The sequence below is a fragment of the Varanus komodoensis genome, unplaced genomic scaffold (genome assembly GCF_004798865.1).
Source record: "Varanus komodoensis strain SLA01 unplaced genomic scaffold, ASM479886v1 scaffold155, whole genome shotgun sequence".
Lineage (NCBI taxonomy): Eukaryota > Metazoa > Chordata > Lepidosauria > Squamata > Varanidae > Varanus > Varanus komodoensis.
Window position 1 is genome coordinate 139,763 of NW_025335455.1, and position 123,225 is coordinate 262,987.

The 123,225-nt window shown below is 47.8% G+C and overlaps 6 protein-coding genes and 2 long non-coding RNA genes across 13 annotated transcripts; 5 read left to right on the forward strand and 3 right to left on the reverse strand.

Annotated features, from left to right (window-relative positions):
• Positions 1–3,763: 3,763 nt before the first annotated feature.
• On the reverse strand, positions 3,764–16,982 carry LOC123021063 (zinc finger protein RFP-like). Of its 3 annotated transcripts, none has more exons than XM_044425460.1 (8): positions 16,720–16,982; positions 15,606–16,058; positions 14,322–14,411; positions 10,369–10,599; positions 9,985–10,007; positions 8,829–8,941; positions 6,985–7,011; positions 3,764–4,844 (listed from the first exon to the last, which is right to left on the reverse strand). In XM_044425460.1, the coding sequence occupies exons 1-8, from the start codon at positions 16,951–16,953 to the stop codon at positions 4,273–4,275; spliced, it is 1,743 nt and encodes a 580-aa protein (XP_044281395.1). In that variant the 5' UTR covers positions 16,954–16,982; the 3' UTR covers positions 3,764–4,272. The 3 variants fall into 3 exon arrangements, with proteins under 3 accessions (XP_044281395.1, XP_044281397.1, XP_044281396.1); XM_044425462.1 differs by having other exon boundaries at positions 15,606–16,053; positions 16,720–16,864; XM_044425461.1 differs by lacking the exon at positions 14,322–14,411.
• Positions 16,983–26,354: 9,372 nt separating this feature from the next.
• On the forward strand, positions 26,355–34,985 carry LOC123021067 (zinc finger protein RFP-like). 2 transcript variants are annotated; one of them, XM_044425472.1, is made up of 7 exons: positions 26,355–26,804; positions 28,621–28,716; positions 29,539–29,769; positions 30,191–30,213; positions 31,088–31,203; positions 33,233–33,441; positions 33,526–34,985. In XM_044425472.1, the coding sequence occupies exons 1-7, from the start codon at positions 26,385–26,387 to the stop codon at positions 33,928–33,930; spliced, it is 1,500 nt and encodes a 499-aa protein (XP_044281407.1). In that variant the 5' UTR covers positions 26,355–26,384; the 3' UTR covers positions 33,931–34,985. The 2 variants fall into 2 exon arrangements, with proteins under 2 accessions (XP_044281407.1, XP_044281406.1); XM_044425471.1 differs by having other exon boundaries at positions 33,233–34,985.
• Positions 34,986–35,897: 912 nt separating this feature from the next.
• Positions 35,898–37,886, reverse strand: LOC123021070. The gene is made up of 2 exons (XR_006414251.1): positions 37,719–37,886; positions 35,898–36,414 (listed from the first exon to the last, which is right to left on the reverse strand). It is a non-coding gene; the product is annotated as an uncharacterized LOC123021070 (long non-coding RNA).
• A 48-nt stretch (positions 37,887–37,934) lies between these two features.
• Positions 37,935–42,444, forward strand: LOC123021069. Its single transcript, XM_044425474.1, has 2 exons — positions 37,935–38,237; positions 40,095–42,444. The coding sequence occupies exons 1-2, from the start codon at positions 38,204–38,206 to the stop codon at positions 40,730–40,732; spliced, it is 672 nt and encodes a 223-aa protein (XP_044281409.1). The 5' UTR covers positions 37,935–38,203; the 3' UTR covers positions 40,733–42,444.
• A 1,939-nt stretch (positions 42,445–44,383) lies between these two features.
• LOC123021073 lies at positions 44,384–56,497 on the forward strand. Its single transcript, XR_006414252.1, has 3 exons — positions 44,384–44,396; positions 52,642–52,646; positions 56,226–56,497. It is a non-coding gene; the product is annotated as an uncharacterized LOC123021073 (long non-coding RNA).
• LOC123021072 lies at positions 44,999–51,435 on the forward strand. Of its 3 annotated transcripts, none has more exons than XM_044425477.1 (2): positions 44,999–45,233; positions 48,771–51,435. In XM_044425477.1, exon 2 carries the CDS (start codon positions 48,801–48,803, stop codon positions 49,707–49,709), a length of 909 nt encoding a protein of 302 aa, XP_044281412.1. In that variant the 5' UTR covers positions 44,999–45,233; positions 48,771–48,800; the 3' UTR covers positions 49,710–51,435. The 3 variants fall into 3 exon arrangements, with proteins under 3 accessions (XP_044281412.1, XP_044281414.1, XP_044281413.1); XM_044425479.1 differs by having other exon boundaries at positions 44,999–45,179; XM_044425478.1 differs by lacking the exon at positions 44,999–45,233 and adding an exon at positions 48,540–48,559.
• A 27,759-nt stretch (positions 56,498–84,256) lies between the features above and the next one.
• LOC123021060 (prostate and testis expressed protein 4-like) lies at positions 84,257–92,652 on the reverse strand. Its single transcript, XM_044425456.1, has 3 exons — positions 92,601–92,652; positions 85,237–85,353; positions 84,257–84,390 (listed from the first exon to the last, which is right to left on the reverse strand). Exons 1-3 carry the CDS (start codon positions 92,650–92,652, stop codon positions 84,257–84,259), a joined length of 303 nt encoding a protein of 100 aa, XP_044281391.1.
• Positions 92,653–101,568: 8,916 nt separating this feature from the next.
• Positions 101,569–112,122, forward strand: LYNX1 (Ly6/neurotoxin 1). Its single transcript, XM_044425457.1, has 3 exons — positions 101,569–101,620; positions 109,683–109,799; positions 111,917–112,122. Exons 1-3 carry the CDS (start codon positions 101,569–101,571, stop codon positions 112,120–112,122), a joined length of 375 nt encoding a protein of 124 aa, XP_044281392.1.
• The last annotated feature ends 11,103 nt before the right edge of the window (positions 112,123–123,225 follow it).

Sequence of the window (123,225 nt, forward strand, 5' to 3'; positions counted from 1 at the left end):
TTTATCTATTTAAAACGTTTCTATACGGTCCCATACTTAGACGTCTCGGGACGGTTTACAACAAAATAATCCTAAAAACAGAAATAATAACAATTGCGGCAATATAGGAGATAGAGGAAATATATAAGGGGTGACCGTTCTGATGTTTACGCCTCAAAATATAAATGGGATCCAAGGGTACAAGCCCATGCACGTCCAGCCCGAACAAGTCCTGCAGCCTCTCGCATGCTCCTGTCAGGAATGCTCGGCCTTGCAGGGCCTTTTCTCCGTCTAAAAATTTCAACCTAAAAAAAAAATTCAACCTTTTCTCCGTCTAAGCACGCAGAGTTTGCGCGCCAAAACTCGCCCTCGGGCGTTGGCCGCAGCAGGAGCGCGCGATCGTGCGGCTACGGGTGCAGCGGCCCCGCGCGCGCCCTCTTCCGGCGAGTCGCAAGAGCGGCTGCTGCGCCGCTCCGGCAAAGCCGTTCTGCGCTTTCAGTTACCGGTTTCAACGAAAGGCCGAGGACGGGGCAGAAGGCCCTAAATAAAATGGGGTGGAGGAGGAGGGAAGAGGGATGTCCTCCCTTTTAACCTGCGTCTGACTCGTCAGGAAAAAAGGTAACTGGAGACAGCAACCTTCCAAGTAAGGAAGGCACCGGCTTCTACGTACTTGAAGTGCCCTAGTTATACATGTCCACTTGCTCTTAAAAAGAAAACATTACAAGCGGCCTACCCGAAAAGTTATGACAGGGACCCGTGAGATTACAGATGTTGATAGCAGTTGAGCTTACAGAGAGAAAAAAAGCGGGGGAGGGGGAGGGGGAGGTCGAAAACAGCACGACTTCTATGGAAAATTCCACAATATATTAAAAACGTACCGCACAATTCTAAGCACATTCAGTCAGAGGAAAATTCTGAAACTCCCAGTATCCCCAGCCAGCATGCTGGGTGTTTAGGACTCTTTCTGTGTGGGTATGTTGGGTAACTTGCACCCAGTAATTCATCTCATTAGGATCACTCAGAAATGGCCTTTATCTAAGCATGAAGAAATTTCTTCTCGCAGACCTTTGGGATTGACAAAGTAGCATAACTTTTCTACTGCTAAGCTACATTTATTCATTTATTCATGTACAAAGATCTACATTTATTCAAATACAGCCATGCCATCTTCTTATGGAACATCGTCATAACTCTCCAAACCCCGAATTGTGTTGCAACGAATGTACTAAATGTGTCCATCTGGCTGTCGGTCTTAACTGGGGCTTTTTTTAGGGGTAGGGCTTATATTACAAGCATCCTAAAAAATCATGTTAGGGCTTATTTTCCGGTTAGGTCTTATTTTCAGTGAAACAGGGTACTTCACTCTAGGAATCCTGTATATAAGCATCACATTATCAATTTTTTTTCAATTTTGTTTGTTTCAGTTTCAGATTTTCCAATCACGTTCATTTCATTAAGAACTTTGAAATGTTTTCCAAAGAGCATGAAAATGTATATACATTTGTACTTTTGTACACAGTTCTAATAAATGCATTTTAGATATTGTCAGTGGCTGGGCATCAGGCTGGGGACCCAGATGACCGGTACAATATACAGGCCCATTCAAAATTGTGGTCAGGCAGCCCAGAGATCAAGGTGGGTAGCAGAAGGGCAAGATAGGCCAGTCTGAACAGAGCAGAGCAATCAATGCCAGCCAGGAGCCGAAAGCCAGAGAGACAAGCCGAGAAGCACAAGCCAGAGCAGGTGAAGCCAGGCATGGTGCAGAGGATGCTCCAACATCAAGACCACCCCCCCCCTTTTTTTTTTGGCCGAGGCCCTTCTGTATAGCTCTTCCCTCAGGGCTCCCAGGTGGTGCTCATAACCTCCCAGGTGGCTGTGATTGACTGTGGGCCTAGTCCTGCAACCAGCAGGGCTGCTATTCTGGTCTCTGGCCAGGAGAGGCAGCCCTGGTGCTGCCTCTGAACCTCACTGATATATTGCCTGAACATTTAGATCATGGGTCCTCAAACTGCGGCCTGTGGGCCAGATCCGGCCCGCCATGCCCATTTATCCGGCCCACCACAGAGGTTTTGGACCCGTTGCGCACACCTGCACCCACGTGCGTGCCCTCCGCCTACCTTGCTCTGTGCGCGGGGAGGCGGTGGCTTGTTCGCTTGGAGAAAATGACCTCCAAGTGAGCGAGCCGCTGCCTCGTGTGCCCGCCTCGCGGTGCATGCCTGCCTTTGCCTCGCCTTGCCTGCGCGCCCTGCTCCAGCCTCCGTGTGCACCCCTGTGCAAGCCACCCCCAGCCCTGCCCCCTCGCTGGCCCATGTGCACCACCGGCACCACCTTTCCGGCCCACGCCCAGCACCAGCACCTTTCAGCTGGCCCCCTGGTGGGAAAGTCTGAGGACCCCTGATTTAGATGCATTGCCTACACATTTTTCAGAACAATTCTGCTGCTATAATACATGGCATTTTTACCAATGCACAGTATACCCCCGTGAAGTCGCGGTTCAGCATTCAAGGCTTCAGTCTTTCACGGGATTTTTCTACGAGTGAGTCCAAACTGACCTCCTTGCGGGTAAGCCGGTGCCTCACTGCACCGGCTTACTCGCCAGGAGATTGTTTCCTCCAAGTTTGGACTCGCTCAGAGAAAACGATCTCTGCATGCGCCCGCTCCTGCCTCGCCATGCACGCCCCCCGGCCCGGCCTGCCCACGCCTCCCACCTGCACCGCCTTGGCAGCTGGCGCCCATCGCCAGCACCAAATTAGCGGCTTTTCACAATTTGCAGGTGTTTTAGGAACGTAACCCCCAAAATTTCGGGGGACTACTGTACACATCTTTGTGTACACTGTCACCTAATATACAGATTTTTGCTTGAATTTGACAAGCTAGATCCACTGCAAAATTTAAGGAAGTGCATTTGAGATGTGAAAAGAGTTTAGTGTGCATATAGGTTGAAAGTGCAAAATTAGATGAAAGGTGAACTGAACAAATTTCTTCCTCACTCCTGTTCACAGGGAACAGCAAGAGCTCTAAGCTAAAATATGCTGATATTTTTCACTCCACTCCTTTTGCTTTTGGCCCCACCTACCACTTGAATAAAGGGACTGCAGGTGGTGCAGTGGTTTAAACCGCTGTGCTGCTGGGCTGGTTGATCGAAAGCTCGCTGGGTTGAATCTGCACAATGGAGTGAGTTCCCGTTGCTCTGTCCCTGCTCCTGCCAACCTTGCAGTTCAAAAGTATGCAAATGCAAGTAGATAAAAAGGTACCATTTTGGTGGGCAGGTAACAGCATTCCGTGCACTTCCGTGTTTAGTCATGCCGGCCACATGACCACGGAGACTGCGGACAAACGCTGGCTCCCTCGGCTAGGAAATGGAGATGAGCGCCGCCCCCTAGAGTCAGGCATGACTGGACGTAATGTCAAGGGGAAACCGTTGCCTTCACCTTACCACTGGAATGTGATTTTCCTGAGAACTTTTCCAAAATGGAATTTGGCACTCAGGCTGAAAAAGTTTCTAACCCCGTTAAGGAGACAGTGTTAGTGCTGCTGGGGAATCTCCTCAAAATTTGGTGCAGAGAAGGGAATGGCAGGTCCTCCCAACAGTTCTGCAAGGAAAACCAGGCAAACCATACCAGTAGGCTGCCCCAATACCACACCTTAATCATCCGCTGCAGTACCTTATGGATCTCTCGGCACAAGGTGCAAGCCGTGGCACCGCTTTAATTTTTCCCCACCTGAAACCTGATTAGGTCTGAGGTACTGAAATTAGCATGGATTCAGATCAGGAGAAACATGCTCAATTGGGGTACATAAGACATTTATTAAAAAGAGTGAAAATATTAAAAGAGGGAAGGGGGAAAGGGAGTTAGGCAAGGAATACAAACTGGCTTATACAGGCTCCTTTAGCACAAAAAATGATGAAAACTAGCCCTGGCTGCTCAGCATGGCGCCCAGGCCCTCCTTGGGGAAACATCCTGCCAGTTCTTTCTTGCATGGCTGAGACAACAGGCAAATCCCTTGGGGAGGCTTGTAGCATCCCTGCATGGTAGCTGGGCAGGTTTCCTTTAGTGAGCCCACCCTCTTGCTATCCTTGGCAGAGGATATGTTCCCACAGTCCTCCGAGCTGAGACTTACTTGCGGCCACTCAGCTGGTCTTGAGGGCAGAACTGCCCAGCACCAATCCGATCAGATGGCGGCCAGTCTCCTCAGCTTGCTCAAACAAACCGCCCCAAGATGGAGTCCAAGAAGCAAAACGGCCTTTTCACAGTTAACCCCACCCCACCTGAAGGGTGGATTTCTCCAAAGTTAGCACTTCAGGCAAACACCGTAACCCACATAGAAATAAGGCCTAATCCCCTCTCCGGAAAAAGAAGCTGAAGAGAAACAGAAGATTGGGTTGTCACCGTCAGTATCAAAAAACTCCACGTAGCCCTTTTCATAGTCCAGGGACACTTGGATCTTCCTGGGCAGAAGATTCCTGGCCAAACAGGTCCACTCTGGGGAAGTAAAAGCCCAAAGGAAACATGGTGGAAATGATTCATCCAAGGAGCCATAGGCAGACTTCCTCTCCTTTCCCACAGCCCAGACCCCTGCAGTGGGAGGAGTAAGACTGTTCCAACTGGTTTGCTTGAAAGACTCTCGTACAACCCCTACGGCCCACTCCGTCTCTTCTTCCTCTTGTACCTCCACCCTCACCTCCACCTCCCACCAGTGTCTGCCTGCCATGAATCTCTCGCGGCCGAGTACACAAGGATCCAGGTAGAATCTCTCACGGCTCCTGAGCAGGTCCAGTTTCCTCTCTCCATATCTCACACTCTTCAGGTCCTCAGAGACAACTAGGTATTGGTATGCCGTCTCAGGATCCAAAGTCACACTCACTGCATGGCAGAGAGAGAGAGAGAAAAGGGGAGGCTGGATGAACACGAGAAGAACTGTGTTAGAGCATCTAGTCCTGCATCCTCTTTTCTCAAGGCAGCCAGCTAGTCTGCTTTAAGGCAGAAGTGCATCAATTTTTTCAACCCAAGGGCCAAAATCAGTCTCTTGCTGGCTACATTCCAGGAGAGGATAGGACCAAAAAACCAAAATACTGCCATGTTGTAGCTTAAAGCTCTTACTATCTAACAAAGCTTTAGAAGCCGTTAGTAGCAGGGTGTGGGGTGAGGCTTCACCGGAGTAGGAACTGTAGGTGAATGGGGGAAATGGTGGTAGGACTAAAGGAAGGATTGTGTCTGTCTGGTGATCCCCAGAGACCCGACTGGGACCACAGGAGGGCCAGATTTGGGCCCTGACCATGTGGTCTCCCACCTCTACTACAGGAGCACCAGAAGTTGGACATGAGGGTAACGGGCCTCTCCCAGTCCAGCTCAGTGCAGATGATGCAGAAGTGCTCCCAGAAAGATGCCTGCTAGCACTATCAGTGAGAGGATATTGTGCAGCAGCTTTTTCTTTATCTGCAGTCAGAGGAAAGACAAAGCAGCTCTGGGAAAACACAGGAAGGATATGAGTGGAAGACTCATCTTTTTCAGCCCCACCCACTGCAAAATTCCTAGAACGAGGCAGGCTGAGGTTGCCTTAACAGATGTGCCGGGAAGCATACAAGAGGAGCATCATTCTCAGCTGTGAGTGAACGAGTAGCAAAACTCAAAGAGGGAAAAAAGAGGGAAGCCCTCTCCAAAGAAGGGAAAAATTACTTCCTAAAGCAGTAGTAGACAGGCAACGCAGGCTGGATAAAGGCACGGGAGGGCCCACTAGTTATGGGGATCTTTTAAAGCCCTGTAAAGCATAAGCGACAGTTAATTCTAGAATCATAGGACCAGATGACAAAAACTCCATGTAGTAGTCAGGAACCAAACCAAGGACAAGTCCACATACTGCAGCTTCTCTTGGAAACAACACACATTCATGTATCACTTTACAATGTCCAAATTGTTTCTCATTGCGCATTTATTTCATTTCTGTACTGCTCATTAGGCAAAGTTCACAAGACAGAAATAGTGGTTTACAAGAACTTAAAAATATCAGTAGAACAAAAAACAACACAGAAACAAATATACAAAATTTGAAAAACAATTTAACATCTAAAACAATTTTAGTATACCTAGACCTGTTAATGCAGCTGATACATCCCCCATCATGCTGTTAAATAGCCCTAAGTACCGTTAAGGCTTAATTACATGCCATTAAGTTTCATTAAGAACCTGGGAGAGGAGAACATCATAAACCTGGTACCAAAAAGATTACAGAGTTGGTGCCCGGCAGATCTCAGCGGGGACATAATTCCATGAATGGGGGGCAGGGACTGCCCCTGAGAAGGCTCTCTTCCTTATGCCCACCCGCCTGGCCTCCTCTGGAGATGGCACCTGGAGAAAGGCCTCAGATGTTGACCGTCATGCCTGAGTAGATGCAGGTGGAGAGGAGAGCATCATCAGTATTGTAGTCCCAAGCCATGTAAGGCTCTATAGGTTGAACCTAGTGCCATGAATGTGTTGGTAGTTCCTGTGTCAAATCTGTAGAGTAGTGTAGTATTTGAACTTATTGTTGAAGTGTGTGTGTGGGAGAGAAAGAGAACAAACTCAGCTCAGTTCAATCCTTGTAATTATTGTTAAGTGCCAGACAGTTCCAATGTTCAGCTCATACTCTTAGCAACCTGGTGCCCCTTGGAAGTTTTGGGCTATAGTTTGCATCAGCCATTGTGGCCAAGGGTTGAGACCTATAGGACTTTTGGCCAAAACATCCATAAAGCTCCAGGTTGCCTTATATTGCCCTATTTATAGCAACTTTCATCCACCTGGCAGTTCCTCACTCACCCTAATCCCTACTGTCCGCTCTACTCTGGTTAGCCTCAGAACTGTTCAAACTTTATATAAGAGGGGAGGGAAGAGAAGTTATTCATGTTTCAGAATGTAGATAAGGTTACTTGTAGCTTCTGCGATTAAGTATGTGAATGGTGGACTCCTGCTGTGTTTTCATTCTCCATTAAAGACTTCTCATTTATTTTGTTTTCCTGGAAATAGTTACCTTTGCTCAGTTCTCGTTCCAGAGATTCTGCAAATGGAAGAAAGGGTGACAGGTTTAAATCTGAGCATTATATACACACCAGTGTGTGATTTCCTGTCAAAAACATTACTTATACATATGCATTCAGGGGGTGGCTTGTGGGTGTGAGGTGAGTGAAGAGAAAAGAAAGCTAATTTCAGCCACAAAAGATGCTTCATGGTGAAGGAAAAGGCTATTGCAGCAAATGCAAGCAGCATCTGGAATGCACAGAGCAGAGGAGAAGAATTACAGGACCAGAGGTGAAAGGGGCCTTTTAAGCCATCAAGTCCAATCCTCTGCCTAATGCAGGAATCCCATTTAATGCCCCACTCTCTCTTTCTGGGTAGGTCAGACAGCCTGATGACCCACATCATGGAGCCAGTTTTGCAGTGTGGCTTATAAGTCACCCTATGCAAAATACTGTACATCCAACCAGTGATCAGGTGCATTTTCCTTCCCTTCCTTGCACTTGGTCTTCCTATGGCTATTTCTCGGGGATCTGCTAAAATGGGAGATTCCCACTGTTAGGACTTGGAGGCATGTCAAACTGAGCCCTCCCTCTTGTCAGTGGGAATCTGGTCCAATTTTGAAGCTTTTCCCAAGGCAGCAGGGGGACAATTGCAAAACTGAGGGGCAGTACATATGCCTGCTCTCTTCCGAAGAAACCAGGGATCACACAGGGAAAGGGGAGGAATGATGCATTTTCTGCAACCTGAGATCTCCCAAGGCTTTGCAAGGAGCTGGCAGGTCTGGAATAGGACCGGGCACTGCACAGGATGGGCAGCTCTTGGATTTGGGAGAGTATCTACCTGAGGGAGTGCCTTCAGCTAACCTGCCCAGCTCAATTTGAGCAGATTGGGCAGGTTAGATGATAAAAAGTGAGCACAACTACTTGCATACATAATCAACACAACCTCCTTCCTTTTAAAAGCAGGGGGGGCTCACCCTCCAAATACTTTGTGTCGGTGGGTGGGTGGAGGGTTCTCTTGTGGAACCCTACAGGCTTGGCCTCTGAATTTCATCATCTCCCCTCTCCCTAAAGGTTTCACAAATGCAGTAAGCTGTGACCAGCTCAGTGTAGCTTGCAGCAGCAGGGAACAGGGTAGGGGGAAGCCTCTGCCAGCTCTCCATAAGTGCTTCTGGGGCAGTTTTGGGACAGCTGGCCATGGTGGCCACCTGCTAGCTGCCTGCAGGAACCGAAAGCTGTTTTGCCCCTCCAGCCAAGCAGATCAATTGTAGTTGGGCTTGACCCCCACTGAGTCATGTCCAGGTTCAGAGGGCACCACAGGACACCCAAGCTCTACAACAAGCTGTGGGTGGCTAGAGTGGCTGATAAAATAAGATAACCTTTCTCAACACACGCTGGCCATTGAGAACCCGGCCTTGCTGCTCTGGCCAAAATGAGATAGCCCCTATCTTGGAAACTGGCTCGGCTTTTTAAAGCTGGTCCCGACAAAGCAGCTGCTCATTCTGAAATACATTGGGTTTAATGCTAATTTTAAAATACTCATTGCCCTCTTTGTAAGACATACTTGTTTTGCATTCAGCAGACACAAGCTGCTGAAGAGACTGGCCCACGGAGGGGAGAGAGGCAGGGAGGGAGGAGTCATGTCCATCCCATTTATACAGAAGGAAGGCGTTCCCCTTTGGCACGGCTTTCTTTTTCCTTTAAAGATTAACCAGCAAGCAGAGACTGTGGAGCTCAATGTTTCAGGGGCTGGGAAGCAACCTGGCATGTAGAGTCCATTATTCTAGAACAAAGGGCAGATTCTCTCAAAATAAGCCCCAAAATGAACCTCGTCCCATAATTTTGTCTCTCCTCATACCTTTACATTCTTCCATAATCTCTTTCACAGCAGATGTTTTCTGAGAGTAAATACAGAGTCTCTCCTCCAGCTTGGGAAAAACATCCTCTACATGCTCCGGTTTCCTTCCACTCCTGGAAGGGAAGGTGATTAACTTTAAATAACGTGAAAAGAACATTTCCCCCAATCCCATAAATTGTACTTTCATCTGTCAGGCTAAATATTTATTCCCAAGTAGGTACATTCACAGATAGATGCCCTAGCAAGGTATTTTAAGACTGGAAAGCCTTTCTCCTAAGAACTTTTTATTCTAGTCAAGTAAAATAGGTTTTGCTTGTGAGAAAGAGTTCTAATGTTCTTTAAGAAGAATCAGACTCTCCTTCTTAAAAAGGGCTTCAGTGATACTTGACCCTCTTTATGGAATTAGGTGTAAGTAGAAAAGCTGTGAAGAGGATTTGTGCATTCCATGTCAAAAGTATACTTTACACGAGTATGGTTGTATATGGCTTGATCTTGTATTTCAGAGAGAGTGCAACCTGCTTTGTGAGGGTTTTTACCCTGAAAGGAGAAATCAGAATCTAGATAAGTCGAAGCAATGGCTTCTTTGGCTAATATGACCTTTGGCAAACCGGGAAAGGCCTCTGCCTGAGACCCTGAAGGGCTCCTTTTAGTTGGGGTATGTAATGCTGAGGGAAAGGCAACAGTGCTGCAGTGTAGTATGAAGCGGCTTTCTGCTGCTTTACAAACTTTGCAAATAAATAATATAATCCCCCATAACTCAGATGCACTTACAGGCTTCCCTCATCTGATACCCTCCAGATGGTTTGGACTTGGAATCCCACCAGCCCAGACCATCACAGACAGTGGTCAGGAATGCTGGGAGTTATAATCTAAAACATACAGAGGGTGCCAGGTTGGGGAGATCTGGCCTAACCAGTAGAGTTGCATTCCCTCCCTAGAATTTGCAAGATGTCAGATCCTAAGAAGGGCCTTGTTCCCACATGGCATGGGAAATCTAATTTCAAGGTTTGTCATACACTTTCAAGATAGAGGAACTTTAACAAAAGTTGTGATTCTACCTGGTAGAAACATGTTGTTTTAAATTGAATGGCTTTTTTCTGTAGTGGGACTGATGGAAAGGAGAAGAGAAAAAGAGGAGTGAGATAGAGCCACGTACCTACTCAAGGTGCTTTTAATGTCCTGAAAGAGAGAACAAGACAAGTCAGTCTCAGCTACAGGGACAGAACATACACTGGGCATTCATTTGTCCCTTCTTGTCAGGGAGAAATGGAGAAGCTAATGAATATTTTCTCTGTCACAAAGAAGAGCTTTGGGTCTCCCTAGATTCCTTGAATCTGGGCTTGAATTAAAATCCTGACAGATTGGCTTGTAAAGAGTTCTGGCCACTTTCCGTTTATACTTCCTTTTGTTAATGGTTCAGCTTATTCCTAAATAAGCAGTGAGGGAAGGAGCCTCAGCTATCTGTTGGGAAAACCAATAGTCATTTCATGTCCGTTTTCATGTTCTTGGTTCTAGGACGTGCCTTTGTCTTACATCTCACCTGGAGGAATTCATCTGGGGGCTGCCCCAACTTTGCTTCCATCTCTGAGATCAGGTCATTGAGTTTGGCGATCTCCCTGGATAGCTGGGTGACACTTTCTTCTTGTTCCATCTCCATTTCTTTCTCTAGATCACACAGCTCGGTCAGGCAATGGCCCTCCTTTTCATTAAGAAAATCGTGCATTTGCTCAAAAATAGACTTGACCTTTTGTTTCTCTACTCCTAACTGTATCTGTGAGAAAATAATAGGAGAAGGGTCAGAGTTCAAACATGGTGGTCATTTAAGGGAAAGCAATGGTTGGCTTGTATCTGCATCGATGTATGTCTTGCGGATTATGAGAAGAGGCCTTTTTCAGTTGGGATCTTTCCCTTACTCTTTGAGTACAGAAAGTATTCTGGACTTCAGTCAGCACAGTTATCTCTGCAACAGACAGTAACCTATTTTAATTATATTAATCAGATGTTTTGCACTACAGCTCCTACAATTGCTGGCCATGTCCAGCACATCAGGAGGTTCTTCTGTTACTGGCATAGACATTTGGGTGTATTCTTAGACTTGGCACTGAACCTGGATGGCCAAGGTTTCTCAGTCCCATAACTCAGATTCAATTGCAGGCTTCCCTCATCTGATACCCTCCAGATGTTTTGGATTTTGAATCCCACCAGCTCAGACCATCACAGACAATGTTCAGAAATGCTGGGAGTTGTAGTCTAAAACATACGGAGGGTGCCAGGTTGGGGAAATGGTCGGGAATGTGTTTGCACAGTTGAGATTAGTATACAAATGGTGCCCATTCCTAGAGTAAACTGTCCTCGGTGCTTGAGTTATTTTATAGAGTGTTATTGCAAAACCCATTATTGTATTGGTTTTTGTTATAATCTTTTAAAATTGTTTTTATCTATTTTAAATTGTCTGTTGCCATTGTAAACTGCCCAGAGGGCCCTATGGGCTAATGTGGCGGCACAGAAAGGTATTTGAAAAATAAACAAACTCATCTGGGTATGGTTATATATGCCTTAGATACATCCTATTTGCACAGCTGTAATGCCCTCTACATGGAGCTGCCTTTGAAGACTATTCAGAAACTCCATCTGGTCCATAATGCTGCAGGTAGCAACTCCCTTGCTACCACAGCATCAGCAGCTACCGGTCTGTTTCTGGACAGAATTCAAAGTGCTGCTTATGGATTGGGACCAGGCTACTGAAAAGACCACCTTCTCCCATATTAGCCTGTTTGGGCTCTAAAGTCTTCTGGAAATGTCCTCTCCAAGAGTGCTGACTTCAGAGTGGCAACCCAGATGCCTGGGACTTGGGAGTCCAAGAACATGAACATCTTCTGCTGTGCTCCTTTATTGACAGCACAACAATTTGTATTTTCCAGCTAATGAATATCCACCAGACCTGCAGGTTCTTGTTTCAGGTGAGGGCAGATATTCTGGTCGGAGATATGGTTGTTTCATGCTATTGTAACAGTCTCCTAAGAATCTTTCTCCTCCTTTTGTCCTTTGATTCTGGTGGTATTGGGACTATTCTCAACCTTCCTCATTTTGCCCAAATGACCTGCCCTTGCAGGGCCTTTTGTTGGCTTTCATTGTCAGCCAGAACCCATTAAAAGAGTTTGCACTTGGCCTTACAGCATTATCCATCTTACATTTCCTCCCTTTTTTCCTAGTATATTTTGGGTCAGCCCACCAGGTCAAGCTCTCCTGACCCCTTCTACCTCACTGTTTGCAGCGTCCTGTTACCGTGCATTCTAGGACCTTGCCCCTCAGCTGTTGAATTCCCCCCCACTACCACTGTGGTTTGGAAGATTTTAAGAAGGGTCTGGAAACTGCTGTGGGATTAGTTGTCTAATTAGTTCTCTATTTGATGTAAAGTACTCTGATGGTTTATATGGGTTTTATGTAAGCGTTAGTGTTATATCTTAGTTAAAACTGTAATTAGATGTATTTATGTAGTTTTGTTATACATTAATTATAACTATTGTGGTTATGTTGTATTTTAAATGGTGGCTTTATTGTATTTTATGCACAGCACTTTCAAATAAAGTGCTATCTAAATAAATATATTTTTAAATATTGTTACTGCCAAGAGGCAGCAGTTCCTTTTAGGATTCAGAATACAATGAACACATTAATTGATAAATGCTAGAGATTGTATTAGACAGGAGGAAATTAACAAAGCAGAAGAAAGAAGAACATGACCATTGATTTCCTGCGATCTACTTCAAAGCAAGATCATAAGCCTATGTCCCTACAGCTTTTTCTATCTAAACTTGCATAGAATTGCTTCCTTAGGTTACTATCTTATATACATACTGATCTGGGAGTAAAACCCATTGACCTCAGTTGGCCCTACTTCTATTTATTTTATTCTTTTGTTATTTCTTTAACACTTTTGTGTACTGTTGCAAGAGCATCATGGTTCTCTGGACAGTTTGCCTAATAAAATCAGAACAAAACATAAAAACTACATAAATAAACAAAAGATCAATAACAATAAACAATACAACATCCCCAACACAGCAGGGGCAACGAGTTATAGCATACTTTAACATAACGGATTGGATAAACCTTAAAAGATCACAATTAAAATAGCAATTTTACTAAATAAAATGCCAGTCAGATTTTTTAAAAAAAATCAAACCTAAAACAGTCAATAATTAATATGCTCTGCAAATAGAAACACCTTAACTTGGCACCAGAATGTATATAAGGAATGCACTCAGTGGACATCTCTGGGAAGCTGGTTCCATGGATGTGGTGCCACAGCTGAGAAGGCCCTACCCAGGTAGCCATCCTCCTAGCGTCCCTTAAGGGTGGCTCCTGGAGGACGACTTCTGAGTAAAAATGTCCAAGATTCCACTGTGATATATCTTGTCATCTTATATTTGTCATGTATTAAACTTGACATGTGCATTTCTTTCTCTCTCATCTTGTTTGTATTTACCGGAAAGGACTCTGCAGTCACTTTGGACCAGGCACAAATCCAAGTGAGAATGCCTGTCTCAGACATTTTGACCACCTCAGACCTAAGGCACCTCAAAGCTGAGACTTCAGATTTGCCTTAGAGCCTTCGAAAGCCTTCTAGATTCGCTTTAAATTTTTTGTACATTTTTGTAACCTCCCCTAAGCTGTCTGTAAATAAAAATGTCTAGGGAATGAGGAAGAGGCAGAGGAACAGATGGTAGTTCTGTGACTGCCAACAGTTCTAGTTCTCAGTTTTACTCTCAAGGCTATTGTTTTGGTTTCTGTCACAGAGGTTTGGGGAAGGGGTAGGAGAAAAATGTTCCTAGGAGGAGCCATTTAGGGTTTCTTAAGAGTTTGAAGGTCACTTGATTACTTCTCATGTGTCTGACATCTTGCATCTGTGAACTGACTCCACAGGAAATCTGAGGTGAGATGAACATTTGGGAGGCCCCACGATCTATAATGGTTCAGGCATGCGAGTTACCACTTGATGCAGACTTTTCAGTTACATTCTCCCTCTTTACCTGTTGAACGGTCAGAATTGGGCAGTGCTTCACATGATTACTCTTAGGCAATTTCTTATTTACCTTCCAGTCATTTTATTTGATTAATTTCTATTCCACCTGTTTGTTCTTGTAAGGGCCCAAGCTAGCTTTACATACTCTTCTCCCTGTGAATTAGGTTAGGCTAAGACTCAGTGGCTGGCCAAGTCAACCAGTGATCTTCATGGCCAGCTCTGGAACCAAGATCTTCCACATCACAGTCCAGCACTTTATACCACACAGTCTCTTGGACATTTGATGCTTCAGACATCAAGTAATCAGATCAAATGTTCAATTAGCTCTGAAAAAGCCATAAACTCCACAAAAGGGCCTACATTGGTCACCAACATCAAACACAGGCATGCTGCTTATGACAGAGGGTTTGAGGAGACCACCAGTTCACTCACCCCAGAAATGCGAGCTATAAAATAATCTCACCTACCAGGCACTTCACTGTTTTCTGCTCTTCCAGTTTTTGAATCATAACCTTCGCGCTCTCTTTCTGCAGTAGCAGCTGGTCCTGAATTGTTTTCTGTTGAAAGCAAGTGTGATCTGATAGTGAAGGACCAGCAACTTGCTAATGGATCTTTCCATTTCAGCACAGGGAAGCTAGGCAACCACTGCGATGGTCGCCTACCCATTGCTTTCTTGTCAAAATACGGTATTTTGGGAACAGATGGCATTTTTATTCTGCAAGTATTACTTTCAACTGTTCAGAATGCTTTACCAGCATTCTCTACATGAAATCCCTACAAAAACCCTTCAAGGCAGGCATGGGAAAGCTCTGGAGAACCTCTGAAGCATCAGATGCCTGCAGGAGGTCCCCATTTGGCCTATCAGCCGCTCCCCCAGGCCCTGCTCCTCTCCCCAGAAGAGCTTTTTTTTTTCCTTTTGAGATTTCGGCCAACATTGTCTCTTGTAAAATTAAAGTACTTTTTACAAAGACCCCTCCTGAGAGCAGGCAACAGCTTTGTGGGTGGGGGAGGAGGAAGAGGGTCACATCTAGTTTGGCCCTGAGAGACAGCTTGTTTGCTTCAGTGAACATCGGGGCTATCCTGTCTGTGTAGACTCCACCCATTGCTCTTTTCTTCCATTGCCCATGTGCACGACATCTTTCAGTCTGAGGGCTAAATGCCATTTCAAGAAGCTCTCAGGAGCTACATTCCAGTGGTGGACAGGCCCAAAGGCAAAGAGACAAACATCTTTTATTTTAGTGCATGTCCTGCCAGCGACTGAGCTTTAGAAGGGGCGTTTCAATTTTTTAGGAGGAGGTATGGGAGGCAGCCAGAAGCTAGGAAACCATCAAATGACTGGCACCTGCAGGAAGGAGCACAACCATCTGGGGAGCACCCAAGAGGCCATTTGGGACCTGGGGGAGAAGGTGGACTTGGCCCATAGATCTGCGTTCTTCACCATTTCAGACACACGCATGGAATGAATGAGGGGTCATTCTGCAGAGAGCGCTCTGCAACATACTCTGAAGAGTTATCTGATCCAGAGCTCCATGTTCGTGCCAGTGCTGACCGGGGAACAGCCCCTGCGTCTCTTCGGTAAAGGGGAATAAAATGCCCTCCAGCATTTATAGACACATGATCAGGGTGTAAGTAGAAGACTTTTTTGTTTTTGTTGTGTAACCACAAAGGCCTCCCCTATTCCTTTATTTATCCATTTATAGAAATTAAGCAACATACTAGAAACAGGCTTTCCTCTTTAGATCATTTCCTACCTTGTATTCCTGGGCAGCCTCTTCCTGGAGATGCACAGAGTGTCCTTTGTGTTCAGGGGAATGTTCACAAAACACACACAACAATTCTGCATCATCTTTGCAGAAGAGATGGAGGTTTTCGTTGTGCTTCTTGCATAGCGCCCTTGTCACAAGGATTGACTTGTTGCGTTTTATTTTTTGTACTATGTTTGCCAGCATCCAGTTGGGCCGGTGATCTCCTTTCTGGATCTTGGCTTTGCAGACAGGACATTTTAATTTGCCCATTTCTTCACACAGTTTTTCATGCGTTTCATAAAGACCATTGATGCAGCACCGACAAAAAGTGTGGTCACAGGCCAAAGTCACAAGATCTGTTGGCAGCTCTTGACAAATAGGACAGATAATATCTTGTATTAGATCCATAATTACAGTGGCTACAGCCATGGTGGATGACACCTCTTGCAGCTTGCTTTCCTTGTAAATTTAAAACATTAGATGTAGCATCAAACTGACAACTTCAGGAATAACTCCATCAGCAGTTTTATTTCGTTTCTCTCTTTGATTTCTCCCTTTTTACTATGGCTCCTTTTAGACAACTGAACTTATTAGCTGGAAAGACACAACACCTCTAACTTGTTTGCTTGTTGCTTAGAAGATGTAACAGCTTGTGGAGACCTGTAAGAGGCCTGCAAATGGGAATTGCCTGAAGTAGCCACCTTCCACTCGGGGCCTTCCGGAAGCATTGGACTACAATTCCCATCAGCCTCAGCCAGCATGGCAAATTCTGGTGATGGGACTTGTAGCTGAACTTGTCTAGAGGTCTCTGTGTTGGGAAAGACTGAACTGCAGGTAAAATGTCACTCACAGTGCCATTCATACCAATAGCTATGCTTAGTCTCTGGATTTTGGCCATACATTATTAGAGAAACATAGGGTTAAAACACAGTTGCTCGGAAAGTCTGTGGTTTCTCTTCAAGCTCATCTTGCATTAACTTCACTGCCAATTTTCCTTGTAACATAATAACCCACCCAGCAGCGCGAGCGCCAGTGAATGGCTTTCCAGTCATAGGATTTCTGTCCGTCCAGGTATGCCTGAATTAATTTCCATCCCCCTCCTGCTGTGCTGATATCCTACCTTGGACTCTTCAGCAACATGTTGCTCTTGGCCGATGTTCTGTGCGAGTTCCTGGTCTGATTGGAGGTTACATTCCTGACTTGTTTCCCCACATTGCAGGCAGGAACCTTTGGCGAGACAGGCTTGGCAGAATCGGTGCCCGCAGTCTAGGATCACGGGGTCTGCGCGGTACCCATTACAAACAGAGCAAAGTTTTTCCTCACACGGGCCCTGGCTGAGACCTCCCGCTGCCATATCTGCCTCTCCCTGCTTTGTACACAGAAAGTAACATTCTTCCTTAACTCTTGAACTCGTGCCAGGAAAGGGCGGTGCTTCACTTGCACAGCAACCATAGAGTGGGACGTGGCACATGCTAATATTAGGGAACTCCCCTTTAAAATCCAACCCCCCCAAAATTTCTTAATTCCCTGATATTGATTGAGTGCATTTGTAAGAACACTTTCCATATGAACACTGGATGTTCACAGCAATTCGTTCCAGCCTCAACCTTTTTGGAAAGCCATTGCATGACTTAGAGTAACTTGCCATAATTAATCAAGTTGTCAGGATACCCAGAAGATAGTGGGGGTCATCCGTGTGCTTTATGGAGTCCCTTTGGTTTATGAGGCAACAGAGCCACTGTGTTTGTACACGGCACACTCTTCACAGCTGGGGCGTGTGCAGACAAACAGTGGGCATGAAAAGGCCTATTCACATCACATACAAATGTGATGGCCGTGAAGGTGCAAAGCAGAAAAGAGACTTCAAAAAGGAAAACGAATGCAATGAGCAGGTCCTTCTGAACCTGGCCAAAACTCCTGGAGCAGAGGAAAGGGTGCTGCTACTTGCTCCTGTCCTCCAGCCCCTCAAGCTGGTGGGACCAGCACCCCCTTTCCCTCCCCACAAAAGCAAGCAAGGACAGCTCCCTCCCGTGCAGATGTTCCCAGGAGTTGGTTCCATTGCAGTCAATGGGATTTACTTGCAAGGCCAGTGGCAATCATCGGATTTACTTTTCTGCTGTCATGGATTTCAGCTAGTTGTTTCTTGAGTGGAAAGGCAAAGGAGGCATCAGGCAGGGTTGAAAAGACAGCAAACTATTTTTCAAAGGAAAGGGAGGGGCACTTGGAAGTCAGAGAGACTAAGAGAACCTGGATGAGTGCGACAGGAAAGCCGTGGATGGATTTCTGCGTTGCTGCTGTTCTCCAGAGCTGCACAGGACACTGACTGTTCCTCCGCCCCCATCTGCACCTTTTTCTCTTGGCCCTAGAATAAATGGGAATTCATATCAGGAGAAAACAGCAACATATTAAAAAGCTGCGAGACAACAGTTCTGAAGAAATCTGGTATATATTGGCAGAAATAGCGTGAGCCTGGGCTAGGAAAGCATAATGTGGCATGCCAAGGAGTCGGGCGTGACAGTGCCAAGAAAATGCCTAGAGCAGTAACCTTAGCAACCTCATATAAAGAAAATCTTTATAAAATGTTTTATAGATGCTATCTATCGCCAAATAGATTAGCAAAAATGTTCCAAAATATGTCAAATGGATTTTGGAAATGTAAACATAAACCTGGTACTTTTAATCATATGTGGTGGACTTGTGATAAGGCAAAAAAATACTGGGTTAAAATACATAAATGGCTTGAGGAAATGTTACAAAAACCTTTAATATTTAAACCTGAAGTTTTTTTATTAGGCATTATTTCTGATGATTTTGATAAACAAGCAACGTATTTGATTCTACGTGTAATTACTGGGGCAAGGACTGTATTTGCCCAACACTGGAGGAGTGAGAGCCACCTACTGATGAACTGATCTTGAAAAAGATCTTGGACTGCGCAGAAATGGACAGGCTGACTTTGTCTCTGAAGGAGAAAGAGGGTACATATTTCTATCAAACCTGGAATTCTTTTTATTATTGGCTAGAGAAACGGGACTATGCGTAGATTTGAATATGGTTATGGACTGTTAAAAAAAAAAAGTGAGGGGCTGACCCAGTATGTCCAATGTCTTTGATGATTAATGTTGTAGCCTTAGTTTGTAGAAAATAACAACAATAAAACTTACTTTTAAAAAATGCCTAGAGCAGCTTGCCCCAATGTCCATGCGTTGTTATCCCATCATTTCTACTTACTAAGCAGCTGGAACATTTCAAGAGGCCACATATGTATATCGTCAGAGTCCTGGAATTCCAGTCTGGAGGAATGAACACTTGGATTCGCAGGGAAGACCTAACTGTTGTGAATTTCAGCGGTTTTATTGGTGAGACAACCCAGTTCCTGCAGTAACTAACGGCAGCATGCTTTTGGGTAGAGGTTCACACAGCCTACTACAAGCTTTTAGGACATACACAGAGTCTGTGTCACATACACAGCAGCAGGGCAGAGGATGACAAAATAATGGGAACACGGTCAAAAGAATGTGAGAGAGCTGCAGAGGGGACTTAATACGATAGTGTTGATTACAGGAGATTAGTATAACTGTCACTGAGGCCCAGGGTCTTGACATGCAAATGAGGATGATTGCAATACTGTTAGAAAACTACTCTGCCAGCCTTATCAGCTTTTGCTGCTGTTAGCAGAATAGTCAGGGGTTAACTTTCCTTAGGAGCCTCACGCCCTTTGGCAAATGCTCAGACAAGCTGAGAGCTCCAGTCTCTTAAAGGAACAGCTCACAGAAGCCTGGCTTGGCATTCTGCAACTTTGATTTTATAATGCAAAGGCACATAAAAGCAACCTTTTTCTATACGGATTTATCTAAATTTTCTCAACAACATCTGTAGAGGTAATTTCTCCAAACTGGAATATCCTTAGAGTGGTCTTTTAAGGAACAGCGTGTCTTTCCTCCATTGTTTTCGGGTATTATCCTAGAATCATAAAATTGTATCATTGGAAGGGGCCCAGCAGGCCATCAGGTCCAAGTGATTGCTCAGTGCAGGTGCCTGCTTAGCTTCCAGGATTAGGCAGGATCAGGCACTTCAGGCTATATGGAAGTTTATGTGTAAGATGTCTGATGAAATAGAGAGTAGCTCCCTGTCATAAGCTCAAGATGGAGACAATAGAAGAAAAGACTGGATCAGTTCTGTCAAGAGCTCAGCTGTGATTAGATGCCAAGGGAATCTAAACCAACATCTTGTAACACCTGTAAACTGGGAGAAAAGAGGTGTGAAAATTGGTAAAAGCAAAATGACTTGTGACATAGGTGTAAAAAAGGCCTCATCATTCCAGGGCCTCTTTTCTAAGACAATTACAATTAACAAATCTCTGACGCTTACAACAGTGGAAGGCTACACTGGTTGGATAGATTGTTTTACATGATTGGATAATTATATATGTAGCTCTAAAATAAAGTTGTCTTGCCATGTTTTCCTTCCATGCACTTACTTCAGTGGATAAGGTTGTCCTTAAATTAAGACACAAGATGATGGGAACAATCTGCTCAAGTCAGCCTTTTTGTTTACACATACCCATGAACAAGGAAGAAAAATGATAGAAAAAATTGTCTCCAGACCAGGCTTTATATTCTGTTTGGGGATTTGTGTCAGGATCTGGGCTGTTCTGGTGGCCAGATCCAGAACCACCACTGCATTTACAAGATTGCTCATTCTACTGATTTGTGCCAGCTGGGAGTCCTGGAGGAAGAGCAGACTCTTCCCTGCAGAACTGCCTTCAGCAATACAGGTCCTCCGGCGGTGCAGTGCCCACACCTTGCCTGGCTTGTCCTGTTCCCGTGTCTTCCCTTTCTTGCCATGTTGCCTCTGCTGCACAAGCCTCCCGTTTGCTGCGGTGCCCGCATCCCGCCCGGCTGTTCCTGCATCTCGCCATGTTGCCTCAGCAACACAGGCCTGCCTCTCTGCTGCTGTGCCTGCCTCTTGCCGGACCGATGCCCTGCTTCGCCCATGTGTCCTGCCTCGCCGTGTTGCCTCAGCAGTGCAGGGCTTCCTGCTCAGTGCCTGCATCTTGCCTGACCCAAGCTGCATCTGGTTCCTGCCATCCTGTGTATCCTGCCCTCTTGTCCTGTTCAAGGAACCTGCACTTCCGTTTGTCCGTCTGTTTCCTGACCCTTGGCTTGTTCCTGACCATGTCCTTGTTCTGCCCTCATTCATTCTTCTTCTTCCTGACCTCAGGTCTGTACCATGACTGTGACTTGGCCTTTGCATTAAGGCCTGTGTCTTGCCTGAAGTTCGGTCGCTTTTGTCTTGTCTCTGGCCTCCCACATTCCGGCTGTGGACCCTGACAATTTGGCATAGTTAAGACCAAGCAAGTATTGTGTGAGATGTGATGTACAAACATCAATAGAAAAAGAGCAGTCTTATCTACCTATTTCCTAATAAATCAAAAACTGGATTTTGTGAAGGAGTTTTCTCCCATTGCCCACCTGCCTGGTGTAAGGAATCTTGCTAAACCTAAGCTTGTTTCCTCCATCTCCCACTCCTGTCCATTTGACCGGGTAATTTCCTCCTCCACATGGCTTATTTCAGGGGTGGGCAGCTGCTTTTGACCTGAGGATGAGATTGCTACCGGGAAACCCCGAGGGGCTGATCCCAGATGCCAGGAAGTGGGGGTGATTAGAACACAAGCTGGGAGTTGTTACTGCACTTGCTCACAGAGACTTGCAAAATCCATCCACACCACTCTTCCAGCAGGCCACAGACTTCCTTCCCAGCCGCCACCCCCTCCCCCACTTCAGCAGATCCATGTTTGGGACTGGAGGAGGATGTGTGTGTATTTTTCTACATCATTTCCTAGCCATGCACTCTGAAAAAGAGCCATTCCAGGGATTTAGGGCTTGCAGGGAGGGGTTGCCAAAGAGGTTTGGTTAAAGACTCCTCCCTAGGATCAGGATCAGCCGATGGGGCGGCAACAGGGGCTTCAACCTGCCGTCCCAGCACAGGCAAGATCATGGACAGCTGTGCAGAAAGGGCTCCAGAACAGGGATGTGCAGTGGGAGGGGGGGTAAAGAGTCCAGCATGTCAAGGCCAAGAAAAGGAGGCCCATGGGGCAGACTTAATGGGATATTTAAATTTGCACACCCCCAAATTCATAAACCACATCCTTGTATCACAGAGTAGGCTGAGCTTCCCACTCAAACCACAGGAGCATATTAATACCATCAAGCCTGTATATATTGCTGCAGCAGTACAGGGATACAATCTTCAAAATGACAGAATGATCTCAGTTCGAATCCAAGGCAAACCATTCAACATCACAGTAGTCCAAGTCTATGCCCCAACCACTGGTGCTGAAGAGGCTGAAGTTGACCGGTTCCATGAAGGCCTACAACACCTCCTAGCATTAACACCAAAAAATGATGTCCTTGTCATCATGGGAGATTGAAATGCTAAAGTAGGAAGCCAAAAGATAACGGGAATAGCAGGCAAGTTTGGCCTTGGAGTACAAAATGAAGCAGGGCACAGGCTGGTACAATTTTGTCAAGAGAATATGATGGTCATAGCAAACACTCTTTTCCAACAACCCAAGAGACAACTCTACACATGGACATCACCAGACGGTCAACACAGAAATCAGATTGACTATGTGCTCTGCAGCCAAAGATGGAGAAGCCCTATACAGTCAGTAAAAACTAGACCAGGAGCTGACTGTGGCTCAGATTATGAGCTTCTTGCTGCAAAACTTAGACTTAAATTGAAGAAAGTAGGGAAAAGCACTAGGCCACTCAGGTATGACCTAAATCATATCCCTGAGGAATATACAGTAGAGGTGATTTAAGGAATTAGATCTGATAAACAGAGTGCCTGAAGAACTATAGACAGAGGTTCGAAACATTGTACAAGAAATAGCAGCTAAAGCCATCCCTAAGAAAAAGAAATGCAAGAAAGCAAAACTGCTGTCTGAGGATGCTTTACAAACAGCTGAGGAAAGAAGGGAAGCGAAAGGCAAGGGAGAAAGAGAAAGATACACCCATGTGAATGCAGAATTCCAGAGAACAGCTAGAAGAGATAAGAATGCCTTCTTAAATGAACAGTGCAAAGAAATAGAAGAAAACAATAGAATAGGGAGGACCAGAGATCTCTTCAAGAAAATTGGAGATATGAAGGGAACATTTCATGCAAAGATGGGCACGATAAAGGACCAAAATGGCAGGGACCTAACAGAGGCAGAAGAGATTAAGAAGAGGTGGCAAGATTACACAGAAGAACTAGACAAGAATGAGCTTAACAACCCTGATAACCACGATGGGGTGGTCACTGACTTCGAGCCAGACATCCTGGAATGTGAAGTCAAATGGGCCTTAGGAAGTCTGAGCAACAACAAAGCTAGTGGAGGTGACAGTATTCCAGCTGAGCTATCCAAAATCTTAAAAGACGATGCAGTAAAAGTGCTGCACTCAATATGCCAGCAAACTTGGAAAACTCAACAGTGGCCACAGGATTGGAAAAGGTCAGTTTATATTCCCGTCCCAAAGAAGGGCAATGCCAAAGAATGTTCAAACTACCATACCATTGCACTCATTTCACATGCAAGCACAGTTATGCTCAAAATCCTACAAGCCATGCTCCAGCAGTATGTGGACCGAGAACTACCAGAAGTACAGGCAAGATTTTGAAGAGGCAGAGGAAAGAGATCAAATTACCAACATACGCTGGATCATGGAGAAAGCTAGGGAGTTCCAGAAAAACATCTACTTCTGCTTCATTGACTATGCTAAAGCCTTTGATTGTGTGGATCACAACAAATTGTGGCAAGTTCTTAAAGAGATGGGAGTAGAAGACCATCATATTTGTCCCTTGAGAAACCTATATGCGGGTCAAGAAGCAACAATGAGAACTGGAAACGGAACCACTGATTGGTTCAAAATTGAGAAAGGAGTTCGGCAAGGCTGTATACTGCCGCCCTGCCTATTTAGCTTATATGCAGAGCACATCATGAGAAATGCGGGCCTAGATGAATCACCAGTTGGAATTAAGATTGCCAGGAGAAATATCAACAACATCAGATATGCAGATGATACATCTCTGATGGCAGAAAGTGAAGAGGAACTAAGGAGCCTCTTGATGTGGGTGAAAGAGGAGAGTGCAAAAGTTGGCTTGAAACTCAACATGAAGAAAACTAAGATCATGGCATCCGGTCCTATCACTTCCTGGCAAATAGATGGGGAAGAAATAGAGGTAGTGACAGATTGTGTTTTCCTGGGCTCCAAGATCACCGCAGACGGGGACTGCAGCCAAGAAATTAAAAGACACTTGCTCCTGGGGAGGAAAGCTATGGGGCCTTTGAATTGTGGTGCTGGAGAAGACTCCTGTGAGTCCCTTGGACTGCAAGGTGATCAAACCAGTCAGTCCTTGAGGAGATCAACCCTGACTGCTTTTCAGAAGGCCAGATCCTGAAGATGAAACTCAAATACTTTGGCCACCTAATGAGAAGGAAGGACTCCCTGGAGAAGAGCCTAATGCTGGGAGCAACAGATGGCAAGAGAAGAAGGGGATGGCAGAGGATGAGGTGGCTGGATGGAGTCACTGAAGCAGTTGGTGTGAGCTTAGGTGGACTCCAGGGGATGGTGGAGGACAGGAAGGCCTGGAGGAATGTTGTCCATGGGGTTGCAACAGTTGGACATGACTTCGCGACTAACAACAACAACAACAAATGAAAAAAAGAGTAGAACATCAAACTGTATTAACTTCACTGACAAAAGAGTCTGAGAAATTTGTCTGGATCTTAAAGAGGAACAGCCATGTCTCTCTTGGGAAGTAGTTCTATAACCTGGGCGCCACAACAGAAAAGGCCCTGTCACACATCCTAACCTGATATATAGTAAGGCCCTTGCAACATAGAACTCAGTGTGCAGACAAGAGTTGTTTGTGAGGAGACAGTGCTTTGAATATCCGGGTCCCAGTATATTCCAGGACTATTTGGAGTTTATAGGTAAAAGAACGAGCACTATGAATGTAGCTGGAAATGAATTGGAAGCCAGAATGATCACCAAAGTTACTCCAAGAATCAAGTGAAAAGGCAGACTTATAGAAAGCCCATACAAGTTAAAACAATTGATTTTAAATTGCATATACAGTGTTAAATGATTGGAAAAGACAAGTGTATTGAAACATGTGGGTATATATTGGAATGCAGAGACTTTTGCTTGTGTGTAATTGAAATGTAAAGCAGTTTGATTGTGTTATCTCCCCAGGCAATGTTGCCTTCATATGCTGCAGTATCAGACATGTTTCTCCTTCCATTCCATCAATTCTGTGCCAGCACCTACACAATCTGATACAAGATGTTGACTTCCATTTTAAAAACAGCCTGCGATTTGTATTTTTTTTTTTTTTAACAAAGCTAAGGCAATTTTTGCCTTCTGGTACGGTCCATGGGTTTTCATGGCAAAGATACTGGAGTGGGTTGCCATTTCCTTCCTTCCAATTTGTGCAAATACAGACCATCTGCTCTGCAGTTCATGCAAATTAAAAAGAAGCCAGAATTTTGCAAATATTTAAAATTGATTCTCAGAAAATACAAGGTGCAGCATGTACATATAGACTGAGAGGATGCTTGCATATGTCTCATGTTAAATGCTACAACACAAACAGCAACTTGAATCAAATTATTTGCACAAATCACACTAGACACAAACAGTTTGTAGCTCCAGCTTTGCATGAATATATTGAGTAATTTTACGAGAGATTGACTTGGCCTGCTGTTGGCTGTTGGGCTGGAAATGTGTCAATGGTGCATTGGATTCAAACAGAAGAAATTTTCCAGCATTGAACGTCCCTAGGGCGTTTTTCTGAGCTGAGTCCTTTTACCAGGACTGAGTGGCAAAGCGAGTGTAACAGCAAACCTGGACTGCTGCTGTCTTGTCTAGCCTACTACGCAATCTTTGAAAATTTAACCCCCTCTTCCTGTGGGAATCTACAAGCAACCGAATTTCCCGGGTTTCTTGATTGCACCAAGTTGGTCATTTGCATATTTGAAGACCATCATTGTCATGCCTATACCCCATTTGCTCCGCTCTGCTCCTGTTCTTTTAGCTTGCTGGGATGCAACCGGCTCTCTGACAGCTCTGTCTCCCTTCTCCGGGAGGGGGAAGAGGGGGCTCAAGCTCACGACCTGCCCAACCTCGCCCTGCCAGGGAACTTTCGTCCCCTGAAAACTCTTGTAGTTCACTTTCCTGGGAGTTCCTCTCCCCGCCGGACTGGATCCAAGCTTGGCAATGAATCTCGGACGGGAAGGCAGTCTCAAAGAAAAACGCTCAAGAGGTCCTGAAAATGGGGGTCCCCGGCCCCTTGTTTCTTGCGGCCGTGTTTCCCCAAGTGCGCAGATTTCTTCAGCTGGCGGAGGGAAAGAAGGCGACGTACCCAAGTCCTGTCCTCTTTTCCATAGGAGAGCCAATGCCGGCATCCGGCATCTGCTCGTGCGGAGTCCCTGCGCGCGCGAGAGAGAGAGCGCGCGACTGAGTGACTGATTCACGGCCCCTCAGCGTTACGGGAAGCACGCGCTTCCTCAGTGATGAAACATGCGCTTGCTCCGGTCTTCCAAATGGGCGCGTTTCCTCCCTTGGCCCGCGCTGGGGCAAGCCCGGTCCCCCCTGCGCGTGTGCGCACGCGCGCTGCACTCTGCGCGCCACGGGGGCTGCTCCGCCTCCTCCGCTGCGCCAGCCTGAGCGGGACTTCCGCGCACGCCCTCAAAGCGGGGAAACGAAACTGGCTTTCAGGAGGCTGCAGCCAGGCGCCATGGCGGACGCCGCGTCGATCCAGACCCTGTGCGATGAAGCCACATGCTCCGTCTGCCTGGAATATTTCAAAGAGCCGGTGATCGTATCCTGCGGGCACACCTTCTGCCAGGACTGCATCACCCAGTGCTGGGCAGAGGCTGACAAGGACGCGTTGTGTCCTCAGTGCAGGGAGCCGTGTCAGCGAGGGAGCTTCAGGCCCAGCCGGCAGCTGGCGAGCATGGTGGCCGTGGTCAAGAAGTTCAGTCTGCAGCAGCCCAGAGGGGCGGAAGCCTTGGGAGGCGTCTGCGAGAAGCACCAGGAGCTGCTGAAACTTTTCTGCGAGGATGATCGGGTGCTCATCTGCGTGGTTTGCGACAAAGCCAAAGAGCACCGGCAGCACAAGGTGATTCCGAAGGAGGAGGCTTTCGAGGAGTACAAGGTAGGACTCTGGAGGGGGTGGCAATGGGGCCGCGGCGGGGCAGAACCCCACTCCTGGGCGCAGCTAGGGCTGGACCTTGCGCGGAAGCCGAGGGCTCCCCCCACTCCGCCCCCCAGCAGCTATGAAAAGCCTGGGCTCATGGCATTGAGAGGAGAGAGAGAGAGAGGCTTGCTGTGTGCACTGCAACCGGCCCTCTAAAGCCCCTCCGCCATGAGACCACTAATCTGCCTCTGAAATGGCCTAGCGGCCGCCGACTGACTCGCCGCTTGGCCCAAGAGCACTGCAAGGAAGCGCGCCTTCGCCTCCCCTTCCCCGGTCCCAAGGGCTCGGAAACCTGCCTGGTGGGCTGGCGCAGTTGCTCCTCAGGCACCAGCAGAGCCTCTCTTCCTTTTGGGACCAGTGCGCAGAGCATGTGGCTCTGCTGGTGTTCTGGCCTACAGCTCCCTTCAGCTCTAGCCAGCTTAGCAAAAGGTGAAGCATGATGGGAGTTGTAGGCCAAGGTACCTGCAGATCAAAAGTTGCCCTGGACTCCTTCTTGAGACTGCAAGTTCCAGAATCTTGGTATGCATTTTTTCGGCCTTCTGAGACTACCGGGGGCTTGGCCGCCTGCCAAAATGGAGATATTGTCTGGAGCATCAGCTTCTCACATGGCCTCCCGCAGAAGAAAAAAGCGTTGTGCGGTTTTCTCCTGAGTTCCAAGGTATTTTCTGGCCTCATGGAGCAGGGGAAGGTGGGGAAATGGAGGACTGATGGGTTGGTTAGCACTAATTCAGAATCGCCCTTTCCAACTTAGTGTAGAGAGGAGACCCGTCTCTTGCAGATGACACTCTGCTCAGATAAATCCCTCCAGTTCTGAGGAGGCGGAGGGACAGAGGTGGGCAGAAGGCTGGGTGCCTAGTGGAGATGCTCAGGCAGAGTGTGGGACCGGCATGCCTGGGAAAGGGGGGGATCCCTTCACAGCTGGGGAGAGCAGGCTGGGAGGGAGTCCGTGAACCAGGCGGGGGTTGACAGCAAAGCGCGTGAGACAATTATTAAATGTCCAGAGTGCCATCCAACCCTCAAGTAGCAAGAGCGGCCCTGGTGGGAGCGTCAGAATGTTTTCAGAAAAGGCAGCCAAGCTTCTGTTGGAACTGGGCTCTTCCCGTGGGCAGATGCTACTTCCACTTCTCAGAAAGAATGCCTCTATGATAGGCAGTATACTATTGTGTAACCCATGAAGCTTTAATCAAAGGCCTGAGCCTCTGAAGTCTTGTTGGTGTCTGCGGGAGAGGGAAAGCGTGAGGGAGAGACCGGCTCACACTACTTTCACCAGAACAGCTTTCAGTGCCATTTCCTTGATAGGAAAGTGGGATTCAAAGCAAATCAATCAATTAGAATACAACCACAGTAAAATACAGCAAAAGTAAAAATGGTTTGGACCTCCATGTACATTAAATGCTGTATGTGTGTTTGTGAGTATTCTGGCAATCTTCAGAGCAAAACATGGGTAAAGATTCCATCGCCCATATTGATATGAAGAATTCCTGGGCATCAAACGTTGCTAAGGTGTGGACATGACTCAGTAATACACTGTACAGCCACACTGACATCTCTCAAACCCAGGAGTTAAGAGGGTTTTATTGGCAAAAGTGCAAGAAGGAAAGGAGAAACTGACGCTGTGAAGAGAATGGCACCTCCTGGGAACACTTTCGAGGCTATTTTCTTTCTGTAAAGAACTCGGAGCTCAGCCTTGAGCAGACAGCAGTGGCCGTAACACTTACCAATGTATCTTCTTTGCCAACACAAGTAATCCAATATTTCTCGTTTTGTGTGGCAGTGTAAAATTCAGAGTGATTTGAAACTTCTGAATGAGGAGAAAGAAAAGTATGTTTCTGCTATATTGAAGGAGCAAGCTGAAGGCAAGACACTGCTGGTAAGTACCCTTGCAGAACTGGCCGCTTCTGGGGAATAGATTTACTTGCCAGCTGCAGCCGCTGCTCAGTGGTGGAGCATGTCCTCCGCACAGATAATGTGTTACTTTTATTTATCTAATTTTATTAGAAGCTTTTCTATCCCAGCTCCTGCAGAACATCTCGGAATGTCCCAGATGTAAACCTTGACAGCTTGGTTCACCTCATGCAGGGCTGGCCAGTCTGTAGCCTTCCAGATCATTTGGCCTACAACTCCCAGTGGCCCTAGCCAGGAAAGCCAGTGGTGAAAGAAGTGGGGAGTTGTAGGCTAAGTCTGGAGGCCACGATCTCCCTGCTCGCTCCCCTTCGCTTTACGAAGTGGTAAAGCCAGGCAAGGTCTCTGCTCCAGATCTTGGCCATCCATTGGCAGCCTGTTGGGACAGTCCCAGGCTAGATGGATTAGCACGCTGCCTCCATCAAAGGTAGCTTTGAATATTCATATTCCTTTCTGTGGCTGGATCCTTACACATGAGAGAGAGGGAGGGAGGGAGGGAGGGAGGGACGAAAGTGTTGTGCAAATTAGCAAGGTGGTCCTGGGAGAATCCACTGAAGCCAGGTATCTTGTTGCTTGAGGAGTGCTTGCGAATGTCATGTTCTGTGCAGCACTTGCTTGCCCGCCATTTTGTGCCTCAAGGCATTTTGATTCATTCTCATGCAGTGACAGCATGTGCCGCCCCCCCCCCCCACACTCCTGCATGGCTGTGCTTATCAGTCCTCCAAAAAGAAAGAAGGATGCAAGTTCATTCAAGCCATCCCTTCTCCCGCTTTTCCCTTTCTCTTTGCAGGAGCAAACAGAAAGAGAGAGAGAAAAAATTGTGGCCGAATTTGAGCAACTGCGGAAGTTTCTGAAAGAGCGAGAGGAGTTCCTGCTGGCGCAACTGAAAGATCTGGATGACCAGATTACAGATGCCAACAATAAATACAGTAGCGAATATTCTGATAAAATTTCCTCCATAGACAGCCTCATCAAGGAGGTGGAGGAGAAACTGAAGCAGTCAGCAGATGAATTCTTGCAGGTGAGAATAAATACGAAATAAAGAAGAAATGGTTCAGGGAAGGATGGTTTCCCCTTTTATAAAGCTCTAAAATTAAATGCAATCATTTCAAACCAGGCAAAAAGTCAAAAATCAGCAATCAGCAGCACTTAATGAGACCTAACAGGTCACACAATGCAAAACAGCCATTGAATTGAAGCATTGGATCCTTGCTGGCTGGCTTGTTTTTCAAGTGGCCTTCTTTTGTCCTGGCAGCATTCAGATGCAGAGTTCCTCCAGAGAAGTGTTGCTACAGCTGTGCTGGTTTGCACTGCTAGGGAGTGTAGCCAGAGTATGTCCCCTGTGGCTTTAACAGGCATCTGGTGCATGGGAGGGACTGGCACATGCATCTAAATTTCTCCCTCTCTCCCTCTCTCCCTCTCTCTCTCTCTCATCCCTGTAGGACATCAGAGACATCTTACCAAGGTGAGTGACGTTGCCATGAGACCTCAGTAGTGGACCGTATATAAACGTTTTAAATAAATAAATATTAAAACATGGGGGAAGCAGGGGCTGCGTGCGAGCAGTCTGCCTCTCTGTGGTCGTGCGGGGAAGCTATCGGACTCCCTGGCGGGGGGCAGCGTTGTTCATCTACTGTCATCTTGATTGCTGAGCGACGCGTATTCTGTGCAGGCGTTGAGCAGAGCATCTGGGAAATTCCGCCTGCCGTTGAGGGCAGCGCAAGACCATCGCTGTCTCTTGCAGCTGAAGGTGGGCTTGAGTGGTCAGCCTCACTGCCCTGTCCTGCATTAGTGTAATGTCCGGACTGTTTGCAAAGGTAGCCTCACATAGAGCTCATTACAGTAATCACAGTCCTTGATGAATTGCCTTCAGGCCACTAGATTCCGGACAACAGATTCTGAGTGTTTACAGTGGGTGAGTTATAGTGGGACGAAAAGGGTGGAAAACCTTTCCCATTGCTTGCCCCAATTATCCATGCCAGCTTTATTTGCATACCACAATGGCTGTTAAAGTAAATTAGTGAGGTACATTTACATTTAAGTATATTTTAGGTACTTCTGTTCCGGTGCTGCTATAAGTTTAAACATTGTGTATCATGCAAAATCCCCATCTAAACTTCAGGCAGATGATTTGAAAAGGAATGTCAAACTCTGTCCCATGGAAAAATCCACAGAGTTTCTGCAGCTTAAATGCAGAACTTTCAAAGGCAGGATTCAGCCCATGGGTCACAAGTTCTGTACTCCATCACAAACCTTTCTTTGGTGTCCCAATTTTTCTACTGAATTAAGAGCTTTGAGAATAGATGGATTTATAGAAAATATTGGTTGTGTCTTCCCAGGTGTGAAGAAAAACCCTGGGAGTATCAAAAAGCATTTCCTCCTAAATTAAGCGAAGATATTAAGAAGTTCTCCGAGTCACGTACATCTTTTGAGACGGTCGTGAAGGATTTCAGAGGTAACAAAGAGTCTGCACATGAATTTGTAAGGGTGGCATTAAAATACAGCTATGAGGTTCTGGCTGACTTGTTGTGTTCCAGCCTTTTGTAATGCTTTGTTAGGGTTGCCAGGCTGCCTCCTGGCACCTGCCTTTAAAGGAACCAGTAAAACCGCTGATGTAGCCATCCTGGCGGCTCATGTCCATTCTTCCCTCCTAATCACAAGGACATACGCTGTGCCAGATCAGGCTCAAGCTCCTCCTCAGTTCGGTGTCTGAGTTCCGGCAGTGACCAGCCACAGGCTTCCAGGAAGCCCATGCGGTTTGCTTCCCCGTCCTGAGCATCTAGTGCTCAGGGAGGGGGAGGGCATGTGGGTGGGGGGCAGCTGTCCACGGGCAGAGTCCTAAACTCCAGATGCCAAGCATGCAGTGAAGAAGGAGGGCTCCGGCCCTTGCGGCACTCCTGCCCCGAGGCAAAACGTGCAGCGGTCCTTCTTCCCATTCCTTTTGTGAGGAACTGGCTCGTTTTGGTCCTGCCCATGTAACCAAAGCACAGCCACTATCCGGAGTGGGACCACCCTGGTTCATTTCTGCACATTTTTTCTCTCTTAGTCTTCCTTCTTTGGTGGGGAGGGGTTACTGCTCGATTCAAATGGATCAGAAATCCGAGATTTCACTGCTGCTGTGGTTGAACAATCTGAAAAGCAGCCAAGTCAGGAATTCACAATCTTCTGAAGCTCAGACTTTAAAAAATGATTTTGCCTTGGGTATGTAAGCCTTTGTTAGTGCACTCAGAGAAAGTCCATTATTATTGGTGCACATATCTTAGGAGGTGGGACTAAGGGTAAGAAACAGGCAGTCACGTTAAGGCTACCAAGGAAGCCGAGGTTGTTACATCCATTGATCTGTGGCAGGAAGTGCAGTCCAGTGTTGTTGTTGTCGTTAGTCGTGTCCGACCCATCGCGACCCCACGGACAACATTGCTCCAGGGCCTCCTGTCCTCCACCAACTCCAGAGTCCACTTAAGCTCATGCCGACTGCTTCAGTGACTCCATCCAGCCACCTCATCCTCTGCCGTCCCCTCCTTCTTTCGCCATCTATTGTTTCCAGCATCAGGCTCTTCTCCAGTGAGTCCTTCCTTCTTATTAGGTGGCCAAAGTGTTTGAGTTTCATCTTCAGGATCTGGCCTCCTAAAGAGCAGTCAGGGTTGATCTCCTCTAGGACTGACTGGTTTGATCACCTTGCAGTCCAAGGGACTCGCAGGAGTCTTCTCCAGCACCACAATTCAAAGGCCCCATAGCTTTTCTCCCCAGGATCTTCCTCATGGATCTTTCATTCCTGGTTCCTATGGAGTACGGATCTTTACAGCATCAGACTCTCCTTTTACCTCTAGATACATCTGCAACTGAGTGTCCTTTCGGCTTTGACCCAGTCGCTTCATTCTTTCTGGCGCAACTAGTACTAGCCCTCCGCTCTTCCCCAGTAGCATATTGGACACCTTCTGACCTGAGGTGCTCATATTCCGGCGTCATATCTTTTTGCCTTTTGGTACTGTCCATGGGGTTTTCCTGGCAAAGATACTGGAGTGAGTTGCCATTTCCTTCTCCCGTAGTTCATGTTTTGCCAGAGTTCCCTGATATGACCAGTCTGTCTTGGGTGGCCCTGCTCAGCATAGCTCATAGCTTCATTGAGCTACACAAGCCCGTTCGGCACGACGAGGCAGTGATCCATGAAGGGGAGACCAGTGTTACCTAGTGTTAGTTGCTTTGACTGAAATGGGCCCTGAGTTTGTGGATGTTGCATCATTCTTACTGCTTTGTATTTATATCCTGCCTTTTTTTCTTGTGTAGAGCCCAAGGCAGCTTACATAACCCCATTTTATCCTTATAACAACAGCCCTGTGAGGTAGGTCAGTGTGAGAGTGAGAGTGAGGAACTGGCCCAAAGCCACCCAGTGAGCTTAATGGCTGAGCGGAGGCCAGAGCCCAGATCTCCCAATCACGTCTATATCTCCCTGGGCTTCCTCCCTGATCTTTCCTTTTCTCTCGTAGAAAGACTACTGACTGGAAGAGAAAGCATGACAATTCCTACAGTGACAAATCCAACAAATCGTACAGTGGCAATTCCAACAGTATGGCTGGCAGTGGATGACACAGTAATGAAATTGGTGGAGCAACAACGATCACAGAATTCAGCATTTTCAAATAGGAATTCAGCATTTCCACAGCAGAATTCAGCATTTTCATATAGGAAATCAGCATTTCCACAGCAGAATTCAGCATTTTCAAATAGGAATTCAGCATTTTCACAGCAGAATATCGTGTCATCGCCCCAGAGCGACCCACTGCATTGCTGGACCTACCTTATGGGAACTGAGAGAATAGCCTCTGGGAGCCACTCCTGGGAAGTGGATGTGCCCCAGGAACGGTTCTGGGCTGTGGGGGTGGCCAGAGAGCATCTAAGGGATGGCTGTAAATATCCGCTCGAAGGAATCTGGGCGCTGGGCAAGTTTCCTGATGGGAGTCTAAGTGCGTTCGCTTCTTGTCAGTTGTCTCAGGGGCCAAATCCCACAAGCAATGTTGACACACTTTTTCGTGTGAAGGATATGCCAAGGAAGGTCCGGGTATCCCTGAACTATGAAAACGGAACAGTGACCTTTCTTAATGCTCACAACCACACCACCATTTATAAATGTTGTGGTGACTTTTCAGGCGATGAGATCTCCTCCTGGCTTAGTATGGGAAAATGAAGTGACGTTTCTTGCTGAGAAAACTCAGTTATACAGTGACAAACCCCAGATCTGTTTCAGTTTCTCCCACATTCTTTTTTTTAAATCTCAGTTTCCTTTAATCTCTAAAGGATTATGCCTTAATTTAATTGTGATGCTTCTGACACAAATAAACAAAGCAATGCAGTGTAACTAAAAGGCACTGTAAAATTCAAACAGTGATCCTAATAAGACGGAAAGGACAAGATAAACCCCTTAAATGATGAGCACTGGAGGACAAAGGGACGGTTCCATTTGCAACAGATTAATCAGTTCAAGCTTACTAATTTAGATCCAGAGCCGTGCTGCTGGAAGTGGGGGGGTGGGGGTGGGGGTGGCTTTCCATCTCACTCCTCCAGCTTCCCCAGAAGCATCTTCCAAGAGCGGGGAGACCTTCCAGAGTAGGGTGGGCTGCGACGTGGGGGTGCTGAGGGATCCTGCGAGCGGGCAGAGGCACCTTCCCGCAGCGCTGTGTTGAGCATCACTGCCTTGAACCCAGGGCCCCTTGTGTGTCCCCTGAGTGGCAGCTTCTAGTGCTGCAAAAGGGCTTTCAGTTAGTTGCTCGATGAAGGAAACGCCTTGTGTTCTGGGCTCCCACTTTGCACGTACAGGGGCTCACTCTGCTGATAATACAAACTGATCAAGGAACCCAATTTCCATTGATATTGTACTGTGGGTTTCGCCAAAATAAAGCAAAAGGGTGCACAACAAATGAATGAACGGACAGACAGACAATACATAAAGATTGCAGGATCAAGGCTGACTCCAAGCTGGGGACGAGGAAGCCAGGAATGGCCGAGCTCAGCAAAATTCTGCAAACTTCACTTTGCATCTTGGATCAGCTTGTTTTCTTTGTATCTGCTTTTTCAATTCACTTGAATGGGAATGTGTGCACTCTGAACAGGAAACGCATGCATTTCTCTGAACATTTTTCAAAGTTGCATACTTCCTTCCCAAACGTTTCTCCTGACCAAACTGTGAAAATGAGCATTGTTGAGAAAGTGCTAATTTCAAGAAATAAATAAATACAATCTGCATTTTTGGGAATAGTGGGAATGTGCAAACATTTAAAAACTGTTCCACATTTATGGTCACATAGTATACAAGTCTGGATGATTCTGCAAACTGAAATGAAATATTCCTACATCCAACTCTGGTTGTGACCCAAACTGGTTGTGACCCAAGTCAAATTTCCCCATGAGATTCAATGTAATTAAGGTTAATCCATTCTGGCCCCTTTGATTCCTAAGATGTCGATGTTCAGTCTTGTCATCTCTTGTTTGACCACGTCCAGCTTGCCTTGATTCATGGATCTTACATTCCGGGTTCCTATGGAGTATAGATCTTTGCAGCATCGGACTTTCCTTTCACCACCAGATACATCTGCAGCTGAGTGTCCTTTCGGCTTTGGTCCCGTCACTCCATTCTTTCTGGTGCAACTAGTACTAGCCCTCCGCTCTTCCCCAGTAGCATATTGGACACCTTCTGACCTGAGGGGCTCATCTTCCGGCGTCATATCTTTTTGCCTTTTGGTACTGTCCATGGGGTTTTCATGGCAAAGATACTGGAGTGGGTTGCCATTTCCTTCTCCCGTAGTTCATGTTTTGCCAGAGTTCTCTGATATGACCAGTCTGTCTTGGGTGGCCCTGCTCAGCATAGCTCATAGCTTCATTGAGCTACACAAGCCCCTTCGCCACGACAAGGCAGTGATCCATGAAGGAGTTATTTTATTTAGGTCTACTTTTTTAATGAAAATACTTAGGATGTTGCACTGTTCTATATTTTTGTATGTTAGCTGCTTCAAATCTGTATACTGGGATTTTATGCTGTGTGTATTACATTTATACTTTATTGCATATGCTGTATGCATTAATTGCTGTGAACTACCCAGACAGATTTAGCTACTGGGTGGTACAGAAAATAAATAAGTAAATAATAAAATCCACAAGGTGGCCACAAGACACTTTATTTTATTTGTTGCAGCACAAGAAATATCACTCCAAAGAGTATTACAAAGTCACACAGCTGTTAAGCAGAAATGCTTTACGGAAAATGCAAACAATGCCTACTCAGCAATGCAAAACGGCTACAATTCAGTAAACATCTGGAGCAGCTGGAGATAATCAGACATCCAGGTCATCCTGGACAACCTTCAAATGGTCATCATACCAAATAATGCGCCTGTCGAAATACTTAGCAGGAGCTAAACTCACACATGATCCTCCGCCTTGGAGGACCAGTTGCACTTCTCCGAAAATGTTTGGATCCTTTCTCAGGAGTTCTGCAGCATGGCTGAAGCAGGCCGCTAGAGCTGGGGACATCTTGTTTTCTTCTTCCACAGCGGTCTTCTTTGCCACAAGATCCATCATAGTTATCTTGAGAAGTCTTTCCTCGAAGTCCTTGTCAATGATTTCCATGGTGCTCCCAGTGGCACAATCCGTTCCAACGGCTCAGGGGTTCAGTCCTCTGGGAAGAAGTGGGAAGGTTACTTCTTAGGTTCATCAGTAACAATGAATGGATGCCAATTGCAACCTGAGTATTAGGCAAGCTTAGTGGTTTCAAAGGTGCAATCAATGTTTTCCAGTTAATTATCTCTAACAAGTGTCTATGTCAGTGGAATATGTCAGTCTCAGGGTGCAGTCTTGTGACTTGCTCCCTCAATACTCCTACATCTCTGAACTCAGGAGACTGAAGGGCATCCCCAGAGAAGGGGGCATGGAGGAGGTACTCTTGGGTGGGGGGCAGGGCTGGAGTGTCGACAGCAGGCATCATAGACTGGTGTCCCAATGAGAAGAACTACTCCTGTGGAATGCCTGTCTGGCAGATGTTAAAAGGAACCTGCACGACCTGGCCTCTACACAAAGATTCAGGAAGGCATCACATCCCTGTTCTTAATTCAGGCGGGTGGGGGGGTGCTTTTTTAGCAGCACTTGCAGTAGGGCTCCCCAAACCTGGTGCCCTCCTAGCCTTCCAGTTCCCATCCTCCACAGCAGCACAATCCCAGTGTTTGGGAGTAATGGGTGATGTAGTCCAGTACTTCTGCAGGGCACCAGGTTGGAAAAGGCTGTTCTAGAGAGTGTGATAGGCTCTTATCCTGGGATTTCAAATAAGGTTGCCATCCTAACATCCACCCTCGGGCATACATCTTAAGACAGTTTAATCTACTTTCCATGAAAGGTCATTTAGGAATACCCAGGTAAATAAATACAAATTAAATTAAATGCTCCAGCCTGACTATGGAAGGCATTGTTGGATGCCTCAAGGATCCACAGGCTTGCTCAGAGCGGGATGCGCAGACTGGGAACTGAGCTGCGTCTGATGCTCCGCAGCAAATCAGGCGCCGCGCCAGGACTGACGTCCTTCATTTCTCTGAAACATGCTTCCCCCCACCCCTGGTTGCGGGCCCAAAATGCTTTTCCCTGAAGAGTGTAGCTCCAGCCAGGCAGGCCAATGCTCTACCCCAATTCCTATCTGCCCCGGCCAACCGCGAGGGAGGGATGGGAGCAAGTTCCCCGCCCATCCCCAAATTCTGGAAATCCTCTCGCTATCTCCAGCCCCCCCCCACCCCAAAAAAATCCAAATTTCTGGACAGTGTAAATAACTGTCCCTTGCATTCATAAGAAGAACGAGGAAAGGCTGCACAGAGCTGTGAAGGCACGTCAAAATGCTCCCTCCACCTCGCTTTCGTTCACAAAAGGCGCCTTCTCTCCAAAACTGTCACTCGATTCGCAGCGGCTTAACTCTGCGAAGAACTGCAGAACGCTTCGTACCTCTTTCGCCTTCAGGATGCAGAGGGTCTTTCTCCTCCTGGCGTTTTCCCAAGCGGCTCGCCTATCGCTCCGACTTCCTCGGCAGTTGCGTTTCCACGCCTGAGTTTCGTTTTCCTGGCAATCCTGGTTCCGGGAGCAGCGCGCAGAGACGCGCGTGCGCACCCACGTGACCTCCTGCCGCAGCCAGTCTGACCAGCGGCCGCCCTGTCCCCGCCGCCGGCTCCGCGCCTGCCGGCATCTTTCCTGTCCGGGCAAGAGCCGATGCGAGGCAAAGAAATGCACGAGGCGGGGACAAGCGCTTGGTTCGAGCACCCCTCCTGGCCAAGGTCCCGACGAAACCAAAAGCTGCGGCCGCACTAGTCAGGAAACCGAAAGTGGAGGATGGGACGGGGGATTAAATAGGCAGTCGGTGCTTGAAGGCCACGCTTTCCCGTCGAGACGGACACCGACAGATCGCGGTCCTCTGAGGGCAGTCTCCGCAAGACATGGAGGTGACCACCTGCAGGAGTCAAAGCACAGGTAACGGTGGGGGGGGGGCAAGTTCTCTGGAAAAGCCGTGAGAGAAGCCCTGCTGGATCAAACCGGAGGTGCATCTAGGCCAGCGCTCTGTACAAAGTGGCAAAGCAGCTGCCCACGGGACCCCTCGAGCGGGAGGGGGGCAAGACCACCTCCTGCCCAGCTGGGTGCGTGCAGGCATGCCAGCCCTGGTCAAGGAGGCAGCCCAGCAAGGCTCGCAGTCACTGACAGCCTTTCCCTCATCAACCTGTCCAAACCATCCAAGAGCCATCCAGATTGGCAGCCAGCACCTCTTCCCGTGGCAGCGTATTCCTCTCTCTCGTCTGTGCTAAACCTTCCCCCAGTCAGCTTCACAGGATGACCCCAGGGTTGAGTGTTGTGGGACAGGGAGAAAAAGCTCTCCCTTTCTACTTTCCTCACACCATGGCATTATTTTAAACACCTCGATCATGTCTCCGCTAGCTCGCCTTTTTCTTAAGCGAGACAGTCCCAGTTTTTGTAGCTGCTCCTCAAGGGGAGCTGCTCCAGCCGTCTGATCATTTTTGTTGCCCTTCTCTGTACTTCTTCCAACTCATTAATGCCCCTTTTCAGGTGGAACCGGACACACTATTCCAAGTGCAGTCACACCTAAGATTTGTATAAGGGAAGGAAGTTTTTGGTAGTCCTATTTTCTGTTCCATTCCTAATTACGCCTGACAGAGTTTGCCACCTTCACGGCAGCTGCGCGCTGGGGCCAACATTTTCATCGAACTATCCGCCACTGCCCCAAGAGCCTGTTCCGGCTCAGCCACTGCTAGTTCAGCTCCCATCAGCCTATGCTTGAAGCTGGATTTTTTTGCCCCAACATGGCATTACTCTACACTTCCTTCTATTGAACTGCACCTGTCATGTTGATGCCCCTTCTCCCACTGTGGAGAGATCCCTTTGGAGCCCCTCACAGTCCCGTTTGGTTTTAACTACCCATTTTTAAGGAGTTTACAGTGGAGGTGATTAGAAGCCTGGATTTCTAGATTGTCTCTTGCTGGAGTTTGTTCCCTGGTGGGTCTACATGTTTATGCGAATATCTGGAATGATAGGTAGATATGACAGACCTACCTTGAAAATGTAAAGCTGAAGTTCATATTTCAAAACCCATTTGGCTGTGCATTATATTAGACCTCTTGGAAGCAATTCGCTCACTTAGCTTCCTCAGTTTCCCACTCTAAGGCCTTATAACCATTTTTCAATTTAATTATATTATGAATCTCATCAAAACAGAATCTAATTAGAAAGAAAACTCTGAGAGCCAGTGTGGTGTAGTGGTTAAGAGCATGGGACTGGGACTCAGACGATCTGGGTTCTAGTCCCCGCTCAGCCATGGAGCCAACTGGGTGACTTTGGGCCAGTCACACACTCTCAGCCCAACCTCCCTCACAGGGTTGTTGTTGTGGGGATAAGATGGAGGAGGAGAATGATGTAAGCTGCCTTGAGCCCTTTGTAGGAAAAAGGCAGGATATAAATTGAAAAATAATAAAATTAGTAATTGCTTAAATATAAATATCAATATAACCACATCTTATCCAGGTGTATCCATTATTTATAAGCTTCAGCAAAGACAGAGGAAATATTCATATGTAGGACTGAGTTAGAGTGATGCCTGTATGTAATTTAATATAAAACAAGCAAAACTTATTTTGTCTGCAAATTAAGGAATGGGAGGGAATGGGTGTAAGCGTTCTGAAAACGTGTGTGAATGGGTGGCATTGCTGGAATGGAAAGTGGTTGCGACTCCTTTTTCGCACTCATTTTTAAAAGCCCCCACTGCCATGAGTGCATCGTCATGCCATTTCTCTTTCTCCTACAATGCACGGTCCCTGGCAGGGATGGATAAGGGCGCAATCCTAATGTCAACCCGGCCGGAGGAACTCAGCGTGGAGAACATTGCAAAGGTGCGCAATCGCCTGGAATCCCTGGGTGCCCTTTCCCCAGCCCTGGAAAAATGCCTGGATGAAACACTGCTAAAATTCAGCCGCGAAGAAAGCTGCGTGCAGGAGAACGCCTGCCTGGTGATCAAAGGCGAGGAGAAGAAGCTGGCGTTTGTCTCTGGCAAGGGAGAGATCAGCATTCATGTGCGCTATGCAGATGCCTACACTGACTACACGGTCAAGCTCCCCACATTCAGTGCAGCAGTAGAGAAGTCACCAGATGGTGTTTTGTTGTTAAGCGAGGAGAACCTACAGAAGATACAGCAGGAAATCCTCTCCTGGAGGGAAACTACCAAAGGCCTCAAGGCTTGCTTGGAATATGCCTTCGATCAGTTTTGCCGAGAGCCTGTCCGTGTGCAGAACAATTGCTGGATGGAGATAGCGAGCGATGGAAGACAGCTGCAGTTAATTTCTGGTGCGGGGGACAACCTCATGAAAATCTATAGGACAAAAGATAAAAATATCAAATATAATATTGTGCTTTCTACACTTTGGGATGAGTTTGTGAGGGCTCTCACTCCCAGTGTTTGGTAACCAAGCTTTGCTAATACATGCACAATCCACTGGGTGGACAGAAGGCATCTGAGATTTATCATGAAAGGCAATTTAAAAGCCCATCCAATAAATGCAAGATAAAGCAGCTGCCATAACTGGTGCTACCAATCACAAGATATCATTTGCATTCGTACAACACAACAAGCAGCTCTGCGCGATTACCATGGTTTGAGCGTTTTTACCTGACAGACTGGCAAGTATCATGGTTTCCATCCTCCCCACTCAGTTCTCCCATATGTGATCACCCATTGAGCCTGAAATTCAATCCCAAGGTGCATCACGCCCTGCCTTAGTTGCCCGCCTCTTTATCATTGGCCCATGCACGAATGGCTGGAGTGGCTCCAGCAGTTGCCACTCTTTCCAGAGGACTCAGTGGTAGTAGCATACCAGGGCCATGGAAACCATGATGGAAGGTTCAGACAATGCAACAAGCCATGGCGGCATGCAGAAGCCATAGAACAAGCTTGTTTTTTTATCATTGTTCCTAAAGACCAAATTTATCCTGCTGAAATACCACGACTAGCTTCAGGCAGCACAACAGACCAACAGTGTTGAAAAACTACCTTGCCTTATGGTGTCGTCTGAACCTGGCCATCATGCAATTCCTCTGCTTTTTCTCCCCACAAGAAATTTCTGCAGCAAGAAAAAAGCTGGAAACGGGAACATTATGGCCAGAAATCAATGTAGCCTAGACACCCCCCTGCAAAATTCCATGGATGAGAGACAAAGATGGTACGCTTCTGAAAAGGCTCATCTGGAAGCCCCCATATTGTTACTTCTCTAGGATCCAGGGCATCCATGGGTTCATTGCAGCACAAATGGCAGCTCAGGTCCAGAAAGGCAATGGGGAGAGCTGTTGCATCGCTGACAGGTCACAATACATACGCACACTCTGAACTGAAGTACCTGGACCTTGCTTCTTTCAAACCATACTCTGAAAGGGGGAGGCAAGCGCAAGAGAGTTTGGGATCTCATTAAAAGGGTGCTTGCTGTGCTACTTCGCCTTTTCCAGGCACTGCAGTCCTTAAGTGCTTTGCTTTGTTTTCAATTCAGCTTTGTTACAGTATTTTAAAATCTTGTAGATACTTTTAAATCTGTACAAGTTTTATATCATGGTCCATCATGTTGCATTTTATGTATGTAACTCTTATGAACCACCTGGAGAACCTGTACTAGACAGTATCTGTATGTAATAAATATCAAATAAATAAATCCATTTTCTTTTATGACTTGTTTGAAACTGCCATCTCAGTTCTTCAGTTGGTGTAGGGGGAAAGGAGCGGAAAAGCAAGCCAGCATGGTAAACTTTCACTTCAATCTCTCAAGGTTTCTGCAGGCTCCTAAAACTGATTTTAAAAAATCTGCCCCAGTTTGCCACCTGCAAATTCAGATCCAGGTGAGTGCCTCTGCCATCACAGTTTTGGAGGATGTTAAGCCTGTGGCTCCATCCGTGTCCAAGGAATGTTCTTCCTAGATCTGCACCAACAGCTGCCTATTTTAGGGGGCTTTCTATTCCCCCGGGCTTTTCACACATCAGCAGCACAATACAGGTGTTAAGGAAGTCCAGTTGTGCTAAGTTTAATTTTTCTGTTCCTTCTTTGTAGCAATTTGATTTTTCCCCTCATTTCTAAGAAAGGATATGCTCAGAAGCAGAATTAAAAACGTTAAGAGTAATAAAAACATTAAACCTGTGCTGTGCTTTGTTTTAGAAGCAACGTATTTGCACTTAAAAATAGATAGGCCCGTGAGTCGTTCTACTTGCTCTGTATCTCCCACCCGTCCTTACTCAGCTGATAACTCCCGGGAGGGTTGTGGGGGGCCCAGGGCTGGACTTCCAGGCCCCCTAAGTGGCCACCCAGCATCACCGACTGTGGGCTGACTCTGCTGCCACACTTCTTTTACAAACCATTCCGGCTGGGGTTGTTGGCAAAGCATGCATCAGGTTACCAGTGCTCGTTTTATTATTTTTACTATCAGAAGAACCCATTCTACAAGAAAATGATACGTATTCTCAAGTAAATGAGTGCTTCTCAGTTGAAGACTTCATACCTAGAGCTGGCTAAGGGTGGGCTGTATGAGACGAGTAAATCAACACTCAACATTATCTAAGGGCACCACTGCTGGCAGGAGCCCTGAAGTAAAGCACACCTTTAAATATTGCACCTAAGATACGCTGCAATATTTTGCTGCAGTGCCCACATGCAGCACTAGACTGCAGGTCAGTGTGCCAAAGGAAACGTTCCCGTGGCACACAAATAAATGCATGTCTGTGACTTCTAACCATGCATGCCGTCTATCAAATTCTAGGCGTTCTTAAAATATCACCAAAATTCGATTTAAAAAAACTACAAGACCATAGGCTGAATGCTAGCAAGCAGGTGCAGAGTGCATTTTCTTCAGAAAGATGGAAAAGAGATCCAGCATCTCTTTCACCAAATCAGACTACGGTACCTGGAACTTCTGAGCAATTCTAGTTTTCCCTGTGAGGGGAAGCAGAAGCGACTATGGAATGCACTCCCTAGAGAGGTCCGCCTGGCGCCATCATTACATGTTTTTCTTCTAAAGACCTTTTTATTTGGCCAATATTTTAACACATAGTAATTTTAATTGTGAAATGACTTATTTATTTTAAATTATTTTAAATGATGCTCAGTGTGGAATAGTTATTTTATTTTATTTTATTTTATTTTATTTTATTTTATTTTATTGAAGTCTGAAATAATGTTGTGAGCCGTTCAGAGACGACAGTAATGGATGGCCTACACATTTTTTAAATAAATAAATAAAAATATATCAAGACTTGGAAATGCAGAGTACCAGTGAGCATGGTAAGAGTGACTTCCTCCAGGAAAGGTACATCTTTTGCTCATTTTATTTTAAAAATAAGGATCTGGGAAATAAATTCAGTATTCCACCTACGAGCATGTGTAACAATGTGCCATCTCACTGATCAGATCCCATCTTTTTTCTTCTTTAATGCTGCATACAGAATACAGGGGGATACAATGAAGAAAAGACTAAATGTGGTGGGGGATTGTTTTATTTTTTTCTTGGCAATGAAATTCTGGACAGATGATAGGCGTGCATATTTGCGTCATGGGGAGACGCATGCAGAATAAAAGCTTGTGCTGTGCTGGATCTGGCCAAGCACCCATCTAGTCCAGCATCCTGTTCACTCAGTGGCCATCCAGCTGCCCACAGGATCCCACAAGCAGGACTTTTGTGCAGTGACACCTCCTCATCCAAGCAACACAGGATAGGTACCACTGTACATGGGCAGAGTGCTATTGAGCATGTTCGAGGCACATTGGTGGAACTGGTTTCTAGGGAAACTGGTTTCTATTTTGGACAAAAATGATACTAAGAAACTATCTTTTCAAGCAAGACCACATGCAGAATTCCTTTTCCCTTTGACAGCAAACAGCTTTTTTACATGGGTAGAATACCCATGAACATGTGCAAAGTACCATCCCCCAGAAGATACATCATCTTTTTTAAGGCATCATATTAAATAGTGAAATAATTACAAGACTAAACATATAAGCTTGGATTCAGATTTAATTTGGATCAAATGTGTTGGTGAAAGAGGACTTTACTCCCTCCATATTACAGCCCTTCCAGCCCCCTGAAAACCCTGCAGAGAGTCAAGAGACCCTGCTGAATGGTTTATTTGATTTATATACCACCCCCCCCTTTTTTTTCAACGAACTCAAAGCAGCTTACACGGTGGGGCAAAAAACCTTCCACCACAGTCCTTTCCTCTCATAGAAGGCAGATACTGGATCCAACCCCTGTTGTTTTATTCATTCTTCCCTCTTTTAGCACCTGGTTATTACATTCTGGCCATGTGGTAAACGAGCTTTTGTGGCCCCGGTGGATGCTTTCCGTGAGACTGGCTCCACTCACCAGACCAAGGACCCCTGGCTCTCTCCTCTGCAGCCGAGCGTGATGGCACGGATGAGAACCCACATGTTCCCATCCCTGGTCCCAATCTTTGCTTATCTCTTCCCTCCCTCCCCTTACCTATTTCCTTTTCTGTTGTCGGTATTAAATCCTGCTCCTAAGGTCCGAGTCTGCCTTTAGCATTCTTTGTACTACGCTGGGAACATTGTAAACACTGTTCACACGTGTTTCAGGCCACGAGAAGGATGAGGGAGGTCCAGAACTCCGAATTTCAGAAAAGGCCCGTGAGCCTGTTGATTTCTTGCTTAAACGGGCCTTGCTCTCTTGCGCCACCCCGGTGGCAGGCTGATGAAAGTCCGTTTCCAGCAAAGAACATGCTTTGGGGAAATCGAAACTGACTTAGTCTTGGGGAGGGGAGAATGGAAAGCGAGACAAGACGCGAAGGGAAGGGCTTTTCCCCGGCCGGATGCAGGTGGAACTGACTTCCACGTAAGCAGCGAGGCTCGAACCAACTTCGCACAAGGTACGAAGGGACAAGGCGCAAGGCAAAGCGTCTCCTGCAGCGTTGCGAGCCGTGGTAAGCACGCCTGTGAGCAGCAGAGGACGCTTGCTGGGGGACGGGGTGATGGGACCCGTAGTGCCACAGCTCTGGAGCGCACCAGATAGGAGGAGGCGTTTTACGGGCATGGTGAGAGAAGGGAGGGAGCGAGAGAGCTGGAGGGGACGGGAGGATGGGACTTCGCAGGAGCCCTTCCCAGGCCCGCTTTCCGTGAAGGGGATCGGAGGACGAGCTGCGGGATACAAATCTAATAATCTGGAGATGCTCCAGAATAAATGACGGTATAGAAAAGCCTTAAATAAATAAATAGGCTGTGGAGAGAAGGATGACAAGACAGAAGACCCTGAGACTAAATACGTGGTGGTCAAGGTGAGATGCTATCGGACCTCCAACTAGAGTTGTGGGTGTGTAACTTGCCTGGCTTCTGCCAGTATATTGGATGCAGGAACAGTTGGTGAAGCTTTGTTAAGAAAAATTATCACCTGTAAAGGTGTCCACATTATGCTGCTGTTAATGGCGCTGGACAGGAACTGGTTAAAATAAAAAGGTTGGGAAGTTTGGGTGGCAGGCCTTGACAAAAATGACATGTTACCTGAATTGCATATAGGGAGGAAGGGAATCACATACAGCAGGGGTCCTCAAACTTTTTGAATAGGGGACCAGTTGAAAGGCTGCGGTGACCGTCGCGGGCCAGTGAGGTGGGGGTGCCTGGGGTGGGGGCCGGTGAGGTGCCCTCGGAGGCATCGGGCGCACGTGGCGGTGGCTCGCTTGCTCAGAGATTTGTTTATTTATTTAGAGTTTTAGTATGCCGTCCCATCACTTATAACCTCGGGACGGCTCACATAAATAAATAAACATGGTACAAAATACAATTAAAATCCAGAAACACCCTGGCTGCACAATTCAAACCTATAGATATTAAACATTATTAAAATATTTTTTAAATAAAAAGAACTTAGCCTGGTGCCAAAAAACAAATAATGACGGCGCCAGGTGGACCTCTCTGAGGAGCGCATTCCACTCTGGGGAGTGCTGAGATCTCCCAGCGAGTCCAAAACCATCTCCGAGCGAGCAAGCCACCACCTCCCCGCCTGTGCAGCAAGCACGTGCGGGCCGGCTGGATGGCCATGGGGGGCCGGATCCGTTCCGCGGGCCGTAGTTTGAGGGCCCATGGCATATAGGGAGGAAGGGAAAGGAAGGGTTTCTTTGTCCTTTTAAAAGTGCGATCAGTACTAGGCTGACTTCTCCAGGTGGCTTGAGAATAATACAGACCTGAGGTGGGGACGCTGGTGCAGTGGCTTTGAACAGGAGCTGTGAGCCATGAACCATTTCTTCTAATCCTGCCTGTGTCATGGACTCGCTTAGCCACCTGCATGGCCCCGCTCCCGGAGAAAATACAAAGGACTGAAAGATGTGAGAATCTGTACTCCTTTTTTTTCTGAAGTCCCTTTAGGACACTTGGGGGAAATCCTACATTGTTGCTTATGGGGTTGGGCCCAGTTCTGGGTGTGAGCAGCTGGGCTGATTGGAGCAGGATTCCACATCATCAGCGCCCCCCCCCCCGCCCTGTGGAAATGGCAGGTCAGGTGAGCAGGCGGCAGGAGAAGAGAGGGGACCCCTGAAAATCAGGCGGAGATTTATTTGTGATTCTTTTTGATTTCATTAAATTATGGCAGCCAAGTGGGTAGTGCCTTTTGGGCAGTTTGGAATCATGAAAAGCAAAGAACGATGCTTTTCTTGAACGATGATCTAACAATTGAAACAAGATATTTAAATCAAGATATTTAAATATTTACAATTCTAAAGAGCTAGCAAGTTAACATAATGAGATTCTAGAGAATTGGTCTTAGCCTGGCCTCTAAATGCACACGGCATGGTCCAGTCTCCTTGGGAAGGGATGCCCCTTTCTCTCTGTGCTACAACAAAGCAGGAGCTGCTATCCAGCTGTCAATTCTAGAGCTTGGGATGTTTTGATTTTCCTTCAGAAATGCTCCATATCCTCACATGGCAGCATTAAAAGCTCCAAACGTTGAATTGGTAGCATTTCTCAGAGTCATCAAGGTGAAGATCTAAATGTGCTGGAGATGAGCCTACCAAGATATATCAAAGCTGGTCCACCTGCTGCTCATGTTTAAATCTTTCAAAAACTTGCTGGAGGGGGGAAAGTGGTGATCGCTCTTGTGTGCATACTTGGTTACTTGTTGCCTGGCATGGCCTTCCAGAGGAGATGAGGTAGCTTTCTATTTCTGTGCTGGTTTTGGAACATGCCTAGAACCCAGTGGGGTCATCCCAGGAAGCTGCATTTAAGACGTTACTTCTTAATACAGTGCTTAGTTAATCTATGGGGTTCTTTCAGTTTTGATGATTTAAAAGAGGATTGGGCCAATGCATGGAGGATAAAGCTAGTCGTCATGGCTATATAGTCCCTTCAGGTTCAGAGGCAATATGCCCCTATATAGCAGCTGCTGGCAGTTGGTGCTCTTGCACCCATGTCTAGTTATAGGCTTCCTACTGAAGGATCTGGTTGGCCACCATGTGAAAAGACTGTTGGGCTAGATATTTATTTATTTATTTATTTATTTTATTTAAAACATTTCTATGCCGCCCGCATCGCAACAAAGCCTTGGGGCGGCTCACAACAAAAACAAAAGCATATAAACATTATACAATAAAAATATTAAAACCCGGTGCATCTCGGCTTAAAACAATATTTTATTTATTAACAATATTTATACCCTGTCCTTTACGAGACATCTCAGGACGACTTACAACAATAAATCACAAATAAAGTACAGTACTGAGCATGACAATGTTAAAACCTCATTAAAATAATTAAATATTAAAATAATGGGCAAATAAAAATGTTTTTGCCTGGCAGTGAAAAGAATATAACATTGGTGCCAGACGAACCTCTCTGGGGAGCTCATTCCACCGTCAGGGCGCCACCACAGAGAAGGCCCTCCTCTGGGTATTCACCCTCCTAACCTCCTTCAAGGAGGGTTCCCGGAGCAGGGCCTCTGCTTCAAATCTTAAGGGTGGGAGGGTGTATAAGGAAGAAGACATTCCTTTAGGTATTCTGGTCCCAAGCCATTTAGGGCTTTACAGATCAAGACCAGAACTTTAAATTGGGTCCAGACTTCAGTCAGCAGCCAGTGTAGTTGATAGAGGACCAGTGTTATATGAGAAGAACAACCAGCCCCCAACAGCAACCTGGCAGCTCTGTTTTGAACCAATTGAAGTATCTGGACCACCTTCAAGGGCAGCCCCACGTAGAGCGTGTTACAGAAGTCTAATCGGGAAGTTACCAGAGCTTGTGTCACTGTTGCCAGGCAGTGCTGGTTCAGATAAGGGCACAGCTGGTGGATCAGCTGAAGCGCTCCTTGCCACCGCTGTCACCTGGGCCTCCAGAGTCAGCTCTGGGTGGAGGAGCACTCCTAAGTTGCAAACTAGATAGGCCCTGGTTGATCCAGAACTCCTTTTCTTACTTTCTTATGAGGAGAAATTATATGTCTTTCATGTTTAGAAAAGCTTGGGCTTATTTTTTAACTGTCCCAGGGACTGGAATAAGAAGGCATTACCTGTGAAATGACACAGTATTCCTCAAAGGAGCTCATTTTCGCAAACTTACTGGTGGCTATGAATAAGGAAGAAAAGGACAGCAAAATGTACCACTGTTTAAGCTGTGCTCTAGAGATGCTCCAGAAGGAGCCTCCGTGTGTGAGAAGCAATGCTCGCCTTAGCATTTCTGATGGACACACTCTGAAGGAGTTCACCTCTGGTGATGGAGAGTGTACAATCACCATCTTCCACAATCAAGGGAAAATCCAGTATGACGTCTTTGTGCCCACCTGGGAGATGTACCTTTCTCGCCTTTGCTCTGGCTCACAGCCCCTCAGCCTTGGGAATATCCTCAGCATACGGAGCCATCTTCATAGCTGGGGTTCGTCTAGGCCAGGGTTCTCTTCTTTGGCCTGCTTTGACCGAGCAGCAGAACGATTTTCCATGGAACCGGAAATCATCAAACGAGATGCTGAGATGCTTGTCGAGTGTGCTGGGAAGGTGGTGAAGTTCGTCTCTGGCCAGGGAAACTGCAAGATTTCTGTCTTCTTCAGACAAGGTGAGCCTGAGTACCTTCTCCAGATAAACAACTTGGATGTAGCCATGGAGCGCCTGAGAACTGGAACAGAACCGTTGAATTTGGAGAATTTGTGGAAGGTGAGGGACATGCTGGATGCACCAGAATGGAGACTGATAAGGGATTGCCTGGATGTGGCTATCGATAGATTCTGGCAGGAACCTCAGTGTGTTCAGAACAATGCCAAGATGCTGGTTTTCAGTGGCAATAAGAACATCCTGCTGATCTCTGGGAAAGGGGAGAATCTAATTACGGTAACATGTAAATATGGAAAGATTGTGTACAAGTTGTCAGAGCGAGGGTGGTGGGAGGTAGCAGCCAGGGTACTGCAGAAGAAAGAAGCAACTAACCACCTCTAAGAGGGTTGGGTGTTGCCCCATAAGAAAGCAGAAATAGAGGAACCAGCACCTACAACAAAAGTACCACCAAATAGCATGTGGGGAGAGGGAACAGCTTTGACAATCCCACTAGCACTGGGCCTGATAGACCTGGAAGCTGGTGCCATGTCCTGGCAAAAGGTTGAGAAAGCCCTCATCCAGATCATACCTCAGCCACGAGCTAACCAGGTAATCATAGGCATGCCTTCACACTTCACCTGGGTGCCCTCCCTGCAACATGATAAAATATGACTGGCCTGTGTTTTAATTCTCAATGAAAAACAACCTAAAGAACCATCTTGTCCCGTATCCATCTGCTCATCAGTTAATAAGAGAGCCTTCCCAGAATCCTCCAAAGAGGGTGGGAATTGGCGATGTTGAGGTGGCTTTGGGACTCCCTTCCCAGTCCCCATCATTACCCTCTTATAGGTGCTGTGCTCAAGACCATCCTATCATCCCAAGCTTCAAATACCAGTGATGGCTTTCATAGGATTATATTGCTATTTAATTCTGCAGGTGCTGAACTTTTAGCTTTACACTGTTATCTTACCTTGCAGTTTGAGAGCATGCACATGCAAGTAGATAAAAAGGTACCACTTTGGTGGGAAGGTAACAGCTTTCCGTGCACCTTGGTGTTTAGTCATGCCGGAGACTGTCTGCAGACAAATGCTGGCTCCCTCGGCTAGGAAACGAAGATGAGCACCGCCCCCTAGAGTCAGGCATGTCTGGACTTAACGTCAAGGGGAAACCTTTACCTTTACCTTTTATATCTTACCAACAAAGTGGGAAACAGAAATATTAAAAGAATAACATTTAATTATGATATAATAATTGACTATAATATGTATCATTCCACTCTTAAGAAGAGGTGCATTTTAGGTACTAAATGTACTTACTAGTCTTCTACTAAATACTAGAATGTATAGGTGAATGTTTAGATAGAAAACTATGAATGATTAGAAAGAAAAAAGCCTATAGCCTCCAGCATGCCCCAGTCAGTACCATTTTCACAGCATTCAGATCTACCAGCATCTCTTAATAAATGCATACCGATTGCCCTATCATAGTAACAACTCCTAAGCAAAGCCTTGATAAAAATGCCTGCTGAAGTGTATTATGAATTATTCTGGTTCAAGTAAAGCCTTTGATCTTTAAATACTTTCCCTGCCTTCCCTAAACCCGGACTAGCCAGACCCAAATCACCTCTGATTTATCAAACAGTACAATTTTACTGCAAATGTTCGTTATTTTCAATATAAGACGTGCAGGCAGCAGTAATGTCAGTATAATGTGGGTGCCCATAACCAAGTGATCCGAGGTCCTGCTAGCCAGATGCTAGTAGTTGGAAGGAAACTAGTTTTAGGGCTCTGTATTTTTAAACCAGAATTTGACTGGGTGGCTCTTCAAATAAAGGATTGCCCTCTAGCAACCCGTCAGACAAATGGCTGACCTTTGTGGAAGGGGTCATATGGGTATATGGCTATTGTATCTGTGAGATACTGCGACTGCTAGAACATTTGCTGTCCAAAAGCAAAAGCATTGTGCCTGTTTGCTTCCAAACTGTTGCTTTATTCACCATATATGGTTTTGTGCAGATTGATTAATCACAGAACCAGTTAAAACTCCTATGAATTAGAAGCCTTTAAAAATGATGATAATGATAATATGGGTTGCTACCATTCCCAATAAACAGATTATGCAAACAACATTTCTGGGCTGCTTGTCTTCTTTCGGAATTCTACCCAGGATAGAATCTCAAGAAAGGCACACCGTATCAGCAGCAGGTTGTTAAAATTCTTTGGGAGTCTCCTGAAATTTCTCAGACAGTTTGACTGAAGACGTACATTCAAATTCTTTGTAAAATTCTCATTCATTCAAATGCATGTGGAAACTCTGCTTGAGTTATTTATTTGAAGTGCAATGCAAGTTGAGACAGAAAAAAAGCCTACAACTGCCAGCATCCCCAGCCAACTGCAATCCATTTACTTTTGGATTATTTTTATTCCATTCCTTAGACAAATAGGCTCCTGGAGCAATGTCAGGACGTCCCAGATCAGCAGCCCATGAGAATGTACACCCAGATTCATAGGGAGACCTCTGTGTTAGGAACCTCAGCAGTTTTATTGGTGAGAACATCCAGGAAAACCCTCTCTGCAGAGACAAACCTACAACAGCACGGTTGGGTAGATGAGTGCAAACCAGCTACAAGCTTTTACAACATATACAGAGTGTTTTATAGGCTTCTAGTCATGTACACAGGAACAGGGCAGATGATGAGAAAATAATGAGTACATAATAACAGCGTTCTGTGCACTTTGGTGTTTAGTCACGCTGGCCACATGACCACGGAGACTGTCTGCGGACAACGCTGGCTCCCTCGGCTAGGAAATGGAGATGAGCGCCGCCCCCTTGAGTCAGGCATGACTGGACTTTAATGTCATGGGGAAACCTTTACCTTTACCTTAATGCATTCATAGACAAAGTGAGAGGTCTGCAAAGGGGCATGAGACAATAGTACAGCAACTGTCGATGATTACAGGATATTGACACGACAATCAGGAAGACGCATGGACCGTTGCAGGTCTTGGGTGTGGGTTTGAGCATGTAAACCATTCTGATTACAGCATGGCAGAAAAACTGGTCAGATCAGCTTTGGCTGCTAGCAGAAGAATGGCCATCAAGTAGGTTTCCTTGGGGGCCACTCAGGGGAGCAGAGAGTCCCAGTCTCTTAAAGGAACGGATGACTAATGGCAGTGCAATCCCTGAATCATAGAATCACAGAATCTTACAGTTGGAAGGGGCCTGTTAGGCCATCAGGTCCAACCACCTGTTCAATGCAGGACTCAAGTCACCCATCCAGATTTCAACCCAGCCCAACCCTGCTTAGCTTTCAAGGTTAGGCGGGATCAGGCAGCTCAGGTTATATGGAAGCTCAGGGAACAAAAAGGGAGCCTGGCTTGGAATTCTGGTTCTTTCTGGGCAAGAGGAGCAGGGATACTGCTGGTTAGATTGTATAACACAAAGGTACCTCTACGCAACCTTTCTCTATAAAAATTTATTTAGATTTCCCCAACAGCAACTTAGATGTAATTGATATAAGAACATTGAACCTGCCTGTAGGCTTCAAATTGAAAAAGACACGTGACAAGAAAAACCAGAGAGAGTTTGCTGGGGGTGTACAATCAAAAGAACATTTACAGTTTATTTGCCCCCTACAGGAAATCCCTACAGCATGTAGGTAGCCCCCAGTGGGACTACCAAGGTGGATTTTGTACAAGACACTTTTAGAGCTGATCAGTTACATACAGATTTTGGGGGGAGGGTGGGGGAGCACCTAAGCAGTTGATAGAGGCACACTAGAGTAAATCAATAAGGTTGAACACAATACAAAAGAGGAAACTTCAGGAAAAGATTAGTATATCTAAGGTGTAGATGGGGAGCAAGACATGTGTTGTGTCAGATCAATTATGGCAGAAAAGGGTTGCTTATGTGTCTTTGTGTTATAAAATGCCTGCACCCCTTTCTCAGGAAGCACCCAAAAAAAAATCCAAGCCAGGTTACTGTTTGGCATTGGCTGTTACTTTAAGAAGTGGGACTTGGTGGCTTCCCCAAGAAGCTGCCAGGGCTCTTGTTTTGCTGATCGGTAAGAACTGGTCAGGCTGCCAGGTTAACAGCATTGCAACCACCCTAGTTTGCAAGACTCACAATAATCCCGTGATCATTGTGTTAATCTCCTGCAATCCAATGCCATTGTATTGAGCCCCCTCTGCAGGCCTCTCACCTTCTGACTGTGTTCCCCTTATTTCATCATCAACTGCCCAGCTGCTGGGCCCATGTGACTCAGAATCTACAAAATACTCTGTGTATGTTCTAAAGGCTTGTAGTTGGTGGTGGAGACCACTACCCAGCAGCATGCTGTCTTAAGCAACTGCAGGGGGCCTGGGTGATCTCACTAATAAACTGCTGGGGTTCAAGGCAATTCAGTCTTCCCCGTGGATCCTGGTAATCCATTCTCGCCATTAGTAAAGAGACTCTGAGACATGCAGTGTGGTTTCTTGATCGGATCAGGGAATCCCACCTTAAATCTAAAGTCGCGCTTACATATTATGGCAGAGCTTTTGCTCATGTTGTCCCAGTGCATGGCACTCAAGGAAAAAGGAGAGGGGAGGGAGGAGGGAAAATGATTCTATTGATTGTTGGGAAGCCTCCGGTATTCTGAAATCATGCCTCTCTGGCTTCCTCTTCCCTCTTGCAAAACCTGGTCAGGCTGGCCATCCATCAAGAGCATTGCTATTGAAATGCTCCATGACCCTTTGAGGCCTCAGGCTCCATCGAAGGTGCTGCTGGCGACGATAGCAAGGTCATTATCTTGGGAAAAGTGCAATCAGTAGAGAAGCAAAAATCAGGTGATCTCCTGGGTGGAACAGCAGGCAATGGACCTGCTCCAACCTGTTACATGCACGAAGTAGGCTCCCCAGGAAGATTCCTCGGTTTTGTAGAAGAGCCTGCCATTACGACCAAACCTCACCAGACCTGGCACAAGCTCCAGCAGGATCCCATCGCAAGGAAACGTCAAGCTGGTGGGGTCCCGCAAGTGCTGGGGTTCATGGTGTTTTTCTGTCTAGACACGCATCTTACAGCTTTAACGTTTTCAAACCACACTTTTAAGTTGACCCAGAGATATACTAGAAGCCAGGACTGCTGGAAAAGCACAGTTGTAATATGGTCAAATGGACAACTCCCAGTTTGTTGTCTTGTGGTCCCGTTCTGGACCAAGGGCAGTTTCTGAGCCTTTCTTGACACTTTCTTCACCTGAGCCTCTAATGACAATGTTAAACCAACCATCTAATGGCAAAGAAGGAGCAACCAGATCCTTTAGGAGTGGAAATCCATCAAGACCAGGCTGGACTAATCATACCTCTGGCTTGTCTGAATTGGGTCTCAAGCAGGCCAAGGAACCATCAGTGCACAAACACTCTGCTGAATTGGGGTGTCACCTCCTAGTGGTGACGCCTCAGGCCAAACCTCTGGATGATTTCGTCCAGCTGTTTCATATCTTCAGCCGCGTGGAAGAAAGACTAGAACCCTGCAAAGCCCCGAATTGTCCCTGTGAAGGTGCTGAATGGTAATCGTCCAGCACCACTTTCTGAAAACAGCCAGGCAGGTAGGACCAGAACCACCTCCGTGTCGTGCTTCCTATTTCCAACCTGGACAGCCGAGCTGCTTGCTGCTGCAAGAGATCCAGCTCACCCGCCGCAAGAGCGAGATGGGGATGTCTCGGGTCGGCACTGCGGTGTCCTTGCAGCCTTTGTGGTCCTGCCGAGTGTCCACACGGAAGCACAGAGAGCAAGGGGATCATCTAGGGCAGGGGTCCTCAGACCTTTTGACCAGGGGGCCAGTTGAATGCTGCCAGTGCTGGGTGTGGGCCAGAAAGGTGGTGCCTGGTCGTGGGTGTGGGCCGGCAAGGGGGCAGGGGTGGTGCGTGTGGGTGCGCTGAGGCGGGGGGGGGCGGCGAGGCACGAGCAGGCGCATGGGGTGAGGGGAGGCAAGGTGGGGGCGGGCGTGTGCCGTGAGGCGAGCACACAAGGCAGCGGCTTTCTCGCTTGGAGACTGTTTCTTCCAAGTGAGCAAACCGCTGCCTCTTGTGCATGGGGCGAGGTGGGTGGCGGCAGGTGTGTGCATGGATGCGTGCGCAGCGGGTCCAGATGGGCATGGCGGGCCGGATCTGGCCCCCGGGCCGTAATTTGAGGACCCATGATCTAGGGGAAAGCAAGCAAACTTGCTTTCTAGTTAAATACGAGCTTTTGGCTAGTTTCTCCATTGCTTTGAGTGGGACAAGTTGTGTATTTTCCAAAACTGCAAATTTTGAGGAAGTTGCCCAAATGGAGGAAGCGGTACATTTCTAAATATATAGTTTGTTGAATGCAAGTTCCTCCTTCACTTTTGGAGGATGTGCATTTCCATTCATGTTCACCTTTGTGAGTGTGGAAGGGCACTTCTGAGACTTTGCACACCGGAGAGAAATTCCGGTACATCCCAAGTTCTGAATCTCTCACCCACCAGCCTCGTTGGCTTTAAAAAAAACTGGTGCAGGGGAACAAGCACAATCCTCAGTGTGTTTTTAAACTGAGGCATCTCCACCATCACATCTACCTTGGCACTTAACAGTGTGACAAGAGCTTTTGCTGCCTGACACTGAAGAATTCACCCACTGACATCTCAGTAGGAAAAGTTTTAAAAAATGCAACTTGCAGCATACTGAGCCAGAGTAGCATTGTGCTTAGTGTGCCTGGGAGACCCAGCTTCTAGTCTGCTCTTGGCCATGGAGCCAAGTGGGGGATTTTGGGCCAGTCACAGATTCTCAGTCTGATCTACCTCACTGGGTTGTTGTTGTGAGAATAAAATGGAGAGGAGGAGAATCTTGTAAGCTGACTTGGCTATAAATGGAATGTAATATTAACCACACTATGCCCTTCCTCTGGGTGCCAACCCCTCAAGAGGCTGGCAACTAGGGGCAGGGCCTTTTTAGTGGTAGCCCCCATCCTTGGAACAACCTTCTTGTTGTGGCCTCCCTGATGTCAAATTTGTCATCTTTTTGGTGCCAGGTTAAGACAGCTCTCTTTTGCAGATGCCTTTAAAGACCTCCCTGGTACTTCTGGGGCCTGCTACAATTAGCCAGGTGCTGTTCTCTTACTCTTGGTCTGGTCTTTTTAAATTGTCTTTTTATTGTCTTTTCAAGTTCTTTTATGTTATTTTAAATTATTATTTTTTAATTCTTAATGCTTTTATCCATCGTATTTTATTGCTTCTATATTAAGTGGTAAACTGCCCAGAGAGCTCTGACTACAGGTGGCATAGAAATGAAACAAATTAGTTAATAATCATTATAATAATTATGATAATAAATCCTGTGTTTTGGCCTCCTCTTTTAACCACGCTGCTTTAGTACCATCCCATCCCACCTTATAATCAGGAATAGACAACAAAGGGGTCCTTTTCTCCCTACAGTTCAGTCACTGAAAGTGCAGGTGCTTCTTGGCTTTGTAGCCAAAGTCAACTTTGGCCACCCTCCCCCTTAACAACAAAGAGGTGGGTGGAAATGCCACGGAAAGCCTGAAGGCTGCGCTGTCTCCTCTGGGCACAGGAGGGCACCCCTGAATCACGGTTACACTGCACCTTCAAAAAACGGAAGTATCTGCACCGCTGAGCTGTCAGATGAGACAGTCCTTCTCCTAAACTTGTGCCTATGGAGAAAAATTCCAACTGCACGGCCAGCCCCTCAAAAACCACAGAACCCAGGTCCTACCTTCTGTATCAGCCTGGGCCATCACCTTCACAAGTCATGCTTGCACCCAAAGAACATGCTTTTCACTGTACTGTAGGCGTTGTTTTCCTAGCCCTGAAAACAGAGAAACTGGGGTGTCTGTGGTGGGAATTATCCCAACCCGGAGGATCAGGGATCCATGGTAGTTCCTACCTTTTGCAGCACCTTTAAGGTGGAGGGAAGGTCCTGCTGGTGGCTTGAGCACCACCGCTGAACTTGGAGCAAGCAGCTCATGTGGCCGCTAGAAGGCATCAGAGCAGCATCCGAGGGCCCACCGGCTAAGCCCTATCCAGCATGGAATGAGGCTCTGGACCGAGCAACATGGATCTCTTCGGGCATGGAAGCAGCAAGGTGGCTGGAGAGAAGGGAAGATGAAGCCCACTGCTGTTTTCATTTCACGTGCAGTTAGACCCATCAGTTCGCTTGGACAAGTGTCCTCACTGCTTGTGCCCTGGTGATCTAGCACTTCTGGAGACAAGCTTGGTGCAGGTCGGTGTGCAGGTTGCTGGAATTCCTTACCTGAGTTCTGCTGACCTGTCTCATTCCAGAAATGAGCATTTCCACTCACTGGGGTTGCCCTCACAAGGACTCAATCAACACCACACCAGCAGTGGAGGTGCTTGGACCACAGAATTGGTGGGACCAGCCAGGTGAAGTCAGTCATGGTTGGATACTGGCCTCTCATCCTGAAAATGGGTGGAAGGAGAGAGTGCTATGGAAAGACCCCAAAGAAAGGCTTTCTTCATTATATTTCAGTTCTGCCTTTTTCCCCCTGCAAGAATCACAAGCTGGCTTACGTAAACATTCTCTCCCTCCTCCCCCTCCCTTTCCCCCCATTTTATCCTTAAACCAACCCCGTAAGGTAGTTTAAGCTGAGCGTCAATGCCTGGCCCAAAGTATCCAGTGAGTTATAGGGACCAGAACCAGCTCTTCCAAGTCCCAGCCCAACATTGCTTGCTCATTGTAAACCTTTGTGCTTGTTGTAAACTGTCCTGAGACATTAGTAATGGGACAGTCTATAAAAACTTTAAACAAACAAGCAAACAAATAAAATTCTAACTACTATGGCATGTTGGCATGATGACTGAGTGCTTTACAGTTTCTTATAAACAGTTCCAGCAGATGATTTTTAAAGGGAAAGTGCTGCATAAATCAAACTGAGACCATGAGTTTTTGTTTGCCAAAATAAGGGCACCGAAAGAATGGTGGCCAAAAGAACACGCTGGATAGCCAAGCTCAAGGGCAGCTATAGACTTCAGAAGAAAGAGAACAGCGGACTCAGTGGCTGGGCCTGGACTCGGGATGTGGGGGAAGAGAGGGACCTGCAGTTTGATCTCGAGGATGAAAGGAATCCCCGGAGAAGCTCCTTGCAATTGGATTGAGCTTCCACACTCCATGAAGCAGGTACAGAGCAAGAGGTACCACAAGGAGTGCTCAGGTGGCTCCTCAACTGGAACTGATTATTCGGGGGCAACCGTATTCACAGGGACCTTTGTGGCCACCAAGCTAGTGGGGCCCCTCGTCTGGGAAAGCCTTCCTCTTCAGCCCTACGGAAGCCATCCTGGGTGCCTCATGGAGGCGCACCTATCTGGGGATGGAGCCGAAATGAAGGACTGCAAGGGATGAAGGGTCCCACTGATGGAGGCGCTGCCAGACTCCCTGGTGGCACCAAGGTCTTCCCAGATATTCATAGGTGCAGCTCTATATTTGGGGCAGCCCTGGCCTCTCCCCTAACCCCGGGGCAGAGAAATCCCCCACAGCCAGGCACTTTTGCACAGCAGGCAGTCCCCACGCGGCACACAGCATCTCATGCCCTCCTCCGACCATCCCAGTGGGACCTGGGGCATCTGCCCTGCTCTGCCGGCCGCCCCAGCAGCCTCAGTGGGCACCAGCCACCACCGTGGGTCCCGTGGGAGGAGCACCCTTCTTTCTGGTCAGGACATGCACACGCGCAGCGGGATTTCCTGCTACCCTCTTGGCCCCTTTGCCTCTGGCAGCCCCAGGCCTCTGCCCCTTGGCACCTTTTCCGGAACAAAATCGACGCTTTGGCGGAACTCTAAGAATGCAAGACGCAAAGTACGTCTGCACAGTGGAACAGCACACCTGAAGCCCTCAGTGACCTTCTGGGGGCCCGGACCGCCCCCTGATCTCACCGAAAGCAAAATTCGTGGCAAATGTATCTGCCCCTGTTTGCTTCATGTGTGGTTCAGAAACTCTTTGGGGAGGACCATGGTGGGTATCTCAGTGGAAAACTGCGGGCAAATAGAAGATGAAGCAGCTTAACCCCTGCTACCATCTTTTCCCACTAAATCCCCTCCTTCCTAAGCAGCTTGCTTTTTCTTTTATAGGCACGCAGGCACAGTTGTGTACTGTGCAGCATGGCACCACGGGAAGGAGGGCTGGGCTGGGCACACTAGAACTGCTAGAACCGAGAGGAAAGGCCTGCAATATTGGGAAAAGGCCAACTTCCATAAAGTTGTGCGTGTGGGGCTCATGTTAGCTTCACAACCAACAAGGGGGCTAATCCGCTGTTTTTCTCCCTCCCTCTCATTTTCTTGCACTTAAAAATGGCGGGGAAAGTCCTGCAGTTGTTTGTAGTCTGGCTGCTCCCTCCAGACCGGAATTCGACGAGAGGGATGGTCAGCGGCTTCATTCCTATGACATTCTGCTTTAGGAAACGCAAGTGGGGAAATGCAGAGAGTGGCTACACTGCACTTTTTGCAGATTGGGAGCCATGTTCCTCCCACCCCATCACCTTGTCTGCTCTAGGTAAGAGCAGCCAACGCCCCTGCAAACACGGGGAAATCTCTCTTTCCCCTGTTCTACCTGCAAGCGCACGCCAACAATCCCCTTTTCCCCAAGAGAAAAATGGTCCCATGGAAACAGAGGGAATCATCAGTGATGCGTTCAAGGCTTTTACGCCAAGTGTCGAGTCAAGTCTCAAGTCTCTACTTTCAAGTCCAAATCAAGTCTCAAGTCGTTGCAAAACATCTTTGAGTCAAGTCTCAAGTCTCTCCTCCAGTCTCAAGAACCAACTTTAACAGAAAGGGAGGTGATGGGGGGTCATGGGGGGGGGTGTGGGGGAGTTGTAAATCACCCCTGTGCCAAAAAGAAGAGCCGAAGCCCCACCTTCCCTTCCCCCATCACAGCCCCCTCCCCTGCCCCCACCCTCGTCCCTCCCTCCCACACCCTCCCCGTGCCAAGCAGAAGAGCCAAGCTGCACAGTAAGCCCTCGGTCATAAAAAATGTAGACTGCGGCTCAGTTGTAAAAATTCAAGTTAGTTCGTTCGTTCGTTAGTTAGTTTAGACATACATGTATTTATAGGCTGCCTATAACTGCCAAGGCCTTCTTAGGTGGCTTTCAGTACTTTAAGTCAAGTCAGTTGAGTCGAGTCACTTGCTCGGTGCTCCCAAATCGAGTCCGAGTTGAATCGCTTATGCAAGTCACTCAACTCAAGTCCCCAGCCCTGGAAATTATTGGCCTAGTTCAGCAGGTATGGAATTTGCTCATACGGGGCCATCTAAACATGCCCTCTCCCAGCTCCATGCTGTGAGGTGTCGTCCTTCTCGCTGCTCCAGCGTCGCTTTCTCGATGCTTTATTGCTACACATCCTTATTATCGAGCATCTCTGAGTTCTCCCAGAGTAAAGTGCTGAACCCTCCCTGAGCCCCCCAGCCCCTTAATCTTCCTCCTGTTGAAGAGAGATCCCCCGTGGGCAGCTCGAGGGCGGGGGTGCCCTCCCGCATTCGTCTCTGCCCCTCCCGCAGCCTCCACACCGCCTGGGGTGCCTCCTAGCGACCGGCAACACCTCCGCCAGACTGCTCAGCTCTGGGGCACACCCTGGGCAGGCCCTGAACCCGCCTCCCACTGGCAGCTCGGCGCTCCCGTCATCTCCCACCCCGGCTCCCCGCTCCCATCCTGCTGGGCTGTCTCTCCATTCCCATGGGATGCTCGGTTGCCACCCCACCCCACCCCACTGGGGCAACCATGCTTGAACCGTGCAGACGTTCCCCGGCCTTGATCCGAGACTGTCATTTGCTGACATTCCAAAGCTGTTTCGTCTTCACTGTCTGAACTCCAGTTCCCGTCACATCTATCCACAGGCCATGGCCCTCCTCGCCACATTTCCGTGTGTGCACAGAGCATGCAGTTTGCAGGGTTATAACCCAGGCACATTTGCTCACTGCCTGCTCAGGCGGATTGTGAAATTTCCGGGTAGCCCTGCCGCTGCCTTCCAACTGTGTGTGGCCTTCAACCAGGCAGCCACGCAACCGATTTCAGGACCCGTGGATTTCTGAACAGCTTGGGACAGTGGGGGCATTGCTAACATGGGGTGGGGTGTGTAACCAAGAAGAGGACAACACAGTCCATCAGAAGAGCAAAGAAATGGCTAACCTAGTCCAGGTAAGAAAATCCAACTAGGTTTCCTGGCACACTGGGGCCATCTGTGTTCTTCCAGAAGTGCAACTCCTCAATATCTGATCAGGAATCTTAGCAAAGCTATCATAGAGAAGTTTTCCCAACATTTTAGCTGGTTATCGATGTCGTCATAAAGAGGCTGCCATGCCCAAGTGCAACAATTCACCGATTAACATTCCAGTCTAATTGTTCCAAGTGGGCTGGACCTGCTAAAATTGTGCAGTTCATAGCTGCCGACCCTGGACGTTCCCATGGTGGCAAACAAGAACTGTATCCCAACTTTGCCCATCTAATCCCCAGCCTAGCTGGTACCCATCAATGACTTCCTCTAGAGAACGCATGATGAAATGGAACGCCGGGTGGTGGGTCTATGACATCACAGCTAAAAAGGCCAATCAGAATCGAGCCACCTTCTCTCTGGCCCTTGACCTCTCCACATTCCCCATGGATGCTTGAAACCCAGATACTGAGGTAAGTTAATTCCCCCTCCCCACCCCCCAATTTCTGACTGCAGCTTTCCTGGCCTCACTTACGGCTCCGAAATACCCTCAGCTCCGAAATACCCTCAGCTGTGACTGGGAATCCACTGCTGGCTAAACTCCCTTGTTGCCTTGGTTTCTCCCCATGGTCCAAGCTCCTGAAGGGTCGTGCTCAGCTCCACTGAGCACAGCCTTCGCCCCTGGTATACACACTGAGGACGAAATAGTGCTCAGCTGCTCTCCTTCTCCCTGCATAAAGCCAGGGGCCACTATGCAGCACCACTGACCGCATAGAGAACCGGGCTGCAGTAACCTTTCTCATGGCTGGACCAAGGCATTTGGTTGCCCAACGGGAAGGAGAAACTGATGCCCCTCTCCCAGTCCAGGCACAACAGCTGACCAGAATGCAGTTTCATTTTTCTCTAACTCTGACAGCATCTTCCTCTGCGCCTGGTGGAAGGAGTCTAGCTTAAGGAATTCAGCTCAGGCTGCAAGTCACACGGCTCTTGCTTCCCCTTTGCAGCCACCCGCGTCAGCTGCCTCACTGGGCTGGATGGTGGGCCAGCATCAGGAGTGCCAGGAAACACAGGAGGGGCAACCTCACCTCTGCAGTTTGCCAGCAGGGTTTCCCCCCTCTAAATGGACCCATGTTCCAGTGCTTTTAACGGTTGGTTAATCTACAGACATTGGGCAGTATCCAGCCCAGTCCATGTGATAACAGCAATTAGTGCACAGGGAAATTCCCAGAGCAGCCAGCGGCGAGTGGAAACCTCACTTCTATAACAGGAGAGGACAGGAGAGCTTGCAGCTCTGCTGACCTGTCACAATCCATGCCCAAGTTTCTGAACCACTAAGTTTTGTTGCACAAGTGGTGGGGCCTGTCTGTGCAACAGATCGAGCATGAGTCTGGGAGCAGTACCGGATACTGCCCATTCGCAGCCTAACTCAAGGCTGTGACAAGTTTCACCTGCTGACCTCTGCATACATCAATCTGCCATTCAAGTCTCAGGAGCCAGTCAGGCCATTATCCTGGTCAGTGGGCCCTCCCAATGTACCAAGAGACTCACACTTGATTTAAATAAATCTCTTTGAGCAGAAGATGTACTTGATTTACTTATTCTGGGGGTCAGGACCTCCATCAGAGTCAAAATGATGCAAATCCGTTGGAAGGAGGGCTCCCAACAGATTAAATGTTTTGAGGAGGAACAGGATAACTGTCTTGCCCTTGAAAATATTTAGGGAGGAATTCTATCAACTTGCCACATATGTTCCTAAGCCTCCAAACTGGGGGGCTTTCAAGAAGCCATGCAAAACTTGAACCATGGCTCCCGTAATCGCTGCCACCACACCCTGCACCCTGTATTTTATCTGGATGGCCATTGCGGGAGGGAAGGGAGTTGGGGCACCCACTGGAACCAGAGCAACTTCATTGCCCCTCAACATGCCCCTCCCCCTCGTCCAAGGTCCAGTTGATAGAATTCCTCCCTAAATATTTTCAAGGGCAAGGTAATCTCAGAGGCCTATAATCCACCGCGTCAAGAGGGTTATGGGCAGCCACACAGCCCATCAGCTGGATTTTAGTTGGTGAAAATATCTGGCTCAAATTCAGTTTGCATATATTAGAACCCCATAGAAATTTGCCCCAATCAACTTAAAACTGGGGGAACCAGTGAAATTAATTTGATTGGCATAGTAAAACAGCCCTAATTTAAAGCATGTGTTTTAAAAATGTATATATGTGAGAAATTACATATGATGTGGATATTAGGGGAAATAGTTCATGACTTTTGCACAAATTTTTGAGACAAGGCAATGGGTTTTTGTGTGTACCTGAAAAAAACCCCCACCTCAATTTGATGTGGAAATGGGATGGAATGAACTTGTGTCTGGATAAACGTGAAGAAAGCAAGGCAGACAGTTATCCTGTTCCTCCTCAAAACATTTAATCTGTTGGGAGGGCCAGCATAGTTCTTCCTGTGCCAGCTGTGAGGAGGCAGGGCAGGACTTGGCCTTCAGAGTCTGAGCATCAAGATCAGAGGACCTCAGTACTGAATTCTGAAAAATCCTATGGTCTCCCAAGCAAAGTTGGGAGGCCACAGGATTTTCCATTGGCTGACTAATGTTGGCCAGCTAAATGTTTTTCTGGCTGAGGCGGTCTCAGGATTCACAGCAGCATGGTGACGCCTTGTCCCCCCCCCCCCCCCGCCCTCTGGAACAACCCTTCAAATACATCTCCAAAGTGTAGAAAAAGTTGGACTTGGCCTGCAAAACACTGACATGCAAACTTTTATCCACCCAGTTGCACCTGTCTGCACAATCGTAACTCTCTCCTCGGAATCTGCCTGAAGCTGAGTCAGACCACTGGTCCAGTGAGTTCAGTGGTGGCTTCACAGATCCACCAGTGGCCTCCAGGGTTTCGGGCAGGGGACCTTACCAGGAGATGTGGAGGACTGAACTGGGCAGCTTCTATATGTAAGGCAGGGAATCTGTCCCTGGCCTACCGCTCTTCTAAAGTGACAAGAGCCTCTTGGCAGGGCCGTCTGAACAGCATTATGGGCCCCGGGCAAAGCAGTGTACTGGGGCCCCTACGACAACTACAACTACTGTTAATTTTGGGAGTTTTCCAATTTTCCAAGGGTTGACATACCCAGATTAGTATGGGGCCCACGGGCAATGCCCATCAGGCCCATGCGTTGAGACGGCCCTGCCTCTTGGGGACTGATGACCAAGTCTCCGTAGGAAACATGTAGCCTGTTCATCCCCCACCCACCCACATACATGCACACCTTTCATATGACAAACTGCATTAGCAAATTACAAGCAGGAATTACTCCCTGAGTCCTGTGCAGATTTAACCCAAGGCTTAGACGGATGCGAATTGCACCAGGCAGAGCAATGGCTGGGTCAAAACTCCACCATTTCTCTCACTTCTAGTTTTGCTTCCTTTTAAAACATTCCTGTTTTTCTCCCCCCTTTCACCATTTCCAGTGTGAAAGAAGGGAGGATGAGGTGTCCCCCACACGTGGCAGAGGGTGAGAGCAAGGGCAGTGTTGGCAGACAGACCCCTGTGCCTTTTCTGCACTCCCTCAGCTGGCCCTTCATGTCCAGGTGTGGTGGAGGATGCTGGATGCAGACGTAGGATTCTGCCGGTCTAGCCGGCTTCTGTACCTGCAGTAAGAGAGCGGTGCCACATTGTCCTTTGATGCAGACTAGAATGCATCACTTTTGCCCAGTTTTGCAACATGTAATCTCTGAGCAAGCCAGGACAGTCAAAGGGAAGAACTTCTTCACGCAGCTCATTCTTAAGCAATGGAATTCACTGTCACAATTGGCCAGCGATTGGGGGTGCTTTAAAAGGGCAGATTCATGGGGGAGGAGGCCACGGAGAGCTACTAGACCCGATGGCCACGCATTGCCTCCAGAATCAGAAGCAGGATGCCGTGTGTCCCAGGCGCTGGGGAACATGAGTGGAAGACCGCAGTTGCACGCATGTCCTACCTGGGCAGGCGCATGAACAGAGTCCGGATCTAGATGGACCCCTGGCCCAACCCAGCGTGACTCTCCATATGTTCCTGCGTTCCACCGGCTAGAGGCTCCCTCTGGGATCAGAGGCAGTGGCTTCCGTGTGCCAGCAGCTGGGAGCAGGAGCAGCACGTGCCGCTGCGCTCAGCTCTTGCCGCGAGTTTCCCTTGGGCATCTGGTCAACCACCGTGGGAGCAGAATGCTGTGCAAACGGGTAGGGCTTCGGTTTGATCCCGGACATACAAGCGCAGTCCACCTGCTTGCTCAGCTTGGAAGCTGCTAGCTTTGTGATGTTTGCACAGAAGATCCTTAGAAGGGTGGGCAGGATGAGGGCTGCCCCGTGCTCTGAGACACTCGCCCTCTGCTCCGCAGGTATGATCTCCCCTGGTAGGGGGCCCTGGTGCAGAAGGATCCCCGTCGGGCTCCGCCCTGCCCTGCTGCTGAGCCAGCCCTCCAAAGCACTGCAGGCCCCAGTGACCCCCTTGCAGCAGAAGGGGGCTACCGGAGGGGCACTCGCTGGCTGGCTGCCTGCTACACTGCAGGCACACTGGGTGGGCACTGCAGCTCTGGCGGAAAGGACCGCGCCTGCCTTGGCTGGGCTGAACCTGCCGAACATGCCCTCTTATTTCATCTCACAACAGCCCTGCCAGGCAAGTGGGCCTTATTGTTCCCCCTGTTGCAGGCGGGGGAGCCGAGGTACAGAGAGAGTGGCTTGCCAAAGGTCCCTTAGTAAGTTCATCGCAAAGGCAGGTTTCAAACTGGCTACTTCCTCATTCCTGGCTCACGCTCGTCAACAGAGAGCCAGCATCCCTTCTTCCCTGAGAACTCTGAATTCCTCCCCCTCTGGTCAGCTGCTCAGGCCCTGCTCCCTGCAGAGAGCATCGGACTGGTGACACTGGTAATGTGTTGTTAATCCACTCACACACAAACACTCCCCCAGCCTCTGAAACACGCATCATTTTTTCTGTCTGTCTACAGCAGTGGCTGCTGACTCCAGTGTCCAGGGGGTGGGGGGTCAGAACTCGAAAGGCTGCTCTGCTGCTGAAACGGCTTGGGGGATAGTAGCCCTCTTGGCACCAGAATGGCTCCTGAAAGGTTCTGAAGAAAACCAGTGTGGGTACACGGCCCCACGGACCAGGGAGGCATCAGCTTCCATTAGCCATCGATCAATCGACACACCTGCACACACTTCTCAGCCTTCTCCTCCTCGGCTGATCCATGCAAGTCGGCTGAAGAGGGTTGCGCTCACTCCTCACAGTGTACTAGGCAGGGAGGTTTAGCCCCTCCATCCAGAGCACCACCACAAGCCTGGGAGGAGGTGTGGAGAGGTGATCCTCATGCCCGTCGTATCGTGCTAGATGGGGAACTTAAACCTCTCCATGAAGCTTCTGCAGTCTGGATCATGCCCAGATTGGGGGAAGAGGCTGGGAGAGTGCCACAGGGCAGACTGGAGGCCTCCAAGGACTAATTTATCATTTAGTATTATTTTATTGCTTTACATTTGCATCCCACTGTTTTTCCTCTTGTGAGGAACCCAAAGCAGGTTATACAGCCCTCCTCCACTCCAGATGAGCCTCATAGCAACACCCCTGGGAGACAGGCTAGGCTAAGAATAAATGGCTGGGACTCTCACCGAGCTTTCTCGTCAACCAGATTGTACTTCATGGAGAGTTTTGTTCTTTCTTCTTCAGGTCTTGGAGGTTCACCAATGTCGCTGCAGAGGAAGAGATGTTTGGCACTGCATCCATAGGACTGTCCCTTTCTTCGTATGGGTGCCTGCATCCCCAAGCAAAAGCCTCCAACACCACTGAGTGTAGACAACTTACTGTCCATGCAGGAGAACTTAGAGATCGGCAACATGGAAGCTGATGAGAAACTGAGAGCTTGCCTGGACCATGCCCTGCGAGAGTTCCCACATGAGCCACGCTGCCTCCAAGACAATGCCACCTTGGTCATCCAGGTCAGAGGGAGGAAGAGGATGGAGTTTGTCTCTGGCGCAGGTGAGAATAAGATAGTAGTCTCTTGGCTAAGGAGGAAAACCCAGTATAATGTTGAGATCCCCAATTTGGAGGTATACCTGGGTCGGTTGTCCCTTTTGCCAGCTCCTCTGACCTCTGAGAATTTGGTGAAGGTGCGGCAGGAGCTCATTCGATGGGATGATGCCACCAAGGAACTCTGTGCCTGCTTGGATGTTGCCATCACCGAACTGGAGAAGGAACCTCCTTCGGTGAAGAGGGATGCCGAACTCACTGTCGAATGCAGCAATTCCTGCTTGACTTTCATTTCTGGGAAAAGAAGGTCCCACGTCCACATCCTCTTTTCTGATAGGCATCCTCGGTACCAGGTTCGAGTTTCTTCCATTGATGTCTACTTAGACCGGCTGAGTTGCCGCCCAACGCCGCTCAGTGCGGAGAACTTGCTGAAAGTGTGGAAGGAAACAGAAAACCTGAAAGGTTGTACAGTGGACCTCCGGGCTTGCCTCAAACGAGCCTTGCAGGAATTTAATGCTTTGTCACCACGACACCGGGCTAATGCCACCATCTTCATTGACTGTGATGGGAAGAACTTCAAGATGGTCTCTGGACATGGAGAGAGCTGGATCTCTGTCTTCAACATTGTGGGCGATCAGCATTGCCGCAGAGAAGTGGTGTTGGCACTGGGGGAAATAGGAACGTCCAGCAGAGTAATGGGGTCAAACTCTGGGAAAGGTGGTAAAGAAGGGCCATCATTTCGGGTGAGAAGATCAGAAGGGAGGAGCAGTGCAGAGGAGGGCCCATCCAGTCAGGCAAAGAGAACTTCCAGTGGGCCAAAGGGGCCATCCCAGGGGAAAAAGGCGAAGAGAGGGCCATCCAATGTGGTCGAGTTAGAAGTTTTTGCATCAAGTAGTAGGAAAGGAGAGGAAGAAACCACGTTGCTTGTGGAAAGGACATTCTGCAGTGGGAGAAGGGCAGACACAGGGCTGCCCAATTGTTCCAAGGCACTCGTAAGAGAACGTTCCCTTAGGTCAATGGTATTGTCATCCAGTCAGAAAGGAAAACCGTCCAATGAGAACAATGAACAAGAGCCTGCTGGCTCACTAGGTACATCTGGTGGAACAGCAACAAAAGAAGCATCGATCCACGGAAGGTGTCAGGAAACAGGCAAAGAAAGGGAGGCAGCCAGTGGATCAAGTGAAGAAGAAGAGCCACCTGATGTTCTGGAGGAGTCTTCAGATAGCAAACAGGCCGAAGATGGACCAGAAAGGTGACTACTCTACAGAACTGGTGAACATGATGGATCCATCCCAGGGTAAGGTGAAGACCTGTTCTTGGACTGGGATTGAGATGGATCTGTTCCAGGAGCAGGACATAGCTTTTGGATCAGGAAGCTAGGGGCTGGTCCACCAAATGAATTGTGCAAGAATGATACCAAATAAATGATCTATGGACCTGAGACCCTACTTTCTTGGTGCATCCCCCGTGGGTTCTGTCCCCCATTGTGAATGCTTTCTCTTTAAAATGACTCTATTGTCCCTTTGTAGAACAATGCCTCACTGCAGAGCCACCAAGCCAAGTGGGCTTGTGTTCGCTCCTTTCCCAGAAGAGGGTTCCTGTCCAGTTAGCCAGGTGTATGGAGGGAGAGACTTAAGAGATGCAGCTTACTCCACCACTGGATAGGCAGGAGCCCTGTTAAAGGTGCAGGAAGAGAGCATCAAACCCACAGGTGACAGATGAGTGTGTGCACCTGAGCATCGCCACTGAGCTGACTGGGCACCTGCAATCTCACGCATCCTCGCAAACAGGCACAAAACCATACATTGTATGTATGAAGACTCATTCCCGATAATCCATGTGGACTTAAAGTTGCTTCTAAACCTGTTCACAGGCAAAGGTGGAATACGGGCATTTTAAATAGTAAAATATTTGACAGCCATTGTGGTGTAGTGGTTAGAATGTTAGGAGATCTGGGAATGTTAGAATGTTAGGAGATCTGGGAATGTTAGAAAGTTAGGAGTCCCCACTCACCCATGAAGCTCACCACATGATTTTGGGCCCCTCATGGACACTCAGCCTAACCTACCTGACAGAGTTGTTGTTTTGACAATAAAACGGAGGGATGGGAAATTGTCAGCTGCCTTGGGTTCCTTGTAAAAGAAAGGCAGGGTGTTCATGTAATAATAAGATATTGTTTCATAGGGAACAGTTGGGCAGAGAATCCTGCTTGCAGAAGTTTCCTTATAGGTCAACGAGTAAAGAGAATAGCCTCTGTTCCTCTGTCAAGGGCTGAGTTCCCTCATGGGCAATCTGTCAGGGGCCTCTGCCGGACCCGAATGAATCACCCTTCTCCTCTTCAGCTGCTCCCTTTTCTCCTCCTACCACCTCTTCGGCTCCATCCAGCAGAAGGGATGTGCAAACCAGCAGCATTTGAGACTGCCAAAGTTTTCATCTTGAAGCTTGTTCTGACATGGATCCATACCAGATTGCCGGGGGGGGGGGGGGAATCCATGTGTATTTTCATGCACCTTTAAAAAGCATACATTTTTCTTTTAGTGCATAAATTTTTGTCTACATTTTTCAAAAGCTCTGCTTTTTCATATGCATTTTTTCCAATGCAACTCAAACCCACTCAAATGCATGATTTTCGGTCCATGAATCACACTGAGTTCGGCTTGCATCCAAGTCCATGCTCTGTCCAGAAGGTGCAAACTGGGTACTTTTTCATCAAAAACTAACTATAACGAATTTCTCATACATCCTGAGCCAGTGGGCTACAGAAGAAGAGAAAGGTGACTCTTTAACCAAGGTCATGGACTGCATGTCGGGGGGTTTTGAAATGGGGCTCTTGCCCCGAGATAGGAGGCAGGAGTTGTAGCTTGCTGCTTTGAACACAGAAGTTTCCAGGTTCAACTCCTGCCAGGGCTGATATAGGCCCTGCCTGAAAGTAGCATGGAGCTGCCAGCCAGTGTAGACAATACTGAGCTAGATAACCAAGGGTCTGAGTTGGTGTAAGAGCAGCTCTTTATGTAAGGATTTTTGGGGTGGAGTTTTGGGATCAGTCCCTGAACCCCACAGGTTCTTATGCTTCTATAGCCTCAGGGGTTATTTTATACCAGGAGCAAAGCACTTCTGTCCTGGGGCCGATCCTGTTTAATCTTTTCATTAACGACATGGAAGAAGGGGTGAACAGTCTGCTGATCAAATTCACAGACGACACAAAAACTGGAGCAGTGGCCACAACTGAGGGCTTCCACGAGAGGTCGTTGAGGCCCCATCGGTGTGGGTGTTCAAGGATTGGCTAGACGTCCACGTGGTGGGCATATCGTGAGCGGAGCCGGCTGGAGCCGGGGGTCAGACTAGATGGCCCGGGAGACCCCTTCTGACTCGCTCTGTTTCTATGTTTCTACTGGGCACCGCCCACAATGCTAACAGGGAGGAGCAAAGAAGCCCTATTTACACTGGTGTAGCTACCCTGACAAAGATTTGCAAAGGCTGCTTCTGGGGCAGCACTCTTGGAAAGGAGAGCTATGACTGAGACAGCCCCTCTGCACCTCCCAGATCCCCTGCCCCCAAACTGCAGTGGAGGAAATGAGGACAATTCAACCACTGGTTTGCCACTGAGGCTGCTCTGTAACAGTCCCACCGAAAGCCGACCAGCAAACTTGCTAAACTTCACCCTCTTGGCACTCCACAGTGACGATGGGATGCCAAAACGGGCAGGATCTCGCCCGTTGGGCATGTCCCGGCTGCTGCAGCCGAGTGCCGTGTTGCTTGCACAAGTGCCATGCTGCTTGCACGCTGCTTGGTGGTGTTGCACGGGGCGAAGGGGCGGTGGGGATAGGAGCCGTGCTGGTGGCCGCACGGACGGACCGCATGTGTCATGTCCATTGCCCACCCCCAGCACAGAGGGACCTCCAGGCCGGCCTGCTCCACACGCACGCACCTCTGTTTTCACAGCATGGGACCCCAGGAGCATCTCTGCATTTGGTTATCGTGCCTCAGGACAGGAAACAGCATACGCCACGTTGCCTGCACAGGCGCTCTGGGCAAGCAGGGCCCATGGCACCGTTGGACCCAGTGCCGGTGCCTGTAGCTGGAAACAGGGCAAAGGGCTAGGGTTACAGGGTGGGGGTGGGGGGGTTAGGTTTTTGTGTTTTTTATTAAAATCTTTCTACTTCAAAATAACTACAACCAAACGTGAAAATCTGTAACAAACATAAAATGCAATCTCTTATCTTACTAATATAATTTGTCTCCTAACTTAAATCTAATACGTACATACAGCTATCACTAAAGTTCAATATCCTTCCACATGTACAATTTTAACAGTCCTTTTCTTCGTACCTAGTTGCATCTTTGTACATCAAACATTTTTATGTAATGGCTGGAGTGCCATCGGTATCCGCGGCTAGAATTTCTTCCACTTTGCTGTTGGAAGCTTTCCTTTTTCCACCTCAGAGTCTCTATCCGGCCCAAGATGAACTTGATTGCCCTCTGCAAGTTATAAGGTGCTTGCAGATTGATTTCCTCCTGCCTCTGAATGATCAGGGACAGGATTACAGTCAAATTCAGTCTGATGGTACCCTGGGGTGTCCACCAATACTGCCTTTCAGTAACAAAAGTCCCTTCCCTATTCCCTTTCTTTTGCACTGGTTTCCTTGGTCCTCTGATGCCTCCTTCTGGTTCTGCTCTTTCCTTGTGTGGCGGCCGTCTCGACCTCTTCCTCGGTGATGGACTTTTCCAATTCTCTCAAGTCTTCCTCAGCCAGTCCTTGGTGCATTACATTTAAGTCCTTTTGGGGAAGGCTGTTAGGGTTAGGGACCAAGAGTGAGGGGATGGGTTTCCCCTGCATGAAGACATGTCCCCCTTCCGCGACTAATGTGACCCCCCTCGGCTCCTCTCTGCAGTCCTGACCATGGGTCCAACATGCCAATGGTGCTGAACATAACTGCAAGATCCCACAGATGTGAATGGTGCAAGCTGAGCCAAACCATATGCAATAACCCGATGCACAGGGGTCTGCTACCTGCCCAATGAAGCCACTTTCTTACAAAGAACTGAAAGCGGCTGACATGCTCTCCTGCTGCTGCTCCCAGTCTTATCCCCAAAAGAACCACCTTGTGGGGTGGTTGTGCTGAAAGTCTGTGAGCGGCCCAAAGTCACCTTTGGGGAATAGGGGGATTTAATTCTTTACACTCTGCTGTGGGCCCAGCCCAGACTCTCTTCTAGAGCAAAGAACCAGGGTGTGCAAGGGGAGTGGGGGGAGTCCAGGCAGATCAAAGGAGCCCCATGGGGCTGAGTTACTGGGATATTTATGCTCTCACAGCTCCATCAGAAACGACACCCTAAGCTGAGTAGGCTGGGACAAATGTCCTCCATTATCCAGCCCCCCACCCAAAACACAGAATCATATTAATACCATCAAAGCTGTTCATATCGCTTCAGAGTACTCAGGTATTATCTATGTATTTAACAGATGTTCATCCCACATTTTCTTACGATAAACTCAAAGCGGCTTACCTCATTCTCATTCTCCTCCTCCTGCTCTCCATCTTATCCCCACAACAACAACCCTGTGAGGTAGGCTGCGCTGAGAGAGTTGGCTCCGTGGCTGAATGGGGACCAGAACCCGGATGGTCTGAGTCCCAGCCCTGCGCTCCTCACCACCCGGCCATTTTGTGGCACCTCTACCACCAGAGCTGCCTGCAGGGGGAGCCTCATGTGCGAGGCATGGCTGCCTGTATGTTGTCCTCCGTATTCTGGCAGCTAGTGCCAGCCGCTGAGGAGTGGGGTGTCAGTGTGGTTCCAAGCTGGGGCCCGGGTGCAAGGGGTGAGACCAGCCTCTTGCAACAGAGCACCTTCCAGAGGTGTTGGATGACAACTCCCAGCATCCCGAGCCACGTGTCATGCTGGCTTGGCATGATGGGAATGGCGCAAATGGAGGGCTGCGGAACGCGGGGGCCTGGCCTGAGCTCCCCTTCCCTGCACCCACAGCCCCATCACACCCACTCGCCGTTCTGAATGAAAGAAGGCAGCCCTGGAGGGAACCTGGTGGCATCTCATCTGGCGAGCCCCAAGAAACAGAGGGGGGCGCTCTTGCTTTCTCCCATCCAAGCAACTCCGTGCTGCTGTCTTTTGCCCTAGTGTTGCAGACTGGGGAAAAATATACTAAAAGGACTTGAGGAAGAGGATTTTCTTCTTCTGCAAAAAGGGAGGTTTCTCAGGAGCAAGCTGTGTCCCAGTTTTGCCTGGCTGGATTTCCAGTTCCAGCTTCCAAATATATTCAAAATGAAGGCTACTTTCCAGTCTCAATTTATTACACCATGTTTATTTCTTGTAATCATGATCCCCCCCCCACTTTCCCTCCCTCTCACCACCCCCCTTTGCAAGCAAACAAACTCACTTCTGCTAAACAGGAGCACAGATGTGCTTTCGTGTTACTCTTGTAATGACAGTTGCTCTGCTCATTTTCTGGGCTCTGTCCATGTGTGACTCTGTTGAGAACCTGGTGTCGGTCCATTAAAACCTCCCTCCATCCCCTGAGGGCAGTCACATTTTGGCATCAAAATATCAAAACGTTCATCCATTAGTATCCATCAAAACCTCCCTCCATCCCCTGAGGGCAGTCATATTTTGGCATGATAAAGAACTTGCTACACTGGGCACGCTAAATTTTTACTGGTGGGAAAACCGATGCATCGTTTTGCAGTGCAAACTGTTGATGCGTTTCCCGGTTTTCTAAGGGGCCTGGTATATTATTGAAGCAGATGTGCAAAGTTTTGGCACAGTTTAAAATATATTTTATTTATTCATCATGTTTGTAGACCCAATCACCCACCAGCATCAGGTTACCTTCATTTCCTGGACAGTGTCAAACTTTTTGTTTGTTTTTTAAAAAAAGGATCAGGTCCAGACAAACAGTGCAGTCCAGTCCACGTCTACTCAGAGCTAAGCCTCATTGAAGCTAATGGGACTTACTTTCAGGTAACTCGACAGGCTTGCAGCCATATTAATTTCACTTGGTTCCCACTGAATCCTTTGTTCTCCACTGATTTCTATGGGACCTACACCCAATTTAAGTCTGGATCCCAGTCCTATGTCAAATGAAATTCAGAAAAAAGCAGCAGAAACACAAAATGTAGAGGAGCAATAGAATCAATAGAAACCACATTTTAGTATCGACTTAGATGATACGCTGGAAGCCCCGGACAGACGAGATGGGTCCTTCCTGGAGCTGGAGAGCCTGGCCACCCTGATGCACTCGATGGGCGTGCCTTGCGGTGCCTGGGAAGGTCCTCCGGGAGACCACACAGCCAGCGCAGAGGAGTTTTGTTTTTCTTGTATGCTGTCAGCATGTAGATCCAAAAGGACAGGTGGCAAGCGGGCCAGAAAGTTTGGGGTGTGAGCGCTAGTAAATGGCACAGCCTGCTTTGCAGGGGTGCCTGACGGGCTCTCTCTGGGCGGCAGGAGACTCTTCTGGGCTGCGCACTATGGGATGTGCAGAGGAGGACGGCCATGAGCAGAGCCTCAGGTGCGCCTCCGTGTGTCCTCTTGCATGCACCCATTTTATATTGCACGATCTCTCGGATCAGGAGCATCCAAGTGAGCAGCACCCCGATGAGTGTTCCTGCAGCGCTTGGGAGCGCAGGGCAGGCAGCCGCGCTCCACGGCCATCGGTGCTCGAGCCAGAGGAGCCTGCTGCAAAGGTCGGCACAGTCACAGAAGGTGACAGAGGAGCTGAATCCAGAGGAGGAGTCCTGCAGTCCCGATCTGTTATAGCTGTGAGACTGCCGGGCACAGCCAAGCCAGGCCAAGAAGAAAAGAGGGCCTAGACGTGAGAAAAGAAGGAGAGAGTTAAATCCAGCTTGTCCGATGAGCTGCATCATGAGTACTTGGAAAGGCACACTAGCAGGGTCAACACAGGTCTCCTGGTCTATTCTAGCCAACTGACCCATTTCTGCCAATTTTGGAGGATCAAATAAAAGAGAAATGGTTTGTGGCTGCGTACAAGAAGCAAATGGTCCTCTTTGGCATTACCCCATGTCCAGCCGCACAAGAGTAATATAGTGTAAGGCAGCAGTACAAAACCAACACAAAAACTAGGGATCTTTGCAGAATCTGAGATGGATTCCTTGCTTGATTTTGCGGTTCCGCTTTACCAGTCAGTCGCTTTGCACAAGGGCAGACCTGATCCAGGGCGAATCCGTGGTTCTCCCAAGACAGCCTGCACCAGGCATCGTAATCGGCATCGCAATGTCCAACGTACTGGCATCTCATGTGATTGCATCCCAACCCACAGCTTATTTCTGCCAATATATTCCAGATTTCGTCAGATTTGTTATGTTGTGGTTTTCTTCTGCAGGCTCCTGAGGGGTGTGTGTGTGGAGAGCGAGCGAGTGAGCGAGTGAGCAAACGAGAGAGAGAGATAGAGAGAGAGAGAGAGAGAGAGAGAGAGAGAGAGAGAGAGAGAGAGAGAGAGAGAGAGATGTTGTGGTACAATTTTGGGGCCAGGACGAGAGGTCTTGGTGGGCATGGGGAACAGAAGTTGTAGCACACATTCCCTTTTCTGATGATTTTTTGTGAGGGAAGAGGAAGAGCTGTCAGTTCTTTTTGTATTTCTTTACACAGAAAAGCAAAAGAAACTTAAAGAACATTCATCTGCACCTACACCCTCTCCAAGTCCTCTAGCTTCTTCCACAATTGCAATTGTGTGTGACACAAACTCACAAATATATGTATTATTTAGCATGTTCCCAGCAGCGATAAAAGCCTTTTGCATAAATACCACACCTGTGTTCCTTCATGGAAAAGGGCTCTCAGTGTTCATCGTCCTCAGATGTGCGTTTCTAGAAGTTAGTTTAAAGTTGTTTCAAAACAGAAAAACAAGCAAGTGTTTAGCAAGCAAGGCTATTTGAGATAATTCCCCTCTTCCAGTGGCCCCATGTCAATATCTTGCCTCACACTGTGAAGGAAGGCCTGCCAATCCTCCGCAAAGGCTTTTGAGGGTTTGCAAGAGCCTACTGTGATTGGGAAAATTTCCCTTCAAAGTTCAGACTTGGCATATTTCCTAGTCAACAAGGCTTGGTGGAGAAACAAACTGTGCCTGTGCCCTGAGTAGGCAACGCTGAGAAGACTCGGGATGCAGTGATGTGATGACCCAGGAGGGGGTCTGCGCTTCACACTTCCTCTTTGACCCAAGATGAAGTCTCTGTCTGTTGCCAGTCCACGCTGAAGCAAGCTGATTCGATGGCTCTTTTTATGTTGCAAGCCGTCCTGAGGCTTTTTGCGACAGGACGGCATATAAATATTCTAAATAAATAAATAAATAAATAAATAAATATTTGATAATGTATGCTTGATTGTTGTAGTCTGCATTCCATAGTACCTTTCCCTTGGTATAACCAAAGAATGCTATCTAAATATATACATATAAATATGTGTAGTTGTTTCCTTTGTTGCTCTTGATGGTCCCTCCGACAGTGTCAGCTCTCCCTCCTGCCATTGGCGATGTGAACATGTTAAGAAACTGGCTAGCTTGGATGTGCCTAAATGCAGGCTGAACCTCCACTTCTGGAACAGCCGGAGGCGCACTAGCTTGGCAGCCAAGGCAGTCATTGAGAAAACAGCATTCAAAAATCACATAGGCACTAGAAGGAGAATTTTTTCTCATCAGCAGTGATTTCACTGAACATACGTGATAACCCGCATTAGACAGTAATTGGTTGGCTGCTCTGAGTGCATAAGCATGGGTGTGTGTGTGTGTGTGTGTGTGTGTGTGTGAGAGAGAGAGAGAGAGAGAGAGAGAGAGAGAGAGAGAGAGAGAGAGAGAGAGAGAGAGAGAGAGAGAGAGTTAGGGATGTGGAAATCGGCAAAGGTCAGCAAGGTCAGCAAGTTCCATGTCAAAGCTCATAGCAATGCAAGTCTTGGTCAGGTTGCAAGCTTTTTTTCCAAGCTTAGTATCTTGCATGGAAGAGGTGGGTAACCCTGATATGTAGTAAGGGGCTGACTCAGTAGTTCTGATGTTTGTGATGATTGATGTTGTTAGTACTGTTTTAAAATTTAATAAAAAAGGACTGCAAAAAAAAAAAAGAAAAGAAAAGAAAAAGAAAAAAAGAAAAAGGAAGAGGTGGGTAACCCTGAGATCTGACTTGCAGCTCCCGTCAGAAGTGCAATAGAAGAAAAGGGAAGTGTGCATCACAGAAGCAAGGCAAGGCATGTTACCTGACCAAAGCCAGAGCAGAGCAGAAGGGAAACAACATTCAAGATTTATTTATTTAGAAAGTTTGTAGGCCATCTGTCATCTCTGGATGGCTTACAACATTATTTCAATCCTCCATAAAATAAGTTAACTGTTCCACTCTGAGCATAAAACTAATCTATTTAAAATAAATAAATCTAACGCAATTAAAATTACTATATGTTAAACTATTGGTCAAATGAAAAGGTCTTGACATACAATGACATATAAAGCATACAATGACAGCACCAGGCGGACCTCTCGAGGGAGCGCATTCCATAGTCAGGGCACCACTGCAGAGAAGGCTCTCCTCCAAGTACTCTGTCTCCTAACCTCTTTCAAAGAGGGTTCCTGGAGGAGTATTGTTCTCTTAGTACTCACCAAATTTTGCAATACGTGTTTCACAAGTCCCGTTTGTCCCCGTGGCACACACGCTTTCGCCCCAGATGCAGCTGTTGTAAGGATTTGCTACCTCACAGGCATGGCAGTTCAAGGCACTGGCTACAGAAATCAGAGGAAAGAGAGAGCTGGGGCTTGGAGTACATGTGAGCAGAAGATGGACATGAATTCAAAACTACTCAGTTAAAAGAGGGGCTTTCATGGCAGAGTTCCCCCCTTCAGTTATCCTGTTGTGCTAATTTTACAAAGCAGTCAGAAAGAGACAAGAGGTGAGGCCTCATATTCTAGATTCCACTCTGGGGTTACTGGGATGCGTCCATTCCCAAATGCTTCATTATCATTTGGAGGCCAGATCTGAGCAAGAAAGAGCTTCTGTGTGTTGTAGACTTGGCTTTTGCCCCATTCTGAGCATCCTAAGCCATCTAAAAGCACAATAAAGAAGAATTCAAACCTCAAAGTGTGTCTACAGCAGTATTCTGGTCCAAGCTGCACATTTTGGGACCACCAGAGCTTGAATGATGAGTGAAAAGTGGGCAAGACTTGAATAATATTCAGAAGCCCGGTCCCTCTGCTGACAAGGAATTGAAACATGAGGCTGAAGTAAACACAGGGAAATTTTGCTGGCTAACTTTTTAACAGAAAAGACAAGGCCCAAGCTACAAGACACAAATAACTGGGAGATAAAAACTGTTGAAGCCGCCTAGCAGACGGAATATTCAGGGAACACGCCTGCCACACCCACACTCAAAACTCTGTCAGGTTGGTTGAGTCTGTGTTTTGCGGATGGCCAGGCATCTTTCCTTCTGCCCTGCACTCACTGACAGAATTCGTGTGCAAGAACATTGCTCCATTTTCACAAGTGCACCTTAGTGTACACTCACTTACCCATCAAAAATAAAACAAAGACAAAAAAACCTGGTGCACGTCCACAGTATCTCCACAAATACAGGTCACATCGGTGGCCTATAAATACATGTATAAATGAATGAATGGATGGATGAATGAATGAATGGATTCTGTTGCAACTGCATGATTTTCCCTCACCCCAAAATTAAACAAAACGTGCCCCCTAGAACAGTAGCAGAGAGGGCACCATATTAGGTGAGCTCCTGTACTTACAAAGGTGTTCTGAATTCTACATGTTTCCAAATGCTTTAGCCAGAATAGCTGAACGTAAAATTTAAAGTGCAAAGGCAAAGGCTAAGGCAAGCATCATCTGCTAGTAGAATAAAAATAGGGGCATATGAGAAATTCATTCCGGTTTGTATTCAATCAGAATTTACCCAGTTTGGACCCTCAAACCAAAAGTGGACATGAGCATGATCTATGGTCGAAGTCTCCACCTTTCCGAGCATGTAATGCGATTCAAAAAACAAGCATGTTCAAAAATGCAAATGCATGAAAAATGTACATAAAATACATTCTTTTGACCAATGTGCATCAACGCTGTATAACCGATGAGAGAAAAGGCATACGTTTCCAAATGCACACAATTCTTGTGTATATTTAAGGTACGTGCATGATATTTTTATTCAAAAGACAAAATGTGCCACTTGATTCAGAAATGAATCAGAACATACTTCAAAGTGGCATTCAGAGAACCTCAGCAAACTCGAACTCAGCAGGGGACTTACCAGTTGCTAAGCAGGCTAAGAAAGAGAGCAGAACCAGTGGCTTTCCGCTCATGGCTGCTTTCCTCTCCATCCAGCCAAAGGTGGGTGGGTAGTGGGTGGGATGTGGCTGAAGTGAACAACCCCACCAGGAACTGAATGCTGCTAGGGAAGCAGAGGAAGAAGAGACGGGACCCAGCGTCCAGTGCTGCTCAGCTCCTGCTGCTGCTCAGGGCTCCCCTCCACAGCAAGCACACCTGGGTTTGCTCAGCGGCCATCAGCAGCCAACTGATGTTTACATCTGTGGGCGAACAAGGAAAGCCTCAAGCCACCGGGACCTATGGAAGGCATTGGTTGGCTGTCTGGCTTCTGGCTCCCTCTGGAGTCAAGCGATCAGGTTGAATTTTAACTCAATTGTTACAGTGTGTTACTTTTTAATTGTTACTTTGACAATGCAAACTACAAACACGGAAAGATTGCTTCAGGCTGCCAGAAGAGAGATAAGTTCTAGGTAGGCTTTGCATAACCCTGCACCTCATGAGCTTCTGGCAGTTCCTGGGTTAGCACACCATGAAGGAGACTTGTCTACTGTTGCCCATCCCTCAAGGTGGGTTTCTGTACAGGGCCGTCTGCCTGGCTGCAAGCCTTTTGGATAGCTCCAGCCCTCTTCATCTGACACCGAACTCTGCCATCTTATTTCCACTCACCCTCCTCTTCATTAGGGGCCACCAGTTCAGAGGGCCATGCCTGGCAACTTCGAAAAGATTCGATGACAGCTGGCTTCCTACTCTTCGTCCCTCCCCTGCTCATCTGTTTCCTCCACCCCCCCCCCCCAGCCTCAGTTTCTTGTTGGGGGAACAGAATGAGCTGAGAAGCACCAGTGTTTACCTAGTAACTATTTGTAGCCACAAGAAAATCCGGGGCAGAATCTAAAATAGTGCACTCAAATGCTGAGCACCTCTCCTACTCCAGGTTGGATCTGGGCTCGCCAGCTCCTTGAGATGACAAGTGAACCCCACTGGTCTGCTGAAAAGCAGTGCCTGACTGAACCACAGAGCTGCAGAAGTGCTGCAAAACTTCTCCAGCTCAGCCACGCTTGTGTGAAGTCTGCTGCCATAAAGCAATGTGGGTGATGCAAAATGCAGGGAGACTCAGTGCAGGGGAAAACCAAGCCTCCTGAAGATTTATGGCCCAATCTAGACCCTAGAAAATATCCCAGTCATGAGATTGTTTAGTGCTGCCCCTCTAGTGCAGGGCTAGGCCACCCAGAGCTCCCCAGATGGTTTGGACTACAACTCCCATGATCCCTGAATATTGCCCATGCTGCCAGGGCTGATGGGAGCTGTAGTCCAAAACATTTGGAGGATACTGGATTGTAGAAACCTGCCACACACGGGCAACAAAGAATGCACTGGAAGTGTGTATCTCTAGACCTGCTGTTTTCCTGAAACAGGTGAGAAAGACCTCAGGATCTATTTGTTTCCACACCCCAAAGAACCCAGAGACCCACAGATGGGGACATGCGGGAGGGAAGAGGAGATGGTGATGATCCTTGAGCAACATACACTGGGAAGACCTGTGCAAACATGGACAAAGCTACATCTGAATTACTACAGATGTGGGATTCTGAAGACCACCCTTTGGCCAGAAAGAACCTTTGCTAGTTGCTTAATGGTAGACAGCACGGAAATGGAAATCTGGCAGCAACCCCCAGAAATACGCAAGCAGGTTCTGGCCTAGAGGATGTTAGCAAATTCTGAGGACGAAAGGATCTGCCGAGAGGGAGCCCCATCAGCCAACTGGTCAGACAACTTTATTAATCCCTTCAGCCAAAGGCTGTAGCAAGCAGTACACTTTTCAAGCAAGACATTCAAAAATAATAATAATGAAAAGCACGATCCTGCCCCACCATACAGCTTTACGCTATTTTATGCTATATGATCCTCTTCATAAGTGGAGCATCTTTAAACCATTATCACCTGGCAGATAAGCAACGTGCACCGCGACCCTGGTCTAGACTGCAGACTTGGCTGTAGGGAGGCAGATTCTGTATACCAAAGCTAACCAGCCATTTCTAAGTTTTGCCTTTAAAGCAGGGGGAGGGGGGGTAAAAAATTAAATACTTCAATTATGTTGGAGGGCCCTGCATAAAGCCCAGCCTTGTGATCCATTTCCCCAAGGACCCTGCTTCACTTGGTAGAGCGGCCAGAGAGTTTCAGGTTGAGTAAAGGCCTGGATGGAGTGAGGCCCCGTGAGGAGGCAGGCTCTGAACCAGCAGCGGGCGAGCTGCAGCCTGCCCGATTCTTTGGCCACGGTGCCCATCAGCCTTAGTCAACGTGAGTTGCAGGCCAAAAAATGTGGGAGCAACAAGGTTGCCCAAGTTGCCCTTGAGCCTTTCCTTCTCAAAAGGGAGAGTCTCCATTTCCAAGAAGTCTTGTGCAGGTTATGCTTGAACAGGAAGCTGGAGGGGTCAACACCATGGGAGGAGTCTCCAGAGATCGAAGAGTCTCTCCCCTTTGGAAAAATGCCCCCTGCGCAGAAGATGACGGGGTTGGAGGGTGCTGGAGCCAGCCTGCTCGACCCGACTCCCACTCCTTGCACATTTACTGTGCAGTTTTGAAATGTTTGAATAAGGCTTAGGTTTGAATCCATATTAGATCAAGTCTCAGCCTTTCAGTGTGAGTAGGAATATTCCATTTCCCAGAATGGTCAAAAGGAAATACCCTTTTGGGATCATGGACACCTGGAACTGCAAAGACTGAGAAATTGTGCTCAGATCCCTACAGGTGGAAAAATTCCCAGGTGTTTTTTCCTCCTCAAATGTGGCTGGAATCTCTGGTCTGGGAAGCAGAGACTTAGATCTAGAACCTAAGGTCTTCCAACCAGAAATGTAGCTCTGAATTTGCTAATGGAAGAGCAATCTTCAAGCCAATGTTATGCAGTATCTAAGTCAGCGTTAAGGAACCCAGGGCTTTCCAGATGTCATTGACTGTCAATGCCTATGATGCGATCTGGAGTCTAGGAACATCTTTACGGACACAGCTTCCCCACATCTGGTACAAGTGCCTTTGCTTTTACTAACATTTACACATAGATTTTGACTGAGTGTTCACATTGACATATTCTGAGCTGGACTGTGCATGTGGGTTGGAGGAGAAGGAAAGAGAGAGAGGAGGATGGGGCTTTAGGGACAAACCCTAAACCTTCCTCATTGGGTTTTCACAGATTGGCTGGTATCTGGGTGACCCTCTGAAACTGCTTTGTAGCCTGGTGTTTTCTGGGCTGACCCCCAGCCACTCTGATCAGTCTCTAGCAAATGGGGATCTTCCTGCTACCTGAGATCATTTTAGTCGTGAGTGTTTGGGTGTTGGACCATCTGCATCCACAGCCTAAGCTCTGCCACTCAACTATATCCATCCGTGACCAGCAGAGAAAGCACAAAACAAGCCTTAGTGTGTGATGCAAAACATTGCTAGGAATTCAGTGTGTGTAATGTACATTATTGGTTTAGTCTAGGGGTAGGCAGAAGGTAGATCTCCAGAGGCTTTGGACTTCAGCTTCCAGCCTTCCTGCCTGATGGACATCAGCCAGGGCTTACAGGGTCCAAAGCCAAAACATCTGGAGAGCGACCATCAGCCTATCCCCTGGTCTCTTGTGCTCTGTACAGACCTTCACTACCTGTCATTCGTCAAGCCAAAGCATGCCAACGCTGCCTAGAGAGGCGGAAGTAACAGGATCTGTATGGAGCTGTGGTGCCATCAGACTTGAGGGGACAGGTGTTGTGTGTTCCTGTCGCCAGAATGAGCACAAAGGCCCCAAAAAGCAGCAGGGCTGCCTCGCTACATTTTGAAGCAAGTAAAATTATACACTGATTAAAAACAGCTATTCGTTATCTGATGAATAGTCTTTCCCCCACGAGGTGCCTTCCAGATCTTCAGGTGCCCTGACATTCCCTTTCATCCCCGCCAGCATAGTCAACCGTCAGAAATTCTAGGACTTATGATCCAAAACATCTGGAGGACACCAGGTCAGGGAAGGTTTGGACAAACTGGGGAGAAGGCAGCTCTCAGTGGCTCCGGCATCGGCGGCCGTGTGCCCATGCGGCTGAGGGACTTGGCCAGGAGGGGGCGCTTCCACTCAGATCCTGCTTGAGGATCCTTTGGGCGGCCGGTTGGCCACGGTGAGACAGAATGGTGGACTCCGTGGACCTCTCATCTCCAGCACGGCTTTTCTTATTTTCTTGTGTTTTAAATTCCTAAGTTGTAGAATTACCTAACTGTATCATGGATATTAAGCTCTCACTGGTCTGCATTTCACTTGGAGGAGTTACTAAGTGAGCAGGTCTGTTGATGGGTTCCCAGAGAGATCAGACTCCTTTGGGAGGGAAGGACAAACCGGGATCCCGAACACCCCAGGGAGAACAACGCTCCAGGCGACCGGCGAAGCGTTTCCCTGGAGCGAAAGGGGCATCATGGTCGGCCTTCGTTGTGCATGTGCTGCCACCGCCACCACCCCATGCTAAGCGGAGTCTGGTTCCGAGCCGGAGGCTGGGCCCCGTCCAGTTAAACGTTGCACAGGTTGGTGTTGCAGCAAGTGCGCTCATAGGCCATCCGGAAGGCGCTGTCCCTCCTCTCCATCTTGTTGCAGAGCTCTGCGAATTTGCCGCAGCCGTGTGTTTTGTAGAGCGGCAGCTCACCTGAAGTGGAGGAGAAAGGGCAAGGGCAAGGGCAAGGAGAAGGGCAAGGGAGAGATTACTGTAACTTCTTCCTTCATGCAGTTCAGGTGTTCACTTACCAGGTAGGTCTGAAAGGTGAGAGAAGGGGCCACCCCAGCCCTGCCCCTCTTCATCTGTGCTTGCAAGGCCTGAGGGCCGCCCCCCCCCCCATTCGTAGGAGGGGCCAAAGTATGCTTGCCGTGTCTGCAACTGTCCCCACTTTGGCTTTGGCCTTGCGCCACTGGAATGCAGCCCTTGAGAGCAGCTTCCTCGGGCCAAAACAACCCTTGAGAGCAGCTCCCTCAGGGTCTGCCTCCCTCGCCATGCATTGCCAGGGCCAGCAGCCCTTGCTATTATGCCCCAGCTACCTGATAGCCAAATGACTTATGTAGCCTCCCCTGATATTCTTGGATCCCCCCCGACCTGCTCCTTTGTCTGGCCCCTTTCTGCCATTCTTAAGGTGCTTCTGTATTTGCTTGGGTGAGTGAATTTTTGATTCGCATCTTCGGTTTGTAAGCCATTTGGAAACCGGCAAGTGATTCTCAGAGGGGCTCTCTCAGAGAGACCCTCCTCACCATCGCTCCTGGGCTTGCCTGCCTCTGGATCCTGGGCCGGTCTGCCCCACTGCTCAGGAGAGGGCACAGTGAGTGGAGACTGCTTCCCCTGCGGGCTTGTGGGACGGCTCACAGGCTTGGAGGAGGAAGAGGAAGGAGAGCAGGGCCAGAGGGCTGTGGGAGGCGGCAGGTGCCCTGGTAGGCCACCTCTTGGCTCCTGAGGGTGCTGGCTGCCCCTGCACAATTCAGTGGCATTCTCTGTGCTTGTCTTTACCTGAGTAAACCTTGGTCGTCTCACAGTACTGGCCAGCACCTGCTCTGCAGGGCTCCCCTGAGCGGAAGCAGAGGGATCCAACTTTGTAATGGCAGACTCTGCACACAAGGCCTTGAACTGCAAGAGAGAAATTGGAAGACAAGCAAAGTTTGATCAGACCCTGTGGTCACAAAGATGCTCTCTCGCCCTCTCGCCCTCCCTCCCTCTCTTTAAGAAATCAAGGAAATATACATGGTTCTTCCCATACGGCCGCTGCATGCTTTTATGCCCAGAACAACCCTGTGAGGTGAGCCAGCACGTTCATGGCCTAGCAGGGATTTCAACCTGGGTCTGCCTGGTAAAAAGCAAATGCTTGGATCACTGCACCAGTCTTACGCTGTGATTCACCTTTCCATGCCAATAGGTCAGGAACAGGCCTTATCTGCACCTAGGTGAGGGTCCCAGCCAGCTTCATCCTCCAGCTTTTAATGCTAGTTGATGTTGTTTACTGATGGAAGTATTCTTTGTGTGTGCATGTGTGTGTGTTTGTGTGCATGCCTGCACGCACCTGTATGCTCATGTATAACAAGACAGAAACAATTTCAGTAATGAGTAAATAAAAGGAAATGGGGGGGAAAAACACCCATTAAGCCAGATCACAAGCAACCTGTTTCTGGCCTGCTCAGTTTCACCAGCAAAAAGACGGAAGACGGAAGGAGTGCAGACCAAGAGATTTCCTGAGACATTTGTAAGACAAAGCTTATGTGTATGATCATGTTGTTGTTTTTACAGGCACAGAAGGGTGTTGCTGTTTTGTTGCAAGTATAACAATAACAACGGGCAACAACCTGCCCCCTCCCCCACAAAGCATCATGCACGAAACGTATTCTGTGAACTCTCGAAGGCAGCTCTGAAACTGCCGCGAGCAATAAAATAGCAGCATTCTGGATCCCATCCAACAGAGACTGCGCAGTGATGAAAACGGATAATACTTTCTTTTGTTTTTGCCTGTATCAGGTGATGCAGAGGGAAAGGAATGCTGTTCTCTCCTGGAACACCCAAAAGGTTGTGCAAGGACTACCTGTCCATCCCTGCTTGCTGTGGGAGCCCAGTGCTGTACTGGCGTATCTGGCCAGCAACAAAGCAATCTTAAATCAACTCTAGCAGCTGTGGCAATGGTGGATTGAGGGTGTTTTGCTTTGCTGTGCTTTTTATGGCTGTTAAGCAACTTTCTCCAGTGAATAAAGATTCTGACTTGTTCATCCTTTCCCAGCCTGGTTAGGTCCTCCAGACTTTAGACTACCGCTCCCCTTATCCCTGACCATTGGCTGTGCTGATTGGGGATGGTGGGAGCTGTAGTCCAACAACAACTGAGCACCCAGGACTGGGAAAGGTGGTGCTTGAAGTATTAAGGAAAAATACATAATGAAAAGCAGCACCAAGCCATACAAAGGAGGATCAAAGAAGTCAAGCAAAGCACACAGTAATGAACAACAGAGCTGAAAAGCAGACTATTAAGGCCACAGAAAACCGCAGAAATAAAAGCAGCAGAGCACAGGTTCAAAACAACCACAAAAAAGTGGAAAGCTTTATGGCATTATTATTCAAAATATCAGACAACCAGACTAACTGTCTGGTACCCAGCAGATGGCAAAGGTGGTGCCGGGCAAACAAGTCCCGAGAGATCTCCACTGCTGCGGAATGGCAGCAGCAAAGGCGCTCGTGCTCTGCGGCCGCAGCCTCCCCGGCCCGCGAGGGCGGGGACACCTGGAAGAGAGGCCCTGGAGGGCTGGGCTGGTGGCCGGCTTCCTCCCGGAGCCTCTTCCCAGCCTCCTTCAGCTAGCATGAACGTGTCGCAAAACCTGATGGGGCCACGGTGGGAGGGCGAGGCCCACCTTGCTGGAGGCCAGCGAGGGCTCAGCTGTGGGCAAGGAGTTGGTGCCAAGGAAGCTGCAATGAGAAGCCACCCTGCGAGCCGAAATAGGGGGCGGCTCTCTGTGGGGGCTCCCAGACTGTCTTTCCCTATCCGGCTGGCACCCAGATGGTGATGTGGGCAGAGAACAGCCTGCGATTACGGAGGCCTGTGAAACTGCACTAAAGGGAAGGGAAGGGGAGGGAAGGGAAGGGGAGGGGAGGCGAGGCGAGGCGAGGCGAGGGGAGGGGAGGGGAGGGGAGGCAGGTCTCCTGGCTTTTCTTGGCATTATTTCATTTCCAAAATTAGGGGTGCGGGGACCCCTAGATACCCCACATTTCTCCTGTCCTGGAAGCCCCCTGTTTGTTGGGGCTGGCTGTGGTGATCGGTAGGAAACCAAGGTTGAAAGAGCAGGGTGAGGGAGATGTTTTTCAGTTCACAATTTAAAGTGAATTAACTTAATTTCAAACTTTTCACATACTGTGTAAAGCGGAACTCACAGCTATCTGTCAAAATTTGTAATTCCAGTTTTGCAGTGCAGTTCTCCAGTCAGAAACTGCATGCGCACACACACGCGCGTGTGTGTGTGCGCGCACACACACACACACACACACACACAGGATACATAGTGATGCAGCACACAAAAATGCATATGTTAGTGAAAGTAACATTCAGAATGACTTCATATTCAGAAAACATACAATGAATGTGTGTGTTAAGCAGTGTTTTGTAGAAAATGTTAGAAAAAATGCACCATAATGTGTACAAATTTTGATATGAAACTTTAAAACTATTCAAGACTGGAAAAACAACAAACTGAGAGCAACTAAAATTGACAGGTTTATCCATCCTTATTAAGATGTTGGTTGTGGAGGAAATCAGTGGAGAAAAATGGCTCCTTTTCTCTCACAAGATTGAAAATTTACCAAATCAAATTCATTGGCTGTTAAGTTCAGGGAACTATGTGCATGTGTGTGTGTGTGTCTTTCTTCATATAACACAGAATTCATCCATAGAACACCCTGCTCAAAGATACGAGTGATGCCACAGGTGAAATGGCTTTTAAAAATGGCAAATTCATGTATGACAGATCAACCCTTCGTAACTAAACATAAAACCCCCATTTTCAGGAACAGTATCTCTCTGTTGACTTATTTATGATATTTATATCCCACAGTTTTCCTGGACTTATTTATTATATTTATAACATAATATATTTATAATATAATAAATTATAATATAATACAATAAATTATATTTATAATATAATAAATAAACTTTTCCTTTCCAGGAGCTCAGGGCTGCTTATAAGGTCCGCCTCCTCTTTCCTTTTTCCTCATAACAAGGAGCTCTGAGGTTGGTTGGGCAGAAGGTCTGTGACTGCCCAAAAGTCACCCACTGAGCACCACAGCTGAGAGGGGACTGGAACTCGGGTCCCCCGAGTCTCAGTCCGGGGTCCTTAACCACAGCACCACACTGGCTCTCTATTTACTGCAAGCAGAGTTCAGTCAGCAGTCAGTGGCTCCCTCTGGAGAGCCTTCCTCTTGTTTTGCAAAGAGGCATCCAGCCGTTCCTGCTCCGAGGAGGACCAGTTGCCTCTCTGGGGCCCATCCTACAGGGCAGGCCCTGCCCAGAAGCCCCTCTGCCCCGCTGCTGGGAGATGCTTCCTGGGGGTGATTGCCAAATCAGGCAGATCACTCGGGGCAGGAGTCCGATGCATGACTGCTGTGGCTCTCTGCGCTCCAGAGCAAGGCATGCCTTAAAGACTCCACCCACACACTGCTTGGCTGGATGCGGTAAAGGGAGAAGCCGCATGAGTCACCCCCTCGAAACTTTCCTCAGGCTGTCGAGTTCAAGACGCAGCTGAAGCTGTAAACAGCCCCAGACAACGAAGGTGATTTGGCTCAAAGCAGAGATTACCGAGACCGGCGCTGCTAGTGGTTCCTGTGAACAGGGAGACGGAGCTGTTCCCTGGACAGTGGAAAGCTCAGGCCCTGCTGATGCACCCTCTGGATCTGGTCTGCCTGCAGCTGTCCTCATACCACGGAATAAGCCCCACGCCTCCAGCAAGGACCCAGACGGTCCATTTCTTAGAACAACGGTGCACAGTTAGATTTCACAAGGGGGCCAGAGAGCCAGGAGAGCAATGGGGTTGCTGGAAGTGAGCCGCATTTGCGTAGCTCGGCTTTGCCATCACACACAGCCAAGCATCTTAAGGCCCTTGGAAGGAAGTCCTTAGCGTGGCGGTCCTTTGACTGGATCTGTGGAAGCAGAGTCTCCAGTCCTGGAGGAGTGGCGTGGAGGGGAAACTCAGGCCAGGGAGCCAACCGTGGCCCTCTTGGATGGATATATATATCCTTTCCCCATCCCCTTCCCCACTGCTGCCAATCCTTTGCTGGTTTGCTGGCTTCTGTACATTCTGAAAAGTTGAAATGCACTTCTTAAGATTCGGCCACTGGCAGGAGGCCCTGTAAGCTATAAGGTGTGTGTGTGTGTAATTCTGTCTGCCTGTCTTTCTTGTATTTAACCATCTCAGTAATTGTCAGTCAGTAGTTCCTGCATTTCACGCAGACTGAGTGTGTATACAGAACTGCCCATCTGAGGTTCACATTTCATGCTGTTGATGAAGTGCTTTGTGTGCGAAATATTAGGCCAGAGGGAATGGATTTGTCCTTAAGGTGCTGCGAGAGTACTGTTGTTAATGTGTTCAAAAGCATCAGTGGAATGCTCTAGGGTGGCTAGAGGCGCGAGGCTGCACGTGGTCGCTAACGCTATGTTTACAGAAGCATCCTTCAGGCATTTCCGGTAATGTCTCCAAAATGTATATAATTTGCCTCAAGAACTCTGGATAAATGTACATCCAAGTATATTCTGGTTATTGAACAAGAGTAATCACCAAAGTCCTTAACATTGTTAATCAAAAACATGCATCGCATTTTTAAAACCAAGCTTTATTTTTAAAATTAATCTCCATAACCTTGTTAGTGTTTATTATTTTTATCATCCCCAGAAAGTTACTGCAGTCTTTCCTAACCTGATACCCTCCAGCTGCATTGAACTACAATTTCCATCATCCACAGCCTGGCAATTGGTAGCCTGTCGTCTGCCCTTACTCAGGTTTATGACCTCCACATGTTTTGCACTACAGAACCCTAACCCTAATAGTTAGGGTTATGATCCCTAACCATTGACTATGTTGGTTAGGGATGATGGGACCTGTAATCCAACATATCAGGAGAGTTCCAGACTACCGGCTACCAATGTCTCTATATATAGTCATCCCACTTGGACATCCCACTTGGATGCCCAGTATGTGGGACTGCCTTTGAAGACGGTCCAGACTCTGCAACTTGTTCAAAACCGGGCAGTGCAGACCCGGCCTGGCACGTGAGAGCACGTCACGCCGGCCCTCCACAGGACACAACGGCTGCGGGTTGCCATCCAGGCCCAGTTCAAAGCGCTCACAGTAACACACGAAGCCAAATGGCGTGGGGCCAGGCTATCTGAGGGAGTGCCTCTCCCCATACATGCCCTCCTGGTCACTCTGGTCTCCCTCTGAGGGCCTCTTCTGCATCCTTCCCCTGCTGAAGGGGGGGGGGTGAGATGGGCATGCTCCTGCATTGCACCCCAACTATGGAATTAAATTCTGTACGAGATTAGGTTGGCACAGCCATTATATTCTCTTAGACACCAGCCGAAGACCTTTTTCCCCTGCAGGCCTTTTGGAAGGTGAATCTGTTGAGCTTTGCTTTTAATGTATTGTTTAATATTGATTGCTGCTACCATTTTATAATTTTTATAATTTTATATTTTATGACTGTAAGACTTATGGATTGTGCTTAATTATTTTAGTACTGTTGCTGTAACTCTGCTTTATGCATCATTCCCCTTCTCCATTTATATCAATTTATCTTATTTAATTTTTAATTATTATTATGAATAGTTATTCTTTATTTGGTATTATTGATTTTATTGTTGTTATTGCTTTTATTGCATTTGTTGATTTTATTCTAATGCTTTGTGGCACTGATTATATGTAGCCTGCCCTGAGAGTCTATGGCTAATCGAGCGGCATACAGATCAAATAAATAATAAATGAATAAATATGGTAATTTAACTGAAAGAAATTCACTTCTGTTTGCCTCAAAGTGTCAGAGGAGGAGGAGAGAAATGGCTGGTCTCTAAAAATAAGTTGAAGTTTATGGTAGGAACCAATTTAGACCCTTGGCCCAGCATGGCTCGCAAACGGGTTTCTTTATTGGTTCAAAATCTAATGCTGGTTCTGTAACTGGCTTTCCGTTGTCGCCACTACATAAACAGGGTGCCCACAAATCACATATCGGCCACCGGTCTGGAAAGATGACATTTACATTTGGCATACTTGCCTCCACCCACATCTCAAAATATGCCGTCTCCATGGACGGGAGCGGCAAGCAGCATTCTCTCCCTGCACCCCCACATCCCGTGCAATTGGATGGAGCAAATATATTCCGTTGGATTATATACACCGAAAGAAAAGAACAGAACTGGCTGGCTGCATGCACACTCCCGAATGGCTCCATCTCAGAAGCTGGAGCTACTAGAAGCTGGAGCACAAGTTACTAGGACTTTATTGGTCTTGCTAGTGTCACTGTGCGTGGTCCTAGCCAAAAGTCAGCATCTGTGTCTGTTTAACTAGAGATCAGGGGATTATAAGCAGCAGTTAAACCTAAACAAAATTAATTCATCCCCAATTCAACAGTTTGAACATCTTAGCATCCTGCAGACTCACTCCAACTCTCTCTCCCATCAGTGACCTTTTAGATTTGACTTACCAAAGGAGAATATATATGCCCATGAGAGATTCATGAAACTGAAGGTTTTTAAAAGTGGTGGAGATTCACCTCCCTGCCACCACAAAATGGATCAGAGCTACAAACTGAGCGCACTGCAGCCTAGAAGTTACCTGCTAAAGATGCAAGAGAAATTGCTCAATTTACATTATATTGCAGTCTTGTCTCATTTCATACTTCTTTACCTCTGTGCAAACTTTATACTTCTCCAGATTTTGTATTGGAGTTGTCCAATCAAGCAAGGTATACAAAAATCCAAGAATTGGTAGAAATAGCATTAAAATTGATATATTAGGAAAATGTATGAGGTAAAAGACATGCATTAGGATATATCCACACAAAAACTATTATGAATTTTCGTATTTCACATTTAATGAAAAGTTAATTTGGAGCTTAAGATTTTTAAAAATGAGAAACTGAGAAAAACTGAAAGGGACAGATTTGCCCATACCAACTTGTAGGGTAAGTAATGTGCAAAAATAGCAAGCACAAGGTTCAGCTTTTCCTAAGGCTTCTCTATGCAGCTTGAGGTGCCCCCAGTTAACATCCCATCCCTTGTCTTACATATCTCCTCCAGATGAATCGTCATGCAAACATTTCCCCAAAAACAGCTCCTTTTATTTATAAAGCCTGTAACTTACCAGCTGTGCAGAAGAGCAGAGCAGAGAAACCCAGGAGAAAGTATTTGTTCATCTTGATAAATTTCACAAGGGAGAAAGGGACTGTGTGGCGATGCCGAAGGACTGGGGAGAAGAGGAGAATTCAACTCAACTGTGCAACGAGGACTCTTCTGAACAGAGGTTCAGATGGGAGGTATTGGGGTCAAGAATTTATCCCCATCAAGGCACTGGAAGCAGCCAATGAGATGAAGGATGAGGATAACAAGAACACCCAAGCTTTGGACGGTGAAACCAAGGTGTATAGATGATGGCATTGGAATGCTGTTGCAATCCAGGTTGCGGTACAATTCCATTCCTGGTGGATTCGAGATCCTCCTGTGCCCAGGACTCTGCCAAGAAGCAGCACCTGCAATCTTATTGTCCTGATACAGCAGAAAGACGTATTAGGTCAATATCTGGATTTAAGCACGGGAAAATACTGCTGGGTCAATTGTAGCTACACTGAAATTGCAAGTGCATAAACATCAAGCAAGACTTGTCTTTGGCTGAACGCAGGATGTCCCACACCATGTACAGAAGAGAAAAGGCTCCCAGGCTGAAATGTGGTAGCACAGACCTCCCTATCCTAGAGCCCTCCAGACATGGTAGACTACAGCTCCCAGCATTCCTGGCCATTGGCAACACTGACTGGGACTTATGGGAGTTACAGTCCAAAATATTTGGGGCGTGCCCCTGGAGGATGTCTGTTGTAGCATGAGTGAATTGCACTCCAGGTGGAATGATGCCTATTTGTCCTTGACCAGCAGCAGAAGAGGCTGGCAGCCTGGAACCCGCATCCCAACCGCAGCTCCAGCAAATGGTGCAAAGACGGGTCCAAGGCCTAGTGGTCAACCAGCCTGCTTCTTCTGGTGCAGGAAGGGGGAATGCTATGCTTCGCTGCCGTCTTGAAGCAGTGGCGAGCCATTTCAGCCTCGGAGCAGCCTCAGCATACAAGCATACAAAAGTAGTTTGGATCCTGACTTCATCAGACTCTTTTAAAAGAGACCCGGTATATGGGCATTAAGCTTCTTTTTGCCTGAAAATGAAATTTATTTATTTGAAGCTTTTATATCCTGTCCAACTAGTTCAGAGGTGCCCTTGGGGGGCCCAGAGGTGACTGGGGGCAAAGGCCAGAGGAGCATGGGCAAGGAAACAGCTGCACAAAAGCCAGGAAGCCACCAAATGGACTGTGGTGGGGGTGAGGGCTGGATATTTGTTTGTTTATTTATTTATTAAAAGTTTTTCTACGCCATCCCATTCATAAAAAAGCCTCTGGATGGCTTACAAAGAACAAAAACCATAAGAACAACGCATATCACACTGCATCTAAAAATAGTGATAAAACCAATTTTACCAGACGTCGAACTAGATGGCCCGGGAGGCCCCTTCTGACTCGCTCTGTTCCTATGTTTCTATGTTAAAATACCAGGAAAATAAAAAGGTCTTCACCTGGCGCTGAAAAGAATAGCGCGACAGCACCAGGAGAACCTCCGCAGGGAGCTCATTCCTAGGAAATGGCCCCAGGCTTGGGGTTCTGCACCCTGGCCTAGGATAATCCTTGGACATATGCTAGTACTGACTAACCTCAAATAGGTCTATTCAAGGTATGTCTAAGTCTGGCTGCAGCTCATTGTGATTAAAGGACCTGTTCATGTGCATTAACGGATTATCTCAAAATAGTCTTGTGTTTATAGCAACAGAATTGCTCCTTTTGATGTAATTTGTTTTTCTTCCGATAGCCCGATGAAGAGTTTCTTTGAGGAGTCGATCACCCACATAAAAATAGCAGCATCTTATGAAATGCGCTCCCCAGAGAGGTCCACCTACTGCCGTCGCTATTTGTTTTTCGGCACCAGGCCAAGACCTTTTTATTTAAACAATATTTTAACCATTGTTAATATTATTTATTGGTTTTAACATTTTTATAGCCAGGGTGAATCCAGATTTTATATGTATCTATTTATATGAGTGTTTATTTATTATGTTGGAAGCCGTCCCGAGGCTTATGCGAATGGGACGGCTTACAAAAATTCCAAATAAATAAATCAATCTTTTGTTATCTCAGAAGAACGTGAGGTTGGCCCATCAGAAGATCAGATCTTCCCATCCTACTGGGAAAAAATGTGGTTCTATGGATTTACCCTCAAGCACTGGCTGGGTTCACATGTCCCGACAAGAAACACTGCATGGTTTCCATGGCGTGCGGTTCTTTTTCAGGAGGCACCTAACAGATGATTAAGTGGTTTCTATGCTGCACGCGGTTTCCACCCTCCTCACTCAGTCCTCCCGCTGTCAACACGTACCCCGTCAGCCACCATGCCCAAAATTCAATTCTAATGTCGTGAGCTAGGCGTCCCCTCCCAAACGAGACGAGCAGTTCAGCAAGCATTAAAAGAGTCTTCATTTCAAACAGCGACAAGCCTCGAAGCACACACACCGGTGGAAAGTTGACCTCTTGCTCAGACCTTATTCACCCAAAGCTTTGTTTGTGAACCGTTCGGGGCTGGTCTCTGGAGGGGGGCGCACTATGGAAGCGGGCGCACCGACGTTCTTCCCATTGAGCCCCTAATTGGTGGGTGCGTCAACGGGCCCTTGTGTCCACATCTCCTGGGGTGTCAAGTTCTCCGCCCGAGAACGCCCCCCCCCCCAGCCTGTTCTCTGCCGGCTTCCTTCCCACAATCAGGAGGGAGGAGGGCTCAGTGGCTGTCCTTGAAGTGCTTTGAGGCAGAGCTGGCTTGGGCTGGCTCACCGGGAGAGTTTGGGCAGCCGAGGCCTCGCTAATCTCAACACCTCCAATGTCAGAGTGAGGACTCTGAGCCAGGACTGGGTCAGCTCTCCACTCCCCCTCCTCCAGCTCTGAGCCGTCGTTCGCACCAAAGCCGTCCTTCTCTCGCGCGTGCCTGGGAATCTCATCCGAGCGCACGCACGACACCTACATTGGGTGAGTGGAGCGATGCCTACAGCAGCCGCCCCCTTTCAAGAGAGCTCTGTGGAAGCTGCATGCTAGGTCCTTGGAAGCCACAAGGCCAGTGGGGACAGCCAGAGAAGCCCTGATGAAGTGTGGAAAATGTGCAGCTGTATCTTATTGTGGTTTCTCAAAAGCAAAGGCACAATGCTGAAATGCCACAATGGGGTTCAGATGACAATGCAGACCATCGGACATCCTATTATGGCTTGGCGTGCCGTGGAAACCCATCCATTGAGTTGCAGTCATAGTGAGAGGAGTCTCATTCAAATCAGTGGAACTTATATAAGTCAGGAATGGTCCATTGATTTCCATTAGTCTGCTGTAAGTGGAAGCGGGAGAACAGACGCCATCGTGCTGGCAGGATGCAGAATCACAGGATCATAGAATAGTAGGGTTGGAAGGGGCCAAGAAGGCCACTGGGGCTGCTCCACATTCACTCTTCCACCTTAGTTATACTCCACGAAGGAGGAAAAAGCAGAATTGCATGTCTCTTGATAAATGGCACTAACAGCCGGGAAGATGCTCCTGAGCCACGGTTCCACAGGGATTCTCTTTAAGATGCATAAGAAATTGGTTTATGACCAGAATTTACTTTGTTCACACAGAAGGCAAGTGCAAACACGAGACAACCTGCAGTAGGATCTCATGCATTCCTGACCTTGGAACTGGAAGGCAGGGTTTGGGGAATGTGTCTGAAAAATGCATATATTAGGAAAATGCATGTACATATAAAATGCATGCAAATGCGTTTAATCAATGGGAAAAGATTGTACCCAAGTATTTAGCCAGACAAGCCCCTGAGTACCTGACAATTTTCATGAGCTCGGGGAAAAAAAGCTTGCAACCTGACTGAGACTTGCATTGCCATGAGCTTTGACATGAAACTTGTGACCCTTGGTGAGCTTTGCTGATTTCCACATCCCTACCCCCCCCTCCCAATCACACACCTTGTTCCCAGTATTAAGCTACTCCAGACAAATTTTGTCATACATTCCTGGGTGCAAATTTTAGTTGGTATTCCTTTGTTTGTCCTTCACACTGGCATATGGCATATGTGAACCTATGTAAATAGGATCTGTCCAAACTTGCACGGCATTAGGTGTGCCTTTCTCATTTGGCGTCCTATCCCTCATGACACCCCGAAGTCATTTGATCCAAGTTTACAGGAACTGAATGTCACACCCTACAGATACACCCTCATGTTCTTATCCATGCATACTCTAACTCCCACTCCCTGTTCAAAAATAATAGAGCTCACATGGTGAAGTTTAAGTAGTTCCATGCACCCGCCTCTCTCTCTCTCTCTCTCTCTCTCTCTCTCTCTCTCTCTCTCTCTCTCTCTCTCTCTGTGTGTGTGTGTGTGTGTGAGAGAGAGGGAGGGAGGGAGGGAGGGAGGGAGGGAGGGAGAGATTTCCAAAGAGGCAACCTGATATCCCTTGCTGGTCATGGGAAAACCAATTAAATACTTAGCAATAACTTTTGGATTCACTGAGATCTTTGGTAGCTTCACATTCCCTCTGTCAATTTCACACTGTTCTGTGATGGGTGTGTGCAGGACAGAGCAGCACACCTTTCTGCAAGGAATGGGTACATTCCCTGGAGATATCCTGGGAGCAGCCCATGGCATGTGTGCCCAGTCCTGGCCAGGGTCACCGTTCAGATCGGGCCCCAGGTGAGATGCCGGAAGCAGCCTTCCCTGCTCACTTTGCGCCGTGCCTGAGCAATTGCCCCAGGGCTGGAGGCTCCTTATTGCAAAGGGACCCCGCCAGAGGGCAGATCTGCCACAGTCCTTGTGCATCTGCTAGCTACGGAAGGGTCTCTTTTAAGAGGTGGAAAGAAGTCAAAGCAGAGCTCTGCCTCGGAGCTGGTAAGAGGGCAGTCTTTGGGTTGCGCCCACAACAATTGTGCTCACCCAAACTCAGAATATGAGTATTCTGTGCAGGCATCTTTGCTGCCCTGCCCTCTTGCCTTGCATTTTTTGTTACACAGGCTTTTTTACCCAGCTGGGGAGTGTTGGAGGATGAGAGATGGAGCTGCAGAGGCCCAAGGATAACGCCTATCCTGGTCTTGCCAGTCTCCTCCCTGCCCACCAAGATACCCCCCTTTCCCCTTTTCCAAGCTTGAATTCCCGATCTTGAAGGGCAGCCTCACTGACTGTGAGTGAGAGGGGTGTTGGAGCTCTAACTCCCCCTTCCAAAGTTAGAGCTCTCCCTCGAGCCTCAGACTGAGGAACATCCTCTGGCTGCCCAGATGCTGTCTTGGAGGCCACAGGATCATTCCCTCCATCTATTAAGGAGGGAGATTTCGATGCAGGTCCCACCTGTGCTCATATGGTGCCATCAGCAGATGTGGCACTTTATGGTACAGGGCAGCCTGACTTCCAGTCCTATGGGAGGTACACACTGAATTTCAATGGTGGCAAATTTGATAAGCTTAGTTTCTGCTCAGATGAGGTTCCTTAGACCAGATTAATTAATGGAGCTGCATCGAAGTGTCACATAAATGCAAAATTTGTCAACAGTTCAGAACTACGATGTTTTGTTTTGGAATTGTGCATTTCTGGGGTATATTTTTAAAAGAAAAACTAAAACCTGTAACAGTTTTGAAAGCTTATCTCAGGTTGGATGCAGTTGATAGGTGTGGATTTAGCAAATCTCACCTTGCTAATTTGGTCATGATACCTGCCTTCCCAGGGCACAATTCCGGGCATCCGCATAGGTACTGCTAGCCGTGTTCCTGAAATCGAGCAGGGAGCGATTGGGGAGGAGCAGAGTCCAATCTCAACGACTGCGAAATTACTTTCTCGGTCCTGGGCCTTTCCCCTCCCACCCACACTCCCTCCAAAATGTTAGTCATAGTTCTTCCTATGACAACAAAGTGTATAATGACTGAAACATTCCTTAATTAAGGTAGGTCTAATTAGCTGTAGACAAAGTTGCAGAGGTTGCACAAGCAAATGAGTTTCGCAGAACGTCCAGCTTTCCATTAATGAAGATGAGGCTGCTCTGTGTACTCCTGCTCTTGCGCCACTCTCGGGTAAAAGGTCCCAGCTTTAACTGTTCTTACAACCCATCACGTTGTGCCTGTACGTGAAAAATGCTAACAGCGGCCCTTCCCTAGGAGTCTCTCCCATCCAAGGAGGCTGCAAGGGCGGCAACAAAGGAAATGGCCTTCTCCGTGGTGGCCCCAGTCACGGGATGCTCTCCCTAGTGAGGTTCCCGGCATGCGTATTGTCATGCTTTCCTTTCCAAGGGAAGACTTTGCTCTAAGCTCAGTCCTGGGACCTTTTACTGTAGCTTGTATGCGAATAGTGTCTATGTTACGTTTTATATTGTATTCTAAGGGTCTGGTCCTTTGCATGCTGCCCAGAGAACTTTAGCTACAAAGCAGTATCCCAGTGCAGTGGAATCTGCGGAGGGGCTGTGACTGGCCCCTGACGACCGGCTGAGCTTCACAGCAGGGGGGCTGCTTGAAATGGAGCATTGGTCCATTCCAAGCTCAACACTCCCACAAACAGATAGGTGAATGCTGATAAGAGCAGGTAAATTAAAAGCAATTCCTCTTTTACATTGCAAAAGAGGGATTGCTTAACTACAATAAGAACCATTTGGCAGGGCATTTGGGCAGATGAAACTACACCGGACAAACACAGTGCAGGAGCAAGCGAAACCATTCTGAACAAGCCTCTCTGCCAGTGCCGAGTGAGAGGGCAAGCAGGAGTGGCGCATGGGTGCCCCAGAGCCCCTACTTAGTGCATTGCACATCTGTGCACCTGTTGCATGCTGTGAGCTCTGTGCGATGCTCACTTTCTAGTCATATTTATACTGCACTTGTAATACTTCACACAGCTCACAATATCAGAAAACCACCCCAGAGCACTAACGCTGGTTACATGCACAGTGGGGCAGAGATGCACAGCTGGCCCGCTGTGGTTTCCCCAAACCCCTGTTGCTGGACAATTTAGAATGACAGAATCATATAGTTGGAAGGGGCCAGAAGGCCATTGAGTCCAACTCCTTGCTGTTGCAGGACACCAAGTTACACTAAATTCCTGCCTTTCCTGAAGTTTTTTTTTCCATTTGAAAGGTTGGAATGCCTCTCCTAAGGCCCTCCCAGCAGGAGCATGAAGGTAAAATATGCTGCTGTTTTGATCATTTGTCCACACCCCTCTTTCCTCTGACCCAGCCCACACCAGGAATGTAGAGCCCAAAAGCTCCTCCAAGGTGGAATTGAGCCCATAGGCTGAAAGCGACTCATTGCCCCTGCAGGGGAATCCGGGTGCTGCTGCTCCGGGTAGGGGAGCGGGGCGAGCAAACCCAGCCACTCTCCACCCACTTGGGACTGCCAGCCAGTTCCTCTCCAGGGCTTTCTGGGGATATGCAGGCTTGATCCTGGTATTTTTGAATTTTACTGATTTATTTGATTTCCATTCTGCCCAATTTCATTGTCCAGCTCCAGGTGGAGGTGACCGAAGCCAGCCTTTGCCCCCGCTATGCCACGCAGCTGCCCCAGTTGCAACGCCTATGCGAGTGGCCATTGTTATTTGCCCTTGCGCCCAGAGCTGCCATTCGATCTACCATCCGATGGGTGTTGCTAAGAGCAGAAGCCCTGGGAGGAAGTGCGTGGCAGCTGGAATTCCCTCTTTCAACCTGTCCTTGCAAAGCTGCAGCACAGTCTCTCACAGTATACTTCTACTCTTGGCAAAGTGTTGGTTGTATGCTGGTCAGGGAAAGAACACTACCTATAAGTGAGTGTAAAAACCCATGGCTTGTTTAACTAAAAAGGTCTTCAGCAGGTACCAAAGACAAAGCATTGCTAGTGCCTGCCAGAAATCAACAGGCAGGGAGTTCCATAGATGGGAAGCCAAGACTCCAAACGGACAACAAACGGACAACCTGTTCAGGCAGAACCAGCAGAAGTGCTGGATCAATGGTGCCAGCCACCAATGTGGAGAGGCTTAAAATGGGATTGGACGTGTTCGTGGAGGCTTCGCCTATCACTGGCTACCTCAAGTATCAGGACAACATGCTTAGGTACACCGGATGCTGGAGAACTGGTGGGTTTCCCTAACTGGTGGGTAGAGACCTGTTCTCCCCTGCAGAGGAGGGCAGGATGCGCCCCAACAGAGCCAAGCTCAGGGAACCCAGGTTTACCTTGGATGCCAGGAAGTACTTCCTGACAGTTAGGACCGCGAGGGTGTGGAATGGGCTTCCATGGGAGGCGGTTGAGGCCCCATCGGTGAGCGTGTTCAAGGATCGGCTGGACGTGCACATGGTGAGCATGTCATGAATGGAGCCGGCTGGAGCCAGGGGTCAGACTAGATGGCCTGGGAGACCCCCTCTGATTCACTCTGTTTCTATGTTTCCATGGGCAGCTGGCGGATGACTGTGAGCAGAATGCTGGACTAGATGGCCCCTGGTCTGACCCAGCAGGACTCTTCTTGTGTTCTTAAGAGGACTTCCCTGCTCCTCCCTCCTGTGGCAGCCACTCTCTCCCCTTGGAAGGCAACACTGGGTGAATACAGGGAGCTGATCTTCCAAAGCTGGTAGAGGTTCCAAAGCTTTTCCTCTAATGGAAACTCCCTTCACTTTGCAGACCCTGGACCTCATCCACGAACCAGCTGGGGCTGGGGTCAGAAAAGGCTGCCAATCGGGGCGGAGGGGGCTTTGCTGGGTGCAACTACCTGCCTCCCAGTCATGGAATATCATGGCCCATTTCCCTGTGCCTTTCCGACATCCCTCTCTCTGCTGCTGCATCTCCACTTCTCTCATTTAGTCATGCCTCTCCTCCCCTGACGCAACCATTGGCTCCCTTCACTTGCCTTCATGAGCATAAAGCCTTCATCCTGGCACCTCCCATCTCCAAATCTGCTCATTTCAGAGCTGAGCTGGGCATCTTTGTTGTGTTTATCTCCTCACCATTTTCACAGGAACATTCCTCAGTGTTTCCTCTCTCTCTCTCTCTCTCTCAGCATTTATCAAGATGAGCAAGTATCTTCTCCTGGGCTTTTCCATTCTGATCTTCTGCACAGTTGGTAAGTGTTGCATTTTTTTTTAAAGGGACAAGGGAGAATAAGACTTTGGAAAAGTTTGCATGAATATATAGCTGGAAGAGTTGTATAAAAGCTTACACAAGGATGTTAATCTTTTTTCTTTACATGCCATGCTAGGATGCCTATTTACATTTTATGGGCAAGGAAAATGCTGAAGCCTCTGCTCACTTGTCCCACTTCCCCTGCCCCCTGACAGTCCATGTGTGGGGAGAGGAGAAAAAAACTGAGCTACAGCTGGCTCAGTTCATGTGGAGGTGCTGATGGTGGAGTTAGCAGTGCACTGGCTAAAACTTTGTCCTCGGTGCAGTCGTTCTATCAATGCACGTGTGTGTGTGAAATCCCAATGACCAGGGTGGTACTAGCTGCTGAAAAGGGCCCCAGAACAAAAATGCAACATGCATATGTTAATTTACATGGGCTCTAATTTTTCTGTGCATGTGTACCTGTTAAGGCCCCTGTGGACACTCCTATTTGTAAAAAGGGGCCTGTGGGCAGGGGAAAGGAGGGAATTTGGTTTCGGGGAGGGGGGAGAAACAGCCCCCAGGCAGAAGGAGCTGAAGGGAAGCTCCCATGGGGAAAAAGCCAGAGAATCCCTGAGCTGGCAGGGCGCAGGGTCGGGTCTGATGCCACAGAGTTCATCAGGGCTCTCATTCCTTCATTTCAGCAAGTGCTTATGGACAGGTGGCGATGGGGCAGTTCAACTCCCAGAGATGTGGGGCTCTGAATGAAAGACCTGGGCATTTGTTTCAGCCCTAGAGAGCTGCCTCCAGGTACTGCCTTTGCAAGGAATCTTGAACAGAAGGGGATTTGACATGGGTCAGAGCTCACTTCTGAATTAGAAAGCAAGCCTTTTCCCCCTTAGAAATAAAAATTGGTGGTTTAATTTTACAGGTGGGAAGTTTCAATGGAGTCTCACTTGAGTTTCTGAATTTGCCAAAAGCAATCGCTCTTTTTTGCTGGTTTCTCAAAAGCAGCTCTTAGGGGCTTGTAGGCGGAGTTACCACAGTTCTGGCTCTTTCTTTTGTCCCATGAAATTCAACACAAAGGATCTGTTCTGTTCAATTGTTTAGTACAAAAGAAGGGATTGGACTCAGAAAAGAATAAATATGGGAAGCAGGGGAAGAGAGATGGGATGTTCTGAGTTGTAGTTGGAGATCAGTGAATTAACTGCACTGGGTGTGTGGAGCCGCAATAGCTACAAGGCAGTTGTTTAAAGAGTCACTGATGCGCCATTCTATCTTGGGCAAATTAAGAAACTAACGCATCAAGCCATGATCCATAACTTCTAGAACAGCACATGTGATCCTTGCTGGGAGGAGACCCTTGTTTTTAATGAGAGGAGCAAGTTGCCGACCTTCATCTTCACCTTCACCTTCACCCTCAGCCCGACCTCAACCCCATTTTTGAGCTCAACTGAAACAGTGGTTATGGGGCCTCAAGGGACATTCTTGCTTTTGAAGTGAATGGAGAATCATGGGAAGATGTCCACAGTTCATCCTGCAGGCAAGAGCAGCCTTCCCTAAGAAGGTGCCCTCTGGCTCTTTTGGACCACAGCTTCCAATATCCCTAGCCAAACAGTGAGAGATAATGGGAGTTGTGGTCAAAAACAATGGGAGGCACCCAGTTTAGGGAGGCTGGTCTAGAGGGCGCAGATGAAAGAGATGGTCTTCAGTCATTGTGCAGAAGAAGTCATTCCAGCGAGGGTCCTGCAGGTGCAGGGCCGCTGGCTGCTTCTGCATGCGAATAACCCACCCATGACTTGATGGCCTTTTGGACCCTCAAGAATGATGATTGCCCCCGACCGCTTGAATGGACTGGATCTGCTTGCCAGAAGTGGAGTGGGGGTTGCAGCGTGGTGTCTCTCCAGGGCGAGGTTCCCCTCCGCCCCAGTGCTCATCCCGCTGTCCCACTGCCACAGCCGCAACCGCGCACATCCCTCGGCAAGGAGGCGTCACCAGCATTGTTCCCAGCTCCTTCGATCTACGTGTTTTCAAAAATATACCATGAAGGCTTTGAGAGGATGACTTGCCCATTTTGCCAGAAGCACCGCTACCGGCTTCTTAGCGCACCACACCCAACCCTCAGTGGAGAGCCTTGGATTTTGCAAGAGCAGCACCTGAGCTTCAGAGCTGGGGAAAGTTATTACTCCACACATCACCCCCACCCACTTGCTCATCCTGTGTCACGAAGCAGCAACTGCTATATCCAGTGTGACTGGATGGGGAGCACTGGTTGGGGTGTGGATTCCTGGATGTGCTGGAACAGTTCAGGAGACCTTTGAAGCTTCTCAGAGCAGCTCCTTCCAGGAGGCTTTCAAAGCCAGGGGAGAACGTGACGTGGGAAAGGGGGAAGATGCAATTCAACACTGCGGCAGAACTCCTGCCTCATGCAAAGCTCCTTCATGACTGCCTCACAAACAAGGATGTTTGGCCTCCGGGGAAGGGAGGACAAGGAAGTGAGAAGACCAGCACACAGAGCTGGCCCCACCGCTAGGCAGAGTGCCTGATGGTACTGGGGGCAGATATGGGGGGGAGTGGTAAGATGTTGAAGGAAAGACCCCTGCTCTGTGCCCCCAGGTGAGTCTACTGCCCTGGGGAGACCATGCCATCACCAGGGTCAAGATAAGGTCCATGGGCCAGCCCAGCCAGGCTCGGCCTGTAAAATGGAAGCCCCACTCTGGCCTCGGGGCCAGGCAGTCACATGTCTTGATATTCCCTGGAGAAAAACCCGTCTCCCCGCCTGGTGTCCTCACTGGACCAAAAGCAGTGGGATCTGCTCGGCTGTTCTTCAGACAACATGTTTAATTTCATTTTATAGTGCCCAATAGCCAAGACTCCTGGGTGGTGAACAAAAGATGAGAAAATTTTAAAACACAGGCACAAGCACACATATGATAAAATCAGTGTAAAACGGCACTTAGGGTGAACACTGAAAAGAAGGCCCTGATTATAAGAATGATTTGCCATCCGATAATTTGCATAAGGCGCTCGCCGGAGCACTTTTGTAAGAATTCAAAAGAGCACAAGCACTAGTTGTAATCCAGGCAGCAAGGCGACTGGTAGTGAGAATACCTGGTCGCAGGATGAAGGACGCCTGCTTTGCCAGCAATGCACGGAAAAAGGCATCTTGGACCTTCCGGGACCATGAGCTGATCCCACGCAGGCGGGGCAGAGCAGCCTCGAAAAGGCTCACGCAGTTCTAGACCGCTTTGCGTGCCGGTGCTGCGCAATCCTTGTCCAGGCCTCCCCTGCACCGGGAGTGCTGCACAAGAGCACCGCGTCCGGTCCTGAGCATCACCGGGAGCAGCACAGGCGTCACCACACTGGAAAGCATCCGACAAGAACTGCAGGGGTTGCAAAGACAGAGCCCCCTGGGGACAGGAGGAGCCGGATATGCTTAGCCTGGGGAAGGAATGGCTAGGGGCGAGGTGACAGCCATCTTCAAATATTTGCAGGGTTGTCACAGGAAAGATAGAGCACATTTGTGCCCTGTTTTCATACAACCCTAGAAGAGTAGAGTTGGAAGGGGCCAGAGGGCCCCGGAGTCCAACCCCCTGCTCAGTGCAGGACTCCAAGGTGAAACCGCCCTACCCACAAGACAGGGCTCTCTCCCATGGGTTCAAATGGGGAAATGCCTGACTGAATGTAGGGATACATTTCCTGGAGGCAGGGGCTGTTTGACAGCGGACAGGCAGCCTCGGGAAGTGGTGGGTTCTCCTTGTCATGTTTTGGGGTGTCATATGAGTGGATTTGATGCTGGGAAGAATGAGAAATCCACTGGGCTTTGCTTGTTGACACAAACTTAACAGAGTCACACCCTTCAAACCTCCTAAGAACTGAAAGGCAGCTTGCTTCCACAATCCATACATTGCTGAAATTTGCCATGAAGTCTGCAAAATAACTCACTAATAAATATATTTTTTTAAAGAAATGGACACAAAAATGAGTATGAAGAGGTAGGCTTTCTAAATACACAAACGCTAAATGCTCCCTTCACTAGGAAATGGATTTAAAATACATAATTTTCAAAGACCATGCAATGAAATTCATACACATTTGTGGGGTTGGAAAAAAAAATCTGAGGCAGAAATTAGATGGAATGAACTTAAACATGAAAAAAGAGAACCCAAGTAAAACTGATTTGCCTACTCCCACTTACTGCATGTTTCAGTGTACTGAAAACCACCCACTTTCCAAACCGCCTGGGTCGAGAAACCTAACCTCTTGCTCACTTGTTCTGCTTTCGTTTTGCTCAATCTTCTCTTGCTGAAAAGTTGGTTGGGGGTGGGGTCCCACTATGGGAGTAGATGGAAAACATTCACAGGTCTTCACAGGTTGGGAACGTCCATCGCCTGGGAATGTTCTGAGCAGTGTGCCAGACTGTGCCTGGTTCCACCATTGTTTAATCCCAGCCTGCCTCATGCATTCTCTCCTGGAGCATCCTCAATGATCCTATTATGCAGGGCTTCAAAAAAATGACTCTCACAAATGTGTACACATTATTTAGAGTGGCACTTGTTATTACTCCTAAAAGCGATTTACTTCTGCTATCCTAAGTATAAAGTGATGTACAATAGGCCAAAGGACACAAATAAATCCCACGTTTTCATATACATGAATTGGATCCTGATTCAAGCCGGACCAACTGTGTGAGTGGAAGAGGATTTTCCAGCCCCCTCCTTCCCAAGGCAGCCTCCCCACCCCTCTGAAAATGCTACACAGAGGCTGGGTCACACAGCATGACAACATAAACTCAAGACTTGTCTGGGTTGTCACTGAACCATCAGTGTTTGTTAAAATCTGGCTGTTGTCAACTTTAAAGAACTCACAGAGAGAGCCTCTTGGCCTTTGGGTGGTATAAAAATGAAATAGATTCATACATACCTTCATACATACGTACACCCAAGTTTTAGGACTGGGTTGTGAATCAGGGGGTGATCCTAGCTCACAAGTCGTGTTTTGTTGGCATGGCTGGGTTCAAATGCCAGCCCACGCTCACCCCATGCTCTGGGTTGCCCTGTTGTGTGAAGCCAGAGGCAGGGACTCTTCTGAATAGGGTGAGCTGTGATGGGCAGGGATTCCAAAATCTGGGTGGTGGGACCTTCCATACCGGGAGCCCTTCCTCTCAAGGGTGTTCTGTTCTTCCTGTGGAAGGCAGGTCCTAGATCCAACTCACTGAGTATCCAGGAAAAACAGTTGTGGGTTGGTGTGTGTGTTTTAAGGCAACTGAAAATAACAACTTGGGACAAGCTACGTGTGTCACATGGGAGCAAGTTGTGGTTTATGACAAAAGAGACTGAAAAGGAAATTAGAGCTGTACCAAAGCCCGCCCCTGCTTTCATCAAACTCTTTGTTCCCTGCAAAAAAAGCTATTGTTTTTTTCCACTTCTTTTGCTGGGAAGAAAATTTTCAATAACTTTCTCACTGGGAGGTGGGGCCCATTTTCCTTTTACGGCTAGGAGATGTCAGAGAGTTCTCCTTTCTACTTGCATGTGAATGTGTGCTTACTTTAAAATATAGAAAAGGAGAGCCTTCCCTACGCAGCACCACAGGCCTCCCAAGACAGAGGCATTCAGGGCTACTTGAAATGCCCTGGAGTCCACATCACATGGAATAATCCAGGCAAAGATCCTCACGTGGTGCCTGCAATCAGAAGACTTTAAAAGGAGCTTTTCTCCTTTTCGTGGCTAGATTAATTGTGCAGTCCAGGCCAGCCCCTCTATTCCACCCAGCTGTATTCAAGCAGAGGAATGGAAGAGACAGGAGACACCCAAAGGTGGGGACTCCAGTCATCCAACCTTCTTCGTCCATGTCTCCTCTGAGATTCCTGAATACAAAGACTTCTCTTTGTATAGACCCTCTTTATATAGGGTTTTCAGGGAGAAAAGCCCATGTGGGCCACATCTGTGCCCATTTAAAAAGATAAAAATGCACTGTCCTTGTTTCTTTTAATTTGATGCCTCCAGATGGCAGCACAGAGCCATCTCTAGCACTGCGTGTGGAAACTCAACTCTGGCTGCCTCGGTCCGGTTTTGTTGGCACCCGAGGTTTTCCCACCAGAACCAATAAAACCGAAGCCACTCTGGAATGAGGCTTCCTTAGAGATATGTTTCAGACCTGAAAGTAACCTGCAGATCTTATGTCCCCAGATAGCATCTTCTGGTTTAATTTCTCTAAATCTTAGGAGTAAAGGAGGAAGTGCTGTTGAGTGGCAGGCTCATCTTCCAGTCTTGCAGCATGTTTTACCACTGGAGAAGTGTCATGGCAGCCACTACTCGGGCCACGGGCACTGGCGCTTCCAAAAGCAACCTCAAATGAGCAAAAGCATCCATTTCCAGAATGGAGCGGGTCAGCGGAGCTCGCAGAAGGGCTCCCCGTGGAGCTGACCCAGTTGGGAAATTGGCTCTTACATGGTTATTTTCAGAGGCATCGAAGCATCATTTCACACATGCTGGGCCCACAGAAGAGAAGCACCCTTTGGACGCTGCCCCAGACCAGCATGTTGCACTGGGAAAAATCGTTGAACTCATTTTCAAGCGTCACCCAATATTATAATCTTCTCAAGGAGGAAAGAACATACCTGGAAGACCAGCCATTTTCCCATTGATTGGTCATGTCCTATAGATATTTGGGCATCGTTCTCCACTCTTTGGGCTCATGGTATCCGCAAATGAAATATGCTACTGATAATACTGAAGGAGTGCAATGCTTTCCCTCAGCCAGCCAGGTACTCCAAGCTCAAGTTATCTCCCAGAGGCTATCTGCCCCCCAGGCCTGTGCACGAAGCCTCTGGGAGTACAGTCTGAAACAGTACTAAGCTCCTTTATACAGTCCTGGGAATCCCAAATTGTTCCCAAGGTGCGTGTGTGGTTAGAGACAGAACGAATCTCTAAGGAGGCCCATGCATGGATCCTTAAGTTCCACTACTGGCTAAAGATCTTTCCAGTGGGCTTCCTATCCCTATTACTGATTGCTACTTGCCACACAAAACGGAAGCTTCAGCTTCTTGGAGTCACATCCATCGGCTTAACAGCATTAGGGTACGAAAAAGCTAACATGGTAATTAAGCAGCATTGTTGGGATGCAAAGCTACAATCCATGTAAGCAGAGCCTTAAGACACCCTGAATGTAGAGATGACGAGGGAGAATTTTCACCTGCAACTACCTGTCAATTTGCATATCTCAACATTTAAGAAAACTTTTGCTAAGGCAAGATTTAATGTACTGCTCTCAGTCTTACTGGAGAGAAGATTCAAAGGGAAGCTGCAGGAGGAATGAGCGTGTCCCTGTGGGAAGGGAGAAGTAGAAACCGAAGGGCGTGCTTTGCATTTTTATCACAACTTGCAGCATTCACTTTTATCCCCCATTATGCAATGGCTCTCTGAATGGGTGGATGAGCAAAATCAAGCACCTTTAATGTCAGATTGCGACCCAAAAGTCACTACGAAAGTGGCAGCCTTTTGCATTGCTGCAATAAATCTACCCAGATTGAGATTAGTGGGCAAGAACAAATTATAATAATGCTACCTAATTTTGGGTTTAGATTCTGCTATTTCACTTATTGATTTTACTGCATTTTCATTCCTTGGGTGTTTTGTGTCATGTTTTTGCCTATTTTATTGTATTAATATTTTGCTGTTTATATGCTGCCTTTTACTGCTCTATGAGGGAAATAAAATACATCCAAGCATCCTAACTCCTCAGCCCCTGCTCCTATCCTTTGGAAACTCTGAAGTCTTCCTGCCCGGGAAAACTTCTGCACTGCATGCCATTTTCATACAAACTGAAGAAAGGGCAGACAAATCACGCGGCCCTTTCCACATGCTCTGTTGTCCCCTGTTTGAAACTGTAGGAGAAGCAGGCTGAGTGCAAACTTGTCTAACCGAAGTGGCCGGTTTTCTGAATGAAGATCTGAATCAGGGGAGGGAATCAGTGCTTACCTACGTAGTTATTTAATTTGCTTCATTATTTCAGGGTGCTTTTCAGGTTAAAGCCTCCTCATATACAGCCAAGGGTTCTGTTTCCATTTTTCTTCTCTTCTGCAGCTCAAAGTCTTGTGTGTAAAGTCTGCAAATTCAAAGTTGGCTCCTTATGCTTCAAAGATGATGAACCCTGCATAGCAAAAGAAGGCCATTTCTGTGAGACAACCAAAGTATATACAGGTGAGTCCGAAAGGAAAGATTCCTCCTTCTTTAGGATGTATCATTTGGTCAGTGATAGATTAAGGGATGAGAAAACAGCTAGGAAGGAGAAATATCTGGTGAATTTTCATGTTTTCCTCCTCAGATTCCACTTTGCTATTCCTGCACCGATACTAACTTGCTGTGCTCTGAGTCAAACCATCTCACAAAATTCCATCTCTAATATGGGCCATGACTGGAAATTTTTTTTAAAAACTTGGGAAATGTGCATTTATTGCATTATTTGCACAAAATGAACTAGTGCAATTTGTGCATATTAATATGAACAATTCGAAAGCTGAAAACTGTGCCATCCTAGTGCAATTTACAAAAACTGCAGATCCAGTTTTGTTCTAAGCCTACTTGTGGTTGCGTAAATTTTATTATTTTCTACAAACTAAAAAAAAGAAACTAAAAGACATCAATCATCAGAAACATCAGACCCTCTGGGTCAGCCCCCTATATATTTTTTTTATAGCAATCCATAAATTTATTCAACTCTACATATAGTCCTGTTTCTCTAGCCAATGATAAAAGGAGTTCCAAGTTTGATAGAAGTATGTATCCTCTTTCTCCTTCAGAGACAAAGTCAGCCTGACCATTTCAGCGCAATCCAGAATCTTTTTTAAAATCAGTTCATCAGTGGGTGGTTCTTCACTCCTCCAATGTTGGGCAAATGCAATCCTTGCCGCAGTAATTACATGTAAAATCAAACACATAGCTTGTTTATTGACATCATCAGGTACAATGCCTAGTAAAAAGACTTCAGGTTTAAATATTAAAGATTTTTGTAACATTTCCTCAAGCCATTTATGAATTTTAGCCCAATATGTTTTAGGCCTACTTGTTATTTTGCAAAAAGGAACCGTGAGGAGCCAGCTGGTGTGTGCCATGCCCTCGGGGTGGAACCACAAGCTAAACGGAATGCGGATGCTTTAGCCACCAGCTACTGGAACCCCCATCCCTAACTTTCCTATATTTTAGCTCAGCATCAGAATTTGCCCTCATACCCTCAGTGTTCATTCATTTTTGCCACAGAATTAGTTGCTGTCCTTGAGACCTTATCATGCTAGCATGATGGTTTGGAGGAAAACGTTGAAGCAATACCCTTAAAACTAAGTACATGTGAAGCCAGTCAGAGTCAGGCTGAGAACACACCTGGAAAGCTGAGCTCCATGCCGTGTCCTTTGGGTTAGACCCAGGATCTGCCTTCCACACGAGAAGGGCTGCACTCATGGCAGGAAGCCCCTTCCAGGCTTGGGGGATTCTCCCCTACCGCAAAATGTCTCCCCCCCCCCCGTCTAGCATTTGCAGCGGGTGTTGGACCAGCAGAGTGGATCCAGCTGGGATCTGGATCTAATCTAAAACTTGAACCCTCTGTTGCGGGAAACAGATGTGTCATCAGATGCAGTAGATGAAGCATGATGCACCGCTTGCCTACAGGAATGTTCTGCCATCGTCATTAACGCAGGGGGAGATTTACAAGTGGCCATGTCTCACTTGTCGGAAGCGCTACGCCCCAACCTAATGACCCGGCTGCCTAATGACCCAGCCTGCCCACTCCTGGTCTGCACAGACCAGGAGTGGGCAGAGCTCCAGATACGTTGGACTTCAACTCCCAGGAGCCTCTGCTAATATGGGCAATGGTCAGGAATGGTGGAGCCTGAAGGCTGAGACGTCTGGAGACTGATTTCTGCCCACCCCTCCTGTAGACCACTTGAATAATGGGCAGACAGAAGGACAGCACGAACCAGTGCAGTGCGGTGGCGAAAGTATTGCATGGGGGCCCAGGAGATCCGGTCCCCATTTGGCTGTGGCACCAACTGCTTGGCTTTGGGCCAGTCTCTTACTCTCTCCCTAACCCACCAATCAGGGCTGTTGCACGAAAGGGAGAGGAAGAGGAAGCTGCAAGCTGACTTTGGCTCCTTGGAGGAATAAAGGTGGGATGTAAAGAAAGAAAGAGATGAGGCGGAGACCCAACCCCAAACACTTGGATCGCCGGGGAGGCTGGTTCTCACAGAAATCCCCAGAGGGAGAGCAAGCAGGGCTTACGGTTATTTGCATTTCATATTTTCTCTCTCTCTGTCTCCCTCCCTCAGGCAACCTGATGCTCTTCACGAAACACGGCTGCACCAAGCACACGGAGCTTTGCAACAAGACCGAGCAGAGGGACAACATCTTCGACATGAGCTACAACCGCACTTGTTGTGCCTTTGACTTGTGCAACGGGGGCTTTGCCGGCAACCCCAGCAGCCCACTCCTAGCCGGCCTCAGCTTGGCACTGGGGTGGTGGCTGGCACATTAACCCTGCAGGCGGAGAGGGGTGCCCTCCTCATCCTGAGAGCAGTCGTGCCACGGCCGATCTGGACGCGAAGGCTCTCAGCATGACGGTCCCCACGCCTGCAGGGGGAACCCACAAGCGCAGGTGGTCTTGCTGGCCAGTACCGACTAACCAGTTCTAGCAGTTTTCATCTCCATCAGCGCAAGACTTTTGCAAGCAAAGGGCTCCTCATTGCCCATCGTAAGCCAGGCCACCCCAAACTACTTTGCTTTGCAACAGGGAACAATACAATGCTGCTGAGAAGATCCCATTTTTCCTAGATGCCTTGGGGATTGCAGCCAAGCTCAGAGGGAACATGGAAACCTGAGGAAAATGTTGGTGGCTGATGATGTCATTGTCCCTGCTACTCATAAGCTCTGGGGCTTTGACCCTGTGAACCCTGGTCCCTGACAGCACCACCTAAGAAGCAGTTCAGAAAACTCTCCCACCTGTGCCCTTGATCTAGGCCTCTTACCTCCCAGGGGACTCCTGATTTCCCTCCCTTATTTCCTCCCGCATGAGGAGCTGAACATCTTTCTCTCCCCTTGCAGCCATGTGGCCTCTCTTCCAGGCCTGTGCGATGTGTCGGTCTCCCAAGCCAAACGCAGCCTTCCTGCCATGTCTGGGGGCCCATCAGGAGCTCACAATCTCCAAGGCTGCTTGAAGTACCTGGGAACCAGCTTTTGCCCCAAGGGCTGCATTGGCACCCAGGGAAGGGGGTTGAGGAGGGGACAGGGCCATGGCCCAAGGGGAGGGTGATCACCTGTCCCCGCATGCCTCTCGTGCACATACAGAGCCCGAGCTGCTTCCTCTTGCTGCAGCACCTGGGAAGGCCCTGCACTTTCAGGAACCGCTGTTTCAAGCCACCTCAAGTGCCGTGGCCACTCCCAGGGGATCCAGCTTGCCTCTCTCCCCTCTTTCTTGAGCAGGAGTTTTCAGCGATGTCCCCTCCCTGGGGCCACGGTGGGCCAGGTGCTGAGGAAGGCCATCCTCTGGCACGGCCAAAGTTTGGCTTGGCGGATCGCAAGAACAGTGGCCCCTGTCTGCTCTGGCAGGGACCTCTGCTGCCCTGGTTGCTCAGCCAATATCCAGGTGCTGCAACGCTCAGAGCACTTCGCTTCAAAACAAGACAAATGACCAGGAACAGCACTTCCCACTGATACATTTGCAGGTTTTTTTCTAAAAGAGATACACAGATTTGGTGAAACATTCCGGTATAGGACACCAGTTTCAGGCACAAATAAAACTAGATGTCCTCCTCGTATTTGCTCTATTTGGATTCCAGATTGTACACGTTTTGAGCAGGGACCTGCTTTCTTGTCCTTTGTACGGAACCATGCACACTGATGCTGTTATTGAAATAACAATAAAATAATAATTATTATCTTGCAACTGTAAATTATACTACAGAAAAGAGAAAAAGGCAACACATTTCACTTTAATGTTGCATTTTATTTATTAAAAGCTTTTCTATCCCATCCCCTACAGAATGTCTTGGGATGGCTTACAATAAATGAGTTCTAGGTTTCCCTTACAATCCGCTTGTAAGATGCCAGGAGACTCCCCTCTTGGGAACAGTGAGATGTGGCAAAATTCCTCATAATCCTTTAGCCAAATACGTTGAGCCAAAGTTTGCCTCCTTGACTAACGGAAGTTGATGGGTTTCCCTCTCTGAGGCTTTAGCCGTTGCTGAGGTGGGACTCCAGCCTTGGCATCTAAAAATCAGTCTGTTGATCAAAATCCAGAAATAGAGGCAGTACTGAGTCAAAGTTTCCACCCTCAGCTTCTCTTGATGGGACACATGCAGCAGGAGGCAGCTGAACAACTGACATACAGGAAAATATAAGTGGGATCTTTCAGAGGTCCTCCATCCCATTCTTCCTACCCCCATGTCCTCAACTCCCATCTGCACCCATAAGTCAGTCATTCTGAGTTCTCACTGGGCAGTTTTGATCTGAGAGCTTTTTGCCTTAAAAAATGTAGTGCTACAGACAGGCTGGTTCTGTTTTGGCACACGAGTGATGGCAAGGCTGGTTGCAACCGCTCGATCCACCTTAACTCTGGATGTTGCCTTGGCATGGTGACAGGAGGCCACCCAACCCTCTTGGCAGGACTCTGATGCCAAAAATACTCTCGGGCAGTGCAGCCCCTGAAGAGAAGCACAGGCAATTAAAGCACGGGCACAGCCAATTCAGCAGAGGTGGGCCTGTTGCATTGCTCTTCTTTATGGACTTGGTTGCACTACATTCAAACACACTTGTACATGGAGCACACAGTGTTATTGTCGACTTCATTCTTCACATGGATGCCAAAATTAATTTTATAATCCCTTCTGCGACACATGACTTTCTGTTTACACATTTGGTTGCTAATCATTCTGGGTATGTACAGAAGATGGACTGGAGATTCTGCCTCGCAGAATTTAGTCTTTTCCAGCTGTTCACTGGGGCACAATAGTGACGGAGAACTTTCTTTAGGCCAGGGCCCATGCTGCTCCCCTGGACTAATCCAGGAATGGGGGGACCCATTCCTAGAGCTCCAGCCCCCACTCCCTCCAGTGAAAGAATTGGCTGTGTAGCCCCCCAGACTTTCTCCAAGCAGAGAGAGGCATAATACCCACGGCTCAGTGCCCACTGAGAAGGGACTCGGCTGGCACTCGAAGCATCTTCTCTAGGCACCAGCCAAGTCAGACATCTCCTTCATGGGCTGGGTGCCGGCTGAACGGGGTGATGAGCAGTGCACAAAAGGCCCCCCAGTGCCTCCCAGTTCTGGCCTGGTTGCACTGGGCACAGACAAGGGGCGGAAGAACCTCCAGCCCAGAAGTGCCCATCTCTGGTGCTCGTGTGGCTGTTTCGAAGCCTCTTCAGCCAAGCTGGCACCAGCCCACGTCTACAACTGAAGACTTTATTGTCATAGCTCAAATTACACAATCAGCTCTCCACACGTTTGTGGCAGCCCTCCCAACATATACATCCATCAGTGCAGCAAATAGTGTCTACATACGTGATTGGAAAGTGTCTGCATACATGATTGGAGCACCGCTTGGGTAAAGAAACGGTCTCAAAGTTAGCAGTCAATCAGGCCATTAATTCTTGCAAAAAATGGCAGAATTTTGCATTACAAAGTGACGGGAGATGATACCCAAGCTGTCTGGGAATGAGGCACTCGCTTTTATTGCTCCTGGATCTCCCAACAGTCAGGTTCCTTAGAAGGCCTTAGCATTAATATTATGAGAAAGCGTGTAGGGATGGGAGAGTTTTTCCATCCATTTCCTAGGCGAAGGATGAGACTTTTGTTTCAGTTTGACTTTTTGTGTGAACTCAGTAAAATGCTCAGTGTTCATACTATGCAGTATAAAAAACCCTTGCGATCTTATTGTTTTAAAAAAAATTAAATGTGAGAAAAATGTAACGGACAGGTGAATTCATCCGGGCCCAGGGCTTTCGAGTGTTCAGCTCTTAATATCTGGCTTGTGATTCTGATGCCGCCAGGGGTGCTGGCCAATTTTTGGTCCATGCTCATTGATCAATCCATTTGGTCCCATGTTTGCACTAATCAGCAGAATATTTTTAAAACATCCACACAATTTTTAGAACTCATTTTGGTTTGCATTTTATCAGAAAACGCGCATTATCTTCATTTTGGTATTTTTTTAAAAACTGAAAACTGGAAAGCACCCTTTGGACATGCGCGAAAGGAGTAGAACTGCATTTTGATCTCTTTCTGTACTCAGGACATGCAAATCAAGTTAGTCCCCTTCCAAATGTAGACAGAAGAAAATCTTCACATATCCCAATTATCACTGCTAACATAGATTCAAAGAGCTTAAATGTGTAACAGGGGGAAAGAAAATGAACATGGAAAGTTGCAGTGAAACAGAACAGAGTCTAACTCTGCGATTCACTTCTGAAGTTATCCTAGTTCAAATGGAATTCCGGAGGAGCAGAATGGAGGCTGGTGTGAACCAGAGTAATGATTAAGGTGAGGAAAAAGCGAGGAGGGAAGTGCACGCCTGGGGAAGGAAGGAATTGCTGGGCTCTTGACGTGGGCCCACACTCCAGCTAGAGCCCCCAGACTTGCTCTTCCTGTTCCCCATTGCGCCCTGCTTGTTCCCCCGCATCCTGCTCTGACCAGACTGGGAGGAGGAGTGATGGACTCCCTGGCTAGGATCCACTTGGGGGTGGGATTCCCTGGACTTGGCTTTCTTGTGGCCCTGAATCTGACTTCCTGGCCAGGAATTGTGCCCCGCACACCACTGCACGAGCCCTGTTCCTCTCCCACACAACCTCGGTTCGTGCTGCACATGATGCAGAAGGTTGGCCATTGAGCAAGCGGGCTTCCCTGAGCATGCATGGATTTCCGTTCTGCTCAGCTCGCTTCCTAAGACAAGGTCAAGCACAGGAGGAAGTCTGAAGAGGGACAGAGTGCAGGGCACTAAATCGCAACTCCGTCCCCACTCAAGCATGCGGTGTCAGCCATGAGGAGGACGGGGAGCAAGAGCAGCTGGCAGAAGTGGCCTTGAGGATGGGAGCTCACTGAGGGTGGGAGGCCAAGGTCCCATCAAAAGCTGGAGGCGGCTCAGAGCATGCCGGATTTGTTTGCAGTTGTGCTCTGAGCCTACGAGTCGCAACACGAATACAGGCTGCAGTGGGAAGGTTTAATCCAGTCACAGAGTCCTCCTAAAGCCACCAAAATGTTCGGTCAATAAAATGCATGAGGCATCATTTTCTTTCACATTGTTTCTTATGAACTACGTTACGTTATGTTACATGGCTTCCTCAAAAGCACACATGAGAAGCAACTGTCACCACATTTATGCAGGAGTTCCGCTAAAAGGAAGCGAGGTGTTGGCAAGAGGGTGGGCAGGCAGGGGGTGCCGGGGTCCTCCAGGCAGACAGGGTCATGCCAATGGCCATCTTCTCCATCGTTTAATTCCAGGTATGAGGCAGAGGTGGGATTTCTCCATTACACTTCTCAGTTGTGCAGCAAGTTTCAATGTGTGTATATTGGCCATTCTTTTCTGTCGTGTTGCAATACCACCTTTCAAACGCACTGTCGAGGCAGTTGTAACTCATGAAATAGGGCTCATTGCCTGTGGGGGGAAAGGGAAATCGTGTGAAGCGGGCGCCCATCTAGAGAAGCAAGAATCATGCCACCAGGCTGGACAGGGAACCCACCCCCCGCCCCAGCAAGCTGTTGCTGGACTACCACTCCCATCATCACTGACCATTGGCCATCCTGTCTGAGAATGATGAGAATTAAAATGCAACCATTTCTGGAGACAGCAGCTTCCTCACCCTGGTTAAGATTGCAGAGATGTGAGCCAGGCACTACACGGTGCCACAGACCTCAAACGCTCTGATGGCAGGATCCGGGTACCTTGCCATTTATGGCAGCCTTTCCAACCCGGGGATATGCAGGACTACAATTCCCATCAGCTCTGCCTGTTGTGGCTGATGGGTGTTGCAGTCCAAGCATCTGGAAGGTACCAGCTGAAGGCTGCTCAAATGGCAGTTTACCAGAGAAAAGAGATGCTCTCCTGCTCGGGTTCAGCACCGCCTTTGCACGTGGCCAGAGGAGGTGTTGCAGAGGCGATCTCTGCAGGATGCGGCTGGCGCATGGCACTCATGGGACTCCACAGTTGGAAAAAGCTTCTGGCTCTCGCCCAGCGCAATCTGAGCAGCTCACATACTGCTGAGCTTCAGGTTTCAGAAATACAAAACCTGGTGAATCGTAGTGCTTGCTTTCCGGGGGGCGGGAGGGGGTTGGTCCTTCTGCATCGTTGAAGATGGTCACCCCGGCCACCTGGGAAGCACCTTGTGAGCGTGGCCACGTCATGCTACCCAAGCAGCCGGTCGGGCTTTGGGGCATGAAGAGAGAGCGTGGCTTCGGCGGAAGGTCTCCACTCGTGCCCTCTCCCTCTTTCTGAAAAGGTGACGACATTCACCAATACGGAGACGAGGGAGAGGGAAAGTTGCATAAAAGGGCCACAGGCCACGAAAAGGAAGGCTCAGAATGACACCCGAATGAGTGCGTTGGGAATGGGGTGGGGGGGAGACAAGGAATGCGCCACAAGACAGCCTGCCCGACGGGTCGTGAGTTGCCTTCTTTGCAGGATCCGAAGTCTCGCCCTGTTTAATGTAGCAGATCACCGAGACCACCGAACGCACATGCACACCCAGGCGTGTGCACACACAATTCCCAGCCCCTTTATACTCAAGCCACCTTACCAGTCCTCTGCTGCCCTTGTGCATCATGCCATCCAGTGGCTATTTAGAGGCTCCAAAGCCCTTTACTGAAGCCACCTTAGGAAAAAAACCCAGCTATATACAGATGCAGACGTATATTGGGCTTGCTTTCTCCTGGGTCGACTCTAGTGAGCAGCAACCGTTGTATTAAGCAGGCTTCTGATGAGCACAAAGGGCGGGGGTGGGGGGGGCTGATGCCGCCTCTGGTGCCGCCTCTGTCCCACCTAGAAACTGGATTGGGCCTCTTGACCCAGCCTAGGACAATTAGAGTCCTGTGAGCCATGAGTGGCAAGAGGCAAAAGCGATGGTTAGCCCTAGCTCCTTTAAGTCCCAACCACTATTAATAACTTACTAGAGAAGTGTATTTTTTAAAAAGGGAGCCAGGACATAAGCAATCCTTGCTCAGCATGAGTTTGGTCCAGGATCTGCTTTCCACAACTGGATGAGGCTTTTTGGAAGAGGGAGGGCTCTGTTCCCAGAAAGTCCCTTGAGCTGAGATTTGGGGATCCCTCCCCCTCCGCACTGCGGTTCGCCCCATTCAGCAGGGTCTCTTGACTCGCCACATGGCGTGTGGAAGTCAGTCCACGTCCACTGGCACAGCTGCTCTGCTTATATCTGGATCCGATCTCAGGCTGTTTTTTTCTAAACCACATTGGAACTCAGTAGAAGTACTTCTTTTGACTTGCGGTGCCTGCTTCGTACTGCGAAAGAACGTGGAGGTGGATGTAGTATATGGCTGAAAGGGATAACGCCGACGAGAGCTGCTGCCCCATGCTCAACATGGCTTTGCATATTTATGAAAGGCAGGGTTTTGTAGTTCTTAAACAACTTTAAAAACTACGAGCTACTTGAGAAAACCAAGCCTTCCAGGCCAATCGAAGATAACAAGGAGCACTGCCAGGAATATGAAATCCCCACCACTTAGGGTCTGAGTCCATTGGAGGTGCATCTCCAGATCTTACCAAGGTAGGCGATGTAGGTGTAACATTGTCCATAGTTAGTCTTGCAAAACTCCACTTTGGAATAGCACTCCTTGCCATTTCCAGACTCACACACTTTACACAGCAGGCCCACAGCTGAAAGAGAGCAGAATAAGTTAGAAGAGACCTCCAGTGGGGGAGAAGGGTGAGAGCTGGGAATCTCTCCAGGGAAGGTGTGAGAGAAGCTCTCAGTGTTGCAAGATTCCTCTGCTCAGCTTTGAGTGATTCCTGCTTCCCAAGAGCCCCGTGAGACCCAGCCCACAATGTTCAGTAGGTCTTTCTGACCCTCTGGAGAGCCTCTGGGGAGATGTTCCTAGTTGGCCTTGGGGGGAGTCTCTTTTCTGCAAAACAGATCGACTGTGCTGATTTGTTGGATGGTTCCTCCTCTAAATCAGGGGTCCTCAAACCTTTTCAACAGGGGGCCAGTTGTCAGGTGCTGGCGGGAGGTGCGGGCCGGTGATGGGATGGGGCGCGCTCACGCGAGGAGACTGTTTTCTCCGAGTGAGTCCAAAACGACCTCCTCGTGAGCAAGCCGCTCCCGGATGTGTGCACGGCGAGTGCAAAACCTCTGGGGCAGCCAGTTAAATGGGCATGGCGGGCCAGATCTGGCCCCTGGGCCTTAGTTTGAGGTCCCATGCTCTAAACGAAAGGAGGAAAGATGTGCAGATGGGCCCAGACTTAAGGGGCGTTCTGATGGATTCTGCTCTTGCCGCTCAAAAGCAGCTCAGCTCAGAAGCTCCAGAGAGTTGGAGACTAGCAGGGCAGAAGGAGCAGCCAAGGTGAGCTTTGCCCCCCGACCTCTGAATTATTCTTGCCTTAGCTATCAGATGGACTTGTCGCTTCATCCATTGCATTTTTGCAGAGCTCAGTAGCCAAAGCATTCTGAGCAATTTACAGAGATTTTTTCTTTACAAATGTTTATAAATAATACATATTTATTTATTAAATTTCTATCCCTCCCAGTAGCCAACATGGCTCTCTGGGTGGGTTACAAAATATAATAAAATAACAAAAATATACAAATATACACAATAAACAATAATGTTAAATTAACCCTATATACTGCAACAATAAATAGTAACTATAAAAACACAGAAAAACCTCATAAATAAAACCACACAATAACCTCAATTAATTTAACAAAAGGCAAAGGCACAGTAGCATTAAAATCAATAAAAACTATATAAAATCATTTAAAATTATGCCAGCTATTAAAATTTTGGATAAATAATAAGGTCTTCACCTGGCACTGAAAAGTGTATAAAGAGGGCACTCAACAAATCTCTTTGGGAAGCTGGTTCCAGAGTCAGGATGCCACTCCTGAAAAGGCCCTTCACCTCGTAGCCTCCCCCTGTGTTTCATTCAGAGGGGGATCTCTGAGATGGACCTCAGAAGCCAGTAGCACGGACTGGGTAGGCAATAGCCAAAGCTCTCTGAGCAGTTTACAGAGATTAGTTTTAAAAAACGAGACAGCATGTAAATTGTGTGTGTACAAACATATAAACAGGCAGCATACACATATGTAAAACTTAATTACACAGAGAGAGAGAGATTCTGTATTACAATATATCAGCAATTCGTATTAAAATACAAACAGAAAGGATCCCCCTGCCCTTTCCTTTCTTCTCCTGAAAGTGCTCTTTCCAGGTATCTTGCAGTAGCTACGCAACTCTTGATCTCATAGTACTTGGATCTGAATCCACCCTTGATTCCTATAAAGACATTTCTATGCACACTTCACCATTCCATTACTTTATATTTGCGTCCTTTCTGTTTTGAGACATCTAGCTATTCCATTAATCTGTTGGTGGGATAACATATAACAAGCCTATTCAAATAAAGGACATCATCACGATGTGCTGTCCGCTCTAGAGAACCAGTAAAGAACTTTTCAACCAAAGTTTGTCTGCAGCTCCTGCCCTTTCCCTACATACTCGTACATCCTCCCACAAGACTCACCAAGAGGGCAGAAGAGAAAAGCAGAGAATCCAAGGACAAGCATTTTGTTCATCCTGGTTCATTTGGGAGGTACAATTTCCTAAATGAACTAAAAGTGGTAGCCAAATATGATGTAGGTCTGAAGGTTTTCAGGCTACCAGTTTATTATGTACTCCAAGCCTCTTGAAACAGCCAATGAGGTAGAGAGCAAAGCTGTGTAAATATTTTCTTAACGGAATAAACACTGGCAGAGAATCTAGTCAAACATTTCCAGAGGGTGCAAAATAAAACAGAATATTTGAATCAGGGAATGCTGAATAAGACAATTTCGCATGTGTTCACACACAAGTCCATTCTGTCCCATTGGGACACCTGGCACCAACACTATTCTTTTCAGCGCCAGGCCAAAACCTTTTAATTCTCTCATTATATTAGGACTTAATTTTAAATTTTAGTTGGGGTTTTATTATAGATATTATGCTTTGTCTTTGTTGTTGGACTGTCCTGAGACCTTTATGTATAGGATGGGGCACAGAAGTTTTAAATACATACATACATAATACCTTCCATCCAATCTGGAATAAACCTGAAAGAGCACATGAAGTCTTGAAGAACTCAAGTCCAGCGTACCTGACAGATGGCTGTATGCCCACTGGATTGATGCATTCAATGGGGAGATTTCAAAATGAGTATCTTCCGCTGTAGCTCCTCCTCTTTAGGGTCCCTTTCCTTCAGCCAATTTGTGAAGTGCTTCTTTTGATGTGCTTCTGACATCTTTTAAAGACTCATGTTTTCACTTAGGTTTCTTCCAGTGGCTGATGATGTACTTGGTAACTTGTTGCCACAGATAACTTAAAGATTATTGATGTTATCAATAAGTGATTTAAAAATATTTAAAATAATTAAACTGTCTATCACTCCCTTTATGCGACTATCAGCAAATAGCCATCTTACCTCACAGGGCTATTTTGAAAGAAACTGTAGGGGTTTTTTTCCTATTCTCATTCAATTAGATAGAAAAAGAAGTACTGTTGAAATGAAAAGAAGCCAAACATTGACAGAAGACATTTTTTCTTCAAAGAAACCCTCAAATTGTTATTTTCTTTTGTTTTCCTCTTCCCACTAGAAAGAAAGGGCCACTTTGGTTAATTTTCTTCCCTATTTTTGGTGGAGTTTCCCTCTACCCCCACTCTCAACCATGTCCCAGAAAGATACTAGGCAGGCATTATGAGAGCATGTAAAATGGGGGCTTGACCGCCACCTCAGTTGGTACGAGTGCTACCTCACAGGGATGTTGTTGTGGGGATAAGATGCAGGAGGAGAATGATGTAAGCTGCCTTGAGCCCTTTGTAGGAAAAAGGCAGGATATAAATCCAAAAAAAAAAAAGGAGAAATAAAATAAAACCTCAGGGCAGAAGTAAAGAATCCGTATGAAAGACTTGCCAGTGGAGAGGCCTACCAGAGTAGCAGAAATCCAGCCCACTAGTCCCCATAATCTCTTGGCTCACAAATAGGCTGGAGAATTCCAAGAGGTTGTTGGCACACAGATCTAGTTTTGGGTATAAAAACCAGGGCTTTTTTGGTCATAGAAAGCACCGGAACGGTGTTCCGGCACCTTTTTTTGACTGATTTTTCCAATGGAGTGATTTTGAATCGCCTGTGGGCTGCTTGTGTGTCCGCGCTGATTGTGAGGGCGCTGCTCGGTTTGGGACGCTGCTCGGCTTGGGATTGGTCATGTGGTGACACGCTGAGTGCTTACTGCTGGCGGCGACCATTATGTTTATGTGTGTGTAGAGTGACTGGCTATGTGCAAAAGGTAAAATAAGTTCTTTATTTAAAAAAAAAAGTTGGTGAATTGAAAATGTTTTTTAGTGTAAAAGTGTGACTCCAAGACATGAGTTCCGGCACTTTTTTTTTTTTTT

Excerpts from the sequence above, each read along its gene's own strand:
- LOC123021063 (XM_044425460.1), bottom strand. The coding sequence starts at position 16,953 with ATGGCAGCGGGAGGTCTCAGCCAGGGCCCGTGTGAGGAAAAACTTTGC. Across the intron at positions 10,008-10,368 it reads CCCCAGATGAATTCCTCCAG|GACATTAAAAGCACCTTGAG; the intron begins GTGAGATGTAAG and ends TCTCTCTTTCAG. Across the intron at positions 4,845-6,984 it reads GGAACGAGAACTGAGCAAAG|TGAGTGTGACTTTGGATCCT; the intron begins GTAACTATTTCC and ends TCTGCCATGCAG.
- LOC123021067 (XM_044425471.1), top strand. The coding sequence starts at position 26,385 with ATGGCGGACGCCGCGTCGATCCAGACCCTGTGCGATGAAGCCACATGC. Across the intron at positions 28,717-29,538 it reads CTGAAGGCAAGACACTGCTG|GAGCAAACAGAAAGAGAGAG; the intron begins GTAAGTACCCTT and ends TTCTCTTTGCAG. Across the intron at positions 30,214-31,087 it reads ATCAGAGACATCTTACCAAG|GTGTGAAGAAAAACCCTGGG; the intron begins GTGAGTGACGTT and ends GTGTCTTCCCAG.
- LOC123021069 (XM_044425474.1), top strand. The coding sequence starts at position 38,204 with ATGGAGGTGACCACCTGCAGGAGTCAAAGCACAG. Across the intron at positions 38,238-40,094 it reads CTGCAGGAGTCAAAGCACAG|GGATGGATAAGGGCGCAATC; the intron begins GTAACGGTGGGG and ends GGTCCCTGGCAG.
- LOC123021072 (XM_044425477.1), top strand. The coding sequence starts at position 48,801 with ATGACACAGTATTCCTCAAAGGAGCTCATTTTCGCAAACTTACTGGTG.
- LOC123021060 (XM_044425456.1), bottom strand. The coding sequence starts at position 92,652 with ATGAACAAATACTTTCTCCTGGGTTTCTCTGCTCTGCTCTTCTGCACA. Across the intron at positions 85,354-92,600 it reads TCTGCTCTTCTGCACAGCTG|TTCAAGGCCTTGTGTGCAGA; the intron begins GTAAGTTACAGG and ends TCTCTCTTGCAG. Across the intron at positions 84,391-85,236 it reads GACGACCAAGGTTTACTCAG|GTGAGCTGCCGCTCTACAAA; the intron begins GTAAAGACAAGC and ends CCTCCACTTCAG.
- LYNX1 (XM_044425457.1), top strand. The coding sequence starts at position 101,569 with ATGAGCAAGTATCTTCTCCTGGGCTTTTCCATTCTGATCTTCTGCACA. Across the intron at positions 101,621-109,682 it reads TCTGATCTTCTGCACAGTTG|CTCAAAGTCTTGTGTGTAAA; the intron begins GTAAGTGTTGCA and ends TCTCTTCTGCAG. Across the intron at positions 109,800-111,916 it reads GACAACCAAAGTATATACAG|GCAACCTGATGCTCTTCACG; the intron begins GTGAGTCCGAAA and ends TCCCTCCCTCAG.